Source organism: Balaenoptera musculus, chromosome 5 (genome assembly GCF_009873245.2).
Source record: "Balaenoptera musculus isolate JJ_BM4_2016_0621 chromosome 5, mBalMus1.pri.v3, whole genome shotgun sequence".
Classification (NCBI taxonomy): domain Eukaryota; kingdom Metazoa; phylum Chordata; class Mammalia; order Artiodactyla; family Balaenopteridae; genus Balaenoptera; species Balaenoptera musculus.
Window position 1 is genome coordinate 10,042,240 of NC_045789.1, and position 144,179 is coordinate 10,186,418.

Consider the following 144,179-nt stretch of genomic DNA (forward strand, 5'->3'; position numbering starts at 1 on the left):
TTGGTCTGCGGCATCAAGGGTAATAATCCAGAAAGACATAATTAGAAAAGCACTGAAGATACATAGATATGACAGTTGAAGCGATCCCATTTTTCGTATAGTCAGAAAGATAGAAAAATCAATATTTAAATTAAAAATCCTAATATTCGCTGGGTAAGCATCTTCACATTTTAAACATTTAGATGTTTGAACTCATCTCCCTTTTGCTACTGGTTTAAAAAATATCTTATACTTATTTACTTAATAAAATATCTCCTCCATTTATTTCAACAACTAAAATGCATTAAAAAGGACCAAAACATAACTAAAAGAAATTAAGGAGAAAAACAGCTTTCAACCCGATGTGTATCATGCAGGTAAGGAAAAGAAGAACAAGTTCAAAAAGTCTGCCATGAAAATTATTTTGAAACTTCATTTGTTGAATGAACCTAAGGAACCACAAATGATGTCCTGAATGTGTATGCTGTGTCACAGATCGAAGTGAAAGAACATTTTCAAATCAAGGTTTTGTCCTGAGGGTCCTTGGGGGATCATAATGCAGAAACACTGCTGTCTTAAATAGGCTCCTGTTCACTGAATGAGCTACTTCTGTGACTTGTTTTTCAAAGCTGTTCCTTCTATAAGATTCAGCAAGCGAGAAGAAAGCTTTCACAACATTTTGTGACAGTCTTTAGAGTGTGGTAAAGATCGAAAGTAAAAAATGAAAGATTAAGAAGTAAAGGTTAGTTTCAGTCCCAAAGAAAGTCAGCTAAAGTGACTCCATCACACATTAAGCTTTACTTTGAGGGGCATATCTACAACACCAAATTCAGTTTTAATTTATTATATTTTATTAATTTATTTTTAATGTGTGACAAATGCCTACAACTCTCTTCGGTCTCTGTTTCCTTTTACTATTTATAAATCATGTGGTTACTCCAAACTCATGAAAACAAATATTATTACCAGATGCTGAATTCTTCCTTTCCTCCTCCTATTTTAATGCAGGGAACAGCCTGTTCCAGCCAGTTCAGAGCAGAGGGTGACGTGGGGCCCGCCCGTCTGGAATGGGTACTGCTGACAGCTGCCACTGTGTACAGAAGGTGTTCTCCGTGTGTACACAGCACGTGTGAGGGAGACAGTCAGTGAGCGAGAGAGGAGGGAGGTTACGTACTGGCAAAGGCATCTTCTACAGAAGTGACATAAACACTACGACACATGGGTATTTAAGGTCAAAAGAGAGTTTTAGGCTCAATTCACTAATAATAATTTGACGGCTAATTTGATGGTAATTTCTACTTTAGATAGCTTTCTTACTAGAGGCCAATTGGTAAGAAACTGAAACACGTGCTCTATTAAAAAATTCATTGTAAGTTTCAAGTCTAACAACTCTAATTGCCATTCTCGGGCTCTGAGAATGCTGTGACTGGTCTACTGATACAGGCTTCATTGACAGTCCAATGGCTTTGAAAGGAATCAATGGCTATTTACTAATTCAGGTTATGTCCAGTGTAGCTTGTGGTGTTAAAGTTTACCTATGAGATCCCCGCACCCCCATAGATTCAGAATCTTCAAAAGAGAATTTAAAAAAAAAAAAAAAAAAGCCAAAACAGAAACTGTGCATTTACCGCACAAATGGCATTTATGAATCTCTGGAGACAGAATACAAGGCCAGACAATCTTTTCTGGCTCATCAAGGGCAGTGCGTTTAGAGAAGGCAGCCAATGTCCCTCCAACCTCTAACAGAGATTTTCTAAAAGCAAGGTGGAAACCAGCAACCTCCCTGCAGGTCCAGGAGGCGAAGCCTTTCAAGGACCCTCGCTCACTCCCCTCTTCCTCACTACCCTGACTCAAGCCACTGTTGGTCACCCCAGCCCAGTGCCCTGCACAGCACTCAGGGACCCCAGGGACACGCTCCCCTATGGAGACAGCTGAGGGCTCAGCTCAAACAGGTGCCTGTGTTCTCAAGGACCAAGCCCACCCAAAGCTCAAACCATGTTTTTGTACAGGCGGCTTCTTTTTTTGGGTTTGAAGGATGAGATATGATGGTATTTCTCTTAAAATCAAGAGGCTTGCAGAGGTTACCTTTTTACCACAGATTAGACTTAAGTAATTAGACGATATTAGTCTAAATACAAAAACAGTAAGTGAGTTCATTTCTATTTGACTACATTTTCTATGAGAAGCTACTGAACCAAATCAAAACAAAACAAAAAAATGAATCCTGTTTATAGGAGTCTCAGTTAAACCTCTTGTTTCTGTTACTCAGGAGGCTTTCTTTTTTTCAACACAGAAAAAAGTGTTTGGTAATTGGCTATTTATAATTCCTTACCAGAACCATAACTTTCTCAGTAGAATGTCGTCGGAGAACACCTGAACAACATAAAATTTAGTATTATCAATAATTTGAGGACTCTCTTCAAGAATTCAGTCACACGTACTTCCTCTAGGGTAAGGAAATATGAATTTAATCTAGTTACAATCACAGAGATGACCCTTTCCTTCAGTGCAGGAAAATGTGTATACATAAATTCATGTTTTATGTGGGCGGTATTCATAGTCAAATGCTGTGCTAATTTTTTTCCTAATATGACTTTCTTACGTTTATTAACGGGTATAACAAGGTTCATAAAAAGGGTTATCTGCAGATGTTTACAAATATTACTTCATATTTGGCATTTTATGCATTTAAATGCTTTTATTTATTATCTTCTGGCCGAGGAATGAGTCAAATTTGTTTCCATTTTTTACATGATACTTCTCATCACCTGCTTGAATTTTGTGTGGTATCAGCATTCTTATTGCAATGGACTAGAAAGTATAACCGTGTTTTTGCTAAGAGTGTTTTTGCTATTTTTAATATAAAGCAGGGATTTTAATGCAAATACCACAGTGTGATAAATTGAGTGAGTAATACAAAATGACACGTGTAATGATCATGTTATTCTATAAGCAACATCATATTAAAAAACCCACTGAATGTTATTTCCTCTTAATTAAGGTCGTAAACCGTCAGTGAAGCTTGCTTCTTTTCTTTCTTTCAAACTGAAATGATGTATTATTTATGGACCCCCAATCAAAGGACGCCACGATCCTTAATAGCAGTTTTCCTCAAGTTAATGCTTTCTCTTCCTGGTCTCTCAGAAAACACTAAGTAAGCTTTGACACAGACAGAGGGATATCTATGAAGACCGTAAAAGTATACAAGGGCTCCCGTACATGTTCCTTTTCAATCTAACACAGAAGAAGGAGCGGGACGAACGCAGCAGTTGGGCCGTCGAAAGTTCTGCAACATGGTCTGCAGAACACTGGGCTGCCTGCCTTTGAGCTTTTTATTTGAAGAAGTATCCGAGGAGATGGATCTCCGGCTCTGGCTGTTTTGACCTTTGATTAATTTCTCGTGTTCCCTGATTTGTCGCTGTAAATGGTTCTGGATGGCGACGCCCAGGGACTCTGGGTCCAGGGAAGCGCCGTACACCTCCCAGGTCATGCCCTGCTCGTCCCACACCACGTCCCGGACACGCCTGGACTGTTTCAACTGCAGCCTGGAGTCAGCACCCAGGTGCTTCTTCTTCTCTCCCGGAGTGAGTCCCACCTGGGCGGCAGCTGCCGTCACGTTTAACTTCTGCTCCTTGAGGAACTCGCTGACCCGGCTGGCCCGGCGGGGACTGGCTTTGACGGAGCGAGAAGGGGTTCTCTTGCCAGAACCGGGACTGGAGTCCCCCATCGAGTCAGACGGCAGGCTTAGGCTGGTGGCTGTCTTGGGCTGTCTGTTTTCTTCCACGCTGCCCTCCTGGCTCCTTCTAACTGGCGAGGGTGTAGGACTCGCCGCTGGGGCGGTGCCTCTACTTTCTGGAGGTTTAGGATTGAGCAGTACGCTTTTGGCCTCTGCCCTTGCCCTCGGGTCCAGGATATCGATGCCAGGAGATCCTTGTTCTCTTACTATCTGAGGAGATGCAAGCTTCTTCTCTCTTGCGTCCCCTTGATTCGTGAGATCCAAGTTCCCGGACTGGTCAGCTCTGCTGGCAGGGCCACAAGGGTTGGAGAGTCTCCGGTCTGGGTCTGGTGTGTGGCCATTGGTGGTTTCCGCTGCAAACTCAGATGGCTTCGTTTCAAATCCCCCTAATCCGTGACTTGTTTCAGCTTGACATCCTGCACTGACAGAAACCTGGTCACCGAGGCTAGCTTTCAGGGAGGTAGAATTAGTGCCCCAAAGCTGTCTAGAGGCGGGCTCTTGCCCCACCTGGGTCAGTCCTGCTGACCTCCCATCTTCTTTACACGTAGCCTGAGCATTACTGGATGCCACATTGGTTGACGCGCTTTTAAGGACCTCAGCCGGTAGGCTCACGGATGTTCCTTCCCCCCGGAAAGCTGCAGAGACAGCTGCGGCTGGCTGGATGTGCACCTCTGGCGTGGTGCCAAGGCACCGACCCGCCTCCCGGGGGGCTGGGGTGCTTGCAGACAGCTCCAATGTGCGGCTCAGGCGGCCACCGCCGCGGCAGACGACACGCAGCTGCTCTCGTCGGAACTGCTCCGGAGCGGGGGTTTCCTTTAAGAACGCGGCGAGAATGCTGGGGCTGGTGGACACGGATCTGCTCTCGACACTCGCCACCGCCTGCACCTCAGCGTCTTGCTGAGCCCTGGGCGGAGCCTGCTTGATCTCATTTTCAGCTTGGTGGGTCATCGTGCTCACTTCTCTGAACCTTGACCCCTGAGGCTGGGCTGGCGGCAGCATCTTCTCCGGATCCGGAGGAAACGTGGACCCTCCGCTAGGGAGGCGGGATGGCTGAGGTGCCACCGACGTCACGGCCTGGGGGTCTGAGGTCGTGGGAGAGGGTGGTTTGTCCTCCGAACATCTACCTTCTCCGGCTGGAGGGTCACAGGACCTCGTCTGGGAACCGCAAACGGCTTGCCGCCTTTCCCCTTCAGGTCCACCTGCGGGAGCGGGGGCAGGACCGAACGTCTTGGCTGCTGTATCTGCAGGTCGCACGCTTCCCTGGATTGTTTCCTGAGAGGGAAAACCAGGGGGCACCTGATCTTTGCCGCGGACCCCTGCCGCCGGACAACTTGACTTCTCAGCTTGCTCTCCATCCGCAGTTCTCTGTGGTTCCACCAGGGTGTCTTCAGGTCCTGATGGGAGGCTGCAGTTGGGCTGGTCCCCTGGGATGGCCGGGTGGGCGTGCGGATCGGCCGGCGCGGTAGATGTTACGTGTATCGGATCCTTTCCTGCTGCAGGACGTGGGGCCGGTGCTGGGGGCTCCCCGCTCCCTGGCAGCTGGGTATTGCCGGGAGAGTCGAGCGTGGGGGATGCTTCCCCCACCTCACTGACAATGCCAGCGGACGACACGGCTGGCTGTGTGGTCTCATGCTCAGTGGTCTGCGTCAGGGCCTCAGCAGCTGTCCTGGGACTGAGGGCTGGCTCTGCAGGAGTGCCGGAAAGGCCATTGGTGTTCCTACCCAGGAGGGCTGGTTGAGGCCGCGGTGAAGCAGCCTGAACCTCTCCTAGGTCCTCTTCTTTTCCAGAAGCTGCAATCAGGGAAGTTGTAGCCGATCTCAGAGGGTCAGGTACAGTCCCCATGGAATTTCTCTTCGGGAAAATCTCAGAGCTCTCCCCGCAGCAGCGCTCCCACTGGGAAGCAGTCGTAGCTCAGAGTGAAGATGCAATCAGAGATGGTTCCTCTGAAGGACCAATCTGTGAATCAAGGAAACAGTACCATTAATACAGTACAGTATTTGCGGATTGAAACTACACCAAATTGTCACTTGTATAAGGTCTCATAAGCCCATGAAAACTTTTCTTCCCATATCTGTTGATATAAAAATAGATCTTGGGAAGAAAGATTCTGGAAAAATTATTTTAATTATACAGGTATTATTTTGATATATTAGTTTCTGCTTGCGTCCCATTGCTGTCTAGCAAATAGGTTTTTAACGTATTTACCTACGCACTTGATAATTACCTCATTTGAGTAATCCGATTTACCAGATATCAGAAAATCCTATAAAGCTACTGTAATCAAATGAATAAGTATTGAAATAGGCCTAAACAGATATGTGGAATAGAATATCTAGAAATAGATCCAGATATAAATGAGGATTTAATATATGACAAAAAAGGCATTTCAATTTGGTGACAAAAGGATGGGTTATTTAATATAAGGGGCTGGCAAACTATTCAACCAGAAGAAAAGAAAACTAGATCTTTATCTTACACCAATTCCAAAAATAAATCTTAGATGGACTTAGAGAGATTAAAGGTTAAAATAGAAAATAATTAATTAAATAAATAATCCTGTTAAGAAAATGTAGGATCATAAATATAATCTAGGGGCAGGGTAGGTAGGCTTCTTTTGGCAAGGCAGAAAATACAAAAACTATGAGAGAAAACATCAGCATAGGTGACTTAAAAAATGACAAAACTTTTACATGGCAAAAGATGACGAACAGATACGATAGGTTTAAAAATGTCTGCAACCCTAGAGGACAGGCAAAAATATCTGTAATATAGCAGAAGCTCTTAAAAACGTACAAGGAGACAAAATAATCCACTGGAAAAATGGATAAAGAATATGAAGGAACAGTTTGCAAGATAGGAAATCCAATAGCCAACAATCTTATGAAAAGATGATCAAATTCATTTGTACTCAAAGAAATGCAAATAAAGTAACAATGAGATTTTACTCTACACCAATTGCACTTGCAAAAACTTAAAAAAAAATGTTATAACACCATGGCCTGGGGAGATCGAGTGAAGGGAAGTATTTTCATTAATTGTATGTGCAAATGTGTATTGTTGCAGCTTTCTTAGGGAAGCAGTTTAGCTTTTAAAACTAAAAATACACAAGTCCTTGACCCAGTGATCCTATCCATAGAAATAAAATACCAGCATATGTAGCTATACATACAAGTATGTTTATTGAAGTACTATTTGTAGAGACAAAAAATTCAGAATAAACTGATCTCCTTGATTAGGTGGAAAGGCAGACTAAATCATGACAAAGCTCTATGGTAGAGCATTATACAACCATTAAAATAAACAGTTAATTAGACTATAACTTTTCACTTGGGAGAGATTTCCCCAAGGTATGGTTGAATGAGAAAAGCAAGGTACAGAAAAGAACATATATGTTTTCATTTCTGTAAAATAATGACCTAAAACACTACATATGTTTGTGTTATGTGGGTGTGTACAGATATGTTTGCGTATGATTATATAAATTCTAAAAATATACAGAATGAGACATATTAGGTGGTAAATGGAGGGAGTGTGATGACTTTGGAAACAGGGAAAAAGAGATGGAGGTATCCAAAAGTATTTTGGATTTTAAAAGTATATTTTAAAAAGTATATCTGAATTTTTTAAAGTATTTTTGAAAATTTATTCATGTGTGTTTATGCATAAACATTTTTTAGAAAGGAAAATCAGACTCCAGCAATGGTTCAGAAATTAGTAGATGACTGTTTTAATATTACCTCTATCACTCATAGGTTCTGTGACCTCATGGGAATCACTTAATCTTTCTGCACCCCAAATTAACTCATTGATGAAATGAATTATGTGATTTCTAAGGACTCCTCCAGATCCAAAAATCAAAGATCTTACTGTTTTGCATGTGTTGGATAATAAATCAAACAGCACAATCTTAACTTCAGCTTTAGGGTCAAAGTAAGGCAAAGGCAAATCTGGTTGGGCCCAGATTTTGAAAATAAATAATTTTATATTTTGGTTCAATGTTATTTGGCTGATCTATCATATGACACCTAACAATAAATCCAACTTATCTTCTTCCCCAAACCAGCTCTTCCTTCTAACTTCATTATTCATATTAATGGGTTAAATATTCTTGGTCTTGACAGCTTTCTGCTCATTCAAACCATGTCCCCAGGTTTATATTCCATTTCTTCCTTTCTGGAGTTTTCTATTGCAATCACTTGTTGTGGCGCAAGCCCATCTTTCCTCTCCCTCCTTTGCACCTGTCTTTATTGTACCTTTAGTCCTCTCTCTGAGCCCCTTATCCTCAGAAAGCCTACCCATTCTTCAAAGCCCCACTTAAAGCCCATAGTCTCTCTCTCTTTTCAAAATCCTACAGCTATGGTCATCTGCGTCCTTTGTATTGTGCTTTTTATGTACTGTTTTTGTACTGCTGTTACTTGTATAAATGCCTCATTTCTCCCAAAGTCCTTCAAGTCTCAGGAGGTAAGGGAACTAGCTTATTGATTCTTTTCTGTTCACTCCACAGGACACCGTGCAGGGTCTTGCGCACAAAAAGGTGTTAATTGATTCCATTTCCCTCCAAAATGGTCATTATTAAGCCCTGCCAAACCTCGAAATAATAAAAAAATTTAACCCATGGCATGAAATATTCATGAAAACACAATTTAAAAGAGTGCTATTTTTAGAAATAAGAACATGGTTGTATCTTATTTTTGAGATTTTATGTATCTGTAATCCAGGTCTAGACAATTAAAAACAAGTACATTGGCCACCTGCTACAAAAAGCTGGAAGGTCTAATAAACCTGGGAGGACAGAACATCTCCTGTGTTATTCGGCTGGAGCCAAGAAGCCTGGCTTGCCAAAGAGGACTGTAAAATACGAGCACCTCAGAGTTCAGCAACTGAAAGTTGAAAGACTTAGAAAAGATGAGGGACTTCATTAAACTCTCAGAAGTCACTGAGTTTACCCCCATTTCCCACAGAGAGCTGATTGTACTGGTTTATTTTTGAAAGGATGTTTTCTTTTATTTGCTTTGTTAATAGTGGCTAAATTATCCATCAATTCAAGAATCAAGAAGAGGGACTTCCCTGATGGTGCAGTGGTTAAGAATCCGCCTGCCAATGCAGGGGACACGGGTTCGAGCCCTGGTCCGGGAAGATCCCACATGCTGCGGAACAACTAAGCCCGTGCGCCACAACTACTGAGCCTGTGCTCTAGAGCCCGCGAGCCACAACTACCGAAGCCCGCGCACCTAGAGCCCGTGCTCTGCAACGAGAAGCCACCGCAATGAGAAGCCCACGCACCACAACGAAGAGTGGCCCCCGCTCGCTGCAACTAGAGAAAGCCCGTGCGCAGCAACAAAGACCCAACGCAGTCAAAAATAAATAATAAATAAATTTATTAAAAAAAAAAAAAGAATCAAGAAGAAAAGCCCAGATTGCTTGGCTATCACCTGTAATTCGAAATCTCTTGATTCAAGGGTAGATAGGAAATCAACACTACTCAAAACATATCTGCTATTGTAATTGTCACAGCACCTCCAGGAGCCCCGGAAAGACTGCTTAAGCTCAAGAAGCAGCCCTCCCTCACCTGCCCCTCTCCTCTCCAGCCAAACAGCAGAAATCTATAGTCTCTAATAGGTTGGACAAATAGGTCATTTAAACAATGTAATTACTTGGTGGTTTAGAGCGAGGAGTAAAAGTCTTTAAAAGCAATGGGAGTCCACTGTGATAAGATTTAATAACACCTAAAAATGACGTTGCAAACAGGTGCTCCACAGACTGAATAAATTCCTTCTGCAGGTCTGTGTGTGTGTCCTGTGTGATTTTCCCTTCCCTTCCCTCCTCTTCCTCTTCCCCTCTCTCCTTGCCCTGTTCCTCTTTCCTCCCCTTTCTTTTCTTTCTTTGTCCATTGAATTGATCTTTCATAAAAATCCAGATTTCTCTCTTCTTGCTTCTCTTAAAAAAAAAACACTCAGAAGGTATGCATTTCCAGGTAGCAACACTAGGTGGCGCAGATAAGGGCGGTCCCTCTAGAGGGCAGGGACGCACCCGACTCCAGACTGCCCATTCCTAACCTAGCCTGCTCCACTCCTTTACATAACTTACCCCGGCTCCAGTGGGCAGCTCAGTTTGAGAGCTTTGTTGTAAGCGCACTGACACAGCAGGCTTCCCAACCTAATTTTCAGTCCTCTGTGGACAGTTTGGCACTGTGTTAGCCTCTTTAAAAAACCTCATATTTAAGCTTTGATCTCTGTTAAAAGAAAAAATTATTCTTCTACTTGTTAAAATGATAAGGAAGGTTCAGAAAGATTGAGCTCAACTCCAAATACGTACACAAGAATGTGTGGCGATTTATAACCAAGGGGTAGGTTTGTGTTGGGGAGGTTTGTCAGTGGATGGAAAATGATTAAGAAGAGGCATCAAGGATAGGGGGATTATTGCAGAAGGCAGGTCAGGTGATCGGATATCACCTGGGGGATGGTGAAGGAGGAGGAATTTGATTGGATATTGAGAATGATCAGATACCATGGGTGGGAGTATTCTCTCTACACCGGCTTAGCAGGATTCTTGCTAACACTGGACTCTGGAAGGGCAGACAGGGAAGCCCAAGGCTGAGGCTTAATTAAGAAGCGGGCTCAGAGGAGAGTGACTCAAGTTTGCTAAAGGAAGGAGTCCTTGTCTTCTCATCAGCATCAGCAAATAGGGAATTTCTTATAAGACTCTCTGGAGCATCATGACTTCTTTCTGAACTGGGCATGGATCCCACAGAAGCTACTGGTATCTCGAAGTGAGTTTGTCTTTAAGTCTGACGGGAACTGGATTCTTGACAGCAGGTCCCTTTGGCACTTTTGCCTTTAAAATTGTGAGCCAAGATTTAAAGCCTTGTTCCAGCAATGCAGCCAGCCTGCAGGGTACACATGAACGACTTTTTACAGGGAAGGAAACTGAGGTTCAGAGATTAAGTCACCTACTCAAGGCTGAATACATCTAATTCCAGTTCAACTGAATTCTAATGAATGGTCATGCCTGGGCCCCTTCTATGTGCTGCCTTATTATCTGTAACTCTGGAAAGAAAATGGAAAGAAAAAAATGTGTATCTATCTATCTGTCATCTATCTATATCTATCTATCTACCTATCTATCTATCTATCTATCTATCTATCTGTCTGTCTGTCTGTCTATCTATCATCTATCATCCATCTACCTTCAAAGGAGAGGGAAACTTCTTTTTGTAAGTCGTTTGCAACTTAGCAGCAGCCTGGATGGTACTAACAGCGACGACAATGGCATTCATAACTGGTCACTTTATGCAAAGCCCGGCTTGTTGAAAGCTGACACCACCTCTGCTCATTCTGAAAATACTAGGTTCCACTACGCTGCCACGCTGCCTATTTTCATAACAGACACCCTTGCTTAATAAGACAGGTAGCGGGGAATCTCAGCCCTTTGTGACTTGCTCCAAAGCTGCTCCGGTGGGAAGAGCATTAGACAGAAAGAATGGAGAGAGGCTCGGCAGTTCCGGACCAGCAAGATGCTGATACCCTGCAGGTCATGGTGATAATCCAGTGGGCAGCAATTACCTCCGCCCACTTCACAATGGCTGCACTGCTAGAACGAGGGCTCCAGGATGTCATCAAATCTCTTTAGTGACATTAGGAAAGTGTTACAGGGACCTTGGTATCCCCGTCTCCACCCATCGGACAGCAGTCTTCAGATGGATGGTACAAAGACCCCTAGAGAAGAGTGAGGTGAAACCTAAGAGACTATTAATCCTCAAGAAAAGGATAAAGAAAAAACTGTCATCTGGTATCCTATTTAAGCCAATTTTATTTGCCTCCTTTAATTGGGAACGTTTGCCTGGATCATTTGCATTCTGAACCCAGCAGATCCTGCCAGTTTAGTTTTAAGGGGGGGTGATTCAATCCCAGGAAACACCCACAGGCTGGGAAAAGCAGTTGCTTCTTCTTTCTTTAAAAAAAATCATACCCTCACGCTAATAGCTGCCTCAAATGCACTCTTCAAAGATACCAGCTGAAAAAATTGGTTCTTCCCTTCGAACTGCATCTAAAGCAGATCAGAAGGGCTGAAGAGACAGGCGGCTGCTTTGCTTAGTGCCAACAACAGTACTGTGGACTTTGTTATAAGGGCTACTTTAATAAAGGCTTGTGAGAAACACACTGCGTCCCTTCCCTATTCAGTTCTTCTTTTGTTCCACAGTGTTTTAGAAAAACAAATACCTGGCTTGTTATCTCACTGAATTCCACGGTAAGCAGGGCTGGGCAAAAACCGAGAAGTAAGAAGGGCCTTAAGAAGCATGAAGACCCCAAATATATCCTCCCTTTTCGTCAAATGTGATTTGAACAGACGGCTTCTAAATTCACAACAGATTAGAAGCACACAGTACAGCAAGCACTTATTGCTTTCTATATTCCAAACACGGTTCTTTACATGAACTTATTTAACCCTCAGAACAACTTTAGGGGCATGGTCCTACTCTGAGTTCCACCTTGCAGAGCTGGAAACTGAGGCAAAGTCATGCAAGCAGTAAGTGGGAGAGACCAGATTTAAATCCAGACCATCTGGCTCCAGAGTCCAGGTTGTTAACCAATTTGACACAGGGGAGAGACGGGCATGTTTTGTGGAGGCAAACTCAGGGACCTGGGCAAGAAGCGTCATCAATGAGGGAAACAAGAGAAAACTCAGAAAACATAGCCTTGAAACCATTTACTTGTTCAAGCTAATAGAGGTAGACTAGGAAACCCAGAAGTTCCCGATCTTCATAATGATTAATCCAATTTGGATGTTTTAAGGGCCACAGAGTTTTCTGAGAAGCTGACGAAAACCATGGACTCTCGAGAGAAACGCACATGTGCACACACACATACATGTTTGCAGATAATTTTAGGAGGTTCACATCTGGAAACCTTTCCAAGGCTGCACATTAGTATCCTTTTGTCTAAGGCATTGGAAAATGTCACAAAATGGAATTTACCTGCGTCAAAGAGTTGTTATAGAGCTTAAATAAGTTAAATACTCTGCATGGTTCTTGGAAAATAACAGATACACAATCGGGAGTTATTATTACTTAAAAATTATTATTTTGGCATCATTTACCTAAGAAGGTAGAAACTATGCAATCTCTTTCTAGAGAGTCCAAATTATACGTTCTAACACTTAAATAAGTTTACTATATGTTCTCCCAAACCCCTGCCCAAAGACTATCATTTGAAGAGGAAAGTTTTAGCTACCTTGAAAATAAACACAATAATGAGCTCTATTCTTTTTAGATCATGTGGGAAATGTGACCTTTTGGGTTCTTTCTCAGCAAAGTCGACTCAGGTTTTAGTAACCTTCAAAAATTAACCCCTCAATAGCTCCACTTTCCTCACCTGTGGAGATAATTCATAGCTAGATATCAAAGTTGCTGTTTTAAAAAGGCCTTGAAATCGATATTTTTTAAACTTGAACGCTTCTAGGGAAGAGATGATTCAAATATTTAAGTTTTGCTATTTCTTTACCTTCCCTCATCAAGCTGTCTCTTATCGTTTACTCGGTTTGCCTGACAGATATTCAAATCTGAATGTTTTCCTTTTCTCTCACTACTCAGCTTTGAAGGTCTTCAACTGCAAGCTTATTTTAATTGGAAAGAGAAAGCAACAGGATCTCAGGGCTAAATGGTAGTTAAACAACAAGCTATTGGAAATAAACCCAGCAGTTTGGCTTTTGCATTTTTTTTGTATTTGCATTTTAAACTCAGATAGGATCAAAGCTGCCCCGCATCCCAGTTTTCTGCAGGATCTATTTAGCGCCACTGAGCCTTACAAGCAAGGATTCTTGCCCTTGCTTAGTTCTCTCCGACCTTGCTGGTCCGCTGATGCCCTTTCCCCACCCACACCAGGGGCTTCTCATTAAAACAAGGCCTTGGCTCTACCCACTGTCCTTCAGGCCCCGTGCCTGCCCAGGTGTGGTGGGCCTGGAGGGGGCCGCTAAGCGGAGACCCCTGCTAGCGGGCAGTGGGGGGGAAGCTTACGAGTGATTTCTGTGTTTAGCTCAAGTCACACTGGGGCCTTTAGCCCTGCTGAGTTGGGAAAGTGTCTGGTGGCAGCATGTGCAGCGATGGACACAGACGTGAAAAAGAGAGCTGTGCACGGTCAGTCGGGGCTCTTGTCTCCTGGGGAACGAGGTGGGGAGGTGGGAGAAGGCTAAGTCAGGAAGCAGACGGGTCCCTCAGGGCCCTGCGCCTGGCTCTCCTGCTGTTGGTAAGGAAGGAGGACCCGAGTGTCTGGGAGAATCTGGGGTGCTCTTGAGAAGGAAGAGTTTCTTTGCTGAGGTCAGGATCTTCTTTGGGTTTGGTCTGAGTTGTGATTAACAAAAAAGAGAGAGAATTAAACAACCTGTCACTCTCCTGCTTTATAGACTGTAAAGTACTAAGTTAGGCCTCACTGAGGTCCTTACAATTTTTGATGTTTGCCCTTCAGGAGATTTCAATCCATTTGAGGAGACGAGACAAATTCAATCAGAAGCTATAAATGAGCAAGCTAGTATATAATTAAGTGACTAATGCTGTGGTAATAAACCACAGTTTACAGAAGTTTAAGTCAGTGGAGAGGCCCATGTTTCTTATTCAGCTGACACTTCCTGGTACAATTCCTCTGTCGGCTAGAAAAAATTACTTGCGTCAGTCTAAAGAAAACTGGACATTTGAAATTAGGAGAAAGTGAGCAAATAAGAGTAAAAAAATGGCCTTTGATTAAAAATAAAATAGGGCTTCCCTGGTGGGAAGGAGGTTAAGAATCCTCCTGCCAATGCAGGGGACACGGTTCGAGCCCTGGTCCAGGAAGATCCCACATGCCACGGAGCAACTAAGCCCGTGTGCCGCAACTACTGAGCCTGCGCTCTAGAGCCCGCAAGCCACAACTACTGAGCCTGCGCTCTAGAGCCCGCGAGCCACAACTACTGAGCCCATGTGTCACAAAAGCCCGTGCGCCTAGAGCCCATGCTCTGCAACAAGAGAAGCCACAGCAATGAGAGGCCCGCGTACTGCAACGAAGAGTAGCCCCCGCTCTCCACAACTAAAGCCAGTGTGCAGCAACGAAGACCCAACGCAGGCAAAAATAAATAAATAAAAAATAAATTAATTAAAAAAAAAAAGAAACGAGAGAAAAATAAAATAATCCCTTAAGTCACACTGAGACAACTAGAAAGTACTGTTACATCCATTCATTCATTTAATAAGCTGAGTGCTTTCTTTGTGCCGGCTATTCAGGATACAGATATAAATAAGATACATTCATGTTTTTGAGGAGCTCACAGTTCCTATAAATCATTAATTTCAATACAATATAAATGTTGGAGAAGAAACAAAAACCAAATGTACTATAGAAGCACAGAGGACTCGTTATTTTATTTGGCACAGACCTTAGGTCTCAGAGTCAGGGATCCTCAGCTTTGTAAAAGATGTATTTAATACCATCAGCAGGATATAGACATTGATCTAGGGCAGATGTCCTTACTCCACACTACTGCCATTTTGGACCAGATAACTCTTTGTGGGGCAGGGAAGACAGGTGACTGTCCTGTGCCTGTAGGATGTTTCCCAGCATCCCTGGCCTCTACCCACTAGATCCTAGCAGCACCTCCACCTCCTAGTGGTGACAATCAAAAATGTCTCCAGACATTGCCAAATGTCTCCTGGGAGGCCAAACTGTCCCCAGTTGAGAACCACTGATCTAGGAGACAAACTTATCACCTTGGATAGAAAGCAACATCTTCAGAATGAATACCTGTGAGCTGATATGAGACCCTTTGAATTTACTCCAGGTACACATGAATTAACGATACAGTTTTCTGCTCTCAAGTTAAAGATAGTGTTCTTCATACTCTACCTGTGAGAATGCAAATGTTTTTTTGAGAATGTAAATTAATACAACTTTTATAGAGAACAATTTGGCACTATTGGCCAAAAATACAAGGTCAAATACACTTTGACTCAACAATTCCACCTTAGGTACTACTTAGGTAACCTTATGAGTAAAATAAATAAATAAATGTACTAATTGATATATGTACAAGGTTATTCACTGCATGAAATAACAAAAGATTAGAAGTAATCTAAATGTCCATTAATAGGGAGTGGTTAGTTACAAAAATTATGGTGCTTCCATATAATGATATATAAGCAGCCGGATTTAATAACAACGAAATTCTTTATGTATTGATATGGAATAGCCTCCAAAATATATTGTTAAGTAAAACAACAAATAAAACAAAACAAAAACACAATGATAGTTAGAAAAAACCCTAAGATACAGAGCAGTATGTTTACTGCGCTACCAACTGTATTAAAAAGGGAAAAATGAATACCTTTTGCTTGTATATACATAAAATATCTCTGCAAGGGTAAGTAAGAAATTGCTATCAGAGGAAGGTAACTGTGTGCCTGGGGGGTAGGATGGGTGGAAGACTTTTCCTTCTATATCCTTTGGTACTTTTTGAATTTTAAACTATATGAATGTATTACTTATTCAAAAATAATTAAAAATTTAAAAGCTGGTGCCCCCCCCGCCAGGCAAAACTGAACATGCCTGCACCCTGGAGCTTTTCTATCACTGGTGATGGATTTGTGCCGATCTATCCTTCCACACTCTTTCCATCTGCTCTTTGCTCTGCAAGGAGATCAGCCCAGAATGCAACCAGTTAAAAAGAAACCATAATTTCTTTATCCATTTTGGTTATCTACAAGCTTCAAGCTAGATGATGTAATTATTTTTCAAAGTCAACAGCTGACAAGTGCTTTTTAAAGCGATGTCTGTTGGGCCACAAAATAAAGTTTACTTAAGTTTCTTTTCCCAGACTCTCTGACTCCTTTTTATCAGTTGATTTTTTTTTCCCCCTCCTTTCCTATTCTTGGTAGCTTGAGCAGTTGGTCCTCAAATCATATATACCTCAAACAATAAATCCAAGGATGACCTAAAGCCAAACTCTGGGAAACTGGGTCAAACCATCAATGAAAATGATTAAGAAAAATTTATTTATTTTGCCGATATTTTGAGAATCAACTACATGTTAAGACATCAAGTTTAGAAAACATATTTTAATTGCCAGTTATCAAATCCACCTCTTCTATCTCTACCAGGCTTAACCGAATTTATCACATCTCACAACAGTGCCATATCATACTGCTTGGTCTCATTTAGCCAGTTCTGAAAAACGTACCCTCCACTTGCTGCTCACGTTGTCTTTCTAAAACAAACGTATACTATGTCACTTCTCTGTGCAAAACAATTTTAACGGTTCCCCATAACCTGTAAAATAAGATACATGCTCCTTAGCACAGTTTAAAAAATGGCCTTCACTATCTGATCCATTTCTCTTGTAACAGTGATATCCTCTCTCATCATCTGTCAGACCTCGTATGTTACTGACTTTTCTTCCAGCAAGCTTCAAAGAGGGTTATTATCTTTATTTTACAGATGAGAAAACTGGGGCTCAGAGAAATCCAGCTCACCAAAGTTGCACATTCAGTAAGTAGCACAGTTGGAATTCAAATCCAGGTGAGTCTGAACCCACACTCTACTGCGTCCAAGAGCACAAAATGGGAGGTAAAAATGAATTCATGATGTATGCACATTAAAGACAGCAAGAGGGGAAAATCTGCACAGCATTTTGGAAAGATAATATCTCCTTAAGACCTCTTCTGATCACATCAACCCAAAGTGATTGTCCCATCTCTCGTCTCTGGTAGTAGATAGTTCATTGTTGTACCAACGGCACCTTGTACATTGTGCCCTATCCTTTGTTCTCCAGGTGCAGAGGGCACAACTAGTGCAGAGGCAGGAGCTTGTGGGGAAGAGCGAAGAGCTTAGCGTGGCAGCGGGAGCTGAGTAGGAGGGCAGGGGAGTGAAATCAGGTGGAGGGATTGCACAGGGCTTCTGTAGGTCTTTGCTCGTGTGTCGCCGTCCCAATGAGGTCCCTCCAGACCAGCCTATTGTTAAATCGCCAGTCCTCTGACTTCCACTCTCTGTCACTCCTGAAGTCCTACTAAGCTTACTTATAATTCTCCTTCTGGGACCTGAGCCTAAGGAAGTAAACAAAATGACTGGTAAGTGTTTGTGAACCACGAAGCTCACTGGAGGGTTATACAGCAGAAGCTCTCTACCTAACCCCACCCAGCTAAAGAGCTTTCCACTCTCAAGGTAGGCTTTCCTGGTGAGGCTCACGACTCATGGAACCTTGTAGCTGGTAGCCCTCTCTCTGGCGGTCCTGCCTGACTCTGCTTCTATCACTCACATTGTATTAAGACCGAGAGTCAGCGGCTCTTCCTGAACTTGCCTGTGCCAGTTGCCCTTGTTCTTGTCACCCCATCATCTGACTACAACTGTATTGCGTTAAAAGGATAACTTGAGGGAAAAAGTGTTTTTGTTTCCTGGAAACTAAGTTGAATGCTTTGGGAAGACTTGACAAAGGTGGGTGACTACAAAAAAGGAGCGATTGAATTAGGAATGGGTGACACAGCTATAAAAGGGGAAAATAATTGTAAACACTTAACATTCTTAATTAGAAATGCTTTGCTTCGCTTTAACAAAACTGAAGTAGAAAAATATTGAGAGTCCATTATGAGTTTACATAAGAAAGAGGTTACAAAATTCCAACTAGTGGTTCTATTCTCAAAGAAAACATCTGCCCTGTATCAAAAGGCTAGTGAATGATGCAAATTCAAATGTTTTAGTTGGAAGGAAAAAAATCTTAGGAATATACGTATCATTTTCATAATTCCTCATTTTCTCTAATTTTGATCAATTGTATCAGTAAGTTGTGATGCTACAGGCTGCGAGAAATTTGTATTGAATATAATATGTAGAGAAAATACATATGTAGAAAAAAATATTAGAAGGAAATGTGTAAAATGGTGAGTCAGTATATAGTAGTTTTATGGGTGATTTTTAAAACTTTATTCTTTTGTACTTTTAAAACCCTGTAAACATAGTCTTGGTTCAGCTGTGTAAAACTTAGCAAAACATGTAAAGAAGAGTAAGAATGGAGAAACACGATTACTGCCAAATCAAACTCCATAGCCCTGAGGTTTCCTATTTTATAACGCATGTTAAAATCTTGGGTTTCCCATTGCTAAGAGTATTCATGGTGTAAAAACAGGAAGGATGTTTTTCTCGAACATTGCACTTTCAGACCTTGTTTTATCTTGATGCACTCTCTGGGTTTTCAGATATTACACCAGCTCTTTACTTTGTCTAAACCAGTTCTGCACGCGAGTCCCCAGTATACAATTAGACTCCACTGGATACCTGGGAAGAAATCTGGGGTTAAACCTGCCCCATTGAGATAGTCTTCTATGTTGCTGCCTTAGAAGGATTACAATCGCCCTGACATCTCTGGTTCAATAGCATTTACATGGCTTTCCTAGGAATTGCTTATCACTGCTCCTCCTCAGTCCTTGACATCCTCTCCTACCTGGGCTCCAGGCAGTTTCTGGCTTCTGGTTTAAGCCATTTACACGCCACCATCATTTCTCTCTTCTTGTTTTAAGACGTATTACCTCCTCTTTCTGTTTGTTAATGTCTGAAAGTGCTACATGAATTTGAGTCAGACCTTGAATGACAGGGAAGATTTCAACTGTACAAAGGGGAAAGACACAGACACAAAAAGAAAGACGCAGACATGGGGAAAATATACCAGTTATTCAAGGAAGAGTGGGTTGCCCTGAAAATCTAAACACAGTGTACTCATATGCAGGAGTGTCACTAAAAATGTTTATCAGCTAGTACGCACCTGCATGCGCCTGCCTTATCAGATGGGGTGCTATCTGTAAAACAACCAATACTCGTATGCAGTTCCATAAAAGTGGCTATTGGGAGCTAAAAGCTGATATGGTAGATCAGGTGAGACTGGAAAACCTTTAATGGCTTTGTTGACATATTTGGGTTTCTTGGTGGGCAGTAGGAAGCTACCAGAGCTTTTCCAACAGGCCAGTGAGACAATTAGAAAGTTTACAAAGGAAGCACGTTTCAAGTCGCACTGACTAGTCGAAAAGAATCCACAGTTAGGGAGATCAGTTGCAAGGCTACAGCCACGTAGAAGGTAGGGAGATGTCCATCAACGTTGTTAGTAGTTAGAGAAAAGAGACGTGAAAACTATGGCAGAGGTGGCACGTGGGAAGCAAGGGGAGGGAAGGAATGAAGGATGATTCCAAGATTTCCAATCAGAGTGATGGGGAGGATGGTGGGAAGGTTGACAAGACGATGAAGGAACAGGGACCAAGGCTGGACCGGAAGACGTTTAATGGGTGACTGTTGCCAAAGGTGGGTGAACGGCATGAACTGGGGTTGGGGGCTTTAGCTACTCCCCACTGCTCTCTCTATGCCCCTGAATTCACTCCAAACCCATATAATCCAATAAAAATAGTGCACTTAATATGCAGCCTCCCTTTGCAATTACAGTGGCCCTGCAATTCCCTTTTATAGAGAAATTCTGGAGCCACTACTAAGGTACCTAAGGGGCGAAAGATGGCAGTAGCAGGCGTACAAGCAGTAGTGTGCTGGATCTCTGTAATCAGTGAGTCTGTAATCAGTGACATCACCGGCAAACTCCAAACCTCAGGGGTATTTTTCTCCCAGAGAGCCAGTTGTTAAATATTTATACCTTTCTTGAGAAGCTGGCTATGGAAGTAAGAAAAACAGTGACGCTCTTGAATGATTGTAAGGCAAATCAGTTGGAAGGCAAAAGGGAGAAGCGTATAATTTTGAGGTATGCTGGATATACACGTTATCAAGGTTGAAGGAAGGTGGGATGGCAGAATTTATTCCCACCTGGAAGAAATCCTCTAAACATTTCTAAGTTAGTTATTAGTTCCTCGAGAGAAAAATTTCTTCTGACTTTTAAGACAATATTTAATACTCCAGTACAAATTATGTTTTTCAAAGAGGGCCACTGTAGGTGGCACCTGCTTCTCATCCTTCCTGTGGCAATGGTGCTTCTGGATTTCCTCTGCAAATTCGGTTAATTATTCAACTGAGCAATAATGACTTTTTTTCAGTGGCCTAGCATGCTTAATGTGTAGTAGTTTTTAAAGAGATAACAATTCACCTCAATAGCATATCACTAAACTTCCCTTTGAGGGCACCTTTCTGCAAGTAGGTCTGTGTTAAAATGTCCACCCCATCCCCTCTACAACCACATCTGCCTGGCCTTTCTCCTCCCTCCTCCAAAAGGCTAGTGTCGTTGGTATTCACTCTTTTCATAATGAATCATTTCTAAGGCTTAATCCCTCAACTGTGAAATTTATTACAGAAATTGTTAACCAGAGCAGGCAGGATACAAGAGGTGATTGTGCCTAAACGGCATTTTGGTTGGATTAAGGTTAAGATACCCATTATTTAGAACCATATTCTCCCATACAGGCCAAAACACAGTTCTTCAAGCCTACTCAGGTGTTGAAAAAACTATAGATTGAGCAACAGGGATTCCCGTTTTCAAGGCAGTGATTAGGCACTATCAAAGAATCCAACCTTTTGCTATGTGGTTTGATACATAATTGGTAATCAAAAATATTTGTGGAGAGACAGGAATATTTTTCTGTAGCAATAGGATTCTCATTGCACTAAGCTTTAAATCAAATATTTGACGAACTAAGGTAATCCATGTCCCTTTCACTTAAAACACTTTTAGAACTGTCAGTTTAATTTAGCCAACCAACAGCATGTAAATCTTGAGCATTTATTTATTCTCTTAGTCAACCTGAGTATCTTTAATTCTCATTCAGGGAGAAAATATTACATGAGACCTGTTGATTAATTACCATTTTAAAGTTACCAAAGCAGAGTACATAGTGACATGAAAAAACATAAAGGAGGTGAGGAGAGGGATGTGATAAATTGATTTACCATAAAAAGGACAAAAGGAGTGGGAGAAAAAATGATAAAGGGCTTCCCTTTATCTGGTGGTCTTAGCACAGCTTCTCAGGGATGAAGAAGGCAGCTTAACATTGATAACCTCTGGGGTCTATATCAAATCTCTGTGACTAAGTCAGTCTCCTCGCAATTTGCTTTGATGCTAAGAAAACAAAGGTCAGTTAACCAGAATCAAATTAACTTATCAAAGTTGCCAGACAAATGTAGGCCTCACTGAGTCTACACTGAAATACAAATGGTTCATCTATTTCTTACTCTTTCAAACACATTTTGTTCTTATACGTATTATAACCTATTTGGCATTTTTACTTTTTCGTTTGCTATGGCATCTTTCCTATAAATCTCATGCATGGAGATACACATAGGAGAAACAATAACTCATGACATATATTGCTAAGGGCCAAGTGAATGACAGAACACAAGATGCAGCGTGATGCAGACGCTGGAATGTGGCACAGCAGAGAAGGATAAGAGCGCACTGGGGAAGTGGCAATTGAGGGAGAAGGCAAACATCCCAGAGGCTACAATGCTCAAGGACAGCTACAGTGGTGAGTCTGTGAATCAGAAGGATTTGACACTTTGAATATAATATGTCAGACTAAAGAAAGTTGAGTATTGTTTTGAAGAGTGTACACCCCATCATATAGGTTAGCAATATGTTATGACGTGGAAACGTATTTTGTTGAGCACATACTATGCTCTAGGTGTTCTTATGTCCTAAAAGACTTCATAAGCATGATCTCATTTAAAACCCTCAATAACCCTATGAGGTAGTACTCATTTGACTCACACTTTATAGCTGATGAAACTGAAGCTCGTAAAATTTAATTAACTTACCCAAAGTCAATAGCTAACAAGTGATACCTCTGGCTTCAGAGTTCAGATTCTTTCAGTTCACTGAAGTGCTGGGACTAGGAGTGAAGCACACAGGACAGGGATGGCAGCATCAAAGGGCAGTGGGCAGTACACGGGTATATGGGAACGCTGAGGGGAGTGGAGTAAAGGCAATGAACAGGTGGTTAAAACAATAGTCTGGACAAACAGTGAGAAGGAAAGTGGAAAGGGAAAGACATGGATGCAATACATCTTTTGACGGAAGAATTACCAGGACTTGAAACTCTAACTGGTTAGAGGGGATGATGGAGAAAACAAGAACCTGGAGGCTGGGCCTACGTGTTGGTGGGAAGGCTGTAAAAATTAGGTCTTTAATATAAGCCTGCAGGGAGTGGATGGAAAGGGGAAGGCAGTACAGTCACAGAATGGCAATTGCTGGTGTTGGGTATTGGATGAGTTACACTTTACCACAGCACACAGAACTCTGCTAATCCCATAAGGAGTTTCCTTTCAGAGTTTTATGGTCAGTCATACCATTATGGCAGTCATGATTATGTTAGCACTTACTATTTTAAGATTTATAAAAATAACATTTTCTTTTCGCATGCTCAATCACTCTCTGGGCATTAAACTCAAACTTCCATTTCCCCTGATTTTGTTTGGTACTCTTCTGATGGCATGTTTCTAATTGTTTGAAAAGAACTGTGGTTAATGGGATTTTTGCTTCAGTTTGCTATGACAAATTTTCTCTGTCAATATATTAGCTATACCAGTGGATTTCAAGCTTTTTTGACACAATCCAGCTTTAAAAAAATACCTCACAATCCAGTACACACATTTGTATCCAACTGTTTAGTCCACTAAAATAAAATGGTACTAAAAACAACAGTTTTGATATTTCTATTCAATTCCATCCCGTTTAAAAATGCTGACTAGATGCAAACTATTATATATGGAATGGATAAACAACAAGGTCATACTGTATAGCACAGGAACTATATTCAATATCTTGTAATAAACCATAATGGAAAAGAATATGAAAAAGAATATACATACACATATAACTGAATCACGTTGCTGTACACCAGAAACTAACACAATGTTGTAAATCAGCTATACTTCAATAAAGTAAATAAAAAACAAAATGCTGACTAAAACCCACCAAATTGATATCTGTAGTGACCCAAAGATTGAAAAACAGAGAGTTTAACTGAGAGCGCCAAATAAGAGGTAACCATGTGTTCAGCTTGGGCCTCTGGTGCCCAGCACAGAATCTAACACGTAGAGCTTTAGAAATGTTGCAAACAAGAAAGAGGGAAGGAATCACATCTTTTTGGTAGATCATTCGTTTTCCTTAAGAAATATCTGGTAAATTCATTGCATGACCATCTCAGTTTATGCCATCTGCAAATTTAGTAAATGTGTTCCCAAGTCCCAGATAATCCCAACTGTAGCATTAATCCAACAGCTACAACAAATTGGAGTTTAAATCTTCTGAAGGTCATGGACAGGCATAGGAGCTATAGAAGTGGCAAGAGGAGCTTCAGCCTCTTTGGCAAGCACTGTGTCCTGGTGACTTCTGCATTTTCCAGGAAGGGGCCAGGCAAACTGTGTGTGTCTGTGTGTGTGCGTGCAGTGGGTACACTCACACGTGGGTGTAGGGGGAAGAAAGCAACTAACCTAAGAGTAAAGCAGTGCCTTTGTCTGAGAAGAGAACTCAAATAGAAGACAGGTTTGGCCCTGTGATTTGAGTAATAGAACAAAAGCTAGATATCTAATTTTAAAGTTTTACCAATGATGTTTACATTGTATTATTAAAGATATTCTTCTCTTTTTTTTGAAGTTTTTTTGATATGGACCATTTTTAAAGTCTTTATTGAATTTGTTATAATATTGCTTCTGTTCTATGTTTTGGGTTTTTGGCCCCAAGGCATGTGGGATCTTAGCTCCCCGACCAGGGATGGAACACACATCCCCTGCATTGGAAGGCGAAGTCTTAGCCACTGGACCGCCAGGGAAGTCCCATTTCAAGATACTCTAATCACTAATAAAATAATAGCATCCTGCCTGGAGTCAGCAGTCGCTCCATGCTAGACGGAGTTAGCACATTCTTTGACCTCAGGTTGTATTTGAGTATTTTGGAATCAGTAGGGAAAAAAAGGAATCAAAACAGAGACAAAAGACAACAGGATAGCTTTCCTCTTCCTTCTTAAGAACAGATTCGGATTCCCCGACAGCTGGACTAGATTTGCTCTGGCAGCTCTGTGCCCCCTGCTGACATGCTGAGAATGGCGTCCATCCTTGGAGGAGGGGCGGAATGCAACCCTTCTTCCTGCTCGCTCATTTCCTGCCAGCCCTGCAAAGAGCTCTAGGAAAAATGATTGCGCAACCCCTTCCTGGGCGGTTATTTATTTCTTCCTTAATGAAACAGACCTTTGTTTGCCTCCCTGTCAACGTCACCAGTAATGACGAACTGTAATGTCGTCACCATAATGCAATCTGGGATCCTAATCAGACTGCTTAATATTTGCCAACACATTTCGTAAAGAAAAAAAGGAAAACAAAATCCTAATCTGCCTAAGCGATCTTAACAGTGGGTCAGTTTCACGTGGTTCTCTCAGTTCCATAATAAATAATGTCTACAGTTTACCTAGGCCAGGCAGACTTAATTTCAAGGGAAGTTCCTCTGAGCCTTACCTGTCTCAAGAGACTTGAATTCCAGGAAATTATTGCTTGAAAACAGAATTACCTGTCTTGGAGCTCAGAGCTATCTTGTCCCTCTGCCATATAGCAAATAATATGGAGTATTTTTTGTTACTAACAATGAATTACCAACCATTCTTTCATAAATATTTATGGATCACCTACTGTGCACCAGGTATAAACGTGTATAATTGTATTTTATACAGTTTTTACTCCTCTTATTTATTCTATCAACTGTCTATACACTGATCCTTTAAAAATTAATTTAAAAAATTTTATCCAAGTATAGTTGACTTACAATATTACATTAGTTTCAGGTATACAACATAGTGATTCAATTATTTTTATAGCTTACACACCATACAAAGTTATTGCAGTATTACTGACTATATTCCCTGTGCTGTACATTACATGCCCATGACTTTTTTATTTTAGAACTGGTAGTTTGTACCTCTTAATTCCCTTCATTATTCCGCCCATCCCCTGACCCCCCTCCCCTCAGAGGCCAACCACCACTTCGTTCTATTCTTGTTTCTGTTTTGTTACATTAATTTGTCTTTTAGATTCCACATATAAGTTAAAATGTACACTGATCTTTAGGTCCCTTTCAGAATATTTATTTTAATTATTATAGTTTTGCTAATGATATTCTAATTCACATTTTAATGTAATCTTTCTTAATTATAGATCCCTTTCATTACTTACTATTGCACTAGACACGTCTGTTATTGCCTAGAATTTAGATTTTCCTTTTCCTTATTTATACATGTAGAAAGGCTAGCTGAAAAAGATACTCTCAGTAGTTACTTTTTAAAAAAATTTATACAATAGAAATAGACATATTGATATAATATCGTTTTTATAAGAACATATAAAAATGGCATGACAGGCCATGGTGACCCATGGGGAAAAGGATAAAGAGAAATTAATTAATTATTTAAATAATTAAACAAGATAGCGTCCTTTACAGACCAGTGCTCATAAACTGAGTTGAGAAATATGATTAATGCAACCACCAACAGTAACTATAAGTAAATTTTAGAATATAAAAAATGTAAAGAAGAAACTTAAAAATCCCTAATGTCACTCTGGAAATACCATTAAACTTTTTTTTAAAATTAAGACTTTATTTTTAAAAAGCAGTTTAAGGTTTATAGCAAAACTGATAGGAAGATAGAGACATTTTTCACATACTCCTAACACCACACATGCATAACCCCCGCTATTAACGTCCCCCAGCAGAGTGGTACATCTGTTACAACTGATGAACCGACGTGGACACAGCATTATCACCCAACGTCCATAGTTTACATTAGGGCTCATTCTTGGTGTTGTACATTCTGTGGGTTTGGACAAATGCATAATGACGTGTTCCCATCATTGTGGTACCATACAGAGTAGTTTCAGTGTTCTATGTCACTCTGTGCCCCACCTATGCATCTCTCCCCTCCCTGCCCTTCTTTTTCAGTACATGTGCTGCCTGAGTGAGCAACCCCCCTGCCCTTTTAATCCCTGGAAAACACTGATCTTTTTCTTTTTTTAATTTTTTTTGATATCTGTGTTTTCTTTTTTTTTTGAATTTTTGAATTTTATTATATTTATTTTTTATACAGCAGGTTCTTATTAGTTATCTATTTTATACATATTACTGTATACATGTCAATTTCAATCTCCCAGTTCATCCCACCACCACCCCCCACCCCCCCGCCACTTTTCCCCCTTGGTGTCCATACGTTTGTTCTCTACATCTGTGTCTCTATTTCTGCCCTGCAAATCAGTTCATCTGTACCATTTTTCTGGGTTCCACATATATGCGTTAATATATGATATTTGTTTTTCTCTTTCTGACTTGCTTCACTCTGTATGACAATCTCTAGATCCATCCACATCTCTACAAATGACCCAATTTCGTTCCTTTTTATGGCTGAGTAATATTCCATTGTATATATGTACCACATCTTCTTTATCCATTCATTTGTCTGTCAGTGGGCATTTAGGTTGCTTCCATGACCTGGCTATTGTAAATAGTGCTGCAATGAACATTGGGGTGCATGTGTGTTTTGAGTTATGGTTTTCTCTGGGTATATGCCCAGTAGTGAGATTTCTGGGTCATATGGTAGTTCTATTTTTAGTTTTTTAAGGAACCTCTATATTGTTCTCCATAATGGCTGTATCAATTTACATTCCCACCAACAGTGCAGGAGGGTTCCCTTTTCTCCACACCCTTTCCAGCATTTGTTGTTTGGAGATTTTCTGAAGATGCCCATTCTAACTGGTGTGAGGTGATACCTCATTGTAGTTTTGATTTGCATTTCTCTAATGATTAGTGATGTTGAGCATCCTTTCATATGCCTCTTGGCCATCTGTATGTCTTCTTTGGAGAAAAGTCTATTTAGGTCTTCTGCCCATTTTTGGATAGGGTTGTTTAGTTTTTTAATATTGAGCTGCTTGAGCTGTTTATATATTTTGGAGATTAATCCTTTGTCTGTTGATTCGTTTGCAAATATTTTCTCCCATTCTGAGGGTTGTCTTTTCATCTTGTTTGTAGTTTCCTTTGCTTTGCAAAAGCTTTTAAGTTTCATTAGGTCCCATTTGTTTATTTTTGTTTTTATTTCCATTACTCTAGGAGGTGGATCAAAAAAGATCTTGCTGTGATTTATATCATAGAGTGTTCTGCCTATGTTTTCCTCTAAGAGTTTGATAGTGTCTGGTCGTACATTTAGGTCTCTAATCCATTTTGAGTTTATTTTTGTGTATGGTGTTAGGGAGTGTTCTAATTTCATTCTTTTACATGTAGCTGTCCAGTTTTCCCAGCACCACTTATTGAAGAGACTGTCTTTTCTCCATTGTACATCCTTGCCTCCTTTGTCATAGATTAGTTGACCATAGGTGCGTGGGTTATCTCTGGGCTTTCTATTGTGTTCCATTGATCTATATTTCTGTTTTTGTGCCAGTACCATATTATCTTGATTACTGTAGCTTTGTAACAGAGTCTGAAGTCAGGGAGTCTGATTCCTCCAGCTCTGTTTTTTTTCCCTCAAGACTGGTTTGGCTATTCAGGGTCTTTTGTGTCTCCATACAAATTTTTAAATTTTTTTGTTCTAGTTCTGTAAAAAATGTCACTGGTAATTTGATAGGGATTGCACTGAATCTGTAGATTGCTTTGGGTAGTATAGTCATTTTCACAATATTGATTCTTCCAATCCAAGAATACGGTATATCTCTCCATCTGTTTGTGTCATCCTTGATTTCTTTCATCCGTGTCTTATAGTTTGGAAAATAGTGATCTTTTTACTGTCTCCATAGTTTTGCCTTTTCCAGAATGTCATATAGTTGGAATTATACAGTATGTGGCCTTTTCAGATTGGCTTCTTTCATTTAGTAATATGCATTTAAGGTTCTTCCAAGTTTTTTCTTTTCTTCTTAGCATTGAATAATATTCCATTGTCCAGATAAACCATTGCTTACTTATTCATTCATCTACTGAAAGACATCTTGGTTGTTTCCAAGTTTTGGTAATTACGAATAAAGCTGCTATAAGCATCCATGTACAGGATTTTATGTGACTGTCAGTTTTCAGCTTGTTTGGGTAAATACCAAAGAGTGCAACTGCTGGATTGTATGTTAAGAGTATGTTTAGCTTTGTAAGAAACTGCCAAACTGTCTTCCAAAGTGGCTGTACCATTTTGCATTCCCACCAGCAATGAATGAGAGTTCCTGTTGGTCCACATCCTCATCAGCATTTGGTATTATTATTTTTTTGGATTTTAGTCATTCTAACTGGTGTGTAGCGATATCTTGTTGTTGCTTTAATTTGCATTTCTCTGATGACATATGATGTGGAACATCTTCTCACATGCTTATCTGCTATCTGTATATCTTCTTTGGTGAAGTATCTGTTAAAGATTTTTGGCCCATTTTAAAATCAGGTTGTTTGTTTTCTGGTTGAGTTTTAAGAGTTCTTTGCATATTTGAATTAACAGTCCTTTTTCAGGTTTGTCTTACGAAAATATTTTCTTCTAATCTGTAGTTTGCCTTCTCATTCTCTTGACATCATCTTTCATAGAGCATAAGTTTTTAATTTTAATGAAGTTCAGTTTATCAATTTTTCCTTTCATGGATTGTGCCTTTAGTGTTGTATCTAAAAGGTCACCACCATATCCAAGGTCATCTTGGTTTTCTCCTATGTGATCTTCTAGGAGTTTTATAGTTTTGCATTTTACATTTAGGTCTATGATCTATTTTGAATTAAGTTTTGTGAGGAGTGTAAGATCTGTACCTAGACTAACTTTTTTGCATGTGGATGTCCAGTTGTTCCAGTACCATTTGCTGAAAAGACTATCTTTGCTTCATTGTAGTGCCTTTGCTCTTTTCTTCATGATCAGTTGACTATATTTATGTGGGCCTATATCTGTACTCTAATGACATTTCAACGTTCCATTGATTTATTTGTTCTTTCACCAATACCAGACTGCCTTGATTACTGTAGCTTTATAGTAAGCCTTGAAGTTTGGTAGCATCAGTCCTTCAACTCTGTTCTTCTTCAATATTGTGTTGGCTATTCTAGGTCTTTTGCCTCTCCACATAAACTTTAGAATCAGTTTGTCAAGATCACAAAATAACTTGCTGAGATTTCAATTGGTTTTTCATTAAACTTATAGATCAAGTTGGGAAGAACTGACATTTTGCCATTACTGACTCTTCCTATCCATGAACATGGAATATCTCTTCATTTATTTAGTTCTTTGATTTCATTCACCAGAGTCTTGTAGGTTTCCTCATAGATTTTGTACATATTTTGTTAGATTTATACCTAAATATTTCATTTGGGGGGTGCTAACATAAATGGTGGTTAGTTTCTTTTGAAAAACTAGACATCACTCTTATGTTTCTCTACAGAAATAACAGGTAATCTGTTACACATGAGAAGTGTATCCTCCCCTCACTCATCCCAAAGCCTCTAAAACTAAAAGAGAAGAAACACAAATGTATTAGAAAATAATGTGAGTGCATTGCAATCTGTAAAGAAACAGGGAAAGAACAGTTATAGATTATTATTATTGTCAGGCATATTGGCAGTGTTTCCCAGCCTCTTCTCTATTACCCACATGACGGGAATTCAAAGGTGGTGGTATCATCATTTCTCCTACTCTCATTTGTAGAGTGGGTATGTTGGCTGGGTATGTTGGTTGCCTGCCAAGAATCCAGCAGGAGGAGTTTGGCTCCTGCAGCTTTAGTCTGAACATATACTTAACATTCCCATAATGGGGACAGGAGGGATACATTCATAAAATGATAGGTTATAATACTACATGTCATATGTAAGACTGGATACTATAATGTAAGACCGGACACTACAAAGCTCCTAGAGAAAAACATAGGCAGAACATTCTTTGACATAAATCGCAGCAATATTTTTTTGGATCGTCTCCTAAAGTAATGGAAATAAAAGCAAAAGTAAACAAATGGGACCTAATCAAACTTAAAAGGTTTTGCACAGCAAAGGAAACCATAAACAAAACAAAAAGACAACCTATGGAATGGAAGAAAGTATTTGCAATTGATGCAACTGACAAGGGATTAATTTCCAAAACACACAAACAGCTCCTGCAGCTCAATAACAGAAAAACCCAAACAACCCAATCAAAAAATAGGCAGAAGACCCCCAATAGACATTTCTCCAAAGAAGACATACAGATGGCCAACAGACACACGAAAAGGTGCTTAACATTGCTAATTATTAGAGAAATGCATGTCAAAAATACATGGTTTTGTGAGTACTGGTGAGGTATCACCTCATACCAGTCAGAATGGCCATCATCAAAAAGTCTACAAATAATAAATGTTGGTGAGGGTGTGGAGAAAATGGAACCTTCCTATACTGTTGCTGGGAATGTAAATTGGTGCAGCCACTATGGAGAACAGTCTGGAGCTTCCTTAAAAAACTAAAAATAGAGTTATCATATGATCCAGCAATCCCACTCCTGGGCATATACCTGGAAAAGATGAAACTCTAATATTAGAAAAGATACGTGCACCCCAGTGTTCATGGTGCACACAGCCAAGACATGGAAGCAACCTAAGTGTTCACCAAGAGATGAAAGGATAAAGATGTGGCATACACACACACACACACACACACACACACACACACACACACACACAATGGAATATTACTCAGCCATAAAAAAGAATGAAATAATACCATTTGCAACAATATGGATGGACCTAGAGATTATCATACTAAGTGAAATAAATCAAAGACAAATATCCTATGATATCACTTATATGTGGAATCTAAAAAGATGATACAAATGAACTTATTTACAGAACAGAAATAGACTCACAGACATAGAAAACAAACTTATGGTTACCAAAGGGGGATGGGGAGGGAGGGATGAATTAGGAGTTTGGGATTAACAGATATACACTACTGTATATAAGACAGATAAACAACAAGGTCCTACTGTATCACACAGGGAACTATATTCAATATCATGTAATAGCCTAAATGGAAAGGAATCTGAAAAAGAATATATATGTATGTATAGATGTATAACTGAATCACTTAAAAAAAAAGAAAAGAAAAAGGATATGGGTCAAATATGCTTGTTTGGGCAGACCTAAATATAACACTTTTTTAATGTCTTTTTTTCCTCTTCAACAGTTCATTCTGATTCATTAGCTTCTCACACAGTTTGGGAAGGGCCTTCAGCCCAAACAAAGAATTTTTCTCCTAGAACCATTAAAGTTGGGGAGTGTTATGACCTCAGAAGTGTCCATTCTCCATCACAGTGGCTTTTGAGGTTACAGCTGAATTCTTAAAATGGCTTCGGAATTGTAGATTCCAGCCCAAACAGTGAAAAGAGTAGCCAGTGTTCCCTCTATTTGTGGGCTAACCTCTCAGGAGAAGTGGCAGATCCCGCCCTTGTGGGGCCTATGTCTAGGTGGGAGGCAAGATGATCACAGGGGAAGACACAAGAGACCTGCAAGAGCAGAACATCTGTCAGCAAGGGGCAGTCTGTAGTCCACACACTGTGCATGCCAGGGAGGGACCAGGAACCCCAGGGAACACAGGCTGAACTATATTCTACTTCCAAACCACTGTGCTTTCTTGTGCTGACCCAGATGTTGCCCTACGTGGCTGCCTGCCCATTATCACTCCACCTATCAGATCTACAACTTGGCTTTTCCCCTTGTGTCATGGGACCTTGGAGAGTCAGTCCACAATGGTGACCTTAGATTACTTGTCTGCAGAGAGGAAATTGTCATGTTTCATTGCTGGGCCACTTGCTGGGCCTTAGTCATTCCAAACTTCTTTTTTCTGTCCTCTGTCCTTGGGTGTCTGAGGCTCCTGGGTATAATTTCTTGTCACTAGTTGCTCATTATTTGACTCATAAAGCCCAACCTTCATCACTGCATTCCACCCAGGCTCACGCTGACATCACTGGTGACCTCGATGTGGATGAATCCCAAAGACTTTCTGCCTTCATCTTAGTTGACCTCTTAGCCACATTCAACATGTGACTATTTCTTCTTTGAAATGTGTGCCTCTCTTGGCCTCCATGACCCGCCATTTATTTGTTTTCTTCTGTATTTCTCTGCAGTCCTCCTTGGGTAGCTTTTCCTCCTTAACTCTAACTGCCAGAGTTTGTTAGATTTATTCCTCGGCCTTTTCCCCCTTTTCCTTAAAGGGAATCTTACCTAATCCCACTGCTTTATAACCCACCTTATCAGTTACTTTTAGCTGCAATATTGCTGTGTAACAAACTACCCCAGAGCTCAATGTCGTACAGCAGTGAGCATTTTCTTCATGAGGAAATTGAGACTCATTGAGAAATGTCACCTTTAGGGGACATAAGTGACATAAGCCTTCAAATCTGATTCTTGGATCACTGCATTTTCTACTGTATTATGAATTTAGAAAGAAAGGAACAATCATATCCATCTCATTTCTATCAGTAGACAGTGTGGAGTTATCACATTTCAAAATAATTTTTTAAAACTCCCCCATATTTTTTCTCCAAAACTCTGTACAAACATGCCATTAATGTCTCTTGTTAACCTTCTTTATTTGAAACTTAAATGAGAGCTTTCATCCATTTGCCACAACTATACTATCATATTCAAATTCTCTTTCTCTCTAAACCATTGTGAATGGTCAATCCCTACGAAAGTATCAATTACATGCGATTTTCAAGTTCAGTATAATATAATGTTACACCTTTGGAATGAAAGAGGTATCCATTAAGATTCTTTCATGCCACATAGCAACAGATGATCCTGGTTAGCTTACAGAGAAGGGGGATTTATTGGAATAATAATAACAAACACCTATAGCGCTTACTTTGAGTAGGCACCATTCTAAGCATTAAACTCATTAATTCCTAGAGAACCCTGTATATAGGCACCATTGCTAGTCCCACAGATAGGGAAACCAAGGCACAGAGAAGCTAAGTGATAACTTGCTCCAGGTCACGCAGGTAGGATGTGGCCAAACTGGATTTGAACCCAAGCCATGTGGCTCCAGAGTCTTTGGCACTATAGCCTATCAAAGGATATGGGGTAGTCATAGAATTGAAGGAGAGGCTACAGAAGCAAGGTAGAAGAGGGCAGAAGCCAGGGTATGGTAAAGAACTGTCACTGGGATAAGTTAACTCTAATCACCCCCTCCTCCCATCCCCCAAACCTCTGTACCAGTTAAGGCCCCAGATTCAAAGCCCTAGGAGAGAGGCACAATTGACCCTTGCCTGGGGAGGACAGGGCATCTTGTCTAAGAGTTCTAAGGCTGCAAACATAGCAGAACAATCAATTCCCCAAGAGGAAATGGGAACGTTGTTCCAAAAGGACAGGGAATGGATTTGGGAAAGGTAGCCAGCAAAAAATGCCCATTTCATGGAGAATGAAGGAAAGATTTTTATTCATATTAACAAGATGTCCACATAGCAACTGTATGAGAAACCCCTCAACTGCCTTAAGAACATGTCCTCATAGACTCCTTTATTTGTAAGAGATATCCCTACACTTTTCCACCTTCCACCTCTGCCCCAAGGCCACCCTGTAGAACCCATATTTTCCCACTTGAGTTGGATCACAGCATGCTTAAATCCCCATCATTAGGGGAAACCTCTTCCCTAACCCCACGGAGCTACTGACTCCAAGAGATCTTCGATTCCCTCACAATCCAACTTCTTGAAAAGACAGTCCACAATCCCTACATGCCTCCCTTGTCCCAAACCTACTATGGTCTTGTTTCTTCCTCTGTCATTCCTGCCACTCCACTGAAACTGGCCTTGCTAAAGCCATCAATGACTGGATTTTGCCAAAACAAACACTCTTCTCTCCTTACCTCTGCTGACTTCTCAGTAGCATTTGACAGTCTGAGCACTGTGTCCTTCTGGAAGCTCTCTTATCTGTGGTATGCTCTCCCTGGGTTTTCCTCTTTTTTCTACAGAAATCTCCTCTTTAATGCATTCTTTGGTTCTTTTTTCCTCAATTAATTTCCTAAATGTTGGCATTTCCCAGATCGTCTGCTCCTCTCACTTTTTACACTCAACTTGAGGGACACAATTACTTATATGTTCATGAATCTCAAATCTCAAGGCAGAACTGCCTATTGATCTCCAAAATAGCAGCTCTCCACTTAGAAGTGTTATTGGTACCTCAAATAGGTCCAAAAGCTCATCCACCTTTACCTCTAAGCATGTTCCTCCTCCTTAATTATCTCAGCGAATGTCACCTCCATCTCCTCACGCAAGCCAGAAACTGGAAAGCCATTCTTGTCTTTCTCTTCTCCTCCTTCACATCTAACTAGCCACCATGTCTCAGAGATCCTTCTTTCTACATATCTCCTCTATGAACCACCTCTTCTCTAGTCTCCCTGCTGCTGATGTAATGTAGGTGCTTATCATTTCTCGCCAGAATTATTTCAAGGACTTCCTACATAATCTCTGCCTGCAATCTGTACCTTCTTCTCTTCTCCACACTGCTGCCAGAGAGATTTTCTAAAATGTAAATATGATCATGTACCTTCCAGAATTAAAATCCTGTGACACCCACACATTTCATGAGGAAATTCAAATTCCTGAGCTTGGCACACAAAACTCTTTGTGACGAAGCTCCTGTTACCTCTTAAGCCTCATAACTTGTTAGGATTCCCAGAGCCTTTCAATCCAACCGTTGACAAGCATCCATGGTTGCTCAAACATGTCAAGGTCCCCACGTGGCCTTATCCATGCTGCTTCCTATTTCTTGAATGACCTCTGTACTAGCTGAATACTGTCCCCTAAAATTCAGGTCCACCCAGAAACTGTGACTGTGACCTTAATCCACAACTAGGGTCTCAGTAGATAGAATCAAGTTAGGATGTGTCATAAGAAGAGGGAAATATGGACAAAGACACAAATACAGGGGAGAATGTCCCGTGAAGAGATAGGAGCAGAGATTGGAGTGATGTATTTACAAACCAAGGACTGCTGGCAACCACCAGAAGCTAGCAGAGGGACATGGAACAGATTCTCCCTCAGAGCCACTGGAAGGAACCAACCCTGCTGACACCTTGATCTTGGATTCTAGCCTACAGAACAGTGAGAGAACAGATTCCTGTCGTTTCAAGCCACCCAGTTTGTGGTATTTTGTTACGACAGCTCTAGGAAACTAACACGCTGTTCCTAACTCTTTACTCCTTTGTGAACCTCAGTTCAGTTCAGCATCTCCTCCTCTGGGAAGCCTTCTTGGAACTTTCCCACCCTAAGCCTTTCCCAGTCCCTGCTTCAGATACCTCCCCTCTGTTCTCTCATTGCCTCTGTGCATATCTCCATTATAATGCATTGCTATGCTGTCCATCGTTGTTAATTTTTTTCCTTTGTTTTTCCTTGTTAGTCAGTAAGCTCTGAGAGAGTATAGAGAGGGTGCCTACATGGCAAACCCAGTATCCTGCATGGCACTAACAAGAGAAAAACCACATGCAGTTAACATTGGTAAAAGTTAACATGCCTCAAAAGAAGTGTGATTTTATTTTCTTCAAATAGAAAGTTACAAATCATCAAGTAGAGTGGATATAAATTAATGGGAAAAATAAGATCTCACATAAGACCAACAAGGTGCAATGTACTGCCAACAAAATTACTTTAACATAAAGGAAGAGCTTTTTCTATTATTGAAGTTAATTTTATTCACTAGCAATGATGAGAATTATGTCCATGCTATCTCAAATCATGAATTGTTTGCTTTGCATTTTTATTTTACTGCTTTGACCAGCAGCTTATAACAAAAATAAATATTATATGATTATCTAGGTAATAGAAATATCCTTTTCAAACAATAAAATGAATGGAAGCCGGGAAAGTTTACATCATGCCTTGTCAGCCTGACCATGAGCAGTTGCAGTCTCTCTGTTGCTTCAGCAGTGTGCAGCCTTCATTGGGATAAACCCACAGGTTTATAAGAGTTCATTAGGAAAGGATCAATGCAAAGTGTGTAGGATGCTAGCCTGAGAACTTACTTGTCAGATGTGTTGGCACTTTTAATTAAAAATGACCTCTTCATGGCCTGAAGTGGCTTAGTGGGTTATTCCCACCTGGTTATCATGGGAACCACGAATTTACGTCAAAGATCTCACAAATCTGTGGAAATTCGCTTAATAAAGATATAACAAGCTGGACTTGTTTACCTTTAAGAATTCATTAATCTGATTATTGGTCATATATGCAATTATATTACTCTCAGATGGTAATGGAGGCCATTTTTTTCCTAAAAGTGATAAGAACATCATCTACATCTGTTCAGGCCTAATAAGACCACCTGTTATTAAGATTAACAAAGCTTGCCAAGGGCCTTAGTGTGTTGCTTGTAAAACCTCTTGCTTGATTGAAAGCTATGAGATGAGATTAAAGCAGGGCCTTCACAGTAATTATTTTTTGTATTCACTCAACTCAGCACAGCTAAATAAAGGGCCTGAAGTACTAAACATGAAACATATTACTTTTTTAAAGTTATTCCAAACTGTTTAACATATATTAGTGCTGAGCCTCTGGTAAGTACTAGAGAGACACAAAAATGAGCAAAACTCCATCCCTGCCTATAGGGGTTGGCATCCGCTGGGGAGAGAGGCAATTTCAGTGCCAGAGATTTCAACCGGAGCCCAAGAGGAGCATCAGGAACACTGTAAATAACCACACAGGTCATGGTACACACAAGGACAGCTCCAAGTTTAATGAGCAGTGAGGGGGAAGGAGAAATAGTAAGGCACGAGGCATAAAAGGTGGAAATAATGTTATTTATATATGTGACATTTAAACATGTATATTAACTCCTTAATTAATTCATCAGACATTTATCAAGCTTTTGCTATGTCCCAGGCACTGACAATATCATGATAAGTATATACCAGTCCTCACTTTCAAGAATTTCCTCTCTAGTGGGGGAGGCAGAAGCACAAAGGGATGATTGGAATATAAAGTAATGAGCTCCATGAAAGAATAAGGTACAGGGCATGAGGAGATCACACTGCTGGTGCAACTGGGTGAGGGCCTACCTATGGATTCTGAGTGTAAGTGACAGCAAAGTTGCCTTGAAAGTCAAGCAGGAATCCTCAAAAAAATATTAGCAAACCAAATCCAACAATATATAAAAGAGGTCATACACCATGATCAAGTTGGACTTATTCCAGGGACACACGGATGGTTCAATATTTGCAAATCAATCAGTGTGATACACCACGTTAACAAATGGAGGGATAAAAATCACATGTGCATCTCAATAGACACAGAAAAGGCATCTGACAAAATTCAACATCCATTCGTGATAAAGACTCTCATCATGGTAGATATAGAGGGAACATATCTCAACATAATTAAGGCCATTTATGACAAACCATAGCTAACATCATACTCAGTGGTGAAAAACTGAAAGCCTTTCCTCTAAATTGAGGAATAAGACCAGGATGTCCACTTTCTCCACTTCTATTTAACGTAGTATTGGAAGTCCTAGCCATGGCAATTAGACAAGAAAAAGAAATAAAAGTAATAATAGTAATATAATAATAATAATAAAATTTGGATACATTGGAAGGGAAGAAGTAAAACTGTCACTATTTGCAGATGACATGATACTTTATATAGAAAACCCTAACGTCTCCACCCCAAAACTATTAGAACTTATAAATGAATTTAGAAAAGTTGCAGGATACAAGATTAACATACAGAAATCTGTGGCTTTTCTATAAACCATCAATGAATTATCAGAAGGAAAAATTAAAAAAAAAAATCCTGTTTAAAATTGCATCAAAAAGAATAAAACACCTAGGAATAAACTTAACCAAGGAGGTGAAAGACCTATATTCTGAAAACTGTACACTGATGAAGGAAATCGAAGATGGTACGAAGAAATGGAAAGATATCGTATGCTCTTGAACTAGAAGAATTAATATTGTTAAAATTACTCAAAACAATATACAGATTTAATGCAATCTCTATCAAAATACCCATGACATTTCTCATAGAACTAGAACAAATAATCCTAAAATTCATATAGAATCACAAAAGACCCTGAATTGCCAAAACACTCTTGGAAAAGAAGAACAAAGCTGAAGGTATCACCCTCCCAGGCTTCAGACTATACTACAAAGCTACAGTAATCAAAACAGTGTGGTACAGTAATCAAAACAGTGTTTTTGTACTGGTACAAAAACAGACAAATAGATCAATGGAACAGAATAGAGAGCCCAGAAATAAACCCATGCACCTATGGTCAATTAATCTAGGGCAAAAGAGGCAAGAATATACAATGGAGAAAAGGCATTCTCTTCAGCAAGTGCTGCTGGGAAAACTAGACAGTTACAAGTAAAACAATGAGATTAGAACATTTCCTCACACCATATACAAAAATAAACTCAAAATGGATTAAAGACCTAAATGTAAGACCATAAGCCATCAAACTCATGGAAGTGACATTAGGCAGAACACTCTTTGATATTAATAGTAGCAATAATTTTTTTGATCTGTCTCCTAAGGCAAAAGAAATAAAAGCAAAAATAAACAAATGGAACCTAATTAAACTTAAAAACTTTTGCAAAGCAAAGGAAACCATCAACAAAACAAAAAGACAACCTACGAACTGGGAGAAAATTTGCAAATGATACGACTGACAAGGTGTTAATATCCAAAATATATAAATAGCTCATACAATTCAATATCAAAAAAACCCAAACAACCCAATCAAAAAATGGGCAGAAGACCTCAACAGACATTTTTCCAAATAAGACAAGCAGATGGCTAACAGGCACATGAAAAGATGATCAACATAGATAATTATTAGAGAAATGCAAATCAAAACTACAATGAGATATCACCTCACACCTGTCAGAATGGCTATCATCAAAATGTCTACAAATAACAAATATTGGTGAGGATATGGAGAAAAGGGAACCCGTGTACATTGTTGGTGGGGATATAAATTGGTGCAGCCACTAAGGAAAACTGTATGGAGGTTCCTCAAAAAACTAAAAATAGAGATATCATATGATCCTGCAATTCCACTCTGGGTATATATCCAAAAAAACCAAAAACACTAATTCGTAAAGATATATGCACCACAATGTTCATAGCAGCACTGTTTACAATAATCAAGATATGGAGGGCTTCCCTGGTGGCGCAGTGGTTGTGAGTCTGCCTGCTAATGCAGGGGACACGGGTTCGCGCCCTGGTCTGGGAGGATCCCACATGCCGCGGAGCGGCTGGGCCCGTGAGCCACAGCTGCTGAGCCTGCGCGTCTGGAGCCTGTGCTCCGCAACAAGAGAGGCCGCGATAGTGAGAGGCCTGCGCACCGCGATGAAGAGTGGCCCCCGCTTGCCACAACTACAGGAAGCCCTGGCACAGAAACGAAGACCCAACATAGCAATCAATCAATCAATCAATAAATCTTTAAAAAAAAAAAAAAAAAAAGATATGGAAGCAACCCAAGGGTCCATCAACAGATGAATAGATAAAGAAGATGTGGTATATATATATATATGAAATATATAATGGAATATTGCTCAGCCATAGAAAAGAATGAAATTCTGCCATTTGCAGCAACATGGATGGACCTAGAGAATATTATGCTTAGTGAAATAAGTCAGACAGAGAAAGACAAATACAGTATGCTATTATATCACTTATATGTGGAATCCAAAAAATAAAACAAATGAATGTAAGTAGCAAAACAGAAACAGACTCACAGATATAGAAAAGAAATTAGTGGTTACTATTGGGGAGAGGGAAGGGGGTGGAAATTAGGGGTATGGGATTAACAGATACAAACTACTATGTATAAAATAGATAGGCAGCAAAGATAGATTGTATAGCACAGGGAATTACAGCCATTGCCTTGTAGTAACTTTTAATGGAGTATAATCTGTAAAAAGTCCTGAATCATTATGCTGTACACCTGAAATTAATATAATATTGTAAATCAACTGTATTTCAATTAAAAAAAAAAAGAAAGTTGAACAGGAGTTGTCAGCGAAGGGGAGAGGGCATTTCATGTGCACATGAACAACAACATGTAGACAGATGTACAGAAGCGAGAGACAGTCTGTTGGGAGGAGTGACTGAGGGTGGGACGGGGTTGGAACAACTTGTAGTTGAGCATTGCTGGAGCTCCAGATCCAAGGCCGATAGCACAAAGCAGCCATCTGTCAAGGGAGGAGGCTAAAGGGAGTAACGAAACAAGACTGCTCTGGGCCTTGTGTGGCATTTCCCCAGGTCACAGAGGGCTGGACGGGGCAGGTGTGTGGAGATTGGAGGCAGAAGGACCTCTCAGAAGGCGACTGCAGGAGGTACTGAGAGAACCAGGGTAGTGGTCACAGGAGTAGAGGGGAAGGGATTGGTCTAGAAATACTAGAAGAGGTGAAATCTCCTGTGCACCATGGTTGACTAGATGTGAAGGACAAGTTAGCAGGAGGATCCAAGGTGTCAAGATGAGGCAGAACGGTGGTATCAGGATGCTATGGTAAATGCTATTATGGATGTACTCATAGGGTACCACATATGTCTGTGAGGGAAGGGACCCCACCCACCTTGAGGAGGGTTCTGGAAAGCTGTGCTGAGCAGGATGGCCCCTGAGCTGAGACCTGAAGGGTGAAGAGTTAGCCGTGTGTTTGGGGCTTCCCTGGTGGCACAGTGGTTGAGAATCTGCCTGCCAATGCAGGGGACACAGGTTCGAGCCCTGGTCTGGGAAGATCCCACATGCCGCGGAGCAACTAGGCCCGTGAGCCATAACTACTGAGCCTGCGCGTCTGGAGCCTGTGCTCCGCAACAAGAGAGGCCGCTATAGTGAGAGGCCCACGCACCGTGATGAAGAGTGGCCCCCGCTTGCCACAGTTAGAGAAAGCCCTCGCACAGAAACGAAGACCCAACACAGCCAAAAATAAATTAAATTAAAAAAAAAAAAAAAAAAAGAGTTAGCCGTGTGAAGGAAAGGATGGTTGGAAGGAGGTCACTCAAGGCAAGGAAACAGCATAAGCAGAGGCAGGAGACTGAACGCAACACATTAGAGAACTACTAGGAGTTCGGAGTTACTGTGTCCCTTACCTTCAGGAAACATTTCTCTGTGTGAGAGCCTACATTAGCACAGTTGTTTAGAGTGTGCTTCTAGAATCAGATGATTTGGATTCACACCCAGCTTGCCACTTATGAGCTGCATGGCCTTGGGTAAATGACTTAACTCCTCCGTGCCCGAGGCTTATCACACAGGGATGGAAAGAGAGGTTGTTGTGAGCTCTTAGAAGAGAGCTTGGCACACAGTGTTGGCTAGCAGTAGCAGCAGCGTAAGTAGTATTAGTGATGGTCATAGTACAATTGCTTGTACTTTCTTACTAATGGAAACTCACTGCCAGGTGACCTTCCATGTCCACTGCCCGTTCCCCACCTCCCGTCTCTCACTCCACCCACTCCATAGTCACAGAATAACAAAAAGATCATGGTCCATAACTGGACATTTTAATTATGAAAATGCGTTGGCAACCTCAGGCTGCATTGCAAAGATCTCAGTTCTCTACTCTGTCATCCAATGCACTTCTTTTTACTTTTCTTAAATCTAACTATGTCCTTTCTCCATAATTATTCCTAAAAGAAATTACTCAAGATTCCCTGTACATAAACTGAAAGTAACTCAGCATCCAAGAATTGGCAGAGGAACAGGTGTTTGAGAGGGAAACACTATGAACAAGTAGCTTGTTAGAACATCCACTCTTTGCCTAAATCTCTAACTCCGCTGCTCCAACTGCTTAATTTATCCTCAGTGGAAAAGGAAGTCATACACTAGTTCTTCATTTAGATTCATCATTTTCTAGCTTGACTTCATCAGTTGCTTATCTTTTCAGCTCTCTCCCTTTTCCTTTTGCAAAATATATCTTTTTCCTTAACTTTTAGACATTTTACTTTTGGTTGAGGTTGCTCAATTACACTCATTTTTTTGAATAGAAGGAATATGTTTTCCTGATGTAAATATACATAAAAATTAAGAGGACATGATGCTTGAGTAGTTGTCGTATTCTCTGAATGTTTTAACAAGAGCAATGAAAAGAAGTAGAAGTCAGGAAGGACACCAGTTTACAAAATACGAAGATGTTCATTTCAAAAGCTGAACTTGCTTCAACAAAAGTATGGTTTTTGCTGATCATCTTGTTAAAGTTATACAGATGATAGTATCGGGTGGGTGATGTTCATTATAACCACTGTATAATGATGATCCCAAAAATCTTGTCCTCAACTTTTTGATTCTTCGTGCTCTGGCTGGGGCTGGTTTCAGAACAGCTTTGATATTTCTCTTTCAGCCAAATTCACCTTTCATTGGTGCTTTCCTATATTCTGTCTTGATCACATGGGATATACTTTCTTTTCATCTGAGAATCTACCTCATATTTGGAAAGCTTACTTCAAAAAATACTAATGTTCTTTTGTCTTTTTTTTTTCATGTTTTAAAAGTGTGACTCCGATTTAAATGTATTTCCATTTCCTATGTACATCTCCTCTTATACATTAATTTCCTATTTTTATTTTATCCCTTATCATTGGTTCCAGGAGGTTTTTTACTTTCATAATGAGTAGAAAACAAAAATCTCAAGGAAGAAAAATCACCAAGTACTGACAGGGAAATATATGCTTTATCTCATTACATTAAAGATACCTTAAATATGGTAAAAATCTTAGATACAATAAAGCCACTTAAAAAAAAAACTCAACTGTTAATTTTAAAAGGATTTGAACGGTAGTACCACAAAAATACTGATAAAGCAAATTATTATTTTTTTAATCTACTACTCTCGTCTCAAATTCCTGAAGAATTCAGTACTGAACTCAATGGAAAACTGAACTGAATTCAATAAACATTTACTGGGAATTCCTATGTATAGGGCATTACGTTAAGTTGGGGGGGGGGCTATGCAAAGATATAGAAAGATATAGAAAAGCTGGCTGATATGCTCCACAATTGACCATTTTAGGGAAGATATACCCCTAAGGACAACTATAATACTAGGCATGTAAAGGAAAGTGCTGTGGGAGTACAGGAGGGCAAATGTTCAATTGACACTAGAGTGAACTTCAAAGGCCTTTTGGAAGTGCTGGGTAAGATTTTTTAAAATACATACATATAATGTTATTTCCTTAAGCCTTGACATTTTGGGGTTATGTGTTATTAGAAGTTAGTCTACTCTGGCTTATATATTTAAATTGACTAAATTGGACTGTGTGCTATTTCCTAGCACATGGTAAAGATCTGAGTTGGGCTTTTAAAGTTGAGCTTTGGGGCCGAAAGGGGAAAGCCTAAGCAAAGATTCAAAGATGGGAAATTATAGACTTACTGTGGTCCATTATGCCTGGAACTTGAGTATATGAAGGAGGAGAGCTGGGAGTAGTGTATAAACAGGGTATGTGTTGGGATACTCATTGGGAAACATGGCTCTAGGCCCAAGTCTATTATGAATAGACTTCAATGCCAGTTAAGAAACTGAATTTTATTCTAGAAATTATTTCAAAGTTCCATACTTTGAAATAAGTGAAAAATAAATGACTCCATTAACTAAAATGTGGAACGAAAGTAGAAAAAGAAATGTATATGTTTAGAAATGTTTGAAAATTTAGAAAATCATAATAAATCCTGAAGTTAAGCAAGATTGATGGGCCAATTCCATGATAATACTGATTTTTACTGATTACTGTAAAGATAGAAGAAAATTTGCCTTGGTTTCAGTGTTGGGACAGAAACTTATATCAAATGATGACAAAAAGGTGTTATCAATTTCCTTCGGAGGTCCCACAATTTTTTTAATTGACATATAGTTGACCTGCAATATTATGTTAGTTTCAGGTATACTACACAGTGATTCGACATTTGCATACATTATAAAATGATCACCACCAGTCTAGTAACCATCTGTCACCAAAGTTATTACAATATTATCGACCATATTCTTATGCTGTATATTACATCCCAGTGGCTTATTTATTTTATAACTGGAGGTTTGTACCTCTTAATCTCCTTAACCTATTTCACCCCCCAATCCTTCCCCTCTAGCAACCACCCATTTGTTCTGTGTCTATGAGTGTTTTCATTTCGTTTTGTTTTGCTTTTTAGGTTCCCACATATAAGTGAGATCATATGGTATTTGTCTTTCCCTGACTTTTTTCACTTAGCAAAGTACCCTCTAGATCTATCGATGTTGTCGAAAATGCCAAGATTTCATTTATTATGGCTGATTAATATTCCATTATATATTCAGTTGACTCTTGAACAACATTGGTTTGAACTGCTCAGGTCCACTTACATGCAGATTTTTTTCATTAAATAAAGTGCTACACAATCTGTTTGGTTGAATTCACAGATGTAGAACTTGAAGAAAAGGAGGGCTGACCATAAAGTTATATGCAGATTTTTAATAGCATGGGGGTGGGGAGGTCAGCCTTCTATCTCTCGTTTTGTTCAAGGGTCAACTGTATATATAACATCTTCTTTATCCATTCATCTACTGATGAACACTTAGGTTACTACCTTAGATATTGTACGTTATGCTGCAAAAAACATTGAGGTTCATTTATCTTTTGAAATCAGTGTTTCATTTTCTTTGCGTAAATACCCAGAAGTGAAATTGCTGGATCATACGGAAATTCTATTTTTAAATTTTTGAGGAACCTCTGTACTGTTCTCCATAGTGGCTGCACCAATTTACATTCCCACCAACAGTGCACAAGAGCTCCCTCTTCTCCACATCCTCCTCAACACTTGTTATTTCTTGTCTTTTTGATGATAGCCATTCTTACAGGTGTGATCACATTGTGGTTTTGATTTGCATTTCCCTAATGATTTGTGTCTGTTGGCCAACTGTATGTTGTCTTTGGGAAAATGTCTATTCAAGTCATCTGCCCATTTTTCATTTGCGTTTGTTTGTTTGTTTGTTGATGATGAGTTGTATGAGTTCTTTGTATATTTTGGATAATAACCTCTTATCAGACATATCGTTTGCAAATAATTTCTCTCAGTTGGTAGACTGCCTTTTTGTGTTGTTGATAGTTTCCTTCACTGTGCAAAAGCTTTTAAGTTTGATGTAGTCTCATTTGTTTATTTTTGCTTTTGTTTCCCCTGAGAACAGATCCAAAAAAATATTGCTATGATTTATGTCAGAGTGTTCAGTCTATGTTTTCTTCTAGGAATTTTATGGTTTCAGGTTTTACATTTAAGTCTTTAATCCAATTTGAATTTTCATGCATGGTGTGAGAGAGTAGTCCGGTTTGATTCTTTTGCATGTAGCTATTCAGTTTTCCCAACACAATTTATTGAAGAGGCTGTCTTTTCCCCATTGTATATTCTTGCCTCCTTTGTTGTGGATTTATTGCCCATATAAATGTGGGTTCATTTCTGGGCTCTCTATTCTGTTCTACTGATCTATGTGTCTGTTTTAATGCCAGTAACATACTGTTTTAATGACTGTCTTGTTGTGGTCCTCTTTGGGTTGACCCTGTTTAGGACTCTGTACTTCCTGGACCTGGATGTCTGTTTCCTTTTTCAGGTTGGGGAAGTTTTCAGCTATTATATCTTCAAATATGTTCTCCACCCATTTCTCTCTCTCTTCTCCTACCGGCACCTATAATGCGAACATTAGTACACTTGATGTTGTCCCAGAGGTCTCTTGAACTGTCCTAGTTTCTTGTTTTTGTTTTTTTCTGTTTGGTTTCTGTGTTTTCCACTACAGTTCTCTTGAACTGTCCTAGTTTCTTGTTTTTTTCTGTTTGATTTCTGTGATTTCCACTACTCTGTCTTCTGGTTCGCTAATACGTTCCTCTGTATCATCTAATTTACTGTTGATTCCTTCTAGTGTATTTTTTATTTCAGTTGTTGTATTCTTCAGCTCTGTTTGGTTCTTTACATCTTGTAACTCTTTCTTGAAATTCTCATTGTGTTCATCCATTCTTCTCCCATGATTGGTTAGCATCTTTATGATCATTACGTTGAATTACTTATCAGGTAGATTGCTTACCTCTACTTGTTTAGTTCTTTTTCTGAAGTTATGTCTTGTTCCTTCATTTGGAACATATTCCTCTGTCTCCTCATTTCGCCCAGTTCTCTGTGATTATTTCTGTGTGTTAGGTAGGTGGGCTATATTTACTGATCTTGGAGAAGCGGCCTCGTGTAGGAGATGTCCTATGGGATCCAGCGGCCTGCTCCACTCTGGCCACCAGAGCCATATGCTCTAGGGGTGCTCCCTATGTGTACTGTGTGCACCTTTCTGTTATGGCAGAACTGACTACTGTGGGCACACTGGTAGGTGGGGTGGGCTAGCAGTGTAGCAGTTGGCTACACGGCACAGGGGGCCATGGGGTTGGTGCTGGCCTGCTGGAGGGTGGAGTTGGGTCCCTATGCAGCTGTCTGCATGACCCCACGGTGCTCAGGGCTGACACTGGCCTGCTGATGGGCAGGGCTGTGTCCCTAGTATTAATAGGTTATAGGGAGAATTCCAAAATAGTGCTTGCCAGCACTGGTGTTATCACGGTAGAATGAGTTCCCAAAAATGGCTGCTGCCAGCATCTTCATACCCAGGGGGAGTCCCAGTTGCCTCCCGTTTCTCCAGGAGGCTCTCCAAGGTCAGCAAGTGGGTCTGACCCTGGCTCCTTTCAAACTACTGCTTCTGTGTCGGGACTCAGAGTATGAGATTTTGGGCACACCCTTTAAGAGCAAAGTCTCTCGTTTCCTATGGCCCTTGGGCTCTCCTGAACATAAGCCCCCTGGTTTTCAAAGCCAGATGTTCTGGGGGCTTGTCTTCCTGGTGCAGGACCCTCAAGCTTAGCCCATTGTAGGGCTTGGACCATTTGCTCCTTGGGGAGGACCTCTATGATTGTTATATTCCTTCCATTTGTGGGTCATTAGTCCAGGGATGTGAGTTCTGACTACACTGTGTGTCTGCCTGTCCTACCCATTTTGCTGTGGTTCCTTCTTTGTGTCTTTAGTTGTGAAAATTTTTTTCTGTTAGTCTTCAGGTAGTTCTCATAGATAGTTGCTCTGTAAGTAGCTGTAAGTTTGGTGTGTCTGTGGGAGGAGGGAAGTTCAGGGTCTTCTGCTCTGCCATCTTGGCCACCTTCCCTCTACAGTTTTTTTTTAAAATTTTTATTTATTTATTTATTTATTTATTTATGGCTGTGTTGGGTCTACGTTTCTGTGCGAGGGCTTTTTCTAGTTGCGGCAAGTGGGGGCCACTCTTCATCGCGGTGCGCAGGCCTCTCACTATCGCTGCCTCTCTTGTTGCGGAGCACAGGCTCCAGACGCGCAGGCTCAGTAGTTGTGGCTCACGGGCCTAGTTGCTCCGCGGCATGTGGGATCTTCCCAGACCAGGGCTCGAACCCGTGTCCCCTGCATTGGCTGGCAGATTCTCAACCACTGCGCCACCAGGGAAGCCCCCCTCTACAGGTTTTGATTAATCATTTGAACACATGGAATAATGTGCCACTGAATTTCAGAGCCACAAGGATCTTGAAAGACCACAGCATCCTGCGCCTTGCCTTGGATAGTTTTCCCCAGAGTTACTGCAGATGTCCCTGAGCCTTTTCTGCTTTCTCACTACGTTTCCTTAACTGTGTACATTTGTACGTTTTCAAGGTGGCTGGTTTGAGATGAGATGCAAGATGTGATCCTGGAAGAGAGGGGTTTCTTTGTTTTGTTTTTTGTTTTTGTTTTCCTGTTTTAAAAGCAAACTGGTTTTTACCTGAAACAAAGCAGAGATGCTCAGCCTCTTAGATAAAAATTTAAAAAATAATTGGCATGGCACAGATAGATTTTATGATTGTTCTATGCTGTCCTGATCACTTATTCATTAAGACAAAGTAAAAGTGTATACATCAAACCAATATTCTTTTAATATTTTTACCTTCACTAGTGGTTTTCTGCGTAAACTAAGTTTACATTGCCACCTTCAGGATTGAAATGTTGCATTAATTCCATATAAATGATACATTCCACATTAGGGCAGCGGGAAGCAGATGGGAAAGCTCTTCTTACCCCGGGTTCCTTTGCTATGATTTAACTTTGGCAGGGATGGGAGAAATGTTTTTCATGCAGGGCACCTTCATGAGTTACTGAAAAACAATATGCTCTTGTCAGGACAGTACAGAGCTCTTCTGAAACCGGGGTGGAACTAGGTTTTACGCTTTAAAGGTTGGGAGATGTTATTGTGCAGCAAATTTAGCCTATGATTTACTTTTAAGAAAGGAACATCACACATACGCAAAATTCACAAGGCTTGGGTTACATTTTTTTAAATTCCTAAAGGATATTGAAAACGGGAATTAATTTCCAGGAGCAATGCTAATAATAGCTCCTATTTTAAGCCTATTAAGTATATTGCACTACATACTGTTTCTTATTTATTCTCCACAAGCCAGCAAAGAAAGTGGTATTTTCTTAAGTTCAAAATGAGGAAACTCAATTTTATTCCCCATCTGTCTAGAAGATGGTTTTCCCTGCTGACGCCCACCTCTTCCTGACACTCTTCCTTGCTGACTTTCATGTCCACTTTTGGATGGTCCCTTTGTAGCCTTAGATCAAACTTTTTCCTTTTCTGACCCTTATATCTGGGTTTTACTAGGAATTCTTCTCTTCAGTTCTCTTCTTTCCTGTCCTTGGAAATCTCTTTCACACTTAGGGTATCTAACGGTGCTGACCTAATGGCTGTAATTTCAGGCACCACTTTTTCCCCCAACATTGCCGTCCTTCTCCATTTTATAGCTGTGGACCTGCATGTCATGCCAGTATCCCAAACTTAACATCCAGCCTAGGATTGGACATCAGTCAATGCCAAAATGAACTTTCCCTCTTGACAGCTCTGTTTCTGTTAATGGCACCAGTGGTCTCCCAGCCAGGTCTGGCTTAAAATCCTGTAGTGATTTTGACAGTTTCAGCTCCCTTATCCCCTATAATCATGCAGTCACCAATTCGTGTCACATCTCTGCCAGAAATATTTGCAACTTTCTTTCCGATAGCCGAGACTCACATTTATATAGCTCTTTAAAATATACAAAGCTCCCACAAATATTCTTTCTTATAATTTCCACATTAACCTCATAGATACAAAGATTGAGGCTTCAGAAACTTATGTGATTTGTCCCATAGCTTAGTGGCAGAGTTAGGACTTGATCCCAGGGCTTCTGACTTCTGCAACCCCTGCCTTCTCTACGTCATGCTTGAGCTGGTGTAGGTGCCTCAGGTGTGGTCTTTCTGCTTTGCTCCAGTACAGCTTATATAATCACTATAGTCACTGTCTCATAATCACTGTCAAATGACATTGTTTTAAAACAGACTGATCATATCATTCTCAGCTCAAAATCCTTCAGTGGCTTCCAATACTGAAAAATGTTCAGAAGAACACTTCCAGTTTGATTTCAACACCGTTTTGGAACATTGCTTCCCCCAAGCACGCTATACTCCAGCCAAACTGAACAAGTCTCAGTTTCTCAAACATACATTTCTCAAGTATTTGCCTGCATTCCTGTGCTCAGGCCATGTACCCCTAGAGTGTGTTCCCTGTCTCTGTTTTTTCTTTCTCTTATTAATTAATTCAGAAATATTGATGTATCAATAGTGTATCAGGGACTGGACTAGATATGGGGGAAAACTAGTAAACAAGACAGAAAAGACCTATTTCTCAAAGAGCTTAGGAACTAAGAATCTTAAAGTTCAGGACAAACGCCACCCTCTCCACAAAATAACCTTTCCTGATGCTTCCTGGCAGGAAGTGATGACTTCCTCCTCTCAACAGCCATAGTACAGTGAGAAAACCTCTATTATAGGATTTATCATAATCTGATTGAATTATAGTTACTGAGTCACATGTCTTATCTCTCACCCTAGGTTGTAAACTCCATCTCTGACAGAGATTCTAAGTAGCTTGGTATTAGCGCTCACAGCATGTATAGCAGTACTTCCCATATTATAAGACCTTAATAAATCAGATTGTGAATAATTACTTTCAGGGTCTGTGAATATGAGATTGGGGAAAGAGGGGGGCGCAGCCCATTTACACACAGACAGCAGATGACACGGAAAGCTCACACTACTCTCACACACATCCACCGGCTGGTTAACATAACATCATTTTAAGCAACAGAATTGTCAGCTGATATCCAGGGCCTCCATCCATTTAAAGAGAGTTTTGAGATCTAAACTAACCCGAGATTTCTGGACATCAGAGCACAAATCTGTTCAATCTGCACATTTTTCTGTGTCAATAAACAGAGAATAGGATTAGCATCTTCTCCATATGGCCTGCTTTTCTGATTTCAGAACCAGGAGGATGTTAAAATTTGGACCATGATTTGAGGCTAAATTTATTTTTTAAGAATTAAAAAAAAATTATGTACAGTAAGATTTTCTTTTTTTGGTATACAGTTCTGTGAGTTTTGACAAATACATCGTTGTATAACCACCACCACAATCAAGATATAAAACTATCCTATCATCCCCCAAAGAAATTCCTTTGGGAACTGACTATTCCACTGTAGTCAAACTGTCCCCCACTCATCTGTGCTCTACTCCTGGTTTTGCTTTTTCCCGATTGTTGTGTGATGATAAAAGTACAGAACTGTTTCGGGCTGCCTTCTTTATTTGGCATAATATATGTGAGGTTCATCTGTGTTGTGTATATCAATAGTTTGTTCCTTAACACTGTTGGATAGTATTCCATTGCACAGGTGTGCCACTGTCTGTTTATTCATTCTCTAGTTGAGGGATATTTTCAGTATTTCCTGTTTTTGGTGATTATGACCGAGAAATAGGTCTTTGTGTTACCATAGGTTTTTATTTCACTTAAGTAAATAGGAGTGGAATTGCCAGGTCAAATGGTAAGTGAATGTTTAACTTTATAAGTAATTGCCAGATTTTCCATAGTAGCTGTACCATTTTGTATTCCTACTAGCAGCATATGAGAACCCCAGTTGCTTCACATTCTTGACAACCCTTAGTATTGTCAAGTTTTTTTGTTTGTTTTGTCTTTGTCATTCTAGATGTATACTGTGGAACAGAATTTTAAAACTTCATCTTTTTAGAACCATAATATTTCCATTTCCATATTAAGCACACACTTAACACTTCCTCCTCTCCCTTTGCTTGAATCTCTGTGTTCTCTCTCCTACTAGATTGCAGATTCATTAGTGGATAAGGAGTAAATCCTAGCCACCTGTGTACATATGATGCACTGTTACCCCAGCCCAAGTGCAGAGATTTGCAAAAATAGGCCAATACCACATGCTTCTTCAATAAATGCATCTCTATGATCAGATTAGATCAACACACACAACAATACAACTAATGCAGCCGAAACATAAGATAGTATTGCCTAATTTCATCAGTTGTTGTATACCACAGGAATTTTTATAAAACTATGCATTTTCCTTCCTTGTTATGGATATTTCCATTTTTATTTGTGTAAACTATAGATTTTTGTTTTCTTGCTTTACTAAGCAGTAAATTAGAAAATATGGTTAGCGTGGCAAAATATGGTTGTGATCTGTTTTTTGACAGATTTCTTGTGCGTATATGAAAGACAAGATTTTTCTTCCTAGTACTTAAGTAAGGGATAATGGATTATTTATTTATAATTTATTTTTTGAGTTAGATCACTTACTTGTATGTTAATGTGTTTTTTAAGTGAGAGAGAAAAAGTTGGAATTACAAGGGGTACCCAACTGTAGACATCATTTATCAAGTGAGTTGGGGGCCAAAAAAAAAAAGGGGTTGAGAGTCACTGATAATGACTCAAAGAATCTCAAAAGTGGAATAAGTCTCAGAAGCTCTGAAGGCCAACCTCCCAGTCATTGCAGGAATTCTGGCTATAGCAGCTGGTTGAATACTTCTACCATTAATAAGCTCACCACTTCATATAGCACCACTGTATACATCCTTACAAGCAAAAGAGTCTCAAAGATAGCAAGGGTGGGAGGGAGGGAGACACAAGAGGGAAGAGATATGGGGACATATGTATATGTATAACTGATTCACTTTGTTATAAAGCAGAAACTAACACACCAGTGTAAAGCAATTATACTCCAATAAGATGTTAAAAAAAAAAAAAGAGTCTCAAAGAAAAACAAAAAATAAATAAAAGAAACATCGGGAAGGCAGCTTCTCTCTCTAAACGAGCTTTTGCTTTTCTGTAACATGATATTATACGAACCTTCTGTAGCACCTACAGAAATCTAAAAAGGGAGTTTGGAGTCTACTGTGGCAGAAAATATGTTTATCGTTATATCACCCAGACATGTGCTGAGTTAATCTCATTAACTTTTATATTGCAAGATGATATACATTTTGAAGAGATGAGCTCAGTGGCTTAAATGACATAAATCTTGGAACTTTTTAAATAAATACCCCTTCTGAAGCTTTAGTTTTTGAGTGTAAGTAAACCAACAACTTATAGTTGTGTATAGAAGAAAATTTGTATAAAATAGAATAAAACGTCTGCAACGTAATCCACGAGCAGATTGGATTCTGAGTCCTTTAGCAGGAAGGATTCTTGCAGAATTCAAAAACAAGGGACTGTCTGACCTTAGACATTTCTCTTCCTATTGGCTAGTTTCTGTGATGGTTTTGTACCAGCTGTCAATTTAGCTCAGATGGAAATCCATTCCCAGAATTCCCTTCTCTAAATGATTCTTCGTTACAGTTGGTTACAAGGGAAACCTAGGTGAGGTTTGGAAGGCAGAAGTGAAGCGGCAGTGTTTCTACTTTCAGAAGGGCAGTGTGGTGCAACAGGTGCTGGGCGCTGATCTTCCCGTTCACCTCGGTGGAGTTGGGCAGAGGCCAGGCTTTGGTCCTTTGCCTCCCGCCAGATCCCCACCTTCACCTTCTGGCCCAGGTGCACGAACAGCTTTGCAGTGCAGAGTGCCAGCTCCTTCCACAGTTCTCCCAGGTCACTGAGGCTGGAGGAGACAGGAGTCCAACACAGGTTCTAGTCTGTCCTTGCTTGTCTCCACTTCACATCCAGCTTTTCTTTCCACTGCCAGCTCTGCTAACCTATGATGACTTCAGACCCAATACCAGATGCAAAAGCAACCACTGCTCATAAACTTTTCTATAAGCTCCCACAACTGTGCAAGGTCTAAAACTTATAATAAATCCATTATTCCAAATCACCATAGTGGTTCTGCTTTCCTAACTGATATGGCTTCCATTAAATCATTTCTATTCAGAATACATACTTGGTTACAAATATTCTCTTTGTGCATGGCTTTCTTTCTTTCTTTGAAATTTATGATAGTGTCAAATGCAATCGTACTGATTTATTAAGCCTAAGTATATCATTTTATTTTACCTTCTCTTTGAGAAAGGGACTTGAAATATGCTCTTTTGCCCAATTCCCCTCAGAACTACTGGGCTGGGGAATTAGAAATTTGATGCATCACCAGAGAATACAGAAAAACTAACAAACTAATTTGAACTTTGGTGCAATTACTAGCATTAAAAACTACCCGCACTAACTAGCTGTTTCTTCAAAATATGTTTTAATGTGACACTTGGAATGTTATACCTGCTATGACAAAACATAAACATTAAAATTTTGAAAACAATTTCAATTAACTTTTATCACAATGTATGTGCACTGAAAGTAGATAAATACTGCCATGAATGTTTCAACCTCTTACTCTTAATATTAAGATTTTATGGTCTTTTAAGGCAGGGATGCATTTTTCATTTTTACATCCTCCCATAGTGGTACACGGGTAAGTCCTTATTAAACATCAGTTGAACTGAGTAAAAAACAAACTTCAGCTTCCTGTTTTTTACAAGAAAGAAAAGAACAGCAGTACATGAACGAACAACCACAAGCAACTGCATCCTCTGATGCTTTTCTCACTATTATATAGAAACTCCAGCAGGAAACCACAGCTATATCCTTTTTGCCAGTATAGGAGAATCTTATGAATTGCTGGCAAGCATAAAAGAGCTCTATTGACATTACACAGATGTTTGTGACAATTTCTACTTACGACACTCAGGTGCCTTACAACATTTTTGCAATGTTTCTCAAGGACAAATTCCCAAAGAAATATAGTCATAATAATAGTTATACCTTAACCATGTGTTTGGGGGTAAATTATATAGAAAAACAATAAACACCACTGAAACTCAATTCCTCCCTCAATGTAACTGAATTCAAAAAAAACACCTGATGTATTCCTCATTTCACTCAGACCTGTAAAAATTTCTAGCTGACTAACTGCATTGCCCTCTACTCAAAAATCAAGAAAGTACTATTTTTTTTTCCCTTTGTGTTCAAAAGATCCCAAGCATTAGACCACTCTAGCTATGAAATATAGAAAGCCCTTTTTGTCCATTCTCATGTGTAATCCCATTCAGGATTTGCACAACACATGTTTTAAATTTGTAATGTGAGCCTTGATAATGTGTTTTTATCAATGAAGGGACTTTCCACTGAAGATCTTTTAGTTGTTCAGGAAGTACAAAGAAAAGATTATGGCAGAAGTCCAGGGCTTTCGAGGGCTTTAACTTCAATGGGAATAACAGACATGTATACTCATTTAAAACTGATGTCAGGGGTACAGAATTCTGTAGCTTTCTTGTTTGCCCACATTACCTAGTATGTAAGGTCTCCACAGAATGTTTGTTTCAGGAGTATGTGGCGTAAATGAATGAATGCATGAATGCTTGCTGCTGACGGAGGGGGAAGATAAGAAGGGTATCTTTAAGGTCCAGAAAAGGCTGAAGAGAACTAAAATTTAGAAAACAGGCCCAAGAATAAAGACTGTTAAAAATAATTGGACAGGGCTTCCCTGGTGGCGCAGTGGTTGAGAATCTGCCTGCTAATGCAGGGGACGCGGGTTCGAGCCCTGGTCTGCGAAGATCCCACATGCCACGGAGCAGCTGGGCCCGTGAGCCACAACTACTGAGCCTGCGCGTCTGGAGCCTGTGCTCCGCAGCAAGAGAGGCCGCGATAGTGAGAGGCCCGCGCACCGCGATGAAGAGTGGCCCCCGCTTGCCGCAACTAGAGAAAGCCCTCGCACAGAAACGTAGACCCAACACAGCCATAAATAAAATAAATAAATAAAATTTAAAAATAATTGGACATTAGAGCTAGAATTGATCTTAGGGATTCCTGGACTAACCTTCTCATTTCTAGAGAGAACCTGAGGTGCCTTGGGCAATGACATGATTTCATGTACCACTTTCACAGATTGTGACACCTGTGTACCTCTCTCATGATTTCTCTTATGTACTTCTTATCTAAATGATTTTTGACTTAATATTTTTCATTCAATTGACTGTAACTGCTGCACTAGTTAAAAATATTAGCCTAGCCTTAAGAAATGATACCTGTAAGATCACAGGTTTGTTGTGCCAGTGATATGTTTTTCATATAGCATATTTGAAAATATATACTTTAAAATTTATTCTAAGTATTTTTATATTAAAAGAAATTCATAACTATTCAATACAAAGTAAATCCGTATACTACCTAAGATCATCTCACAGGTCACTGATGGAAATCTCCCACGCTTTGAAAAGCAGTGCATTCTACTGTGTTACCCTCTGGAACAGAGTTTGTATTTTGAAACAACACCAAGTGGTAAAGACATTCCATATTGATGACAAGAGTCCAGTGACAAGCCTAGTGCCTGCAGGGGACTTCTGTTTTCTTTCTTTTTAACTAGAAAAAAAATCAATCACTTATTACTTAAAAAAAACTAAGGCAGAAGTCACAACTTGAAAACAATTAGTGGATTTTCATGTTTGAAATGGACAAATATAATGTATATCCATCCTCCTGACAAGCACCATTAGTTTGTCAGAAATAGAGTTTTAAGAAGGAATTTGTCTCAAATGGGCCTCCTGTACATAGATTACCTTTTGTTCAGCCTTCAATTTGCAACCAGAACACTTAGCTGCAAGCTATAATAAGGAATCGCTCACTTTCATAAGTAAATGAATGTCTGTGATTAAAACATCAATCACGGAAACACTAGTTCTATAAATAGTTTCTAGGTCCAAAGTCCATTGGGAAAGCTAAACACAGACTCATGCCTGGTTTTCTTTCTTGTTATATGTGTGTATGTGCACATGTGTGTGCACGTGACTGTGTGAAATCGGTTTTTCTTTCAAGAAACAGACATGTTGTTTGTAGGACATATGTGTCACCTGGATATTCTGATAAAACATTTTGTTTTGCTAGTTTACCACCTGTACAAAGATTTTTAAAGTTTCAACCTAAAATGTTTTGTCCTTGAGCTCCCCCTGTTTGCTGAAAGAATGACTTATCACTGATCTAGAAGCTTTCACATTTGCTCTTTAAACAACATGAAATGAAATCTGAGATAGGAAAGAACAGTCTGTAAAATCCTGCCCATTCCTCGTATTTTGACTCATAGTATTAATGTTAATAACGTTCATATATTGCAGTGTATGTAGCCCAGTGCCTTTGAAGTTGTAGACAACTCTGGATTCTCACACAGCTCTACCAATTAGTATCTGAGGGACTCTGGGCAACTTACTGAATCTGTTTCCTCCTCTCTAAAATGGGGAAAATAATAGTACAAACCTCACAGATGTGTTTAAATGAGAAATGACTTTAGCAGATGCTACTGGCAGAGGAGCCTAAAGAATGAAGTTTTGAAAGAGTCAGAGGTCATTAATTATACACATTTATAACTTACCCATGTCCGGTTTCCTCACGGTGGAAAGCAGATGGATAAAGAGAAATGTATTCCGTTCTCTCGTGCCCCAGAACCAAGACGGCAAAGTGGCCTGAGTGGGTCCTTTGGTCTCTTGCTCCCATTTACCCCGCTTTACTTCCTCTTCCCTCATGTGTCTGGCTGGTCTTTTGTTCCTTCCCACTCATCATCATTAGTTCTGTAATCCAGGTACCCTCCCCCCTTTTCCCTCTGCCACTACCTTCTGGGCAGCAAGGCTAGGAAGTTCTCCTCTAAGTAGAGGTAAACACACAGAGATGCAGTCATTCACCAGGGCTTTGCAGAGACGTGAATTACCATTTGAACTTTCAGGGTCCTAACCCTGGAGAGGAAAACCAGGGTAAAGTGATGAGTGCCACCTTAGAAAAAAGAAGATAGTACGAGGGCATGGGGCATCTCACTGAGCAGCTATGAAAACAGACAGGTATTTTCAGTACCCGTTGATCTGACTCAAGATCATTCCCCCCAGGGTGGAGGTAATCCCTGAGAGTCTAAGTAATGGTGTAAAACCATGACCTTTAAACCATCTAATAACACACTAGTGTATCACAAACTGTTTATGAGCAATGATAAAGTACCAATGACAACAAATGATTTATTAAAAGAATAATTTAGAGCAGTTTTCTCTCATGTCAGCTATGCCAATCTCGATAATAGTCATTTCTAGAATAATGTTACCTCATTCATCTCAGTTGCATTTGTAGATGTTTTCTTGAATAGAAAAGAAAGAGAGGGGATGAAGTTACACAGAGTTTCTGGTATACTCATGGGGAGGAAATGTCCTATAGTATTCAGACTAGCCACCAGCAGAAACTTAGAAGATTTCTTAATCTTATATCTGCCCCATCTTAGTCACTCTTGGGACCCTCTGTTTCTTAGTTGTTTTTAGCAGGATGAAGTTGAAAAGACATGTGTCTATGTTTTCATTTTTGATGGCATGAAGGAAGTACAGCGTGGGAAAGACTTCTTCTAGTTTTCATGTTGGCCTGGCTAGGAAAAAAGGAACACAGGTGTGGCGAGAAGGTGGTGAAGCTGTGAAGACGGACGGAAACTGAACTGAATTGCTGGGGCCTGAGGAAGGAAGAGGGAGGTACAGGGGTTGCTTGGTTGGGACTGAGAAAGGAGTCTCGTTGTTAGGCTGCTGGGGAAATCCCAGAGATCCTGACCAGGAAAAGAGTCCAGTGTAACCTTGCTGAGCCACATTTATCAATAAGGTTATCTAATCCAGTAGTCTGGGAATTATTTTGAAAGTTCAGATTATGTTTTATTCAACTTTGAATCCCTAGCACATAGCACACGGTCTAAGATATAAAGTACTCAACACCAATTTATTAAATGAGGAATGCTTTTATTTGACTTACCAAGCAGAAGTACTGATGTACCCTCAATCCAGTCCAGTTCAGATTATTAACTTTGATCATCCCTTCCTGAGACTTGGACTCACCACTCAAAAGCCACAAACCCCAGAGGGATGATCTTTAAAAACCCATCACTGCAATTTGAAACATCAAAATAACCACCAGGGGAATAGGAGAATAGTTTCATAAGAGAGCATAAAAGTTTCAGTGTAACTAAATTTAAGGTACTTAAAATCACTAAGAAAAAAATAACTTTATCCCTAAAGAATTTGAACACCTCTGGTTTTGTATATATTATCAGTACACTTCAGGTGATGCCTACTACTTAAAGATTTGGACATTATTCTAGAAGGAAATACACTCTGTCCCAAGAAAGCACGGCGTCGATGTAGCACCGTGTCCTCCGCTGGCTTCCATTGATACTATTCTCAGCACTGTCTTCTTGGAGTGAAGCTGCTGAAGCACTGATACTTTGGGCTTAATAATTAGGTGCGACGACGTTTTTAGAAGTAAAGTGGGAGGCACGATGTGGAGGTGGCGGGCATGAAGTGTGCACGAGGAAGGAGAGTGGCAGCAGGAGTTGAGAAAGTAGGAGAGATGTCAGAGCTGGGAAGAGCTTTCTCTACTTTAGGGATCTGCCTGCGTTTTCCATCTTGTTGTCTCCAAAGGGCCTTTGTTTTTATTTACAACACGAGTAAATCAACCCTGACAGAGTCACCTCATTTTCAGCCACATGAACAGAGCAGTTCCGCACAATCAAGTCGCCAGACTGCACAGGGATCTGGGCAGCTGCAGTCACAGGTTGGAAGCACAGCCAACTACCATCGTTAGGTGACCCTTCCTCAGGTGTGCAGGCCACAGCTACAAACTGGGATACGAGTCGATACCACCCCTGACGGTTTATTCTCAACTGCCCTGCCTACCAAACAGAATGTACCATCTACTGAAAGCTCGAGATATGCTTTGGGCTTTCAGGAGGCTATGCATGTGTCGTGTCTATGGAAAGAGTTGTACGTAAAACAAAGATATGGTGCATTTAAAAATATATAAAGCTAAACAACAAGGACCTACTGTAGAGCACAGGGAACTATACTGAATATTTTGCAATAACCTATAAGCGAAAAGAATCTGAAAAGGAATATATATATATACATATATATACACATATATACACACACACACACACATATATATATAACTGAATCACTTTACTGTACACCTGAAAGTAACACTATATTGTAAATCAACTATACCTCAATTTAAAAAAAAGCAAAAAAAAAAAATAAGCAATCCAATGTAAAACTGTAATCATTGGTCATGTTAAAGAATAAATAATTGATCAAACTTTTTGTTTGTTTTGCTTTTTGCAACACGTGGTAGAGTAAAAAGCAAGCAAACAAAAATTTCCACTATTCTCTTCTTAACAGACCAGGTCAACTCAGTTTGTATTCATCACCCTTTCACAGAATCTACATATTCTGATGATGAAAACTGTTTAGACTCTCACTACAGTTTACGGGGGTTAACTACATTCAGCACAATGACCTCTCTACTGTGTAGAGTCCCATCAATTTCATGAGCACACTCACAGCACTGGAGAGCTCAGTGGCACTTAGAAAACATCCAGTCCAGGCTTTGTGAACTCAGTATCTACAGCTTCTAGGTAGCTCACACAATTAAGGGAAGCTGTTGAGTACAAGGGACTTATATGAAGTCTCAATGTCAGGGAGACAATAGGGAGTAGTGGGGTCTGAAGTGTAATAAAGAGGTAGCACATCCTGTTATTCAACTCCAGCTTAGAGAATGTGGGTTGGTGTTTCGTTTTTATAATAGATCTTCTGATTTTTAAATATTGGCTTAATCAAAAAGAAATACCTGCAGGCCAAGTAGAACATGATCGTCCTGCTGGGCCCACAGACTGCTAGTTTTCAATTTCTGATCTGTAACTAACATACATCCTCACACCTGTCTGGGCAGTTTAAGTGAAGTGCAGCAGATCCCTCAGATGCTCATGGCAAAGGATTCTTTCGTTCTGAGAATCTACATATGTAGACAAGAAATCATCCCCCACGTGAGAGGAGAAGGCATAGCCATTTTCACTCAGTCAGAGCTTAGCCCTGACCTTGACATTGACAGATTTCTGCTCTCTGACTGCTTTCAGAACTTGTTCAACGTGAAAAACAAAACCAATCCTCCACACCCATTTGTCATAAGCAATTTTTACATATTCAAGGATGCAGGGGGAAATGTACATCTATTTATTAACCTTAGCTCTGGTTAAAATTCTCATTAGCATTAAAATTCTAGTCACTTCAGTTTTGCCTGCATATTTCAAGGAGAAATAATTTGTAGGATTCAAGGAAAGGCATGCTTAGAGAACAACACAAGTAAGGATAAATTAAACATTCATGCCATGGGGACTTCCCTGGTGGCGCAGTGGATAAGACTCTGTGCTCCCAATGAAGGCAGCCTGGGTTCGATCCCTGGTCAGGGAACTAAATCCCACACGCATGCCACAGCTAGGAGTTCACATGCCGCAACTGGGGAGCCTGGGAGCCTCGGCTGAGGAGCCCGCCTGCCTCAACTAGGAGTCTGCGTGCTGCAACTAAGGAGCGGGTGAGCCACAACCTGCCTCAACTTAGACCTGGTGCAACCAAATAAATAAATAAATATTAAAAAAAAAAATTCATGCTATGTATAAAATAGTAGTTAGAAACAGGTCTAAAGAAGCATGGAGAGTTTGCTGAAATAATTGAGCTTTAAGCCATGTTTTGAGGGGATTGAGAAACTAATTTCAGATGAAGAAATAAGCATTCCAAAATGATGTAATGGCAAAGGCAAAGACCAAAGTCCAACAAAGTGGAACCCACAATGAATCAAATATCTTTTGCATTTTTGGACAATAACAAAATTTTTTAAAAGTGTATCATGAGAAGGCACATTCACATCAGAGTGAAAAAAAAAAAGAAAAGCAGTTTAAAAATTCTATATTATATTCGGCAACCCTGTCCTACACAGGTGTAATTCAGAACAGACACCCAGACGCGATGCAAAATTCTGAATCCTGATATTTGCCATATTGTCCTTAGTAGGGCAGACATACAGGCACAGGGTATTAGATTTTAGAAAAATTGTCAACAAGAATTGAAACAAAAAGTTCTCTGATTCCTCAGAAAATATACTGAACACAAACATTTAACTCCCTCAAGCATTTCATTTACCCAAAGTTTTACGTTATAAAGAAAGTCTCCCATAGACACAATATGGTTAGTTTAATTTGAGTCTATTTAGAAGTCAATATCCTGAAAAAACAGTCAAGAATCTGTCCACATAAAACATCTTGAGTATTCCCCCTAAACTAGATCTCTCACTTTGTTGGACCATTTGCAATTCAGGCTTTAAAAAAAAGGATTCTCTGCAACTTCCTTTGCCTCCAGAAAATTAGTAGATCCAATTAGATTTTTTAAGGAGCTCTGGAGCTCTCTGCCCAGCTGTCTGTTACTGAATTAGCAACAGTCCTGAGGTCCCTAGAGGCGCTTGTGACTTTGTGGATTTTTACTCTCTGGCCTTGAGTTTTTTTCAGGGATTGCTTGCTTCTGCCTGTATCACAGGCTGTGACTACTGACTAAAGCAGTCTTCCTAGGGATGGCTTGGGTACCCACTGGGTTTAGGACCCAAGAATTAACATTTTAAAATTGAATCTGGTGTGTAAGGCCAAGAAAGCACCTGGCCTCAGATCACACAGCTGATCCCCACAGTTTTTCTGCCCCATCAGACCCTTGAGACAGAGATCACTGCATTGACTCGCAATTTGGGAGGAAGGGCTGCAGGAGTAATTTGATTTCCCTCCCCCTACCACTGAGGAGCCCTCAGACCCTCACTTCAGGTCCTGTTCCTCCTCCCCTTAGTGGAGAATCAGTGGAGAATTAGAAGGCGGAGGTCTAGATTGTTTTGCCCCGGTTCTAAGAGTGATTTAGGACAATTTATTAACTTGTCTGGGACTCACCTGTAATCTGTCTACTTCCTTGTATATAAAGGCAGGACTAAACAGGGGTGTCCAAGTCTGGCTACGGACATCCTTTGGGGACCATTACAGAATACAGATTTCTAAGCCCTACCTACAGACTTGGATTCGGATTCCATAGGTCATAGCATTTAACCCTCCAGCTAAGGGTCAGTTACTACTGACTGAAAATAATAATTCGGGCCCTCAGTTACGCTGCTAGCTTCAAAGTAAAGCTGACAGTCTAATTACAGACATGAAAAATTAGAAAGTTGCTACTGTACTGCCAACTCTAACATGCCCAGATAAAAAGCTGTGAAAATTTTTCTCACCGGCATTCAAGACAGTAATCTGAATTGCAAGAGTATGTACATATATGTATATACATCTTCCCCCATGAAATTCAACAAATGCCTTTTCAATTCAAATGCAGCCTCTAAATGTTTTTATTATTCCAGACTTGACTCATGCAAAAAAGTTAGATTATCACTAGTCTAAACATTCTGATGTGGAGAAAGATGAAAGAGGAGTCCAGGACATCTTTATAAAAAAGTGAATTTCCATATTTGACTGCCTTTCAAATCAATCAATTGAAGCGCATGAGTCTCTATTTTAACTGGCAGTGGTTCTCCTGGTTAAAGGTACAGCTTTATTCAAGAGGATATCAATATCATAAGGTTTTGTTACTGCTTAGGAAAGACAGCAAGAGCTGAGAGTAGCCCACCAAAAGTTTTCAGAAACACAAGGAATGACTGTTTTCTCTGATTTTACCTCCTCAAAATAACTATTTAGCTATAGCAAAACATTCTGAGGTTAATTTCTCAAAATGCCTGTAAACATATTTACATATTTAGCTAAAATGATGGACAAGTCAGAGAGCAACTGAAAGAGAAAATCTGGCAGTTTCTGCCTTTCCTTTTGGGATTCTGAGTACCAAGTGGTCTGATTCATCTTCACAGAGCTGCCAGTGCCTAGCGCGGGGCGTTACACCTACAAGGCACTCAAGAAAGAAGACTTGCTGAAAACGATAGAAGGGTCTGCTCTATTTATGACAATCACTTGATCACCCTTGACCCTCTGTGCCAATGACTATACTTGTGTTCTGAGAAATGAAATAATCATGCTACAATGTGGTGTATCACATAACTTCAATAATTCAACCATTAAATTCATCTGAAACAAACCTTAGCCATTAAATTATTGCAAAAGAAAGAAAAAGATGGCAGGAAATAAGAGATTAATGACTGACATGATGGCCCTTCTGTCTAGATTTTCCTAAAGTACCAGGATTAGGAAAAGAAATCTTAGATAGAAAATAAATAAATAAATTATAGAAGTAAGTGATTTTTGAGTCATATTTTAGTCTAACCAGAAATTCTGCTGTAATTCTCTCCCTCCCAACTCAATATTCATTTTTTTCTTTTCTAAGTGACTCTTAAATAAACCTCACATTACCCCACCTCCTTCTTTACTTCCTCCTCCCTTGCTCACTGCCCACCCAGATCCATCCATCTTTCATAAACTACCTCAAGTTCCACCTCCATTCTGAACTTTTTCTAGACTAATTCAGTCCCCAAGGATCTCTCTCTCTTCTGACTTTACTGCCATGAATTTACTGGTAAATTATGATGCCTTGCCTTTCTCAAGACCAGTTTGTTATTCAGAATATGGCATAAATGCTTGTGTAGTAGATCTCTAGTTGACTCTCGGGTTCTTGCAAACTGGAAGCATCTCTTCTTTGTATCACTTAAAACAGTAGCTTTTGGACCTTCTGAAACGATGCATAATAAGATATACGTTTTATCATAGTCTGATGTGTATATACATATAGATATCTATTTAAAAGTTCCAAGAACAATACTTATTTACCCGTCCATTCTGTTTTACTCTATTTTGTTTTTCAAAAATAAACGTGCTATCAGACCCAGTAAACTGACTTCACAACCGGTCGTGACCAGTTCTAGTAGGGCACTTATTGATTACTCTGGGATTGCTGTATGTAATTTCCTTCACTTTAAATAATTGTATAATTATCTGTGGCCTTTGGGCTTTTCCTGAGTTCCTTTTTTTTTTTTTTTTTTTTGCCTTTTGGAGTCATCTGGGACAATTAAATGCTTGGAATATACAAGTATTTTCCATTCTTTTGCCCTGAGCAATGCTGTCATAAAGATTCCCTGCATTTCTATAAAACTCAAATCTCCATTCCCTCATTCTCTTTTATTTTCGCAATATGCACAGTAGGTGGTAGACATTTCCTGGATGAAGAAATTGAGGCACAGAGAATTCTGACTTCCTCAAGGACATATCTCCCTTTTAATCAGGCTATCGTAAATTAAGGTAAATATGGTTTCTAGATAGTTGAAAGAGATAAACTTGGGTAATATGAACAACACAGAGCCTCAACATGAATGTATTTACCTAACGTGTCTGGATCAAATGGTCTCCTGGCCAGACGAGTTAGCAGCTCTTCTGGATTTCAGTTTGAGGATGCATCCACTTCCTTCTCCATCCCCATCTTTCCATCTTTCTATCTTTCTATCCTCACTGTTTTTCAACCACCTAGAGCTACTTGTTCTTCCTGGGCCTCTGTATATTTTGGTCCCTATACCAGGAGTGCCCTTCTCTCTCGTCTTCGCCAGGCTAGCCCCTCATCCTTCAGGTCCCTGGGGCTGTTCCTCTCCCCCTCCACACCCTGGCTGCCATAGCACCCTGTACTCTCCCCGTCCGAGCACTCAAGTAGCTGTTCCTCCCTCCCTCCCAAGTCTTGCAGGCTGAGACTCTTCTATTCCACAATCTAGGGCCACGTCGAGTTCAGGATAAAAATATGTAGAAGGCATAAAGGAATCAATAAGAGAATGCATAAAGAGATGCCACTGAAAAAGTTCGAGTGTGATCTGGGACTGGAATTGTGTGTCCTGACCCTCCGAGGGCAACCTTTCATGATTTTGTGATTCTATGATCAATATTTTAGTGCTTCCTTGAAAGCTGCGGATTTTGTGACTGGAAATTCATACAGTGAAGGATAGCTGTGTCTAATACATTCTTTCAAGTTCATTTAGGGCACAACCAAGGATAGGTTGAAAGGACAAATAATTAAGTGTATTGGGCAAGTGTATTTGTTTTAAGGCAATTTTTAAAAAACACCCAGATTTTAAAACTGCTTGTTGGAACCCACCCTGCCCTCCAACTGACGCGCTTCTGATTCACATCATGCCTCAGTCCTCTGTTTCCAATATGAAGCTATACACTGGCAATTTTGCCCTCATCATTTTCATAAAAGTCTAATGAGAGATTGCGCGAAGCCTCACCGCACCAAAACACACTTTACAAGGATCTCCATGAGTTCCTCTGCACTGTTTTCAAAATAAATTCCGATGATATAACATCTAGGCTTGCCATGGCAATTACTACTTTTTTTTTTCTGTTTATGAAACAACAACCTCTCCCCTCCACTAAACGCACCAAAAAGCTTGAAAAATGTTCTTCGTGATCCTATTTCAAAAGAATATTCTCTAATATAAATTCCTGCCATTCCCAGATAACAACAGAGAAGATTTTCTTCTTTAAGCTGTGACTCATGTATCTTTGTTCCCACAGTTGCTACTCAGGGCAGGCCAATGGTGAACACAATGGAAGAGAAAGAATAGTTTATAACTGGAAAATAAGCAGATTCGGGAGACGTACACTCAAAGCATTATCAAAGTAAAATATGCAGCTGTACCAGCAAGAGCAAACAAAAGCCCACGCAGGAGATGTGTAAATATTTCATGAAGCTAAAGCCTTAATCAACTCTCTCTCCAAATCTTGCTGGTGCTGTAAACACTTCAGTTCCTCCCAGTCCCACCATGACCCAGATTCTTTGCAAAAAACAAAATGAAAACATGGTCCAATGGATCTTTAACAAATGTGTCAGGAAAAATATTGACATGGAGCATATCCAAGGTATTTGCCTTAACAGGAAGAAGAGGATACCTTAATAAAAGGCGGTTGCTTCTTGGTGACTTTCAGAGCTTCGTTTCTCCCCTCCTCCTCCAAACCATTGCCTTTTTCCCACCACCTGTGCTGCTTTCTGGACCTTCACATCCTCTTAACCTTGAACTACCTACACCCCAAGCCGAGATTTCTCCCAATGCCCCTCCGAAAAGCCCTTGCACCCTTTTGGGGCTTTGCTGCCTTCCCACCACCCAAAATGCACTTTCCAGTGTTTAAATTCCTCTCCGCCCCCCTCTTCACTGTCCATTGTTGCGTCTGAAATTTTGCCTGTATCTTGTAGATCTGCCTGGTTGGCATAAGGATCTGTCTGTGTATTGGCTGACAGTGTTCTTCAGTGATTTCTTTTCTAAAATCCATCTCCGAAGAACTGTTTATAGCCTCTAGTCTCTACCCTTATTCAGTGTGGTTCCAAAGTTCACCTCTAGATACTAAACAGGTCTCTGCAATGATTTCCCTTTATCAACCTCTGCCCGCCCTTCTCTCTCCGCCTATCTCAAGAAAAACTGTATATGTGTAAATGTGTGGATACACATGCACACAAACGCATGTATATTATATATAACGATAGTATGTTTCCCTTAAAGGAAATAAGCGTAGGAAAATGAGAAAAATGCCTGTGTAGTATTGCCAAACACGCGCGCACACGCGCACACACACACACACACACACACTCCTATCTGGATATTCACAGCGTGCAGACCTGATTGATTATAAATACTTCTCCCAAGCACAAGAACAGCAGGCGTCTTCTCTCTTTTACCTTCAAAGCCAGAGCCTAAGGGAGCAATGACCTTGCCGAGAAATTCATCACCCGCGAGAAAGACGGCCCCTCCTGGAGCTCAGGCTGGGACGGGGACGAGAGCAACAGGCAAAAAGGACCACCTGGCAAAATGTGGGACCGAATCCACTCCCCACCAGTACTGAGCACCCCGCAAAGCTCCGGTCCCCTAGGGCTGGACGCCGGGCAGAGGTGGCTCGGGGGGCCGGCTCCTCCCGCGGCCGCCGGTCGCCTACCTGCTGTCGCCCGGCTCTCCCGGCGCGGCGGGGCCGCTGCCTGCGCTGTGCCGGCGGCCTCCCGTCGCATATCCCGAGCAGCGGCTCCTGGCGCCACGCCGATGGCTCGGGCGGGCTCGGCAGCGGCGGTCCTCCTCACACGCGTTCCGGGAGCGAGCGGGGCGCTAGCAGGAACTGCAATCACTACGCAGAGCGCAGAGGCGGCGCGCAGGGGCCGGGCGGAGACGCCGGGGGGCACCGCGGGGCCGCCGCCGCCGCCGGGCACTGAGCCAAGCTGGAGGTGGGCGTTCACGTGCCCGACTGCTCACCCGTCAGGCCCGGGCTGCGGCCCTCTGTCCTCGCCGGCGGTGCTGCTCCGCCCGAGCCTCCGGGGAAAGGGGGGGGGGGGGGAGCGGCGGCGGCACCACCGGCGGCAGCTCGGGCAGCGGCTCCGGCACCGGCAGGCCGCCGAGCTCCGCCCCCGCCGCGGCCCCGCCCAGCCCGCTCGTCCCTGGGGAGGGGCGTGCGGCGGCTGCTACGGCGGGCCGGGGGGCAGCCGGGCACGGGCTGGCGGGCTGCGGAGCCCCTGCAGGCGGACCGGCAGCAGATGGAAAGTTAAGAAAAGGATTACGGTAGAGGGCCTGGGGCCGAGAGCGACTCAGCAGGGATTCTGGCTCTTGCTCCCTCCCGCAGGTCCCCAGACTCCATGCTGTGTCTAGACGCCAGCAGACGGTTTCTCATAGAGCCACGCGCCGGGGAGCTCTGAAAGCAGGGAGACCACCCGGCGTTTCCTGGGTGTTGCAACATGTACGGTACCTGCGTGTTTGGAGACGGCATTGTTGCTAGGGTTCCTGTCTCCCCGCCCCACTGCGCTCTCCTGGGCGTGGATGGCTTTGGAAAGTGTCCACTCAAAGCGGCTCCAGCAACACTGAATGGATGTGTAATAGGGCTAGCGGCTGTAGATGGTGCAAATGATTCAATGAAAAGGAATCCTTTTCACTCAGGATTTGCTCGCAGGCACTGTGCGAAATGCCTTATATGCAGCCTCTGTAATTCTCATAACGACCCAGTGAGGTGGGTGTTATTCTCCACCTTACTGATGAGAAAACGGAGGCTTTGATGATTCAGACACTTCGCTTGAGGTCACACAGTAGTGACCTGCACAGCTGGGATTCAAAACGCTGCAAAATATATCCTCTCTCCCATGGGAATCTCCTGGGGATCTTGTTAAAATGTAGATTCCGATTCCGTATGCCCAGAGTGGGCCTGAGGGTCTGCATTACTAACAAGCGCACAGGGGGTGCCCGTGATGCTGGCCAAGGGACAAAACTTTCTAAACCACTAGGTCAGGGATTTTAATAAGTTTCTTCCTTCACGGCAACTCTAGGTGATTGACAGCAACTTCCTAAAGGTGGGTTAAGAAGGATTCTAAGGCCGTGTCTTGGCTTTTGGGCAAAGAATGTTGCAGTCCATTAGCCATGTTCAACTGGGTTAACGGAGGGAAGTTTGTGACCAGGGTGCCAGGTGGCCATTTCTACCACTGCTAAAATAACACGTCGGTTACTGAGGGTGGTTATGATGTAACATTCAAGGATGGACGTCTTCATTCCAGTCCTCGCCCTTGTTTAGAAAACATGAAGTCAAAGTTTTACACCTAACATTTGTATAACACAAAACACGTTGCACAGTGCTCACATGAATAATTTTATCTGTCTTCATAACGACGCTGTAAGGCAGGTATAATTTCACTTTACAGGAAAGGAAGCTGCGGTAGAGTGATTTTCCTGATATTACACAATTAATAAACATGTGGTGGGGACTAGATTGTGACAGATCCCTAGCTCAGGACTTTTTTTTTTTATTATACCATTGTATTAGTTTCCTACTGCTGCTGTAACAAATTACCACAAATTTAGTGGCTTCATACAACACAAATTTACTATTTTATAGTTTTTGAGGTCCAAAACCTGAAAATAGGTTTTCCAGGGCTAAAATCAAAGGGTCATTAGGGCTATGCATTCCTTCTGAAGGCTCTGAGGGGAGAATCTGTTCCTTCCTCTTCTTTCCCAGCCTCTAGAGGCAGCCTGTATTCCTTGGCTTGTGAGCACATCACTCAGACTTCTGTTTCTATCCTCTACTCTGACTCTGACCCTCCTGCATCCCTCTTATAAAGACTCTTGTGATTATGTTGGTTCAACCCAGATAACCCAGAATAACATCCCCAGCTCAAAAGCCTTAATTTATTCACATCTGCAAAGGCTCTTTTGCGATGCAAGGTAACATATTCATAGGTCCCAGGGATTAGGATGTAGGTACTTTGTGAGGGTCATTATATCTACCAAAACTTCACTTAGTGCTTATCCTATAGTTTCTACTGTATTTTACTCATCCTTCTGTTCTGCTTGATTTCTCAGACTGCTGGGAAGTTCTTTCAATGGAAATATTCACTTGAAAGTCATTCAAGAGACAATGACAAATGTATAGTGGCAAGAAATACCCGGAGGCCGTGAAAAAGCCAAGAGGATGCCTAGGATTGTGGTCATGAAGTGGACACATAAAATTAGGAGATACTTATTGGTCTGAATGGCACTGAGGTAATCCTTAGGGGACGTCCTAACCACCGGTATAGGCTCACTTTAGCAATACAGAATTTTTTAAAAAAATTCTGCTTCTCAAAGGTACATTGTTCTATGATGAATAAGGCAATTCAAAACTCATACAAAATTGAGTATAACACCAAATTCCGAAGAGTAATAATTATCGGAGTGATGATAAACATTAAACCAGTATGTGAAACAAAGCCAAATCATATTATTGAACGCCTCAAGGAATTTATAGAAAGACTCTGACATGCACAAGGTTAACATTTTCATTAGGAACACAGAATTTATGGAAAAGGAAAATAATAAAGGATTTAAACAGAGGAAAGAGGAGAAGCAACGTGAGATGGTACTTGGTTAATTGCCAAGTGAATCAGGTAAAGTGAAAATCTTATTTGGAAGTTAGCTTTATATAGGGGAGTGGAAATAAAACTGGAAAGGTAGGTTAGAGAGTTGTGTTGTGAAGGCTCTTAAATGTCAAGTTACAGAGTTTAGACTTAACCTGAAATAATAACAACAATAATAATACCTTATGTTCACATAGTGCCAAGTAATTTACCAAGTACTTTTTACATATTTTCAGTTATTTGAGTTCCTTCCCTCTGCCCCCAGAGAAGCAGGCCAATATGCTCACAAACACACGAACACATACGCCCCTCACATCACATGGGGAAGGAAATGCAAGCTTCTTATCAAAGAGGTGTTCTCAACCACTCTATATAAAATAGCAGCTCCCTCCCCACTTACCTGTCATTCTTCCTATTCTCCTTACCCTGCTTTATGTTTTTCCATCAGACTTCCTACTGCATTCTGTATTTATTTGTTTATTGTATGTCTACTGTCTATGAGGGCAGGGACTTTGTGTCTTTTGTTCTCTGCTAAATCCCTGTCACCTAAAACAGTACACACCATTTAGTAAGGGCTCAGTAAGTTGAATGAATCATTATCCCCAATGTATAAACCAGGAATCAAATCCCAGATGTTTAAATAAACTTTGTTAGGTTCCACAGCTGTTCAGTTCCTTTACCAAGACTGAAGCCCCGTGTCCAGCCAAATGCTTTTTTGATAGTCTATTTCCTTTCTGAGTGAAAGCTCTTAGGGCTGTTTAGACAGGGGCAGCACTGTATTTTAAAAAGATGAGAATCTTCTCTAAATGTCACATCTTTCCTAAAAGCTTCATCAGTTTACCTGGATTGGCAAGAGGCATTGCGGGATGAGTTAGCAATGGTAGATTCTGAAGGGCTGCCGTCACTCCTGCATTAGTTGGCACTGAGTAATACTGTAAGTTGTTTCGTAATTGTTCTCTGGTTCATTCATACGTGTGTCTTGACACTTTGTATTACACTTTTTGGGCTCAGTGACTATAACTTCTATTTTTTTGTTTGTTTAATATCCATGCATTCTGCCCAGTGCTGGACTCTAAATCGATTTTATCGCTGCATGGTTACAAAATGGCTGCCATTGCTTTAAAAATCATATCCTTACAAACCACATTCAAGACAGTGTAGGGGATTCAAATATGCCACCGCAAAATATGCCACTTTGGCATAAGGATTGTTTTGAGCTGGAGGAAAATGAGAATCAACAGATGCAGGTAGAAGCCTTCTTGGAGTTTCCCTTATCTGACTAAAACCAGAAACTTCTGAGAAGTGAGGATTACCCTAAATCCCCTCTCCCGGGGCAGTTTTAAGGCCATGAAGAAAACAGAAAGCTGGCCCCAAGATAAGTCTGCAAACAAATCTGATTAAAATAACTCATCTTTAATTAGGTTTCCCCCTATATATTTGCCTTCCCACAGTTTGCTGCCCCTAAAAGCCTAAACCCCTTTTTCCTTTGTCTTGTTATCTCTATACAAATTTACTGTTTTTGTGAAGATGCTATATAAGCCCAAGTTCTAACCACCCCTTTGAGTTACTCATCACTCAGTTTCTTCTGCATCTACGCCTGATGTACATACGTATTAATAAACTCTGTTTCTTTTTCTCCTGTTAATCTGTATTTTGACTGTCTAATTTTCAGGGCCCCAATTAGAGACCCTAGGAGGATAGAGGAAAAAGGTTTTTTCCCCTCCTATATAATAGGAAGAAAAGAATTCCAGTGGAAAAGGGAACCTCTTCTTTTTATGGAAGAAAAAAATATTTTCCAGAACCCATTCTCTTATTCCCAAGTCATTGGCCAGAATTCAGTCACCAAATCACCCAAGGAGGCGGTGAAAGTGAGCACCTAGCCAGGAGGAACAGGCTTGCTTTGATTTTTCTAGGCTGGTTGTCCTGGTGCCCCAATCATAACCAAGGTTCTGTTATTAAGAGAGAAGGAACGTAGGCTCTAGGATCAGCCCTTAGTAGTGTCTTTCACAGAGAATCAGTATAGAAATACTGAAGACTCACAGTAAGGTCCGTTTTGATGTTACCTGACTGCCTTTGGATTTCTGGAAAACTAGGGCCAGTCATTTAAGTCAGGCTCTTACCTATTTTCCTCCCTTCGCTCTCTCTCTCTTGCCCCTATTCCCTCCCCCCACCTTTCTTGTTATTCTTTTCCTTTCTTTCTTCCTTCCTTCCTTTCTTTCTTCCTTTCTTTATCTTTCTTTCCTCTTTCTTTCTTCCTTTCTTTCTTTCCCCTTTCTTTCTTTCTTCCTTTCCTCTTTCTTTCTTCCTTTCTTTCTTCCTTCCTTTCTTTTGCTTTCTTTCCTCTTTCTTTCTTTCTTTCTATTTCTTTCTTTCCTTCCTTCCTTCCTTCTCCCCTCCCCCTCCTTCCCTCCCCTCCTCTAATAGTAAATAGCCTCTGCAGCATCATTTATAGTCATATTTAGTATTCTACTGTATATTTAATCAGTGCCCTACTGTCAAAAGTTTAGATTCTCACCATCTGCAATAGTCTTAAGATAGGCTTGTTCAGTTGATTGGATAAAAGACACTCAGATCACTGCTTGTCACACCAGCGTCTCTCTTGCTGCTCCCCGAGCTCACATTTTCCATTCCTGCCCCAGTGGTTTGTAAAGCACACGAGTATATTTTCCCACAGCACCATGACTTTGTTTTGATTTGTACCCGCCCCTCACCCACCTCCCGAAACGCCCTTTCCTCAGAGCCACTTGTCAAATTCCTGTTCCTCTGGCAAAATCTAGTTTAGCTGTCCCCTCCTCCGGGAACCCTTGCCCAGACCACCCAGCCCCATATTTAATTACTTCTTCCTCTGTGATACGTCTGCACCGGGTATCAATCTTTGCTCTGGTTAAAGCACTGTACCAGAATTTGTGTTTTTATTTGTTTTTCTCCTTTAAGAAACTCTGAGTCCCATGAGGACAAGTCTTTGTATTATATTATTTTCTGTTGTCAAACTTGGCACATTGCCTATTGATTGTCAACATTCGTAGAATTTCAGGCTGGCTCAATTTTTAAAAGGACTGACTCTGCTTCAGTTGTTGTGCTAGGCGTTTTAAAGTTTATTACTCTATTCAATTAAAGTCAGAGGAGATGGAATTATCCTTTTACAACAAAAGACATCCAGCTAACTTTAAGACAAAGGAAGAGTCCTAAATTACTTTAGGCTCTGAAAACCGTGGTTGTGCTGACGCCATCTTCATGGCTCCGCAGTGGGGCAGTGTTTGGTTTGTACTTGGCCATTTTTGCCATATGCTCTTAAGGATAACCATCACCTTCCATTTAAAAATTACATATCACACACGTAAAAAATCTATTTCACACAGGACCATTTTTTCAAGTGATTATTTTTCCCAGGAACTTTTAGGCTATGAGGAGAAGAAAACAAACACACACACACACACACACACACACACACACACACACAAATATGCTGAGTTGACATCAGCTACTGTGAACTTGTTTGAAAGATGCAGGGAGGGAAGGACACACAGGGACCCATTTATGGAAGAGAGCTGCTGTTTCTGTCTTCTAAACTTCCACTGAGGAATATCCACTGAGGAACCACACCTCAGTCCATGTGCTTGGGTGGAGCTGACCTTGACCCAGGGTGCATATATGACCTAGGACAGAGAAATAGAAGGACCACCTGTCCCTGGCCATAGTGATCGGTTCACGGATATGTGCAATACCCAAACTATGGCTGGAACTCTTGGGAAAGATGGGGTCTCCTGCCTAGTAAAATGTAAAACTGAGGCTGCTAGTGGGGACCACTTGGAAGAAGCTTGCATGAGGGAGACATGAAGACAGAAGAAAGGAAAGCAGGGCTGGGAGATGGAGAGAAAGAGACAGAGTTCTATTTCTGGTGATATCATTTAAACCTCTACATTCAGCCATCCTTGAATTCAAGTTCTACCGTTGAATTTTACACTGCTCAGTCATTTTCAAGGTGGGTTTGTCTCCTGCAAGGGAAGAGTTCTTATAGGCTCTTATAACAGCTGCACAGAAAGACTTCGTATGTCCCTCAGAATAGAGCAGCAGACGCAGTGATTGGCAATGGCGCTTATGGTCCAACAAGAAGCTCTGGTGACTTAGTCATGCTATTCCTTAAGAAGCAGCCATTTGCTGTTGCTTCTTTTTCTGAAGCCTGCAAAGGACCTTGTAACTGTCTTTCTTTCTGTTCCTCTGTTTACACCACTATTCCCTGAATTCTTCTTTTTCTCTGCACAACTTGCGTTCAAGCTTCCCAAGAAAGAGAATCTGATTGACTACTTGATACATTCCCTTAAATGTATGAAGTGCTTTCTTGTAGGTCGTTCCCTCTGGCATAATTTCCTGCCCCAGATCTGCCCCTCCCCCCAACCCCCGTTTTTTTGGCCAATGTCTATATATCTTTCAAGTCTTAGGTAAAGCCATTTCCTCTAAAAAGGCTATCTGAGACTCTGGGATTGGGTTAAGTACTTCTCCTCTGTGTTCTTAAAGCACCTACCTGTTCATCACTTGGTATTACATTGCCTATTTATTTGTCTGCCTCTTTACCACAACTCCTAGGCTGTAATTTCTTCGAGAACAGGACTTTTTTCTTGGTTTACGAGTGGCACCTCGTGTAGTAGGTAGCACATAGTCGATACAAAAAACCAATATTGGTTAACTATTGAATAAAATAATTGACAGTTAGATTAGGGTGTATCCCCAGTCTCTATCAGAAATACCATTGACCAAAATAGCAAGGGATCTCCAGAATTAGTTCACTCAACATGTTCAAGGTGTAACATCGGGAAAAGGACTGGAATACAACTACTGTAAAGAAAACTGTAGCGTGAGTTGAAAGTTCATATGACCATTTAACTTATGTAAATATAAATACATAGTATTGGGGAGGGATGGTGAGAGAAATACAGCAATAAAATTCATAGGATACAGGCATTAGGGCATGACATTCCACCATTTAGCATTTGACCCGGGGTTAGCATGAGATAAGAGACAAAAACCTGCTGTTCCCTCAGTAAGGCTCTCATAGCAGAGTTCTCTTGGCAGACTGGGGAGTATTCTGGTGTTTAAAGGTCCATTTTCCCCATAAAATATGGCACCTGAACACAATCAATGACTTGCTTTGGTATTAGACCAAAGGTTCAGAAATCTGTTCCAATGCTGGAAGAAAGGGTTCAAAAGAGGAGATACTACTTTCTTCCGAGACAAATTGATAGATGATTGATAGATAGACAGACTGACAGGCAGATAGATGAGCTAGTGTTGAATATATCTTTTGATTGCAGAGGCTTGGAAGTCCCTGCCTTTCTCTTGCACAATGTTGCTAAGACCTCAGGCTTTTCGCCATATATACTCAAGTTTTCAGATCCAAAGCCAAGTCTAACAAATACGGGCAGTAGACTCTCATCCTCCAGCTGGTGGAATATGGAAATAAGCTCACTAAATTTCCACACTGAACGTGAAATGACTGAGGTGGGCCCTGAGCCACCATGTCTACAATGATGATCAACCTTCATCTCTGTTCTCCACCAGGTTCTCCTGGTTCATATGGGCCCACTTCTGCCTGACTTCTCAGTAATGCTTCATCTGCTGGCATTTCAGCCTGCTTGTTTAAGACCCTGACCCTTCTTTTCCCTTGCCCGTCCTTCTTCTCCAAGGGCAATGGGCTAATGGTACTTGGTGCAAATTTCTCCAGTAACTGGGAAAAGTTCAGCTCTAAATTGGATGGACCTCCTGGAAAGAGAATGCAACTAGCACGTGGCTTCAGGTATAACCACTCTCTAGAAACTGGCTGCCTTGCCTAAGACTATTCCACCTTCTTAGGGGAGCAGAGACTTCTAAGACTACTCTACCTTCCCCCCACCTTAAAGATGTTGGCTGTATGTTATAAATTTGCTGTGTTCTTTCCAGGCACTATTACTTTTTTCTGAGTTAGGCCTATAAACCAAATTCATTTCCATAGTACACATTTCCCTGGTTCTCTATCCTGCTGACATCACCAACATTCTCCATAAAAATGCAAACATTATTCCACAATGTCCATCAACTGATAAATGGATACATAAAATGTGGTATATCCATACAATATAATATTACTCGTCAATAAAATGAATGAAATATTCATACATGCTCCAATTAAAAAGTGGGCAAAGGATCTGAACAGATATTTCTCCAAAGGAGATATAAAATGGTCAATAAGCACATGAAAAGATGTTCACTATCGTTAGTCATTAGGGAAATGCAAATCAAAACCTCAATGAGATACTAACTACCTCACACTCATTAGGATGTCTACTAACAAACAATAGAAAATAACAAGTGCTGGTGAGGATGTGGAGAAATTGGAATGCTTATAATTGCTGATGGGAATTAAATGTGGTGCAGCTCCTTTGGAAGAGAATTCGTCAGGTCCCCCAAAAGTTAAACATAGAGTTATCCTATGACCCAGCAATTCCATCCTAAGTATATACCCAAGAGAAATTAAAACATCTATTCCCACAAAAACTTATATGTAAGTGTTCATAGCAGCATTATTCATAGTAGCCAAAAAATAGTATTAACCCGAATATCCATCAACTGATGAATGGATAAATAAAATGTATATTTACATATACTCTATATTTACAGTATATCCATAAAATATAATTTTATTCAGAAATAAAACGTAACAAAGTATTGATACATGTTACAGCATGGATAAACCTAGAAAACATGCTAAGTGAAGAAGCCAGCCACAAAACACCACATATTGTAGGATGCCACTGATATAAAATGTCCAGGATATGCAAATCAATAGAGACAGAAAGTAGATTAGTTGTTGCCTTGGGATGTAAGGCTGAGGGGAGGAGAGAATGGGGAATGACTGGCAATGGGTATGGGATTTCTTTTTGAGGTGATGGAAATGTTCTAAAGTCAGATAGGGGTGAATACACTAAAAACATTCAATTGTACACTTTAAAAGGGTGAATTGCATGGCATGTAAATTATATGTCAAAAAAGCTGTTTAAAAATATTACTTTAACAACTAGTTTAGACTGATGGAATACTTTTTGTGAATTCTTAACTCCCATTATTCTAAGGCTGAGCACACAAACAACCATTTTACCTCTAATGCAGTTTCCTTAGTGCTTTATCCTAATCAATGATACTTACCCTGCCAAATATGTCAACCATGCACATAAACTGATACTCTGGTTTGCATGCCCATCGCTTGTGAGTTTTTCCAGTCCAAATAATTTCCCCAGGGTTTGATCACACTTGGGATGAACTGATAGAATTAATTTTAGCAAACCGCAAAGCTAAACCCCTGGCCTGTGTTAGCCTCACACAGGTACTGATTCCCCAAGACACCCTCCCTAAAATCATTAGCCAGCCAGCCAGATGGCCTCTTGCTCTTTCTTTTTGACAGGTCTCAGCTACAATAAATTAGATGGAATATTATTTTTCAGTGCAGAACTATAAAGGTTCCTGCTGGGAATTTGCAGTATCATATCACAAAAGAAAAATAAACCAAAAATAAATGAAAAATAAGATATAGTTCTTGATTTTGTCTTCTGTAATGGATGTGAAACCATGGCAAGAATAAACAGTGATTTGGCATTCAACATCACCACTACATCAGTGATCAGAACTGAATTAATGAATGAATAAACTCATGTCATAAGAATATTGTTTGTAGATTGATGAATGTATCCTGTTTGCCCCAGATTGGTTAAGTTTATCTAGTTATCATGAAATTGCACAACTCAAGGAATACAACTTAACTTGTATTCTATGTAAATGGTGTTTTTCAAATTTGAACAAAATGGAAAATCTGATTTATTTGTTAGAATGGTAGGAAAACCTGGAACCTCAAAGAAAAAGTGGTTCTTTATATCCTATCTTTCCTCTTCCTTCACCCAAGGGTAGAATTGTACCAGGTATCTCACTTTACTTTCTGAAACTTGAAATCACTACAGCACACATTATTGATGAGTCAATGGGGTTGATGCCTACTCAAGATCCCAGAGAAATTTAAGCTATATTTGGTTTTTATGGTCTTATAGACTCATATGCACTGATAACTGTATTAATATTATGACATCCAGTTGGCTCAGTTTTCTTTGGCTGGTCTTCACCACGAGGTGGTAGTCGGGACATGATTGATTTTTAGGTGAGTATCAAAACAGAAATGGGACAAATGCATTTTGTAAACTCACATCCAGTTTGGCTGCTGTGTCTTAACCCTGCTCTTTTGGCATGGGTGAAGGCAGAACCAAACATCTAATCAGTCCATGAAGTGCAAATAACATGGTGGAACAGGATTTCTAAAAGTCATGATTCCCTACCCCGAGAGGCATGGTTATTAAACATGCTAAATATTAAGAGAGATATATATATATAGATATATATATATATAGATATATGAAGAGAGAGAAAGAAAATGCTTTATGTACAAATACAGATGTATATGAATATATGTGTATATCACAGAAAATATATACATGTACATAGGGGATCCACAAAGTCTAGATACATAGATAATGTTTTATTTTTTATAGATTGAAGGTGTCTCTGACAAGATTTACATTTTTCCGAATGTTACCATATTTTCTGGAAACCTTTTATGCACATGAAAGATGAATGGAAAAAAAGACTTCTCCAGTTAAGAAAAATACTTGATTTTCCTAATCATCTAATGGGTTATTATTTCTGTTTGTTATTTCCAGGATTAATTTGTCTCTCTAATTATCCATTTACTGTAAGCAATCTCCACATTTCTCTATAAGACTTTCCTGGAAGTTATATCATAAAGTATGTCAGTGTGAAATGGATCTTTTTTTCCTATAACAATAATGTTACCATTAGGCCTGGCTTCTCTGATCATGAATTCAACAACAAAATGACTCAAAGTTAAAAACTAACAAATACTTAAATCTCTACAGTCATTTAAAATAAGATTATGTTCTAAATTTTATAAAATGACGTAAATAGGTTGTGTACATCAACTATTCACGGGATCTCAATGTACTACAGTACATATATAATAATAAAACTATTATAACTGTACTGTATCATAATGACTTACTTAAAATGAATAATCCAGCTCTAATAACCATTGTATTAATTATATATGATTCAAGGAACAATTTTGTTTGCATTCTTACAACTTGGAAGGAGTTGAGAAGAATAATGTTTTGCCAAATCCTTATTAAAACTGCTTAGGGAAGTTTGAGTGGTTGATATTTTTTTCTCTTGTTAAGTTTTCCTGCATCAAGAAGTCTTCAAAATTATTGAACAGTTCTGATGAACACATATTTGTTAAGATTTTACCAAATGCCAGATACTACCCTAAGCAACGAGGATACAAAGTTGAATAATACACAGCCCTGCCCAGGAGGAATTCATTGTTCTGTAGGGGAGACAGACACATAATCAGTTGATTTCCATATAGCAACGAGTTATGCATGAAGCACTATGGAGTACAGGGCAGCTGGAGTTTTGTGAAAAGAGAGGATCCTTGAAACGAGTTAAATCCAAGATGGGTAGGAGTTGATGAGATGAAGAAGTGGAATGAACAGGAGATATTTGTGAGAGAGGATATCCTGGGCTGTGCTCAAAATGGGTCATTAGAAAATAGAGCCATTGCACTATTACATATTTGAAGTCTTTATTAAGAAGCACAGTTCATTCAATAAAATGCTTCCTGAGTGTTTTATCATGTATTGGGCAATGTTCTAGGTCCTGCAAATACAGCAGCTAACAAAACAGACAAAAGTCTCTGACTTTCAGGAGCCTACATTCTAGTGAGAAAAACAGGAAAAATGGAATGAACAAATAAATATATGTTATAATGTCAGATAGTGATGAATGACATAAAGGGAAAAAAGCAGGGTGAGGGACTAGAGAGTGACATCTATTTTTAGATGGGGGTGGGTGTCAGGGAAGTCCTCTCTGAAGGAGTGGCTTTGAGTGGAATGGAGTTAGAGGGCCAGCTGTGTGGATATCTAGTGCAACAGCACTTCAGTTACTGGGAATAGCCTGTACAAAGCTTCTGAGACACGGACCTTGGCTTAGTATGTGTAAAGATCAACAAGGAGGCCAGAATGTTTGGGGTACAGTAAATGAGTTGGGAGAAGTGGCCAGAGGCCAGTTATATAGAAAACTTGTCTCTACCGAAGTTGTTTTCTCTCATTCAGAGCCATACTATATTTCCCAGAATTCCTTGCAGGTAGGGGTGTGTGTCCGTATGAAAGAGTTCTAACCCCTGGGAGGTGGTAAAAATGCTGTATACGACTCCCAGACTTACTCACATAAATGTTCTGCATGCTTCCCGCTTCTCTGATTTCCAGTCTCACGGAGGACTCCAAGGCCTTGAGCAGTCCTGCGTCCCTAACGAAGCACGTGGAAGACTGCTCATCGACTAGGAACCTTTGCTCTGTACTTTGTATAAACAAAAAATACAGTCAACTGTGCTAAGCCACAAGATCTGGAATTATTCTCTTCCATCCTCTTCTCTCCTGCCCTTGGAAATCTTTCTCACCTACACTATCTGTCTAATGACGCTGCCTCTAATGGCTACGATTCCAGAGACTCTAATGAAGTTTTTAGTAGGCGGGGCTTGAAAAGAGGCATCTATTGAATTTGATATTTGAGTTCATTTTCTTTTCTTCATTCTTTATCTTATATCTCCCCCCCCAATCAGCCTCCCTTTGGAGGGAAAACCTTAAAGAAGCAAAATGGCCACAGAAGATCAATCTGAAGGCTTTTGTTTTAAAGAGAAGGGGGACAATCACCTTTTGTCTTAGTGATGTTGAGAGGTAAGGACATGAAGTTCAAGGCTTGTAGGAATCATCAACTTCAGCCTCCTCCCTACAGCAACTCCTAACTGATTCATTATTCCCTAATTCTTTCCCTGCCCACTTCCAAGAATAGCCAGAGTGAGCAGGAGTGCAGAAAAAGAAAAATATAATTATTTACTAAGCAGAACTGAAGTTTGGACCACCTCATTCATAAATAACAAAAGATTATGTGAGAAAAGGACTTGTGTATTAGGGAATCTGGCTGAATAATTAATCAATTCACCTTAAAATTTATATAATAATTCTCTTGCACCTGCACCTTTTGGGTGTAAACACATGGCAAAGATATAGTTATTTTTATACTATAGTTTCCAACAGTATTTTTAAACATTTTTTCCTCCTTGTGGGAATGTTCCTCTAGGTTCACTTTTAATTCTCCTATCTTTGTAAAGTATACATGATACCACTATGAACATTCATTGCTTCATTGTGTTCTTATTGAGCATATACTCTGTCTCTGACACTGTTCTAGGTGCTAAGATAGAAAACTCCCTGCCCTTATGGAGCTCAGGAAAAAAAATGAAATGATAATATAACTTAGCTTGGTTTTACTTTTGGTACTGGTTTCCAATAGCCATGGTAAGAAAGGAACACAAATTTAGTGGCTTAAAACCACACAAATGTATCCTCTTCTAGTTCTGCAGGTCAGAGTTCTGAAATGAGACTTATGGGGCTAAAATCAAGGTATTGGCAGGGCTAGTTCTTTCTGGAGGCTCTAGGGGAGAATCTGTTTCTTGTCTCTTCCAGCTTCCAGAGGTTGCTGGCATTCCTTGGCTTGTGGCCAAATCACTCCACCCTCTGCTTCAATCATCACAGTTTCTTCTCCTCTGTCTGATCTGCCTGAGTCCCTTATTAGGACTCTTGCGATTTTATTGGGCCTACAAGCATAATCCAGGATAATCTCACCATCACAAAATCATTTATTTAATCACATCTGCAAAATCCCTTTTGCCATGTAAGGTACCATATTCACAGGTTCTGGGGATTAGGCTGTGAATATCTTTGGGGGAGGTAGGGAGCAAGTTTTCACCCTATCACACTTTTTCAGTATTTAAGAGCAAAGAACTTATTTCCCTCTGGGGAAAGCTTCAGCTGGAGTGTGGTAGAAGTTGTTTTATAAAAGAAAAATTTCATTTACTTTCTCCCAATTTGCAGATAGGCTGCTACAACAAGAAGGCACACGTGAGCTCCGTCTTACTAGGTAGCAGGTGTTCACAGACTCAGCCTTGACACTTTCTAGCCTGGGATCTCGGGCAAATTGCTCAGCCTCTGTGATCCTTAGTTCTTTCATCTCTGTAAAATGGTGATAATAGGACCTTTGTCAAGTGTTGTTATCTGTTGTCTGAGGATCATCTGAGATAAATATGAAAAGCATTAGACTTACTGTAGGCAGGGTTTCTCAACTTCTGGTACCCAGACTTGCAGGGGATCCACAGATAGGATTCAGTGAATCTCTGATCCTCTGGATTTACATGCAAGATTTTGTTTGTATGTATAAACACACTTTTTTTTTTTTTTAGGGGGAATCTTATCTCTATTTCTTATTACATTTTCTAAGGGTCTGTAAACTTGTCAAATACTACAAATCATTGTACTAGATAATCATAATGGTACTTCCCTTTTTCTTTCAATTTCTCCAGGAGTGGGATTGGTTCCTCCATCAAAACCACAAGCTTGACATGTAGGCAAACTCTTCTGAGTGAAACTCAGAACCTGTGGTGACATCAGTCGTGCATCCTTTTCTCTTTTTACAATGGTGGTTTCTGGTACACAGAACACATCCAGTTTAAAGTAGATGATATGCTTACCTATCACACATCAATATCCTTATGATATTATTACACTTAAAGTGTCATGTTCCATTTCAGCTTCCTCTTAAAGGAATAAGCATGACTTCAGCTGTCAGCAACAATTTAGGCTTGGTCTGTCTGAATTTTTAAATCGCATTTCCATCCACACGATTCAAAAGTCATCAAACACTCCTATCTTCATTCAGCCAACACTCACTGGCAAATTTTTCAACTTGCCCTTTTCAGCCCAGCTCACTGAGACACGAGCACGTTTTGAGGATTAATGTGATTTGAATGGAGGCCCTTTATTGAGGCCGTGTACATGGCTTGCTTATTTCAAGACACAGAACTTCCCTTGCGTTGTGGCTCCGTGATATGATCTTAGCACATTGTATGATTGACTGTGAGTTTCTTGAGAGCAGAGTTCATATTTTGTCCATTTTTTTTAAACCCCTTGCACCTAATACCACACCTAGAATATAGTAAGTACTCAGGAAATATCTGTCATATTCAATCAAATGTTTATTAATACCAAACTCATATTTTTTTCTCATGAAATCTATCTTCCCTTCTATTTTCTTCTCTATTAATGATATCAGTTTGAAACTGTGATTATTTATATCAGGGGTCAACAAACTATGGCCCTCAGGCCAAGTCTGGCTGCCACCTATTTTTGTAAATTGAAAGTTTAATTGGAACGTGGCAGAGTTAAGTAGCTGTGAAAGACTGTGTGGATCGCACAGCCTGAACTATTTGCCATCGTGGCCTTTACAGACAATGTTTGCCAACTGCTGACTTAGGTGAAGATGCCCAGCAAAGTTCTCTCTTGGGATGGAAAAGATTTCTGTCCACATTGCTTTTTTAAATATGGACTTTTCTCACTGATTCTCCCGCAACTTATCCTTGATCTTCCCTTACGCTAAGGGCCACCTTGTTGTTGAACTCTTCGTAAATCAAGAATAACAGAGGTGACCTCTGGAGGGCAGGAATTGCATCACATTTCTCTTGCCTCCTTGACTGAACTCAGTAACTGTTGCTTGTGTGAGTGTGATCTTCTCCAAATATCTCAGCAAATATCTTACTGTTTGTGATCATCTCTAGACTTTGTTGTAGGTATTTTATGTAGAGCGTAAAGGTCTTTCGAAGATATTTACCTGCTTCTTAACTGCAACTTCTGTACAAGTAAATGCTTCAGGGCTCATTAAAGGAGAGTCTTCAGAGTGGGCAAAAAGCCCAGAAATGGCATCATGGGAAACAGAAAAGTATGCGAAGGGATAAGAATAAAATACCCACTGATTTTCTACAGCACTTTTAATGATTTTAGAGTGTACTGTCTAGCAACAAAATCATTAATAAGGAAAGGAAGATCTATGGAACATGGAGTTGCACTTTATGTTCCATCTCTTATCTAAAAAAATAAAAATATATAAACGACTAATATAAAAATGGGTATAAAACAACCTTACTTAGTAATGGTAAGAAAGACACGTCTTACTCTGGACTGGTTGAGTGACATTACTAACCCACAGAGGTTGAAATGGATGAGATCAAACATTTTAAAATGTTTCCTTTTTAGGAGGCTCCCCAGATCGGCCTCCTTAACCCCTAGGGTGTCATTGGAGGAAGACTTAAAATTGATGAACCTATTTCCTCAGATACTCTAGTGACCTGATGACAGAGAAATCTGAGCTTTCATAGCACTTCCTGAAGTGTAAAGAGAATTCTTCGATGTTAAATTTTGGAACTTTATGCACACCCATAAACCTGGGGATATGTGGCACACATTTCTGTCATGCAATGGCTACAAAATAGCATTAAAAACTCTCAGGTACATTGAGATAAATGGACTCATCCCAAACCTGAGCTCACCACCACACAAAGAGGTGAAAAGACAATGAAGGTTACCCCAGGGTACGGATGGTCTGGGAATGGGAATGGAGGGCTATGGGGCAAGGGTATTTGTTTTCTTTTCTTTTTTGTAGTTTTCTCTGATTGTGGCAACATAGGTTAATTTTGTAATTTATAACATATTCTAATACCAAACCCCCCAAAGACTACAAATAGTCATATATAAGCTGAGTAATGGGTATTTAAAAATTTTGAAGTCTAGAAATATTTCAATTAACCAAATTTGATCAAAATAATTAAGTACACACACATCACACAGAGACACAGACATATGCATATCTTTCTCTGTCTGTCTATCTATCTACCTACCTACCTATTAGATTATAGATAGATTAGATGCTCTATAACAATATCTATTGCTCAGGGAAGTTTTTGGCAATATGATTACCATAGACATAAGACCTGTACACATTAGGGTGAATAGTAATAAGATTTCCTCTTTCATATGTTGCTTCATCTCTGAGTCCTAGGAAACAAGAGACAATACACTCTTTATTTAAGGGTTACAATCATGTACTCTTTACCTTTAGTCAGTTATGGTCCGCTATTGCCTTTGAGAATAAATATTCCACTGCTACTTGGGTCCAGATGAGAGATTCATTCATCACTAGAACAGAAGAAAGACACTGGATTCAGGAAAGTTATTTCTGCACAAATTTAATATATAAAACAACTCAATCATTAGTCTTACTGAAAACATAAAGCCTAAGTCCTCTTGGGCCATATCTCAATGTTACAAGATTGTTGAATAACTCTGGACAAGATTTAACTTCTGTGTTAATGTGAAGGGTAGGTCAATTTTTATTGCTGGGGGAGTCAACATAATTATGTAATATTTTACAAAAGTTAAGAGACAGTAATAAATCTCTGATCCTTCATGTCTTTGTATATACCTTGTTCTAACCTAGAAACTACTCCTCTGACAGCTCACGTTTAAATCTTATTAGGTATACACTGAAAATTATGCCAAAACTCCACCCCTGCCAACCACACTATCACCCTCATCACCTCCTACATTCCTTCTATCTTACTGAGTATTTCTAAAACCTTTTTAATCTTATTGTTTCCTTCTCCCACTCTATCCCACAGTTAGTACTTATTTTTGCTCCACTTTTTGGATTTGAATATTATTCTGATTAAGAAGTGTCAAGCTTCAATCTCCAAATTTTCCTTTGCTCAAGCATCTCCTTAAACCCACTCAAATCTTATCTCACCAGGGTCCCCAAATGCCCTGCTGAGTTGGAGAGTCTAATAATGTGGATTTCACTGTTCTTCCTGTTGAAAATGTAGACTACAGGTTAAGTAAAAAGCACAACTAAATCAACAGTCTCATTTTGGGCTTCCCCAGTTCCTCTTTGTTACTAAGACCCTAACAATGGAAAGCAAGCAAGCCAGAGCACGGGCAGTCTCTCCAAGGCTGGGCATCATTTCCAAACCTTCAGTTTAGGTGTAATACATCTAGAAGATTATAAACTAGAATTAAGTTAGAGGAAAAGAGGAATCTGTAAAGAACACCTGAATCAGGTGAGACACAAGTGGAAGTAATCTATATCCTTAACTTACCTGTTGAAAACATTTTGGGGGCTTCCCTGGTGGCGCAGTGGTTAAGAATCCGCCTGCCAATGCAGGGGACACGGGTTTGAGCCCTGCGCCAGGAAGATCCCACATGCCGCGGAGCAACCAAGCCCTTGCGCCACAACTACTGAGCCTGCGCTCTAGAGCCTGTGAGCCACAACTACTGAGCCCACGTGCCACAACTACTGCAGCCCGCATGCCTAGAGTCTGTGCTCTGCAACAAGAGAAGCCACCGCAATGAGAAGCCCGCACACCGCAACGAAGAGGAGCCCCTGCTCACCGCAACTACAGAAAACCCACGTGCAGCAATGAAGACCCGACGCAGCCAAAAATAAATAAATAAATTTAAAAACAGAAAGAAAAAATTCTGGGCTTCTCAGACTTACCATCTGTAAAGGGAGCGTCATAAGATCTATCTTGTAATTTATCATAAGAACGGGCATAATGTATTTAAAGCACATAGCACAGTACTGATACAAAAGTAGAGCTCATTTAATGGCAGTTTTTGTTATTATTTTTTGCTTCAGAGAGAGCAGGGCTTACAAATGAATTAAGAAACAGTTAAAATTTTCAGAGCCATGGTGGCAAACACATACTTCTGGAGTATCAAGTAAATAAGAGAGGGAGTCTAGAGAACTTGGCTGTGACAACATTTGTCTTCACCCAATGAGAAAGTCATCCCTAATAAACTCACTCAATGCTTTCCTCACCAAGGTCCCCAAATGACCTGCCAAGTCTGAGAGTCTAGTAATGTGGATTTCACTGTTCTTCCTATTGAAAACATAAATAGGTATCTTAGTTATAGGTTGCTATAACAAAAATACAGACTGTCCCTAACTTACAATGGTTCAACTTACAATTTTTTGACTTTATGGTGGTATGAAAGCAATATGCATTCAGTAGAAACTTTACTCTGAATGTTGAATTTTGACCTTTCCCTGGGCTAGCATCATGCAGCACGATACTCCCATGATGTTGGGCAGTGGCAGCGAACCACAGCTCTCAGCCAGCCATGAGATCATGAGGGTGAACAACCAATACACTTACAACCATTCTGTTTTTCACTTTCACTACAGTATTCAATAAATTGCATGAGATATTCAACACTTTATTATAAAATACGCTTTGTGTTAGATGATTTTGCCCCAAAGTAGGCTAATGTAAGTGTTCTGAGAACATTTAAGGTAGACTAGGCTAAGCTATGGTGTTCTGTACACTAGGTGTGTTAAATACATTTTCAACTTGTGATATTTTCAACTTACAATGGGTTTATCAGATGTAACCCCATCGTAAGTGGAAGAAGATCTGTACCAGATCTAAGCCTGGCATAGATGACAAATATTTATTTCTCACTGTTCTGAGGCTGGGAAGTCCAAGATTAAGGTGCCAGGAGATTTGATGTCTAGTGAGAGCCTGCTTCCTGGTTTGTAGCCAGTTGTCTCCTTGCTGTATCCTCACATGATGGAAAGGGGGCAAGGGAGCTCTCTGAGGTCCCTTGTATAAGGGCACTAATCCCATTCATGAGGGATCTATCCCATGACCCAAATAGTTTCCAAAGGCACCATCTCTTAGTACCATCACATTGGGGGTTAGGGTTGCAGCATATGAATCATGGGGGGAAACAAATATTCAATGCATTATAATAGGTTAAGTAAAAAGTACAATTCAATGCATTATAATAGGTTAAGTAAAAAGTACAATTAAAAGCAACAGTCTCCTTCTTTTGATCCATTAAACACTACCCCTCCCCTAAGACATGTTTTCTCTTTTAGCAAAAAAGTGACATGTTGGATCTATGCTCCAATGGCACCTGAAAACCTCTATTTACTATTAGAGTATCCAGAATGTAATTATGATGTTCAGCCCCAAATTAGGGCAGAAGATGGCTCTGTTCTTGATGTACAACAAGAAGGGTGGAGTGAAAGGCAGGTTAACGTGTTTCCTTTCAAAGGCCAGTTGTATGGCATCATTAACCCAAGGTATTTAGGAATGTCTTGAGGCTCTTCATTATTTTGGCCTTTTAAGTAGTTTTACTAACTCCATTTGGAGAAAGTCACCTACACAGGACTCACCTATGAGAGACAAAAAGATGAAAGAGCTATTGAGGTCCCAGGAATTGGCCTCACTGTTCCAGGTCCCACTACAAAGAACATGTTGACTTCTGATGGTGATGGGGGCCAGAAGGCAACACCATTGGGTTCTGCTTTTCCTCTGACAAAGCATATGACCTCAGACAAGTTGCAATCTATCTGGGTCTCGTATTTTTCATCTAGAAAATATGGGAGTTGGACTAGGTGACAACATTCCTTTAGCTCTAATATCATATCAGCATCATTATTTTGATTACCGTTCTGAACTTTCACATCCTCCAGGGACCCTGGATGCAGGAAATAAGAATTGGACAGGAAGTTAGTAGCCCTGCTCCCTTAATGGCTGGTGGAGTGATAATGGTCACTGGGCCTCAACTTCCTCTTCCGTAATGCAGTTCAGTGAAGAAAAAGCCAGGCATGTTCCTTGCCCAGAGTTCCTAAAAATAATTTTAAAATCCAATCTCCTGATACATAGAAGGACTTCTCATAAACCTAGGAACAAAATTCACAGAAAAACAGGGTTTCACAAAATAGTTTTTTGTTTGAATGTGTCCAGCGCATGAGTTTAATGAGCAATAATTGCTTAATATTAAACTCTTGCCCTTATTTGTTAAGAATAACAAACAGCAGAAAAATCCACATTGTGCTACTGTATATTACTAACCTTACAGATAGCCATTTCTGAGAATTACAAAGAATAATGGGGAGACGCAAGAGGGAGGAGATATGGGGATATATGTATATGTATAGCTGATTCACTTTGTTATACAGCAGAAACTAACACACCATTGTAAAGCAATTATACTCCAATAAAGATGTTTAAAAAAAAAAAGAATAATGAATCTTAATTATCAAAGAAAGGCAGTGCATTGCTCTTTACCATTGGGTAACTTGTATGAGGACAATTAATTACCCTTCCCAACTCTGAGAATCCTGGAGGTTAGAAAGGACATGCTGTTGTTTACTGTTTAGTAGATGTAGATTGGTTAACCAGAAATCAGATTATTTTATGTTCACATTTCAATTAAGCAGCAAGGAAGATAAACAAATAAAACTAAATATAGTATTACAGAAAAAACTCTTTCCAGTTGTCTTCTTTAAAATTTCCCAAGCTCGGACGACTATAAGAAATATGAACCAGAATCCTTTCTTCCAAGTTGTGTATTTTGAGAGGCCAATGGGCCCCATGTAATAGATTATCTAGGATCAGCCAACTGAGTCATTAATGAATAAAGGCTTTGTAGCTATATATGAGCAAAGAAGTAAAAGAATACATGGATAAAACTTCTAGCCATAACTTTAAAAAATATAGTGTTTATTCCTTGATTCCTCAGTACAAAGTAAGCATAGACCTAATGAATTCTTGCTGCTATTACTATTGTTATTTTCTAGGTTGTTTTTTTTTCTTGACCCACGTAATATCAAAGTCCAAGTAGCTAGAAGTGTCTTTAAATAGTGTTTGGATATTATTGAAAAACTAAATGAATAATTCAAATATTTAGGATTTTTTGAATATAGGCTAATCTTTCATATGACACAACATTGCATTTTAAGAGTATAATCCTAGCACATTACAAAACAGAAAGAAAAGAAAGAAAAGAAAATGGTGATTTATGTAAGAGAGAAAGTTGGTTTCAATGCTTTAGTTATAAATGCTACTTTCGTTGACTGGAGAAAATATGTTTCTTAAGAGTTTCACTTTCTAAAGTTTGTTTCTTTCTCTTGAGTACTATCGTCAGAGATTTATGACTAAGGAACTCCCTGATTAATTCCCTTCAAGAGACATCAGGAGGCAGGTAAACTGAGAAATGGAAGGAACATCTTTCCTTAAGTACCTAAGCCTTCTCTTCATTGTGTCATATCAGCACAAGGGAGTTGTGAGTTTGGAACCTTGGAACCTTTGCCATGGCAGCGTAAAACCATCATGAACAGACTAGTGAACCTTGAATGGTGGACCTTGAGAGAACCTCCAAAGCAACATCCCAAAGGCAGCAACATCCTTGAAAAAGCCGGCATAAGCTCATTTAGTATATTCTGAGAAGGTTCTGAAAATATAAACTTGTGTGCACGGTAACCCATATGTTGCCAGACTGTGGGGTCTTGGGGCCACTGAGGTCTTGGACAATAATTGCAATAGTGTGTCCTTAATTTCTCTGCTCCCTCTCCAGAATTCTCATGGGAACCCCCGCCCTTTCCTTTCCTCTCTCACTTCAAGTGGTCTGGGGACTTCATATTCTTTCTCAGTGGCTGCTACAACTTTGCAAGCCTGTAAGTGTTGCTGCTATTGCTACTCCCATTCAATACTCTTGTTGCTTTCTCTTCCCATTGTTACTTTCCCTTGTTGTCAAAACTTCTGACATTGGTACTAACAATGACGGAGAGAAGTTTCTCTATCGCTGGTTAATGCTTTCTAGGCCTCCAAGGCTCCACTTGGCTGCTTTTTCCTTACTAATTCTGTATTAGGAATTTTGGATATGATTACCAAAGCCCAAGGTTAGCACAGCAGATATATTTCTCTTCAATGATTGCTGAGTTACACAAAATGAGGCATGTGTTTTATCAGCCTAAGATCTCTGCCTTCTCTATGTTCTGATTCTGAGGCCTCTCCTCCTACTCCCCTTCTTTGTGTGGGTGCTAAGATTAGGCCCAAAGTTTCCTCCCCCAAAACCCAGGAGATCCTGTTAATAGAAGCTTTGGTGTTATGGTCTGATTCCCCAGACTCTCCAAGGCAAAAACAGTGATCAGAATCCATACTAGTTTTCTATTCCTGCTGGAACAAATGACCACAAATGTGGTGACTTAAAACAACACAAATTTATTATCTTATAGTTTGTAGGTCAGAAGCCTGGTGTGTGTCTCATCAGACTAAAATCAAGGTGCCAGCAGGCTATGGGGAGATTATGTTCCCTACTTACTCACGTTGTTGGCAGAATTCAGTTCCTTGTGGTTGTAGGACTGAGGTTCTTGTTTTCTTGCTGCCTTCTGGTGGTCATTTCCAGCTTCTAGAGCACACCACGTTCTTTGGCTCATGGCCTGCTTCCTCCGTCTTTCAAGCTAATGATGGCAGGTGGAGTCCCTCTCATGCTTAGATTCTTTCCTTATTCTTCTTACATCTCATTTCTTGACCTTTCTTCTGCTTCCAACATCTGTATTTAAGAACTTACATGATTAGATTGGGCCATCTAATCTCAAGGTTCTTATCCTTAATCACATCTGCAAAGATAGTTTTCCTTGTAAGATAACATTCTACAGATTAGGACGTGCATATCTTTGGGGGGGGGGTGTCATTATTTTGCTTGCCACAGAATCTGCTCATTGATTCTTGTTGTATTAGTGTTACCAAAAAACATGTCTAGTGTCTAATAGAAAGTTACAGACTGCAATTTGCTCTGTATTAGATGACTTTGATTGAATTAAGAAATTGAGATAAAGCAGAAAAAAGATATTCATTAAATTATTAAGTGGAGTTCAGATGGCTTCAGGCACAGATGGATCCAGGAATTTGCCTTTCTTTATCACATGACACTTCACTCCTCTGTGCTAATTTCAAATTCAGGCAGGTTGTTTCTTTGTCTCTAGGTTTTTGCCTTATCATTCTAGCAATGCCAGTAGAAAGAAAGGTTTTCTTTCTCAAGAGTTCCAACAAACATTTGGAGGACAATTCTCATTTGCCCTGCTTTGTCATATGACCATCTTAAAAGCAGACACCCTGTAGTCAGAGTAATTCAGTGCTTTGATTGTCTAGACATGACTCACGTGCCTAAATCTGGAGCCAGGTGATGGGGTCAGGCCCACCTAATCACATGGAATGAAAGTGGATAGAGGTACTATTATCTGAAGGATGTGTGAATGCTGAGTAGGCAAAAACAACAGACGTCTATCATTTCTCAGAATTTTTGGAAAATACTACATAGAGATTTAATATCTAAAAGTAAAAATATAAGTTGCAAGAGTAAGAGAAAACAGAAATAGGTGGCCTTTCTATAATGCACAATATAAAATATGTGACTAAATCAAAATGACTTTTATCTTTCATGTAAATATTGCACATTTATGTGCATTCTTCCATATATTATCTACGTGACTTTAAGCAAATTACTTGATCTCAGATTTCTCATATATAAAATGAAGTAATAGACCTTACCTTTCCGAGTTGTTGCAGGGACTAGAGATAATGCATGTGGAGAACCTACCATGGTGTCTGGTGTCTGGGTGATGCTCAATGTTTGACAGATCTTCCCATCATCAACAGATGATGTCATCACTATCATTATGTCAATAAACAAGCTTTCTCACTGTTGGAAGAACAGTTTAAATTACAGCACTTCTATATCTAAGTTTTCCTTGAGGGCAAGTAAACTACTTGTAATGTTCTGCTTTAATGTCAGGCTTGAAATAAAATGTTGATCAATTTGTTCTAAAGCCATTAGGCCTTTTTACTGATTCAGCTCAAAGGAAAACTCCAATAGTTTTAAATATATCGATGCTGGTTGAAGTTAATTTTAATTTAACATAAACCAAAGGCAAAGTGAGGTCAGACTAGCAATGTTGCCAACATGAAATCTGCATCATTTCAAGATGCTCTTTCCTTTCTGCTCATCATTAAATCAAGTTTCATTTAATTAGCCAAAATGGATATGCTTCTGAACCTATTATCTCTTCTCAATCCCCTTCTTATAGAGGGATATCTGCTACTGATAAGTAGGATTCTCCGCAAGCTCCTTAATGGCAAGGAATGTTTCTCCTTCACTATTTTATCTGTCCAGTAGCCCTGTACCGAGCCTACAATTAGATGCTCAGGAATTTCTTGGATTGATACTTGTTTAGACATCAAGACGCAGAATATGTACAGATATGTCTGTATGTGGTCTACTTGCTACAAAATTGGCAGGAAGTATAAGTGATTGAGATGGGAGAAAAATGAAAGAAAAATTAGAGAATAATAAAAGAGAAAATGATTTTTAACAGACGACTAGGAGTTAACCTGGGGTCCTTGGGCAGTTTCAGGGGTGATGTGAACCTTCTGAGATTCTATGCAGAATTTCAAGCACACGTTTGTAGGTGTGTTTTCTGGAAGAGGATTTTCATGAGCTTCTAAGGAGGCTCCTATCCAGGAAGTTTCCTTTTTCCAGTGTCACTGGGCAGAGTGCAAGGATTTTATGTCAGAGAATCATCTTGGCAAGTGCACTTCAGATAATTTGTATTGCTATGCAGAATTAAAAAAAAAAAATGGCTAAAAAACGGAGGAAATTCTCCTGGACATTAACAACCCTCCTCCCCCAGCGATCCTAAAAGTGATAGATGATCCAGTGTTCCCTAAGTCTTGTAGGGATGCCCTAGCACATGCTATAATCCTGAACTGGGGAGCTGGCAAGAGTTTGCCCTTTGACAATCAAACCCTGGGCTCAAGTTTCCAAACCTGAGAATTCAGATCAGTTCCCTTGTCCAGGCTCAGCCTCGCTCATGCGGAGCCTGGGGGAGCACGTTACCTAACTAAGATGTGTGAGCTGCTGGCCTGCAGTGAACACAGGTGTTTGGGATGGATGGAAACTGGGCGTGGCCTAGCTGAGCCACACCCCGATGGGGACATGGGGCGGTGAGGGAATCAACCTGAGCTTACTGTGCTGCACCTGGGAGGAAGGGGTTGTTGGTTAGGAAATTCCACATGTAAACGAGGGGGGATGGGCAGGGAAGAAGAAACTTCCAAGAGGCAGATGATAATAATAGCTAATATTTAGTGCAAGCTTATTAAGAGTTATACATGGTTGTAAGTCTTTTACCTGTACTTTCTATTTAATCCTTCCAAAGCTTTATCAGGTAGGTTTTTATTATTATTATCCCTATTTTGCAGTCAGGAAACTGAGGGCTGAGAGAGTCAGTAACTTGCTGGAGGTCCCACAGCTCAAGCAGCAGGGTGGGATTTGAGCCCAGGAAGAGGGGTCCCATTGCCTACCCTCATCACCATGATACACCTTTCCCTACTCCAGCCCTTTCCTGTAGCTAGCCAAAAGGGCCAAAAGTTTCAGCCCCTTTTGGGCCCCAAGTCAAGGAAAACCAGCACTGAAGACACAATGAGATCATCCTTCTCTCTTGTCAGTGAAGTCTGAAAAAGTGCCTGCTTCTCCAACCCCTCCCCACCCCAAGTCACATTGGGAGAATTTAGTTTTTAGGGCTGCAGCTTCACTCTTCTCCAGGTCCTATTGGGGATGGTCTTTCTGCTGTTTCCCCTTCTGCCTTTGTTCTTTGTATCTCTAGAACTGGAGCCCTGTACAGGACCCCCCCCCCCCCTTTACCTGGGTCCCTAAAACTCTCGTCCCCTCCTCACTTAGTTTCTTAAAGCATCCTAGGAAGTGATGACTGCTGACAATCTTACTTGTGTAGCTTTAAAATATAATACATTGCCCAAAACCTCACTGCATTGCTGGCTAGAAGTCTTTGTAGATGTTCTGAGTCACGCTGCCTGGGCTCAAGCCCAGCTGCGTAACATTAGTCAAAGTAATGATGTTTGTGAATCCTTGGTTTTCTCATTTGTAAAATGAGGGTAATAAGATACCTCCTCATAGGCATTGCTGTAAGGATTAAATAAGATAATTCCTGTAAAGTCCCCTGCACAAGTTGAGCACTCAAGGAAATATTAGCTATTATTATATCCTTCTGCTAGACTAAATCTTAAGAAGTTGCTCTCAGTCTTGTGGCTTAGGATGTTGATTCTTTCCTAAAAGGGTTTTGCTTCTCTGTTCTGCTTTGCTAAGACCCTGCTCTGTGTCAGTATGGGCCCTTCTTCCCCGTGGGGCTGGGTTTACCCAAGTTATGGGTAGTGATGGTTCTGAAAGCCTGGAGCCTTGGTCAAGATAGGACCAGTGTGGGTCCAGATAGGAGCTCAGTGTCCAGAAGAGGCCCACACAGATTGCCGAAGAAGGAGCGGACAGGAAAAGATGTGGGTTCAAGGGCTACAAAATTGCCATGTTGCTCCCCAGTGAGCTATTTACTGGGTCAGATTGAGGGCATCACTTAATTCATGTTCCAATGGAGAGTGGAACTTAAGAGTTTTGATACATTTCCTGGCCTTCTCATGATGTTTTCAGGACCAGGAAAGGGCTTGGGCTTGTGGGGTGCCCTGCAGTATACACTTAGTATTAGCTTCCTATTACTGCTGTAACAGATCACCACAAATTTAGTGGCTTCAGACAACACAGATGTGCCATCTGAAAGTTCAGGAGGTCAGAAGCCTAAAATGGTGGGCAGAGCAATATTCCTCCTGGAGACCCCAGGGAAAATCCACTTCCATGCCTTTTCTAGCTGCGTTCTTTGGCTACTGGCCCCTTCCTCCATCTTCACAGTCAACAGTCTAGCCTTTCCACATCTCTCTCTGTGTTTAAATGATGACTCTCTACTGGAAAAGGAGATTTCATGTTACACAAAAGCTTGCAAAATACAAAAAAATGAGTTAACTCTTTTCCTAGTATTTGATTTATAAAACATGTGTCTGGCCTCAAATGCTGACAACTCTTTCTTTTTGGCACTAAAATGAAGTGTTGATATTTTATATAACAAACATACACACACACACACACAGATATATATTTTTTTACAAAATAATAGAGGAAAAACCCATCTCAAATATAGGCTCAGCAATTTAGTTCAAAGGTAAAAATATTAAATTCCCAGAGAAATATTAAATTGCCAGAGAAAGGGAGAGAAATCACAGGGAAAGAATAATTTTTACATAGAAATTTTCATGAGTCCCCAGGGTCCACGGTGTGTGCTTAAGACACCCAGTGGAGGTCTTAAGGGGTGTAGGCCCTGTTGCAACATTAGTTTTTGGTATATTTCCCCTTTAAAAAGGCTCTTCAGTGCCCAGAGGGGATTGGTAGATATGGGAAAAAAATAGTAGATATGGTAGATATAGGTGTGAAGCTATTAGAAAAACTTTCATGAATATCATGGTTATTTATGAGCATAAAGGCAAACTCCCACCCCACCCAGACCCCAGTTTGGGGTTGTTTTACTTTGCTAAGGCGTCTATCACAAAGTAACCACAGACGGAGTGACTTAATCAACAGAACTTCATTTCTTCACAATTCTGGAGGCTGGAAGTCCTAAATCAAGGTAGTTGCAGTGTTGGTCTCTTCTAAGGCCTCTTTCCCTGGTTCACAGACAGAAGACTTCTCACTGTGTCCTCACATGGTCTTCCTTCTGTCTAAGTTGTCTGTGTCTCCATCTCCTCTCTTTATACGCACACCAGTCATATTGGACCAGAGCTCACCCATATGCCTTCATTTTAACCTCTTTAAGGGCCCTGTCTCCAAATGCAGTCACATTGTAAGGTTCTGGCTGTAGGGCTTCAACATATGAGCTTGGGGGGAATACAATTCAGTCCATAACAAGGACCAACCGAATTCATTCTTTACATTATCTTTGATGGAGTAGTTTATTCCCGCTGTATCCATCACTCTTTCTGGTGAGATCAGGGTTAAAATAGGGGTAAGCGTCACTGCCAGTCACCAGGTGGTGTTTCCAAACCTGGACGAATTACCAGTGTCACATTCAAACCAAAACAAGATAAACCCATTCTGGGTCCAGGTCTCTGTCAAAATCATCCAGAACCGTGGAGATTCAGAGGTTAGCACAGAAAGTTATTTAAAGCTATCTAAGCTGTTATCTCTTCCTTTTTTTAGCATTTCATATTAACTCACAATCTTTTGAGGACAGAGAGTTAAACTCCTTGACTTTTCTCTGTTTCAGTCATTTTCTTTTCATATGTAGGGGGTTTATATTTCATGTCACCACTTAGACATGCTGAAATGTAATTTTATTTCCTGTAACTGAACTCAACTGGTCCATGAGCCCCCCCAGCTCTGGTCAGGAATGGGGAAGAACTTTAAATTGCTCGTTCAAGTTTTCTTACTCATTTTTAGTTTAAATCTTCCTCTTTTCCAGAGTAAGTCAGTGTTTCTGCCCCCTTTCCTGCCCCCAGGATAAGCTCTAGATCCCTGGGAAAGGCCACTGGTCCTTGCTCTGTCCTCCTGCCCTCCTTGGTCTTGGCTGAAGTATCTCATACCTGGAGTTGAATTTACCGTACTGTTAACGAAGCTTCAACTTCAGGGCTTCTTCTGAGCCCTTGGAAGGGGAAGCAGTGATGGGTTCACATCGTCATAGGTTTTATAACATTTATGGAAGTAAAATATTTTAACAGCAATTGATTAAGACCACTGTTGTTTGCCACTTGATTTCCACTCTACCAAAACTTTCCCTCATATAAAATAGCTTTGGAGTGGCTGTAGGAATTGTGGGGATCTGATTAAGGGGAAGCTGAGATGGGGATATGTTCAGTTTGTATTTAGTGTGATAGATTCATGTGGTTTACAGTCACTTCTATGAATAGTTAAGTTATAGGCTGGTCAACCTTGGCTAGAAATGGCTTCTAGAAATATTCCTGTCACCTGCTGTGCCAATTCAAAGCTGTGGAAGGCTGAGGTCATATCAGGATATAGCACCTATGATGCCTGACACTAGAAGTACGTGGGGAGTGGAGGGGAAAAGGCTTGGGAAAAGCCTATGGAAGATTCTTCCAGTTACCAGAGGGGTAACATTGTAAGCAGAAGATTTTGTTCTCGTTGACAGCTTGACATAGAGATATTTTTAGGCCAGGAATATTTCAATAATGTAGCATATGCAATTATAAATGCTACATATATTTTTCTCTGGCAGAAATTATGCAAAATGGAACTTAAAATTCCTGTGATTGTAAGGCACAGGCATGGAGAGCAGGTGTATCCATGTGTGAGGCCGCATGATTCCCGCTTTCCAACTATCAGTTATAAAAAAATAAATGTCAATCAACGATCCTCGAGGAAAACCTGGATTATCTACCTTTTTATTCTCTCTACAGAAACTGTTACAAAATAGTTATCATATGAATAAGTGATCAAAAAGTGTGCAGCCCCAAATGTATGAAAAATGTCTTATAGAGATATAAACAAATAATTTATAAAACCATTGTTATTATCTAGATTTTATGATATTTGTACGTTAGCTTTTATATATCTGTTGTTTTCTTTTCTCACATATTTAAAGAAACATTTACTTTCATTCTTAGTATTGTATTTATCATGTTATATTCTTTTTTCTCACAGGGCTCCCCAAAGCTTGGAGGCAAGCTTCATGCCCTGTGAACCCTATTCTGCTCTCCTTATGCCCCTTGAGGTGTGAACATTGCTGTGTGATGGGGGCTTGGACTCCAGCCCCTATGCAGTGACTCTGTGTTCTCCTTGTCCAGACCCCAGCTGTCTTCCAGAAACTGTGTTCCCTGAGCATGCACGTTTCAGCACACCTGACTCCATTTCTGAGTTCCAGGAGCATTTAATGCCCTAGTAACACTGAGGGTGCCACAATGATATGCAGGGTCATGTAGGACTTGCAGAGCAGAGGGCATCCTACTGCAGGGTCACGTAGGACTTGCACAGCAGAGGGCATGCTACTGCAGGGTCAGGTAGGACTTGCAGAGCAGAGGGCATCCTACTGCAGGGTCATGTAGGACTTGCACAGCAGGGGGCATGCTACTGCAGGGTCACGTAGGACTTGCACAGCAGGGGGCATGCTACTGCAGGGTCACGTAGGACTTGCACAGCAGAGGGCATGCTACTGCAGGGTCACGTAGGACTTGCACAGCAGAGGGCATGCTACTGCAGGGTCAGGTAGGACTTGCAGAGCAGAGGGCATGCTACTGCAGGGTCATGTAGGACTTGCACAGCAGGGGGCATGCTACTGCAGGGTCACGTAGGACTTGCACAACAGAGGGCATGCTACTGCAGGGTCACGTAGGACTTGCACAGCAGGGGGCATGCTACTGCAGGGTCACGTAGGACTTGCACAGCAGGGGGCATGCTACTGCAGGGTCACGTAGGACTTGCACAGCAGGGGGCATGCTACTGCAGGGTCACGTAGGACTTGCACAGCAGAGGGCATGCTACTGCAGGGTCACGTAGGACTTGCACAGCAGAGGGCATGCTACTGCAGGGTCATGTAGGACTTGCACAGCAGGGGGCATGCTACTGCAGGGTCATGTAGGACTTGCACAGCAGATGCTACTGCAAGCCCTGCTTCTGAACAGATGCTCCATGCCTGTGTATCCACTGCTGCAGGACTGGTGTGTGTGCGGCAGCGTTGGGGATCAGGAGTGGGACCCTCTGTGAGGCTGTCTTTACACAGCCTCCTCTGCTTTCGAATTTTGAAACATAACTGGAGAAATTTTTAATCTGCCCCTTCCAAGTGTTAGGATTTCAGATCTTTCTTACCAATTCTCTCCAAGCACCTTCTCCCAAGCCCAGGATCTGCTTTTATAGCACCATGGTGCAGTAGTTAAGAGCACAGGCCGGAGCCAAATCACAGAGGATCAAATACTAGAGCCATCGATTACAAGCTGTGTAAGCTTAGATAAGTTACTTAACCTCTCTGAGCATCAATTTCCCTATCTGTACAAAAGGTTGTTATGAGAATGAGCGAGTTAACGTATCTAAAGTACTTGGAATACAAAATGCAGATGGTTTAGCTATTATAATCTCCTCGCTACAGAGTAAGCACTTGTGCCATATTCTACATCTTTCTTGGTCTGTGGCTTATACTAAAAACACTATGCTATGAGGGTCAGGCTTTGTTCCTTGATATTTAATGATAAGATTTTGGAATTTAGAATACTTTTTTTTTAAATTGCAAAGGCCCAGAAGTTATAATCAAAAGCCTGGATTTCAGGACTGTTGTTTCATAGATGGATTTCTAGTGCCTATTGTGGAAGTCTAGAAATGAACAAATAATTTTTATTTGTGCTTTCATCCCAGCTGTAAAGATACTAAATTTCTCTGAGGCAATGAACACTTCTGGCTCAAAAGGAGAAGCTTATGAAAAAAAGATTTTAAAAAGTACAAATATTAAAATAATAACATATTTCAAAATGCTACATAAATAACAATAAAGGAGAACCAACACTTTTAATTTCCTTTAAGGGTGCCAGGTCGAAGGCCATGAAATTTATATTGCTTAATCTTTACAGTAGCCTCTTACATAGGTAGTTTCATTTCCATTTTACTGGTGAATAAACTGAGGTTCACAGAATTTCAAGTTACTTGCCCACACTATTAAGTGCGATAAGGGGTAGGTCATGATTCAAACCGACATTTTGCTTCCAAAAGACATTCTCTTCCCACTCATTTCTCATGTTGGTCCACCCCTTACTCCCTAAAATTTAATTCTCTGAAAGAAAAGCATCTGACTGGGAAAGAGCATTTTTCTGTAAAGAAGAGTTTTCCATCATCAGCTGAAGTCTTGTCAACTGTGGGAGGCATCTTCCTGAATCTCGAGAGCCTTCCCTATGTCAGAAGAATAACCTCAACTTAATAAAATAATCTAGGATACAGATTCCATCTGCAAGTGTGACATCAATTATGAAAGTATATCTCAGTGTGACTGTAGTCAATCCTAATGAACTCTCCTCTACCAGTGAACTCTGCCAATACATGGATTCTATTTTAAAAAGTCAGGCTGTCCTTGTGGAAGAACCTCATTCCGTCTCTCTCAGGTATTTGTTGCTTTGACCCTAAGCCTCATCTTTCTTCTCATCACAAATTCCTTAGAAAAACTCTTCCTCCCATTCCCATAATGAATTAAAGGAATCATGCTTAAGACAGTGACAAAGAAATTTTGCTCTGAATTTGAAACAGGAATACAGAAAAAATATGTGAACTCATTACTCTGGCTAACAGTGAAAATTAGTACCATACAACATGTTGCATGTATTGTCAAGCTTGGTCCTAAGTGAAATCATGAGACCAATAAAATTTGCTTTATATGATCCACTCACTCCTTTCTTAGCAGTTGCCACCTTGCGTTTATATCTGCCACACAACACTGTGTCTAAGAATCTCATTTCTTCTTTTTTTTAAGATCAGAAGATTATCTTCTGAATTTTATTTTATTTTTTACTTTCACATTTTTCATTGAAGTATAGTTGACTTACAATATTATATTAGTTTCAGGTGTGCAACAACTGAATTATGATTATGATTATGATTATGATTATGATTATATTATGATCGGATATTTTTATAGGTTACACACCATATAAAGTTATTGTAATATTAGTGACCACATTCTCTGTTTTGTATATTACATCCCTGTGACATTTATCTGATAGCTGGTAATTTGTACCTCTTAATCTGCTTCATTAATTTCACCCATCCCCATAACCTCCTCTCCTCTGGCAACCACTAGTTGTGTCTGTGAGTCTGTTTCTGTTTTGTTCGTTCATTTGTTTTGCTTTTTGATTCCACGTATAACTAAAAACATATGGTATTTGTCTTTCTCTGTCTGATATTTCACTTAGAATAATACCCTCTAGGCCCATCCATGTTGTCAAAAATGGCAAGATTTCTTTCTTTTTATGGCTGAGTAGTATTCCTTGTATATATATACATCTTCTTTATCATTCATCCATTGATGGACACTTAGGTTGGTTCTATATCTTGGCTATGGTAAATAATGCTTCAGTGAACATAGGGGTGCCTATATCTTTTCAAATTAGTGTTTTCATTTTCTTTGGATACATACCCAGTAGTGCAATTGCTGGATCACATTATAGCTCCATTTTTAATTTTTTGAAGAACTTCCATACTGGTTTTCATAGTCGCTGTACCAATTTACATTTTCCTTAACCGTACATGGCAGTTACTTTTTCTCTGTATCTCATCAACACTTGTTATTTGTTGTCTTTTTGATAATAGCCATTCTGACAGGTGATATCTCAATGAGGCAATATCTTGTGGTTTTGATTTGCATTTCCCTAAATCATAGTGATATTGAACATCTTTTCATGTGCCTGTTGGCCACCTGTATGTCCTCTTTGGAAAGATGCCTATTCAGGTCCTCTGCCCACTTTTTAGTCAGATTGTTTTTTGATATTAAGTTATATGAATTCTTTACATATTTTGGATATTAGCCCTTATCAGACATATAATTTACAAGTATCTTCGCTCATTCAGTAATTTCCCTTTTTGTTGATGATTTCCTTCACCGTGCAAAAGCTTTTGAGTTTGATGTAGTCCCATTTGTTTATTTTTGCTTTTTCTGCCCTTGCCTGAGGAGACAGATCCAAAAAATATTGTTAAGATTGATGTCATGGGCAGTTTTAGCAAGATATCGCTAAAACTGCCCATGTTTTCTTCTAGGAGTTTTATGGTTTCAGGTCTTACATTTAAGTCTTTAATCTATTTTGAGTTTATTTTTGTACATGGTATGAGAAAATGGCCTAGTTTAATTCTTTTACATGTAGCTGTCCAGTTTTCCCAATACCACTTATTGAAGAGACTGTATTTTCCCCATTGTATATTCCTGCCTCCTTTGTCTTAGATTAAGTGACAATATTTGCATGAGTTTATTTCCAGGCTCTCTATTTTTCCATTGATCTACATGTCTGTTTTTATGGTAGTACCATACTCTTGATTACTATAGCTTTGTAATGTAGTTTGAAGAAAGGGAGCATGATACATTCTGCTTTGTTCTTCTTTCTCAAGATTGCTTTGACTGTTTGAGGTCTTTGTGGTTCTGCACAAATTTTAGAATTATTTGTTCTAATTCTGTGAAAAATACCACAGGTGTTTTGATAGGGATTATACTGAATCCGTAGATGGCTTTGGGTAGTATGTAAATTTTAACAATATTAATTCTTCCAGTTCATCAGCATGGTATTGGGTTGGCCAAAAAGTTCGTTTGGGTTTTTCTGCTGTATATATTTGCATTGTCTTCAATTTCTTCCATCAATGTCTTACTTAGTTTTCAAAGTACAGTTCTTTCACTTTTTGGTTAATTTTATGTCCAGGTACTTTATTCTTTTTGGTGTGTCTGTAAATGGGATTTAAAATTTTTTTCCTTCTGATAGTGCATTATTAGTGTATAGAAATGCAAAAAATTTCTGTATATCAATTTTGTATTCTGCAAATTTAATGAATTCATTTATTAGTTCTAATAATTTTTTAGGTGGAGTCTTTTTTTGGTGGATACTTTCTATATAAAGTATCATGTCATCTGTAAATAGTGACAGTTTTACCTCTTCCTTTCCAATTTGGATGCTTTTATTTATTTATTTTTGTCTGATTGCTGTGTTTAGGACTACCAGTACTATGATGAATAAAAGTGACAAGAGTGGTCATCCTTGTTTTGTTCCTGATCTTAGAGAAAAAGCTTTCAGCTTTTCACACTGAGTATGATGTTAGTTGTGAGTTTGTCATAAATGGCCTTTATTATGTTGAGGTATGTTCCTTTCATACCCACTTTGTTTAAAGTTTTTTTTATCCTGAATGGATGTTGAATTTTTCAAATACTTTTTCTACATCTATTAAGATGATCATGTGATTTTTATCCTTTGTTTTATTAATTTGGTGTATCACATTGATTGATTGGCAGATACTGAATCAATTTTGCATTTTTTGAATAAATCCCACTGATCATGATGTATGGTCCTTTCAGTGTATTGTCGAATTAGGTTTGCTAATATTTTGTTGAGAATATTTGTGTCTATGTTCATCATGGATGTTGGCCTGTAATTTCCTTTTTTGTGGTGTCTTTATCTGATTTTTGTATCAGGGTGATGTTGACCTTGTAGGATGAATTAGATACGTTCCTTTCTCTTCAACTTTTTGGAATAGTTTGAGTAGAATAGGTATTAAATCTTCCTTAAATGTTTCATAGGATTTCACTTCTGAGGCCATCTGATCCTGGATTTTGGTATAACGGAATTTTTCATATTAATGATTCATTTTCCTTACTAGTAATTTGTCTGTTCCTATTTTTTATTTTTTTCTGATTCAGCCTTAGGAGATTTGATATTTCTAGAATGTATCCATTTCTTCTAGATTATCCAGTTTATTGGCATATAATTGTTTGTAGTGTCCTCTTATGACTGTATTTCTGTTCATATAGGTTGTAACTTCTCTTTTATTTCTAATTTTATTTGGGCTCTTTCCCTTTTTTTCTTGATGAGTTGGGTAAAAGTTTATCAATTTTGTTTGTCTTTTCAAAGACCAGCTCTTAGTTTCATTGATCTTTTCTATTTTTTAAATCTATTTCATTTATTTCCACTCTGATCTTTATTATGTCATTCATTCTACTAACTTTGTTCTTCTTTTTCTAATTTCTTTAGGTATAAAATTAGATTGTTTTCTTGTTTCTTTTATTTTATAAATTTATTTATTTTATTTTGTATTTTATTTTGTTATTTTTGGCTGCGTTGGATCTCCGTCGCTGTGCGTGGGCTTTCTCTAGTTCTCCTCTGATTGCTGTGGCTAAAACTCCCAAAACTATGTTGAATACTAGTGGTGAGAGTGGGCAACCTTGTCTTGTTCCTGATCTTAGTGGAAAAGGTTTCAGTTTTTCACCATTGAGAACGATGTTGTCTGTGGGTTTGTCATACATGGCCTTTATTATGTTGAGGTAAGTTCCCTCTATGCCTATTTTCTGGAGGGTTTTTATCATAAATCGGTGATGAATTTTGTTGAAAGCTTTTTCTGGAGAGGGCAGACAGCAGAAGCAAGAAGAACTACAATCCTGCAGCCTGTGGAACAAAAACCACATTCACAGAAAGACAGACAAGATGAAAAGGCAGAGCGCTATATACCAGAAGAAGGAACAAGATAAAACCCCAGAAAAACAACTAAATGAAATGGAGATAGGCAGTGTTCCAGAAAAAGAATTCAGAATAACGATAGTGAAGATGATCCAGGACCTCGGAAAAAGAATGGAGGCAAAGATCGAGAGGATGGAAGAAATGTTTAACAAAGATCTAGAAGAATTAAAAAACAAACAGAGATGAACAATACAATAACTGAAATGAAAAATACACTAGAAGGAATCAATAGCAGAATAACTGAGGCAGAAGAACGGATAAGTGAGCTGGAAGACAGAATGGTGGAATTCACTGCTGTGGAACAGAATAAAGAAAAAAGAATGAAAAGAAATGAAGACAGCCTAAGAGACCTCTGGGACAATATTAAATGCAATAACATTCATATTATAGAGGTCCCAGAAGGAGAAGAGAGAGACAAAGGACCCGAGAAAATATTTGAAGAAATTATAGTTGAAAACTTCCCTAACATGGGAAAGGAAATAGCCACCCAAGTCCAGGAAGTGCAGAGAGTCCCATACAGGATAAACCCAATGAGAAACACGCCGAGACACATAGTAATCAAATTGGCAAAAATTAAAGACAAAGAAAAATTATTGAAAGCAGCAAGGGAAAAACGACAAATAACATGATAGGGAACTCCCATAAGGTTAACAGCTGATTTCTCAGCAGAAACTCTACAAGACAGAAGGGAGCGGCATGATATACTTAGAATGATGAAAGCGAAGAACCTACAACCAAGATTACTCTACTCAGCAAGGATCTCATTCAGATTTGATGGAGAAAACAAAAGCTTTACAGACAAGCAAAAGCTAAGAGAATTCAGCACCACCAAACCACCTCTACAACAAATGCTAAAGGAACTTCTCTAAGTGGGAAACACAAGGGAAGAAAAGGACCTACAAAAACAAAACCAAGACAATTAAGAAAATGGTAATAGAAACATACATATCAATAATTACCTTAAACATGAATGGATTAAATGCTCCAACCAAAAGACACAGGCTTGCTGAATGGATACAAAAACAAGACCCATATATATGCTGTCTACAAGAGACCCACTTTAGATCTAGGGACACATACAGACTGAAAGTGAGGGGGTGGAAAAAGATATTCCATGAAAATGGAAATCAAAAGAAAGCTGGAGTAGCAATACCCATATCAGATAAAATAAACTTTAAAATAAACAATGTTACAAGAGACAAGGAAGGGCACTATGTAATGATCAAGTGATCAATCCAAGAAGAAGATATAACAATTATAAATATATATGCACCCAATATAGGAGCACCTCAATACATAAGGCAACTGCTAACAGCTATAAAAGATGAAATCGACAGTAACACAATAATAGTGGGGGACTTTAACACCTCACTTACACCAATGGACAGATCATCCAAACAGAAAATTAATAAGGAAACACAAGCTTTAAATGACACAATAGACCAGATAGATTTAATTGATATTTATAAGACATTGCATCCAAAAACAGCAGGTTACACTTTCTTCTCAAGTGAGCATAGAACATTCTCCAGGATAGATCACATCTTGGGTCACACATCAAGCCTCAGTAAATTTAAGAAAATTGAAATCATATCAAGCATCTTTTCTGACCACAACACTGTGAGATTAGAAATCAATTACAGGGAAGAAAACGTAAAAAACACAAACACATGGAGGCTAAACAATACGTTACTAAAAAACCAAGAGATCACTGAAGAAATCAAAGAGGAAATCAAAAAATACCTAGAGACAAATGACAATGAAAACATGACTATCCAAAACCTATGGGAGGCAGCAAAAGCAGTTCTAAGAGGGAAGTTTATAGCTATACAAGCCTACCTCAAGGAACAAGAAAAATCTCAGATAAGCAATCTAACCTAACACCTAAAGGAACTAGAGAAAGAAGAACAAACAAAACCCAAAATTAGCAGAAGGAAAGAAATCATAAAGATCAGATCAGAAATAAATGAAAAAGAAATGAAGGAAACAATAGCAAAGATCAATAACACTAAAAGCTGGTTCTTTGAGAAGATAAACAAAATTGATAAGCCATTAGCCAGACTCATCAAGAAGAAGAGGGAGAGGACTCAAATCAATAAAATTAGAAATGAAAAAGGAGAAGGTACAACAGACATGGCAGAAATACAAAGCATCCTAAGAGACTACTACAAGTAACTCTATGCCAATTAAATGGACAACCTGGAAGAAATGGACAAATTCTTAGAAAGGTATAACCTTCCAAGACTGAACAAGGAAGAAATAGAAAATATGAACAGACCAATCACAAGTAATGAAATTGAAACTGTGATTAAAAATTTTCCAACCAACAGAAGTCCAGGACCAGATGGCTTCACAGGTGAATTCTATCAAACATTTAGAGAAGAGCTAACTCCCATCCTTCTCAAACTCTTCAAAAAATTGCAGAGGAAGGAACACTCCCAAACTCATTCTATGAGACCACCATCACCCTGATACCAAAACCAGACAAAGATACTACAAAAAAAGAAAATTACAGACCAATATCACTGATGAATATAGATGCAAAAATCCTCAACAAAATACTAGCAAACAGAATCCAACAACACATTCAAACTATCATACACCATGATGAAGTGGGATTTATCCCAAGGATGCAAGGATTCTTTAATATATGCAAATCAATCACTGTGATACACCATATTAACAAATTGAAGAAGAAAAACCATATGATCATCTCAATAGATGCAGAAAAAGCTTTTGACAAAATTCAACACCCATTTATGATAAAAAGTCTCCAGAAAGTGGACATAGAGGGAACCTACCTCAACATAATAAAGGCAATATGCGACAAACCCACAGCAAACATCATTCTCAAAGGTGAAAAACTGAAAGAATTTCCTCTAAGATCAGGAACAAGACAAGGATGTCCACTCTCACCACTATTTTTCAACATAGTTTTGGAAGTCCTAGCCATGGCAAACAGGGAAGAAAAAGAAATAAAAGGAATACAAATTTGAAAAGAAGTAGAACTGTGACTGTTTTCAGATGACATGATACTATAGAGAATCCTAAAGATGCCACCAGAAAACTACTAGAGCTAATCAATGAATTTGGTAAAGTTGCAGGATACAAAATTAATGCACAGAAATCTCTTGCATTCCTATACACTAATGATAAAAAATCTGAAAGAGATATTAAGGAAACAGTCCCATTAACCATTGCAACAAAAAGAATAAAATACCTAGGAATAAACCTACCTAGGGAGACAAAAGACCTGTATGCAGAAAACTATAAGACACTGATGAAAGAAATTAAAGATGTTGCCAACAGATGGAGAGATATACCATGTTCTTGGATTGGAAGAATCAATATTATGAAAATGACTATATTACCCAAAGCAATCTACAGATTCAATGCAATCCCTATGAAATTACCAATGGCATTTTTTTCAGAACTAGAACAAAAAATCTTAAAATTTGTATGGAAACACAAAAGACCCCAAATAGCCAAAGCAGTCTTGAGGGAAAAAAAGGGAGCTGGAGGAATCAGACTCCCTGAATTCAGACTATACTACGAAGATATAGTAATCAAGACAATATGGTATTGGCACAAAAACAGAAATATAGATCAATGGAACAAGATAGAAAGCCCAGAGATAAACCCACGCACCTATGGTCAACTAATCTATGACAAAGGAGGCAAAGATATACAATGGAGAAAAGACAGTCTCTTCAGTAAATGGTGCTGGGAAAACTGGACAGCTACATGTAAAAGAATGAAATTAGAACACTCCCTAACACCATACACAAAAATAAACTCAAAATGGATTAGAGACCTAAATGTAAGACCGGACACTATAAAACTCTTAGAAGAAAACATTGGAACATGTTGTCATGTCAGGAACAAAGAATGTCAAACATTCTTTGACATAAATCACAGCAAGATCTTTTTTGATCCACTTCCTAGAGTATCGGAAACAAAAATAAATGGGACCTAATGAAACTTAAAAGCTTTTGCACAGCAAAGGAAACCATAAACACGATGAAAGACAACCCTCAGAATGGGAGAAAATATTTGCAAATGAATCATCAGACAAAGGATTAATCTCCAAAATATATAAACATCTCATGCAGTTCAATATTAAAAAAACAAACTACCCAATCCAAAAATGGCAGAAGACCTAAATAGACATTTCTCCAAAGAAGACATACAGTTTGCCAAGAAGCACATGAAAAGGTGCTCAACATCACTAATTATTAGGGAGATGCAAATCAAAACTACAATGAGGTATCACCTCACACCAGTTTGAATGGGTATCATCACAAAATCTACAAACGACAAATGCTGGAGAGGGTGTGGAGAAAAGGGAACCCTCTTGCACTGTTGGTGGGAATGTTAATTGATACAGCCACTATGGAAAACAGTATGGAGGTCCCTTAAAGAACTAAAAATAGAATTACTATATGAGCCAGCAATCCCACTACTGGGCATATACCCAGAGAAAACCACAATTCAAAAAGGCACATGCACCCCAATGTTCATTGCAGCACTATTTACAATAACCAGGTCATGGAATCAACCAAATGCCCATCAACAGACGAATGGATAAAGAAGATGTGATACATATATATACAATGGAATATTACTCAGCCATAAATAGGAACGAAATTGGGTCATTTGTAGAGACATGGATGCATCTAGAGACTATCATACAGAGTGAAGTAAGTCAGAAAGAGAAAAACAAATATCGTATTTTAACACATACACGTGGAACCGAGAAAATGGTACAGATGAACTGGTTTGCAGAGCAGAAATTGAGACACAGATGTGGAAAACAAATGTATGGACACAAAGGGGGAAAGTGGTGGGGGGGGGGTGTGGTGGTGTGATGAATTGGGCGATTGGGATTGACATGTATACACGGATGTGTATAAAATGGATGACTAATAAGTAAATAAATATTTTTAAAAAAGAAAACTTTTCCTGCATCTATTGAGGTGATCATATGATTTTTCTCCTTCAATTTGTTAATATGGTTTATCACATTGATCAATTTGCATATATTGAAGAATCCTTGCATTCCTGGGATAAACCCCACTTGATCATCCTGTATGATCCTTTTAATGTGCTGTTGGATTCTGTTTGCTAGTATTTTGTTGAGGATTTTTGCATCTAGTTCATCAGTGATATTGGCCTGTAGTTTTCTTTCTTTGTGACATCTTTGTCTGGTTTTGGTATCAGGGTGATGGTGGCCTCGTAGAATGAGTTTGGGAGTGTTCCTTCCTTTGCTATATTTTGGAAGAGTTTGAGAAGGATGGGTGTTAGCTCTTCTCTAAATGTCTGATAGAATTCTGCTGTGAAGCCATCTGGTCCTGGGCTTTTGTTTGTTGGAAGATTTTTAATCACAGTCTCATTTTCAGTGCTTGTGATTGGTCTGTTTATATTTTCTATTTCTTCCTGGTTCAGTCTTGGAAGGTTGTGCTTTTCTAAGAATTTGTTCATTTCTTCCAGGTTTTCCATTTTATTGGCCTATAGTTACTTGTAGTAATCGCTCATGATCATTTGTATTTCTGCAGTGTCAGTTGTTACTTCTTTTTCATTTCTAATTCTATTTATTTGAGTCTTTTCCCTTTTTTTCTTGATAAGTCTGGCTAATGGTTTATCAATTTTGTTTATCTTCTCAAAGAACCAGGTTTTAGTCTTATTGATCTTTGACCTTGTTTCCTTCATTTCTTTTTCATTTATTTCTGATCTGATCTTTATGATTTCTTTCCTTCTGCTAACTTTGGGGGCTTTTTGTTTTCTTTCTCTAATTGCTTTAGGTGTAAGGTTAGGTTGTTTATTTCAGATGTTTCTTGTTTCTTGAAATAGGATTGTATTGCTATAAACTTCCCTTTTAGAACTGCTTTTGCTGCATCCCATAGGTTTTGGATTGTCGTGTTTTCATTGTCATTTGTTTCTAGGTATTTTTTGATTTCCTCTTTGATTTCTTCAATGATCTCTTCATTATTTAGCAGTGTATTGTTTAGCCTCCATGTGTTTGTATTTTTTACCGAATTTTTCCTGTAATTGATATCTAGTCTCATAGCGTTGTGGTAGGAAAAGATACCTGATACGATGTCAATTTTCTTAAATTTACCCAGGCTTGATTTGTGACCCAAGATATGATGTAGCCTGGAGAATATTCCATGAGCACTTGAGAAGAAAGTGTAATCTGCTGTTTTTGGATGGAATGTCCTATAAATATCAGTTAAGTCCATCTTGTTTAATGTATCATTTAAAGCTTGTGTTTCCTTATTTACTTTCAATTTGGATGATCTGTCCATTGGTGAAAGTGGGGTGTTAAAGTCCCCTACTATGATTGTATTACTGTCGATTTCCCCTTTTATGGCTGTTAGCATTTGCCTTATGTATTGAGGTGCTCCTGTGTTGGGTACATAAATATTTACAATTGTTATATCTTCTTCTTGGATTGATCCCTTGATCATTATGTAGTGTCCTTCTTTGTCTCTTGTAACAGTCTTTATTTTAATGTCTACTTTGTCTGATATGAGAATTGCTACTCCAGCTTTCTTTTGATTTCCATTTTCATGCAATATCTTTTTCCATCCCCTCACTTTCAGTCTGTATGTGTCCCTAGGTCTGAAGTGGGTCTCTTGTAGACAGCATATAAATGGGTCTTCTTTTTGTATACATTCAGCCAGTCTATGTCTTTTGGTGGCAGCATTTAATCCATTTACATTTAAGGTAGTTTTTGATATGTATGTTCCTATTACCATTTTCTTAATTATTCTGGGTTTGTTATTTTAGGGTTTTTCCTTCTCTTGTGTTTCCTGCCTAGACAAGTTCCTTTAGCATTTGTTGTAAAGCTGGTTTGGTGGTGCTGAATTGTCCTAAGTTTTGCTTATCTGTAAACGTTTTTATTTCTCCATTGAATCTGAATGAGGTCCTTGCTGGGTAGAGTAATCTTGGTTGTAGTTTTTTCCCTTTCATCACTTTAAGTATGTCTTCCCACTCCCTTCTGGCTTGCAGAGTTTCTGCTGAAAAATCAGCTGTTAACCTTATGGGGATTCTCTTGTATGTTATTTGTTGTTTTTCCCTTGCTGCTCTTAATATTTTTTCTTTGTATTTAATTTTTGATAGTTTGATTAATAAGTGTCTTGGTGTGTTTCTCCTTGGATTTATCCCATATGGGACTCTCTGCGATTCCTGGACTTGATTGACTATGTCCTTTCCCATATTAGGGAAGTTTTCACCTATAATCTCTTCAAATATTTTCTCAGTCCCTTTCTTTTTCCCTACTTCTTCTGGGACCCCTATAATTCGAATGTTGGTGCATTTAATGTTGTCCCAGAGGTCTCTGGGACTGTCCTCAGTTCTTTTCATTCTTTTTTCTTTATTCTGCTCTGTGGTAGTTATTTCCACCATTTTATCTTCCAGGTCACTTATCCGTTCTTCTGCCGCAGTTTTTCTGCTATGGATTCCTTCTAGAGAATTTTTAATTTCATTTATTGTGTTGTTTATCATTGCTTGTTTGCTCTTTAGTTCTTCTAGGTCCTTGTTAAACATTTCTTGTATTTTCTCCATTTTATTTCCAAGATTTTGGATCATCTTTACTATCATTACTCTGAATTCTTTTTCAGGCAGACTGCCTGTTTCCTCTCCATTTGTTTGGTCTGCTGGGTTTTTACCTTGCTCCTTCATCTGCTGTGTGTTTCTCTGTCTTCTCATTTTGCTTAACTTACTGTGTTTGAGGTCTCCTTTCGCAGGCTACAGGTTTGTAGTTCACATTGTTTTTGTTATCTGCCCCCAGTGGCTAAGTTTTGTTCAGTGGGTTGTGTAGGCTTTCTAGTGGATGGGACTGGTGCCTGTGTTTTGGTGGATGAAGCTGGATCTTGTCTTTCTGGTAGGCAAGACTGCCTCTGGTGGTGTATTTTGGGGTGTCTGTGACCTTATTAAGATTGTAGGCAGCCTGTCTGTTAATGGGTGGGGTTGTGTTCCTGTCTTCCTAGTTGTTTGGCAGAGGGTGGCCAGAACTGTAGCATGCTTATCGTTGAGTGGAGCTGGGTCTTAGCATTGAGATGGAGATCTCTGGGAGAACTTTTGCTCTTTGATATTGTGTGGAGCCAGGAGGTCTCTGGTGGACCAATGTCCTGAACTCGGCTCTCCCTCCTCAGAGGCACAGGCCTGACACCCGGCCAGAGCACCAAGACCCTGTCAGCCACATGGCTCAGAAGAAAAGGGAGAAGAAAAGAAAGGAAGAAAAAATAAAATAAAATAAGGTTATTAAAATAAAAAATAAAAAATAATTAAAAATAAAAAAAGTTAAGGAGTAATTAAAAAGAAGAAAAAAATAAAAGAAAGAAGGAAGAGAGGAACCAAACTAAGAAACAAATCCACCAATGATAACAAGCACTAAAAAACTATACAACAACAACAACAACAACAAAAACGGACAGACAGAACCCTAGGACAAATGGTAAAAGCAAAACAAGACCAAAAGACAACCATCAGAATGGGAGAAAATATTTACAAATGAAGAAACTGACAAAGGATTAATCTCCAAGATTTACAAGCAGCTCATGCAGCTCAATAACAAAAAAACTAACAACCCAATCCAAAAACGGGCAGAAGACCTAAATAGACATTTCTCCAAAGAAGATATACAGAGTGCCAACAGACACATGAAAGAATGCTCAACATCATTAATCATTAGAGAAATGCAAATCAAAACTACAATGAGATATCATCTCACACCAGTCAGAATGGCCATCATCAAAAAATCTAGAAACAATAAATGCTGGAGAGGGTGTGGAGGAAAGGGAACCCTCTTGCACTGTTGGTGGGAATGTAAATTGATACAGCCACTATGGAGAACAGTATGGTGGTTCCTTAAAAAACTACAAATAGAACTACCATACGACCCAGCAATCCCACTACTGGGCATATACCTTGAGAAAACCATAGTTCAAAAAGAGTCATGTACCAAAATGTTCATTGCAGCTCTATTTACAATAGCCAGGACATGGAAGCAACCTAAATGCCCATCGACAGATGAATGGATAAAGAAGATGTGGCACATATATACAATGGAATATTACTCAGCCATAAAAAGAAATGAAATGGAGGTATTTGTAATGAGGTGGATGGAGTTAGAGTCTGTCATACAGAGTGAAGTAAGTCAGAAAGAGAAAAACAAATACAGTATGCTAACACATATATATGGAATCTAAGGAAAAAAAAAAAAAAGGCCATGAAGAACCTAGTGGCAAGACGGGAATAAAGACACAGACCTACTAGAGAATGGACCTGAGGATATGGGGAGGGGGAGGGGTGAGATGTGACAGGGTGAGATAGTGTCATGGACATATATACACTACCAAATGTAAAATAGATAGCTAGTGGGAAGCAGCCACATAGCACAGGGAGATCAGCTCGGTGCTTTGTGACCACCTAGAGGGGTGTGATAGGGAGGTTAGGAGGGAGACGCAAGAGGGAGGAGATATGGGGATATATGTATACGTATAGCTGGTTCACTTTGTTATAAAGCAGAAATTAACACACCATTGTAAAGCAATTATACTTCAATAAAGATGTGTTTAAAAAAAATGGTAAAAGCAAAGCTATACAGACAAAATCACACAGAGTTCACCTCCTCAATTTGGGATGATTCATTGTCTATTCAGGTATTCCACAGATGCAGGTACATCAGGTTGATTGTGGAGATTTAATCCGCTGCTCCTGAGGCTGCTGGGAGAGATTTCCCTTTCTCTTCTCTGTTCGCGCAGCTCCCGGGGTTCAGCTTTGGATTTGGACCCGCCTCTGCATGTACGTCGCCTGAGGGCGTCCGTTCCCCGCCCAGACAGAACGGGGTTAAAGGAGCAGCTGCTTCGGGGGCTCTGGCTCACTCAGGCGGGGGGAGGGAGCGGTACGGAGGAGGCGGGGCGAGCCTGCGGCGTCAGAGGCGTCGTGACGTTGCAGCAGCCCGAGGCGCGCCGTGCGTTCTCCCGTGGACGTTGTCCCCGGATCTCGGGAGCCTGGCCGTGGCGGGCTGCACCGGCTCCCGGGAGGGCGGTGTGGAGAGTGACCTGGGCTCGCACACAGGCTTCTTGGTGGCGGCAGCAGCAGCCTTAGCGTCTCATGCCCGTCTCTGGGGTCCGCGCTGGTAGCCGCGGCTCGCGGCCATCTCTGGAGCTCCTTTAAGCGGCGCTCTGAATCCCTTCTCCTCGCGCACCAGGAAACAAAGAGGTAAGAAAAAGTCTCTTGCCTCTTCGGCAGCTGCAGACTTTTTCCCGGACTCCCTCCCAGCCAGCTGTGGTGCACTAACCCCTTCAGGCTGTGTTCACGCCGCCAACCCCAGTCCTCTCCCTGCGATCCGACCGCAGCCCAAGCCTCAGCTCCCAGCCCCGCCCGCCCTGGCGGCTGAGCAGACAAGCCTCTCGGGCTGGTGAGTGCTGTTCGGCGCCGAGCCTCTGTGCGGGAATCTCTCCGCTGTGCCCTCCGCACCCTGTGGCTGCGCTCTCCTCCGTGGCTCCGAAGCTCCCCCCTCCGCCACCTGCAGTCTTTGCCCGCGAAGGGGCTTCCTAGTGCGTGGAAACCTTTCCTCCTTCACGGCTCCCTCCCACTGGCGCAGGTCCCGTCCCTATTCTTTTGTCTCTGTTATTTCTTTTTTCTTTTGCCCTCCCCAGGCACGAGGGTAGTTTCTTGCCTGTTGGGAAGTCTGAGGTCTTCTGCCAGCGTTCAGTAGGTGTTCTGTAGGAGCTGTTCCACATGTAGGTGTATTTCTGATGTATTTGTGGAGAGGAAGGTGATCTCCACGTCTTACTCCTCCATCATCTTGAAGGTCTTCCTCCCACTGTATGTCTTTTGATTGAGGCATTTAGTCCATTTACATTTAAAGTGATTATTGATAGGTATGAATTTATTGCCATTTTGTTGCTTGTTTTCTGGCTGTTTGTATAGTTCTTCTCTGTTTTTACTTCTTTTATTCTCTTCCCTTGTGGTTTGATGACTTTCTTTAATGTTATGTTTGGGTTCCTTTCTCTTTGTTAGGTGTGTATTATTGTAGGTTTTTGCTTTGTGGTTAACATGAGGTTCGTATATATTGACCCATGTATTTATCTGTTTGTTTTAAACTGTTAGTCATTTGAGTTCAAACACATTTTGAAAGCTCTAAATTTTCACTCCCCCACAACGTTTGATATTTTGACATCATATTTCATAGCTTTTTGTGTATGCCTTAACTACTTTATGTAGTTATAGTTGATTTTATGACTTTTGTCTTGTGACATTTATACTAGCTTTTTAAGTGGTTAATCCACTGCCCTTATTATATACAGTTGATCCTTGAATAATGGAGGTGTTATGAGTTCTGACTCTCCATGCAGTCAAAAATCTGCATGCACGGTTCCTCCATATTTGCTGTTCCACATCTACAGATTCAAATAACCGCAGGTCGTGGATTGTGTAGTACTGCAGTATTTACTATTGAAAAAATCCGCATATAGGTGGATACATGCAGTTCAGGCTCATGATGTTCAAAGGTCAACTGTATATGTCTTTACCAATGAGTTTTTACCTTCATATAGTATTTATTTCTTGTTGTAGCCTTTATTTTTTTGCTTAAAGATGGCCCTTTAACATTTCTTGTAAGGCCGGTTTAGTGGTGATGAACTCCTAGTTTTTGCTTGTTTAGGAAGCTCTTTATCTCTCCTTCAATTGTGAATGATATCCTTTCTGGGTAGAGTACCCTTGTTTGTAGATTTTTACCTTTCAGCACTTTAAATATACAATGCCACTCCCTTCTGGCCTGCAGTTTCTGCTGAAAAATCAGCTGATAGCCTTATGAGGGTTCCCTTGTAAGTGACTCTTTACTTTTCTCTTGCTGCCTTTAAAAAGTCTCTCCTTATCTTTAACTTCTGCCATTTTAATTATGGTATGTCTAGATGTGAGTCTTTTGAGTTCATGTTATTTGGGATTCTCTCTGATTTCTGGACCTGGATATCCGTTTGCTTCCCTAGGTTGGGGAAGTTTTCAGCCATTATTTTACCAAGTAAGCTTTCTGCCATTTTCTTTCTCTCCTTCTGGGATCCCTATAATGCAAATGTGACAGGGCGTAGGGTGTGTTGGAGCCAGTGCCTGGTGTGGGTTGGGGCTTTTCCTGGGGCTCGCCAAGGGCCACTGCTTTGTCGGGGGAGGGATGCTGGAGCCAGAGCCTGGTGTGAGTTGGGGGGGGCATGCTGGCGTGGTCTTGGCAGACCAGCTAGAGGGCCTGATACTTTTCAATCAGCTTCCTCTGCACTGAGACTCGGAGGGAGTAAGTCTGTGGGTGTACACTTTAGGAACGGAGTCTCAGTATCCTATAGCCCTCTGACTCTCCCAGTTGTAAGCCCTGCTGGTTTAAGATCCATTAAGGTGGCTTGCCTTCCTGATGCCAGTCCCCAGGGCTTGGGTGCCCAATGTGGGGCTCAAGGCGCTTGCTCTTCAGGGAGGACCTCTGACTTTGTAATGTCTCTTTCCTATTTTGGGTCGCCTGCTGGGGGTGTTGGTCCTGGCTGATTGCATCTCTGCCCACCTACCTGTCTCAATGTTTTTTCCTTTATATCCTTTACTGTAGAAAAGCTGCCCTGCTAGCCTTTAGGTCATTCTCAGAGAGAGTTGTTCTATATTTGCCTCTAATTTTGGTGTGTCTGTGGGAGGAGGTGAACTCAGGGTCTTCCCGCAGGGAAGGGTCTGGTATACTCATTCATGCCAATGTCATCAGACATTATCTTTTTCCCTTCATATCTTCATTTTCAGTTTCTCCTATGTAGATTTGTGAATATGCTTGCCTTCCTCCCACCTTCCATCCTTCCCTTAGGATTATTTCTGCTCTGGTCTTCAATTTAATTGTGAGTCAGGAAGTGTTTAAATTATTTCCATTTTGCCACATGGGAGGGTTTAAAAATAGATAATTCTGCTCATAATCACATTATCATTTAACAATGTTCTGTAAGTTCTGGTTAATGTAATAAGATTGAAATAGAAGTAAGTCGTACATACATTTTGGAAAAGTGAGGGCAACATTATTATTTGCGGATGTGAAGATACACCTAGAAAATGTATGCGATTAAACTAAAAAAGTACCATAATAAAAAAGTTTAGCAAAATGGCATATATGAAAAACATTTAACCGTAACTGTGTGTTATTCCAGCAATTCTAATTTAGAAAATACAACGAAAGAAGAGCTCATTCATACTAGTAACAAAATACACCAATTAAGTTAGAAATAACCTCATCAAGAACTATAGCTATTATTTGAAGTAAACTATTGTTTTTCATAAACAGATAGACAACATGCCTTTGGAATATTTAGAGAAAAATGCCATACTCTAATTATGAGAAGACTGAATATTGCAATGATATTTTCTTTCAAACAAATATATATTCAAACTAACTAATTAAAATTCAAATGGGATTAAAAATCAAAAACTTTACAAATGTTTCCAAGGTTTATCTGAAAAAATAGACAGAACAAGAAGAACCGAATTTATTGCTAATGAAAGTTACTTAGTAGGAGTATAAAAAAGTTTAAATAAAATATTTTATACAAAGATTTTGAGATTGATTAGAATTTCAATACGTTGCAGTTTTATACATGGTTATTTACTACTTATGTGTTCTAGAATTCTCCTGGGTCTCACCAGCCTGTTGAAATGAAGTCACATTAACATTAATTTCCAAATTATAGTAACTTAGCATCTGATTTTGATACTGAAGGACTTCTCCAGTCTCCTGTCAAAGTTACCCCTAGTTATTTCTGGGATGTCAAGTTGTGTCACTTGTATCCAGGAACAAATTAGCTCATAATCTTCGTTATGAGTCACATCGCCACAACTTCTGCTGCCAGTGCCCTCTGTGAGAATCCCCTAAAGTGGTTCCTCTGAGCCCATGGGTTGGCTGCCAAAGCCTCTCAGTGATACATGGCAAAGTTGGGGAGGAATGTTCACTGAGACCAGCAGTAACATTTGTGCCCAGAGCCTCCAGTGTCCTTTATGTATACATCTCCTAAACTTTCTGCCCTTAATCCCTCTCATCATCAGGACTGAAATATAGTATCTGAAGCCCGAGAGAGATAGGTCCAAGCAATCCCTGTCTTACTCAGCTCTGTTCCCTTCATTTTTCTTCTTAGGCTTTAAAACTTCTCCATTCTATGTCAGCCTCAGAAAAAAAAAGACCTGTGCATCATCAAAGCACACAGATAGACTACCAGGTCATCAAATAGCCAGATTCTGAGCACAAATTCATGCTCAGCAGAGACACTCTACTGTATAAGAACTCACCTAACTCTATTATAAATCATTCATTCACAGTGATCTATTACAGTGTATGAGGTGTCAGGCATAGTTTAAAAAATTAAGAAGTCATAGTTTCTGTGATCCATAGCTAGGAATCATAGCTCTTATTTGCTAGGGAATCATGAGAGCTTACCCAATGCATTTCTAAACTACATAAACTACATTTTCCTACTGTACCAAGATAAATATGCTGCAAAAGAGCAATTAAATTTATCTGGTATGACTTGTTCACAGTTAACTGATGTTGGCTCCTAGAATCCTTTATTCCATTTTTTAAAATGTTCTTAAAATCCATCTGATAGCATTTTTGAGAATCCACATCAAACTCACCAGAATGTAGTGAAAAGTAAAAACATTAGCCCATAGTCGGTCTTTTAGCAATACCCTGGTTCTCTGCAGAACTGCAATGGTGACTCACTGCCTCCACATTCTGTCAATAACTTTCCATATAATATACTAAGGCAGGATGTCAGAACTCTGAAAATAATCATGTGCTTTCCTACAGTATCTCTACCCATATTGTAAATTGACATGCATAATTATTAAATAAATGTTAGTTGAACAAACTCTTAACTGGCAGCTGTGTTAGATATAGAGGAAAAATGGTGAATAAAACACAATTTTGTCCAAAGATGCTAATGGTTTAGTGGAGAAGATAGGTTTATAAACGAATGATGACAATAGTGATGATGATGATAAAAATAGTGACTATGGGGGGCTTCCCTGGTGGCGCAGTGGTTGACAATCTGCCTGCTAATGCAGGGGACACGGGTTCGAGCCCTGGTCTGGGAAGATCCCACATGCCGCGGAGCAACTGGGCCCGTGAGCCACAATTACTGAGCCTGCACGTCTGGAGCCTGTGCTCCGCAACAAGAGAGGCCACGATAGTGAGAGGCCCGCGCACCACGATGAAGAGTGGCCCCCACTTGCCGCAACTAGAGAAAGCCCTCGCACAGAAACGAAGACCCAACACAGCCAAAAATAAATAAATAAATAAATAAATAATTAAAAAAAAAAAAGATGGTGACTATGATAAAATAATGATAATAGTATAATCGGGAGAAGTATTTTTTAAATTAAAAAAATCGTGCTGGGTTAATTGGCTGTCTAATTGACCTCCACCTCACAGCATATGCAAAAATTAATTCTAGATGTATTATAGAGTTAAATGCAAAAATTAAAGCAATAACTTCTAGAAAATAACATGGGAAAATATCTTCATCTCCTTGGGGAGAAAAAATTTTCATAAACCAGGCATCAAAAGCATTAACCTAAAGGAAAAATTGATAAGTTGAACTTCACTAAAATTAAGAACTTTTATTCAGTAAAAGATACTAGCAAGAGAGAAAACCAACGAGTAGGAGAAATATTTGTAATACATATATCTGGCAGAGAACTGTATCCAGACTATTTGTACATCAATAAAAATATTCCAGAAAAAAATGGGCAACACACTGGAATAAGCACTTCACAAAAGCTATAGGGTTGACCAATACACAATTGCAAAGGTGATCAACATGGTTAGTCATCATGGAAATGTAAATTAAAATACCAGTGAAATACCTTTACAAGAAAACTAAAGTTAAATAAAAAACTGATAATATTGGTGAATATATGATACCACAGTTTGCAAAACTTGCAGTTACTAAAGGATCACACACTACCCAAAGTCTCTGCAATTCTACTCTCAGACAAGAGAAATGTGTACTTGTTTACCAAAAGAACAAAAATGTTAATAGAACCACTTCTTGTAATAGTCAACAAAACAAACACAATAACTAGAAATGAGTCATTTGTCCATCAACAGCAGAATGAAAACTACACAATGGGATAGCCTCTTCAACATATGGTGCTGGGAAAACTGGATATACACAAGCAAAAGAATGAAATTGGATTCCTATCCCCACACCATTCCTGAAAATAAACTCAAAATGGATTAAAGACTTAAATGTAAGACCTGAAACTATAAAACAACTAGAAGGATGCAGATCAAAACTACAATGAGGTATCACCTCACACCAGTGAGAATGGCCATCATCAAAAAATCCACAAACAATAAATGCTGGAGAGGGTGTGGAGAGAAGGGAACCCTCTTGCACTGTTGCTGGGAATGTAAATTGATACAGCCACTGTGAAGAACAGTATGGAGGTTCCTCAGAAAACTAAAAATAGAGTTACCATATGATCATGCAACCCCACTCCTGGGCATATATCCAGAGAAAAACATGGTCCAAAGGATACATGCACCCCAATGTTCATTGCAGCACTGTTTACAATAGCCAAGACATGGAATCAACCTAAATGTCCATCGACAGAGGAATGGATAAAGAAGATGTGGTACATATACAAAGGAATATTACTCAGTCATTAAAAAGAATGAAATAATGCCATTTGCAGTAACATGAATGGACCTAGAGACTGTCATACTGAGTAAAATATGTCAGAGGAAGAGAATTATTATATGATATCACTTATATGTAGAATCTAAAAAGAAATGATACAAACGAACTTATTTACAAAACAGAAACAGACTCACAGACTTAGAGAACAAACTTATGGTTACCAGGGGTGAAGCATGGGGGGAAAGGATAGTTAGGAAGTTTGGGATTGACATGTACACACTGCTATATTTAAAATTGGTAACCAACAAGACCTACTGTACAGCACAGGGAACTCTGCTCAATATTATGTAACAATCTAAATGGAAAAAGAATTTGAAAAAGAATAGATACATGTATATGTATAAATAAATCACTTTACTGTACACCTGAAACTGTCACAACATTGTTAATCAACTATACTTCGATATAAAATAAAAAGTTAAAAAAAAAACAACTAGAAGGAAACATAGGGAAAATCTTCATGATGTTGGTATTGGCAATGATTTCTTGGATATGACTCCAAAAGCACAGGCCACAAAAGCAAAAATAGACAAGTGGGACAACATCAAACCAAGAAGCTTCTGCAGAGCATAGAAAACAACCAACAAAATGAAAAGGCACCCTACAGAATAGTAGAAGATATTTGCAAACCACGTATCTGATAAGGGGTCAATATCCATAATATATAAGGAACCCCTACAACTCAATAGTAAAAAACAAATAACCCAATTTAAAAATGGGCAAAGGATCCTAATAGATATGTTTCCACAGAAAACATACAAATGGCCAATAGGTAAATGAAAAAGGTGCTCAGTATCACTAATCAACAGGAAATGTAAATCAAAACCACAATGAGCTATCTAACCTCACACCTGTTAGGATGGTCATCATCAAACACAAACAACAAATTACAAGTGTTTGTGATGATGTGGAGAAACTGGAACCCTCGAGCAGTATTTGTGAGACTGTGAGATGGTGCAGCTACTGCTGAAAACAGTAAGGAGGTTCTTCAAAAAAGTTAAAAATAGAACTATTATACAGTCCAGCAATTCCACTTCTAGGTATTTATCCAAAAGAATTGAAATCAGGATCTTGAAGAGATATTTGCACTCCCATGTTTCTTGTAGTATTATTCACAGTAGCCGAGATAGGGAAGCAAACTAAATGTCAATCAATTCATGAATGGATAAAGAAAATGTGGTAAATACACACAGTGGAATATTATTCAGCCTTCAAAAAGGAGATCCTGTCACGTGACAAAATGGATGAAACTTGAAGATGCAACATATGCAAAGTGAAGTAAGTCTGTCACAAAGGGACATATACTGTGTGATTCCACTTATATGAGTTATCTAAAGTAATCAGACTTCTAGAAACAGAAAGCAAATGGTGGTTCTGGGGACTGGGGTTTGGAGGAAGTGGGGAGCTGTTGTTCAGTGTGTATGAAATTTCAGTTATGCGTAATGAAAAAGCCCTAGAGATCTGCTGTACAATGCTGTGCGTTGGTTAACAATAATGAACTGTTTATTTAAAATTTTGTTAAGACGGTAGATTTCATGTTATATGTGTTTTTTTTTTTACCATGGTAAAAAACCCAGTAGAATGAATAATTAGATTGAAGATGCATTTAGACAACAGAATATTACGCATTTCAGTAATGAAAATGAATGAATTATTGCTACATGGTAAGCATCAAGATGGATGGATCACACAAGCACAATGTTGAGTGAATGAAACCAGACACAAAATTACACATCGTATCATACTATTTATATAGAATTACAATCAAGCAAAACCAACCTATGCTGATAGAAGTCAGAATTGCGGTTACCTTGCAGGAGTTGGGGGGATAGGTAATGGGAGGGGCCACGAAGGAGGTTTCTAGAGTGCTGGTGAGGTTTTGTTTCTTACTTTTGATCTGGGCGGGTATGCAGGTGTGTTTCACTATGAGAAAACACATCAAGCTGTATATTTTAGAACTGTACACTTTATGTAGGTTATGCCTCAATATAAAGTTTACTTAGTAATAATAATAGCTGTCATTTATTGAACATATTAGTTATCAGACACTTTACATATTGTGTTAGCTCATTTAACCCTCCCAACTATCTTCTGCAGTAGGTATTGTATTATCTTTATTTTGTAAGTGAGGAAAGTGGAACACTGTGCAGTCAGCTAACTTGCCCAATGTCACACAGCTGACAAATTCACTGGTAACTAGCAATTCCAATGCAGGCAGTTTGGCTTCCCAACTCTCTTCCTAACAGCTGTGCATAGACACTCTAATACATCAGAGGAGGAACCAAGGGCTGTGCTTTCAGTGATTAAATTTTTCTGGGTGGACAAATTAATAGACAGCTTCTGGGGACATCTGGTGCTTGAGCAGCCTGGAAGGAGAGTAGGTATTGTCCAGACATAAAAGGAGAGGAGGTATCCCAGGTCAAACAAATAACACATGCAAAAGTGAGAGGTGTTGAACTTGAAAATGCCAGTAGTTTGGTGTGGCTCAAAAATAGTGTGAATGCAGACATAGAAAACAAACTTATTGTTACCAAAAGGGATAGCCGGGGGTGGAAGGGATAAATTAGGAGTTTGGGATTAAGAGATACACACCACTATATATAAAATAGATAAACAACAAGGACCTACTGTATAGCACAGGGAACTATATTCACTATCTTATAATAATCTGTAATGGAAACTGAAAAAGAATATATATATATATCTGAATCACTTATCTATCCACCTGAAACTAACATAACATTGTACATCAACTATATTTCAATTAAAAAAGTAGTGTAAGGGGAGGATCCTTGAGAACATGTGCATAGACAAAGAGATTTTGATTTAATTCTTGATGAGGAGAAAACTATTTTGAGCAGGATAATTATAGGATTAAGTTTACATTTCAGAAATAACGTCCTATTGGCAGTCTGGAGGATGGACGGGAGGGGAGAAATCCGAGTCAGTATGACCAGTTAGGAGGTGAGGTACTAGTAATGGTGAGGGGAGGAGGCTGAGACAATGGACATTTCAAATTGTACATTCTCAGTATTGTCACTAAACACCTATTTGGAAGGAAAAATGTTTCTCTCTCCTCAGAATTATGAAGAAAAATTTCTTCCTATAAATTTACATACTATTTATTTGAGTACCTTCTCTGTGTGAGGCATTGTCCAGAACACTTTTAGAGGTGGGCCAACCTCAGGCCTGCCTGCAGGTGTTGCAGGCCAACATTTCCACAAATTTGGTCAATAAAATGCTGCAACAGGCATATTTTTGAGAAGAGAAACCAGCTTTCAGATGGTGACACACAAATAAATATGCAGATAACCCTATTAAAATCTGTAATAAAAACATGTATGACCTTTGTAATAATAATACAAACTTGAGTCATTTTAATAATTATGTATAATCTAGTTCTATCCATTTGTCCTTTGTCCTCTTAGTCAAGACAAAGAGCTTGGATGGTCCTTGCCCATGAAGGAAATTCCTGTATTTATACCTAGAAGGGTGAAACATCCAGGTTGGAAAGAATGTGTAGAAATAGATCTAAGAACCTGTCTCAGTATCACCATTGGATCAGTAGCCTGAATTTATTCCTCAAGTATAGAAAGTCCAGACTCCTAGTAATGAGTATTCTAGTTCCCTCTCTCTGATGGAGCAACAAAGTTCAGGGGTGATGGAAGGAAATGAGGGGTGCAGACAGTTCCTTCTTTCCAGGTGGGCAAGGCTGTCTCCTGGCCTCTGTCCAGGTCCCCAGTCGACACAATGGGGTGGTAGGTTCTCTGGGCCCTATCCCACCCCACTTCTCAGGCCCATGCTTTCTTGGCTGTGGGCAACATATTTTCTCTGTTTGCACTGGCTCCATTTAAAATTTGATGGTGAACAGCTTGGACCCTTGACCTGACTGGCTATTAAGATATGCTGTTGCCCAGCCTGGCCTACAGGTGTAAACAATACGCCACAGTGTGGCCTGGCTATCTGCCTGTGGTACCCAGAGCTTGTTGTCACACAGGAAACTTGCCAACCCCTCTCGAAGCCATATGCGCAGGGCAACATCCTTTCAGACCACATCTAGTGAAAGTGTGGAATTCTGCAGCGAACCTCGTGCTCAGCCCTCTCTGTTTTCTTGGGGACGGAAAGCTAGGTTTGAATTTCTGCCATCACAGTTGCATAAGGAAATGGATACAGTTTTAAAGGAAAGTGATCCTTGATTGCATGTGCAAAATGGCGCTTTTGTGTGTCTCCCTGACACACAAAACTTTTTATAACTTTTTCTGAGTTATAAAAAGATCAGAAAAGTCAGCTTGAGTATTACCAAGAAGGGAGAAGTGGGGAGAATCCAGATGCCCATTATGCACAGTAGCTCATTCTGTGTGTTGCTGACAGAGAGATGCAAAAACCAGACTCAAAGACCTGTAACCATGACAGTCCAGACTCGCGGTGTTTCAAGGAGAAATAGGCGCTTAGGAGCATTGACAACTGTAATCACAGTTGTGTAGAGAAGTGGGACAAGGGTTGAAATAGGGAATGGAACGGATGGGCAGGTTAGGAAACCGAGGCACGGGGTAAGCGTGCTGGTTGCTGCTTGAGTGTGGTGTCTGCGTAAAGCTTCAGGTCAAGCTGAACCCATCCACCATCAAACGTGTATCCGTCCTGCTCACACACTGTCTGTCTCTATTTCTGTCTCTCTTTTAAAGGAAGATCTGAAAATTTCCGTCAGAGATCCAATTCTAGGCAAGGGTCCAGCTTTCTGGGTCGAGTACCTTCATCAAATTCCTGCTATTTTCCTCTAATGGTGATCTGGGTTGGTAAACCTAAAAAATTCTTAACTCTTTTCTCTTCAACTCGGAATGATCACTGAACCGAAGTGATCTGTAGGCCATCACTTACATATGAATCATCTGGGGTCATTGTTAAAATGCAAATTTCTTGTTCCACTCAAGAGCCCCTGAATCAGTATCTCTCAGGAGTAGGTTCTAGGAATCTGTATTTTAAACAAGCACTTTTGGTGATCCTTAGGAATTCTAAATTACTGAAAAACCCAAACAAAATTTTTTGGCCAACCCAATAGTAAGGCACGCTCCTAAGTGTCCTTTCTCAGCTCTTTTCTCCTGGGCCTTGGTCTCGTCTCTTTGTGTCTCTAGAGCGAAACGTATTTTCTGGGGAAAGATACAGCACCAACAGGAAGAGCCAAACAGCGAATATGATCTTCCCCAAGATGTCAGCATGCATTACTTTCCTGCTTTAAAATGCTCATTGCCTTTCCAATGAGCTGGGAATATAATATTTCCAGGGCTGCGTGCCCTTCCTTTCTGATCTCTTTCCCTCCTACCTCATTCCTCCTGGCTTGCTAGCCTGTGGTTATACTGGTATAAGATCTGATCCTTGAACCTGCCAAGATTATTTCTGTCTGGGAGCCTTTGTGGAGACTCACTTCCAGCAAGGAAAACATTTTCCATGTCTTCCCACCCCTGACTCTGTCTCATCATTCGGACCTCAACTCCTGCTTTATCTCCTCGGGAAGTTCTCCCTGGTTTCCCTTTCTAATATGTGCATATGCTCCCCACCTGTTATCTCTAGCACATCAACCTATTCCACTTAGAACTCACTTTCTGGCATTTATCACCATCTGAAATCAGTCACTCAATCAATTAATCTTTCTATTCTCCTTTGTTTTTACTTATCAATCTACCTTCCCTCTACCCCAACTGAATGGAAGAAGAATCTTCATCTGTGTTATTCATTGCTGTATTTTCAGTGCCTAGAACTGTGGTCGGCACAAGGTGAATATTCAATAATTAGTGAATGTCGAATTAAAAACTTCAAAAGTGCAACATATAAGGGATTTTAAAGCTCTTCAAATCCACAATGGTCTCAATTCCTCTAACTGCTTTTTTTTTCTACCCGAGGAACTTCCCCCAGTATTATGAGACCTGTCCCTAATTGTGTATGAGGACAGAGGGAGCACAGAGACCTGGATAGCACAATTTGTGATTCTTCTGCAAATGTCACCTTACTCTTTGGTATGAAAGCTAAATGGCAAATCATTTCAGTCTCATTCTCTACATATAAAGTAAAAATGTAGACCTTTAACTAGTTAATTAAATCATCCAACAAGCATTTATTACTCACCAATCAGGCCTATCCTATGTAAATGGAGTATATCAGTAAGCAAAATAATGATTCCTGCTCTTATGGGGCTTACTCATATTCCTACCTGCTAACCAGGCCATTTGGTTCAGTCAGGAGAATCTTCAAGTTGTGGAGAGACGGTCCCCCATGCTGAATCATCTTCTTTATTTGTGAAATAATATTGATATGTTTAGAAACTTCAACTTTTCTTAAATATGAAAATAAGTTGTTCTGAAACATATTTTTAAACATCTCCAAAATATCATACATTATAAACTGAATATATATCAATGCTATTTCCAAGAGGAAATCCTTTGTATAATAATAAAGCTAAGAAAGTAGATGTATTCAGAGGGAAGAGTAGATGACAGAGATTATTCAATTAGAAAACTGCAAACATCTCTTTCTCTAGAAAGAGATGCCATTCAGTTACTAGATCATTATTCCATTTTCTTTGAAAATATCAACCTGCTCCACATTAATGTGAGAAAAAAATTACTTGAGCAAAACCCATAATTTAACTTGCATTTCATAGAGAGGTATTTGTGTAATGAAATAATCCTTTGACAATTTATCTTAACTCTATATTGTTTGTCAATCTGAGGAATTAGTAAAAAATAAAAAAAACCTTGAGATCATTCAAGATTAAAACTTTATATGCAAGAAGGAAGAGATATGGGGACATATGTATATGTATAACTGATTCACTGTTATAAAGCAGAAACTGACACACCATTGTAAAGCAAGTATACTCTAATAAAGATGTTAAAAACAAGACTTTATTAAAGAATTTTATCAATATATCCAAGTACATCTAGATAAAACCAGCTCATTTAAAATAAACCAAAGCACACGTCTTTTATACTTAAAGACTTTATAAAGCCATTTTTATTTCTCTGTTTAGAAGAGAGGGCCACCTTCCTTCTTGCCGTGCTGGGTGTTCTCAGAAGAGTCGTTAAGTATTCAATCTTTATTCCATTACAAAGAGTAGCATGCAAATGTGAACAGGCCTAAGGTGTAGACAAGTAGGAAATAGCAACGCTTCTTTTTCTAGGCACTGATGACTGGATGATTTGCAGTTGTGCTCTTTCATAAAGAACCCAAAAGCTGGGGAGAGAGGCGGACAGGGCTGACACGGTTCTTTTGAACAGTGTAAAGCCTGATTTCTACTGTGTGAGGGTCTGTGTAGATCGTGGCACATTTAGGAAACTGCTTTTCTTCCTAAGTATAGTTGGAGACTCTACTGTCTCTAAGAATGAGAGCTTCTCTCTGGAAGAGCTGTTTATGCCTGATTAAACTGGTGCTCCCAGAAGACCAGGAGAACCTGGGTTCCTCACTTTTCACTCTACTGCACTAAAGGCCTTGGACCGTCTAGAGCCTCCTCTTCCCAGCCCAGAGGTTACTTAGTCTGCACTAAATAATCATGGTGCTGGGACATGTGTCATTGGGGGATATCTATTTTCCAAGAGTTGTCTGATGATATGGGCATTTTGTAATTTTATTGGAAATACATTTATTTATTTATTTTTTAAATTAATTTATTTTTGGCTGCGTTGGGTCTTCGTTGCTGTGCGTGGGCTTTCTTTTTTTTTTAGTTGCGGTGAGCAGGGGCTACTCTTCATTGCCGTGAGCGGGCCTCTCATTGTGGTGGCCTCTCTCGTCTTGGAGCACCGGCTCTAGGTGCGCGGGCTCTAGAGCGCAGGCTCAGTAGTTGTGGCGCACGGGCCTAGCTGCTCTGCAGTGTGGGATCTTCCTGAACCAGGGCTCGAACCCGTGTCCCCTGCATTAGCAGGCGGATTCCTAACCACTGCGCCACCAGGGAAGCCCCGATATGGGCATTTTTAAAGCACAACCAACTTCGGGGTAGGGAGTGAGTTTCCTCCCAGTGGTTTGGAGGATTGTGTGTTATCTGACATTCTCTCCAATGCTCTGCACCTGATGAAACGGAGCGTGACTAGGGACCCCAAAGACCAAAGGTAAAAGGCCAACTTTTTGGGATGCCTATTTTTTTGACTACTAAAATAATTAAACTCATACATATAGTTAAAATTGTTTTCCTTTTCTGTATTCAGAATCAATGTATTTATCTTAATCCTTCAGTAAATTCTGATACACCATTAAATTCTGATGGTGATGTGGAGGATAGAGGGATGAGTCAGTAACTAACAATGAGGTGCATCTCATATTTCCCACTCTACTGATGTCCAGGTGGAAGATTATAGCCCAGGATTCAAGGTAGGCCCATCAGAGAATGATCTGTGGTCCCAAATTGTTAAAAGTGGTGCTTGTGACCAGAGCTTGTTAGGTGATGATCAGCTAGATGGCAGAAACGTGGTTCAGGAACAAGTATTAGACAAATCTCTTCTTTTCCCTAATTAAAGTAGGAGAGAGTAACAATGGAAGAGAGAGGAGACTGATGCTCAGATCACAGTTCAATGAAGGGAAAGAAAACACCCTCAAAATAACACCTTTAAAATCTAAATAACAAATATGTGACTTTCCAAAATATGTGACTTTTCCAAAATATGTGACTTTCTAGAATGTGATATCTTATCATCATTTATCATACTTTCAGTCAAGACTAGCATTCAATCACATTAAGAGTGTTGGGCTAGGAAAAGGATCAATATTGATGCTCTGTAACAAAAGAGACAAGTAAGGTAGTACTTACTGTCACTCTGAATGAAGTATGGCTGTCAGAGTAGTCAATAAAAGAAAAGAACACCAAAATAACAATTGATGGGGTGTCTTAACTCAATAACATGTAGTCTTTTCAAAGGAATAATTATTACTGGTACAGTGAGTAAATTAGGAATATCGTGCATGGCCAGTTCATTCTGAATTGTGTTAGAATGTATTAAACTTGAGGATTTAAGTGTTTTGATAACACACTGATTTAATTTTGAATATATCCCACTGCTCCAAAGGCAGCAGACACAATACAGAAGAGATGAAAAGAAATAATGTGATTTGGAGTCTGGGAGCTAGAGAGGGCGGTGTTTACAAAAGCAAGTCCTAGAGCCAGACTGCCTGGGTTGGAATACCAACTTCACCTAATCTCTCCAAGTTCAGTGTTCTTGTCCATAAAATGGTGATAAAATATGTAACTACAAGAGGTTATTTTGAGGAATACAAGAGATAATGTATGAAACGCACTTAAATGGTATATTGCAAGTCTTTAATGATATTTAGAGATTATCGATATTGCCATGGAAGACATTTATTTGCCCAGATAACCGTATCCAAGGATAGAAAAGTAAGGAGTGAATTTTGTATTAGGTCACAGGGCCAAACCAAACTAAACCTCACTGTTTAATTAAAATTTTCCCACATACTATTCTCCCACTAATCTTCCGCTAAGCTCATGTCTGCACAGCCAAAGCCAAATGAAATCCTAAGCATATTTATTAGTTTGCTAAGGCTGCCATAACAAAATACCACAGACTGGGTGACTTAAACTACAGAAATTAATTTTCTCACCGTTCTGGAGACTCGAAGTCCAAGATCAAGGTGTTGGCTGTGTTGATTTCTTCTAAGGAAGGCCTCTCTCCTTGGCTTGTAGATGGCCACCTTCTCACTGTGACCTCACATAGTCTTTCCTCTGTGCACAGCATCCCTGGGGTCTCTTCCTCTTCTCATAAGTACACCAGTCATATTGGCTTAAGGCCCCACCCTAGTAGCCTCACTTTAACTTAATCACCTCTTTAAAGATCTTATCTCCAAATATAGTTACATCCTGAGGTGCTAAGGGTTGGGACTTCAGAATATGAATTTCGAGGGGCACAATTCAGTCCACAACAGCAAGCATTTGTTTATTACAAATAATCAAAGCATGAAATTTATATTTTGAATATTTTATAATTTTTAATGGCAAAGTAATTCAAAGTCATACATTCACATTGCAAAAAATAGAACACACGTGGAGTAAAATGTTAAGTTCTTTTTACTATTTGACCTTTCACCCCTCTCAATCTGGCCATCTCTGGTGGCAATAGTTTGGTATGTTTCCCTAGAGAAGTTTTATGGATATACACATGTGTGTGTAATATATTGTAAAATATATACATATACATGTCATTGTCATGATTATATTAGATAATTATATTGCATATATAATATAATTAAATTCTGTTATTCTTTTTTTGCTATATAATTAGCCTAAATAAATTGTTCTTTGATGTGCTTTTTTCATTTCACTTGCTTTTTTCTTGATGACATTTGCATTTCAGTACACATATATATAGCTCATTATTTTTATATATAACATATAGTTTACATATATAATTATATATATTTTTATATTTGTACTGTATAACTTAGTGTGGAAAATCTGTTTCACCATATCCCTATTGGAGTGTATTCTGGGTACTTGGAATTTTTCTTTATTTTAAACAATAATGCATACATATCTTTGCATTTATATGGGAAAACTGGTCTTGAACTATACAAGTTCAAACTATGTGCAGTTTTAGTTTTAAAAAAACTTGGCAAATTATCAGCCAGTTTTTTAGTTCCAACAATGATATAGGAAAGTATTTTTCCACACTATGACCAGAAGTGCATGTGATGAGCAGTTTAAATTCTTTTCATCTAATGTTGTTTTATTTTGGAGCATTTTTTCACACATATTTTTGACCCTCTATTTTTCTTTTTTCATGAATTCCTTCTTCATATGCTTTATTTTTTTTATTGTGTCATCTTTTTCTTTCAGAGTTGAAGCTCTTTTTATTCTGAAAGTTAATCCTTTTTGAAAGGTATGCATTACAAATCTTTTCTCCCCGCACATATTTGTAATTTAATTGTGCTTGTGGTGTTGTTTGCCTTTGTGACTTTTGGGTATTATATCATATTTAAGGAGGCCTACCCACCCCAATATTTTAAATTAGCTCCTATATTTTATTCTAGTATTTTAAACAGAGGAATGAGGTGCTCAGTGAAAAGTTTAGTTTAAATTTTGGCTCTGCCATTTATTAGCTGTATGACAATGGAAAAGGCACTAAAGCTCTTCATATTATAATAATTTCATGATAGCTTGCATTAACCCTTATTTAGGCTTAATTACAAGTTTTACTGATTTATTTGTTCACTGTTTTAAAAATAAACAGTATTTGTTGAATTAATTGTAAAATGTTTATTATGAAATTTTTAAACATTCAGAAAAATATGGAGAAAAACAGAAAACAAACTTGGGTAATCATATACCAGTTTTATCAAATCTTAACATTTTGCCATATTTTCTAGACATGTAAAAAAAATATTGCAGACATAGTTGAAGCTGTCTGTGTATCCTGCCCTGATCCCAATACCTTACCTCCCTCACTACTACCATTCCCATGAATTTTAAACATTTTGAATACACACACACACACACACACACACACACACACACACACAGGTAAAAATGTTTTGTGTCTTTTTATTCTTTAAGCAGATAGTATTATACTATATATACAATTTTGCAGCTTGCTTTTCTTTGAGATTTATTTATGTTTATAGAAGTAGCTCTGGTTTGTTTTTATACTTACTGTTTGGTATTTCATTGATTATACCATCATTTATGAATATACCACAATTTCCTTATTCTCCTATTAACTGATGTTTACATTTTCAAATTTCATTTCATTCTATTCACTTTTATTTTCTACTTTTTTGCTATTTAAATAACACCGTGATGTGTTTTTGAGAATATGTGTTGGTTTTTCTAAGATAAATATTTAGACATAGAATTGCTGGGTCTTACGATACGCACACCTTCAACCTAAATTGTTATTAATAGATATGACCAGATTGCTCTCCAGAGTGGTGGAGCCAATTCCACTCAAACCATGAGTGTTGGATCGTCCATTTTTTTGTATCTTCATTAACAAATACTTTCCAAATTCAATCTCACAAGTTTAAAGTTTTGATTTTCACACTTAAGTCTTTAATCCTCATGGGAATGATTTTATCTTTGTAGAAGTGAGTTAGGGATCCTATTCCCATATGGCTAATTAACAGTCCCAGCACCATTTGCTGAGTTGTCTATTCCTCTTTCGCTGATTGTTAGCACTTTAGTTATATATAGAGTTTTCTTAAAGGCATGACTCTGTTTCTGGGCTCTCTACTAGCTTCCGTAGCACCATTTGTCTTTCCCTGTCCTAGACCACACTGTCTTAATTACTCTGACTTACTATGTCTTGCTGTCTGAGAAGGCAAACCCTCCTGTTTTGCGTGTCTACCAAACTTTGTCCTTTACTCTTTCCAGCAAATTTTGGCATCAACTTGACTAACTTTATTGACCAGAGTTGTTGTGGTCATTCAAACTATAAATTAGAGTATTTTTTTTTGAAGAATAAGGCATTTTAGTGTATATTTGTATTCCTCCCTGTTTTCCTTCCCTCCCCCATTCTGTGCTTTCTGTGCTTCTGCACAGAAACACCTGGTCGATGGATATTCGAATTCATAGATCTATACTCCACATCTCATCTCCTAACTCTTCCCGCATACTTTTGATCATTTAGCTTTTATTTCTTATTTGCATGGCATTCTGGGGCAGTCTCTAGGATTGATTTTTCAGCTGCATTTCATTTTCCGTTCATCTCACTTATTGATTGTTTTAGTAATTTCTTTCTCTTAGCAGCCTCATTCTTAATGGATGAGTTATCCTTTGAACCTTTCAGAGGTTCCTAGTTGTGCTTATTTTCAAATGCTCCTTTGTTGCTCGGGGCATTGATTCTTTTGTTTATAGATTTTATTAGCTTTCCTTCATGTTGATGTTCCTCAAATGGTTACTGAATATTCGTTGTCTCTGATGTCGCTGGTTGATATTTGAGATTGCTCTTGACAGCAGGAGAATATTTCAGTGTTCAAATAAAAGTTTATGGAATCTTGGCAGTGAATATAGATTCAGACCTCAGGGTCTGAATTCTAATGAATATAGATGAGACCTCACTCCTTGTGTGTGTACATGTGTGTGAGTGTGTGCACGTAGCAAGAACACAGCCAGGCTGGCTTTCTTTTAGGAAATGCTTATTATGGACCTTCTCTGTCAGGGAGGGGCTTTGTGTCCTTCATGGCTGCACTGGGTCACCTGGGACACCTGCTTCTCCATCCCCAGGCTCCAGTTTTCAAAGGGCTCTACTTGTAGAAGGCAGTTGCTCAGAGTCAGCTTCTGGAAGCAGGGGACTGGTACAGCCAACTAGGCTCCATTACCTCTGTACTTAGCATTACTTCATGATTCAGCTCTGTTGCATTTTTCCATCAGTTCATTCTCATCCGAAATGCCTTTCTGTTCTGCCGTGCTGATGATATATTTTCTGGCTTGACAGGATTGCTGAGGATTTGTTTTTATGTCATTTCAATGTGATTTTTTTTTGAAGGAAGAAAGATAAAGCCAGACATCTTGAACCAGAAGTGTTGAGTCAACAATTTAAACTGAGTGATGCATCATTTATATTGTGTTGTGTGCTCTGATTAGAAGCAAATGAGAGAATAAGTTCTCTGCGCAGAAAAACCATATCATATATTTAACTGTATTTTCCATAGGACTTAGAACAATAAGTATTTTTATCGTTGAATGATTAAAACCACTTTTTCTCAAAATCATTCAGTCTCAAAATCTCAGAAAGATTTATTCCTCTAAAGTGTCCAAGTAAATGTTCCAAAATTTTCCACTTATTCTTTTAAATTTACTCCTACACTGCTTCAGTTTTTTTTTTGACTGAAATGCTCCAGATATCATCTCTTCATTTCCCAAACTAAACTAGAAAATATTTTCAGCTTTTGGATTTTAATGCAATATTTTTGCCATCCTCTTCTTTCTAGCCTCTAATGCGCATGTGTCAGACCAATTGTTATGGACTGAATGTTTGTGTCCCACCCAAATAAATTCATGTGATGCAGCCCCAATGTGATGATAGTGAGAGGCAGAGTCTTTGAGGGGGTAATTCGGTTTAGACAAGGTCAGGGGTATAGAGGGCCCATACTGGGATTAGTGTCTTTACAAGAAGAGGAGAGACTCCAGAACTTCCTCTCTCCACTGTGGGAGGATACAGCAAGAAGACAGCTGCCTGCAAGCCAAGATAAAAGGCCTCAGAATGAAACCAATCTTGCCAGCACCTTAATCTTGGACTTCCCGGCCTTCAGAACTCTAAGAAATACATTTCTAATGTTTAAGCCAACCAATGGATGATATTTTGTATGGCAGCCCCTTGCAGACTAAGACATCAATAAAGACGGAATGTTCCTGTAATAGGATGTCCATGGTGGCACCTCAGTAGTAAGGCTTCAAATGGAGGCTTGGAGGTGATTAGCTGCATCAGCCTATATTCAGCCTTTATCTCCTATTTCATTTGTAGTTCTGTGCTCCCATAGGACAACATGCATGCCTCTATTCTAGAATCTCTCATTCCTCTTGTATCTAGACGTGTGAGTACCTCAAGGTTGCTTCTGTTTTCATCCTTAATACTATAAATAGAAGAATTTCTGAGAAATGGCATTTGCTCCTAAATGAATGAATCATGTTTTTAAAAACATATTTCTCTGCTATATCAAATACAAATGGCTCAAAGGGGAAAGCTTTTTGAAAATATCGTTTTGAATCCAAAGAAAAATTTAAACTGATCTAATAGATTAGCATTCACATAGGAAGAATCTCTATTACTGACAACTAAAGGTCTTGCTTCTGAGCTGGCGGTTAGCTAAGTAACTTGACCTAATCACATTACTGAATTGTGTTTTCAGACCAAAGATCTGCCTCGGAGAACATGTTAACATCTTATTTTAGATTTTGATATGTATACCGAGCTTTGAGAAAATATGTAGGTTCTTTCACTGCATTTTGAATCAAAATAATAACAAGCAATTAAAACTTATGATTGTGAGGGACTGAGAACTGGGAGAGCCTCCCTTTATTATATTTTCTTCCTAAGTATAAATCATGATCATTACTTTTGAAATAAACACAAATATGACTCAGCAGTCTTATCAGTTATCGTTTCAATCCCAAAGATTTACTGTGCGGCCCAACGAGGATCACAAATAGCTAAGGAACTCACTCAGGAAATGACGACAACAAAATAACCTTCTGCGTCCCAGTGACATGGGCCTGGCTGTGGTTATTACTGGAAAGCTATAGTAACTGTTGCAGGCCCCCAACTGCTGTTGAGTAATGAGAGTAATTCAATTATGCTCAACATTGTTTGCATATGATAAATCATTTTGACTGAATTACTAAGGTTTAATTTTGTTTGAAAGGGACTCATCAAATAAGGAATGCTGTGGCTAGACTGAGGTGGGTAAGCGTGACATCACAGTTGTTTCATGGTGACTGTTAAAAACAGCATGGAGAGGTGTCTCTATTAGGGAAATGATTCTCTGTTGACAGCACTTTAAAAAATCAGAATTAGTAAATAGCCAGGGGGATGTCTGTTGGAAGTGAAAAGATCTCCAGGATATCATGATTCATGAATCAACATTTTTGAGAAGTGTGAACTTTATTGGATGGATTTTTACATGTTTTATTTCTATCACCCTCCATTGCCTACCACCTACATTCCCCTTTCCACTGGCACCGCACACCTTTGTGCACCACACAGTTATTTATATTCAATTGCAAGCACGTCTTGGTGAAGAAGATTTGAGTCCCTTCCCAATTAAATGGGAATGGAAACACATGGAGGAAGTCCAATGATGATTTGTGTTTACATCCAGTCTTAAATGTCTAAACTTCCTAGTAACATGACACCTATTTCTATAATTTTCTCTCCAGCAAGCAATGTATGGTTCTATAAGATGCAATTCATCTAAGTAATAAAATGTGGATATAGATTATGAATGCATCTTAAATCTATTATATTCCTACAGTGCACTACTTCCTCCATTTTAAGATACTTAGGACATTCATCATTTTTATTCTGTTATTCTGGATTGTGTTAGATGAAATTTCATAATTTCTCAGAACATCTTGATTTTATTTTATTTTTTTGCCAAGTGACAGGTTTACTTTCAATATCCTCCAGATGTGCTTTCTTAAAACTGGTAAATTAAAATGTATTGCCATTCTTTCCTGTGACTGTATCATTTTCATGAGCCCTTGGAATTGGCATGTCAGTAAACCGAACTCCTTCCTCTCCAAACAAAGAATGCTTGTGCTGTATAGAAGATCTGCAGAGGCAGATTCTAATCCCAGCCCCACTTAATGCTTGCTCAGCCATGTTTGTAAGTCATTAAACTACAGTGTAACTTCATTTATTAAATGGATTACTTCCTGACCTCAATGTGTTCTCTCTGAAATAAACCTGAGGTCCTTTGTGCTTTGCAAGTAACATAACATGTTTGGCAATAAAACAGCACAGTGCAAAAGAACTCCATTAAAATTGTGTTACTAAAGGCAAATAATCAAAATTTTATAAGTGTAAGAGTAGAAAAGTACTAAAAGATGGTATTGACTGATACTAAACTCTAAAGATTTGGAAACAAATGTGATAAAAGTTCAAAAACAAAAACAAATCCAGTGTTCCATTTGTACTTTTTTAGTTAAATAATCTGGGTACACTTAGAGACTTTATATTCATTTTTATAGGTGCATACATTCATAAGATTGGAAGGGACTTCTGAAACTATTTCATCCAGCTACTTTCTCCAGCTCATTCCCATTGGATACGTGAATCCTTTCCATGTTACCTTGGCAAGAGATTATTTAATATCAACTGAAATAACTCTAATGACGTACGCTTCACTAACTACATTTAGCTGCTTGACAATTCTCCCGAAGTCTGCTTCCTTACAAATTCTACTCAGTGATATCTGTTCTGCTTTCTGAGGAAACAGGAAAGAACGCAATCAAATCAAACCAAAACAAAACAACTGTACCTTCTACATTTAATGGCCTTCAAATATTTGAAGACAATGATTGTAGTCCCAAATGTTGTATTTCTCAGAAGGTTTTCCTTTTCTTTACGGCATCCCATGGCATCGTTCTTTCTTCCCTTAGCCCTCACTGCTACCCATGATCTATTTGGCACACAGCATCCTGAAAGTCTGCTATCAGATTAACTCGGACTCCAGGAACGGTCAGAGCAGTTTGATGTGAGCCGAATCAGCCAATATCCTCCAGGCTTCATTATATTGCGAACTAATAGGATTCCTTCTGCCAAGACAAAGGATGAAGTTATCATCCTTTCTTTTTTCTCCTTCATTCATTCAAGAAATGCCTTTTGAGCCTATACTAAATTTCTGACATTTTCCTATGTGGTGGAGATCAATAATGGACAAGACAGTGTTGACATTTGCCCTTATGGAATTTATAGTCTAAAAGGAGAGAGAGGAAGAAAAAGGTTACAATTTGGGACTTGCTAAGTAAAAAGTCAGGTGCCAAAACAGATAGTAATGTGGTAAAGGGAGGAATGTAAATTAAATTAGGTGGTCCACTAGGTCCTGTTTGGGGGGTGCTATTTCACCTCAATGCTAAAGGGTGAGAAGTAGCAAGTCTTTAACCATGGATTTAGAGCTGCCCCCCGGTCACTTTGCAACGACGCTGCCCATGTTGGTTGTAGTTTTGCCCCTCTAGAGCGGCCGTCCACGCTGGCTGCCCCTCCCCTCTAGGTCAACCGAAAGGGCTGCTGCCTTGCTTGGGCAATCTTCTGCAGTGTGAGGCCTGTCTGTGCTGCCCAAGCTCCAGCTGGGGGTCCTACTCGGGAGTAAAGAGCTTTCTTTACACACCGTATTAGTTGCCTAGGGTCGGCATCACAAATTACCATAAACTTGGATGGCTTAAAACAACAGCATTTATTGTCTCACAGCTCTAGAGACCAGAAGCTCAAAATCAAGGTGTCAGCAGGGCTGTGCTCTCTCTGAAGGCTCTAGGGATAAGTCGTCCTTGACTCCCAGCTTCTGGAGGTTGCTGGCAATCCTTGGCCTTCCTTGACTTCTAGATGCATCGCTTCTATCTCTGGCTCGGTGGTCACATGGCATTCTCTCTGTGTCTGTGTCCAACCTGTCCCCTCCTTGGAAGGACATCAGTCATTGGATTAGGACCCATGCTAGTCCAGTATGATCCCAACTTGATTACATCTGCAAAGACAACTTCCAAATAAGGTGACAATCATAGATATGGAGGGTCAGGACTTGAAGATATCTTGTGGGGGTGGGAGACACAATTTAACCCATAATGCACACTGATGTTTCCAGGCACACTGAGTCTGCTATTGTAGAGCTTCTTGATGACCACCTGTGGGTGTCCTTTGTCCAGCCAACCGTACTTTCCCAAGTAGGGAAAACGTCCCCTTACATTGTCTAGCTCTTTTAGAGGAAGCTCCTCCCAAAATAAACACGAGCAAACAAATAGAATCCAAGCTTGGACCACTAGGGAGAGAATTATTTCTTTAATTTTTTTTCAAGCCATAATTCTTTTCTTCCCAAAGAGCAAACTGCCCCAGGAGCCAGAGGTAGGGAGTGATGAGGGTAAGTGTCATGAGCACCCCAGATCATCATTTCCTCCTGATTTCCTCCCCACAATGTTAAAGTATCATTGCATTTCTGGTGATTTCTCTTTTAGGAACTCCTGTGTTTCTCCTGCATTGCTTTCTCCCTGAGTTCATAGAACAGATACACTGTTTTATGTGTGCTCTCCAGGGGGTTGCATTTTTACTGGACGGGTCTCCTGAACCCCAAGCCAATGTTGAAACCCTTAGCAATTAACGAGGCTTCTTTTCCAAGAGAAGGAAGCGGACATCTGGGGGCCGTGGTGTCAATTCTGGTCCATTTAAGATACTTTGTTATACCTATAACACCAAGAATCTCTTGAGAGGGATCTGAAAGGTGAAAACCGTCAAGACTATGCACAGGGCCATCTGTCCCTGCTGAACTTGGTGACAGAGTGGGGAACTTGGCTGACAGCCTGAACAGCTTTAGGAAAGACAGATGCAAAGACAAACGGTGGAGCGGAACATTGAATTAGGGCTTCAACGAGCTATTGAACCAAGTGAGGAAGAAGGAAAATTGAGTTTTTTAATCTATCCTCACATTTTTAGAATGCTTTATATTGTGATATGAATATAGATGTACATGGGCATATATATAAGTCTGTGTTTGTGTGTGTGTGTGTGTGTGTGTGTGTGAGAGAGAGAGAGAGAGAAATTTATAGTAGATGAAAGCTTTCTGGTTATTGGAAAGATAAATTGCAGAGTGGAGCAGCAATTAATCAAGAGACTCAACTCTAGCCCTATTTATTTTTGCTTACTAAGAAGTTTTCCTATTACTCCTTTACGTCATCAGTTATAAGCGGTACACTTTAGTTATATTTTAACATCTCTAAAATCAAGGTGTGTCTTACAAATAATAGTGTCTTCCAGCTGTTGTTGGTGGGCCTGTGAGGACCTGGTCACCATTGTCTTTAAATGCACGTATGTGGAGATAGCTTTCCATATCATCACAGCTACTGTGGTTGAGTTATGTGCATTATTGGTATCACACATGTTGATTTTAATTGCTGTTTAAATCTCTTCAAAAAGAAGACAATATGCTTTAGCTTTACACTGAAAGTTTATTGCATATAAAGAAAAATAAAATTAAAAAGTCATGCCTAAATAATGCTGAAAGGACTCTTTGAATAAGTGAAACAAAATTTCTATGTAAGAAAGTCTTGTGTCATAGTTTAATTGGGAACATTTTTTTTTCTTAGTAGTACTGTACATAAACTCATGGTGCATCTTTAATAAATGACATATTAGAGTCAAAGAAATGCAGTAATTTATTCCCTCAGGTACAGTGAAACATGAGCTATTCAAAACCCAGTCTTCCAAAACTTTTTGACTTCACTACTAATTTATACACTTATGTCAGTATAACTAGGGGAAAAAAAATCTCTTTGGTAGCAAATAAACAACATCAGAGGGCCTGAGGATAAATTCGGAGTTTGGGATTATCATATACACGCTACTATATAAAAAACAGATAATCAACAAGGACCTACCATATAGCACAGGAAACTCTACTCAATACTCTGTAATAACCTATATGGGAAAAGAATCTAAAAAAGAATAGACATATGTATATGTGTAACTAAGTCACTTTGCTGTATACCTGAAACTAACACAGCATTGTAAATCAACTCTACTCCAATATAAAATAAACATTTTTTAAAAATAATAAAAAATAAGAAAAATGACCATAGTTGAGAAAATCTGAAGAGCACTTAATGAATCCCATTACTACTGCCTTGATCCAAACTACCATCTCCCGCTGGAACTCTTGCAAGAGCCTCCTAAACAGCTTCCCTGCACACTCTTCAGTGGCTTCCGATTGCATTTAGAAGAAAACCTAAATTCTTCAGGGGCACCTGCAAGTTCCACCTTCTTGAACTTGGCTGGCCTTGCCCACCTCGCCTTTCTGCTACTCTGCCATGCCAGACGTCTTCCCACTTTATCACCGTTAACTGGCTCTTGTCTCACCCTGCAATGCCCTCCTTCCAGCTCTGATTTACTGTCTCTTGTCATTCAGCTCAGAAGTCACTGTCTCAGAGACACCTTCCTTATCCAGTCAATCTAAAATAGCTCTTTAGTGGTTATCATATCACATTGTTTTATTTTGTTTTTATAGCCTGTGTCACTCTGACATGATCTTATTTGTTCACTTCTTAGTTGACGGTGCCTCTCTTACTAAAATATAACTGCACCAGAGACGGGGACAGGAGGGGTTTTTCTGTCTGTTCACTGCTATTTCCTACCACTGTAACATTGCTAACCATTTGCTGAATGGATGAATAAATAAATTGTAATTGGACAGCCTGGTATGAAGGAAAAAGTGCTTTAATGAGCTGGGGAGATCTACAAAAGCATATTTACATATAAATATATAAATAAATATAAAAATATAACTATATAAAAGTCTACCCCAAAATTGAAAAGTATTTCAGGAAGAATTGGAAGCTTAAGAAACAGAAAATGGAACATGTAAAGAATTGGAAGAAACAAAGAATGACGGACTCCAGCCATGATGGTGGTGACTCAGGCACAGATTAGAACCAGCTATGTTGATGACGTGTAACAAACACTGATGATGGAGAGGAAAGACAGACGGCTGAGCAGCTTGGATGTCTTGAGGTGGGGAGAGCGCACCTGTGTCACCGCAAAGCCCTCACGGGAATAGATGTGTTCCACTGCAGGCTGCCAAACCGCTGAGCTCAGTGGTCTTGGGCCGGGACGTGCCATTGACTCTGTAGACTGCTGTGGTTGTAATAAAACTTTACGTTACCAAAGTATTCATAGCAAATGCTTGTGAGGATCAGGGCAAGTCATGGGAGAAGCAGGCTGTGGGGAAACTCGCGCCCCAGGAAAAGGACCAGCTGCTGCCCTGTGGGAAAGTGGGCCCAGCATCATGAGATCTTTGGACTTTTCTAGTAGGCCAGATATCTGGATTTTTATATGAAATTTCCCCATATGTCAATGCTGGCAACAAATCAGTTTACAAAAACACGTCATCGGCCAAACAGAAACAGATCTGCAGTCTCAATCTAACCCATAGGTAATCAGTCTGCAACCTCTAGTTTATATGGACTTTCTCAGTATTATCCTTTTGGAAATATCCAAGAACCTCATGAAATACATCGGTGGAAATTTTAAATTCTTCATTATAAAATGAGCACATTCTTCTCTTAAAATAATTTGAAAGTACAGGAAAGCATAAAAGTTTGGAAACAAGAAAGTCTGTTGTGTTCCTACATTAGATAACATTCTGCTGTATTTTTTCTCTAGTTAAGACCAATGATCACCAATAAAATGCACACATAT

The 144,179-nt window shown here is 39.6% G+C and overlaps 1 protein-coding gene across 4 annotated transcripts; it reads right to left on the bottom strand.

The window, feature by feature from the left end:
• Nucleotides 1–258: 258 nt before the first annotated feature.
• On the bottom strand, nucleotides 259–68,141 carry GPRIN3 (GPRIN family member 3). 4 transcript variants are annotated; one of them, XM_036853397.1, is made up of 2 exons: nucleotides 68,060–68,141; nucleotides 259–5,671 (listed from the first exon to the last, which is right to left on the bottom strand). In XM_036853397.1, the coding sequence occupies exon 2, from the start codon at nucleotides 5,555–5,557 to the stop codon at nucleotides 3,209–3,211; it is 2,349 nt and encodes a 782-aa protein (XP_036709292.1). In that variant the 5' UTR covers nucleotides 5,558–5,671; nucleotides 68,060–68,141; the 3' UTR covers nucleotides 259–3,208. The 4 variants fall into 4 exon arrangements, with proteins under 4 accessions (XP_036709292.1, XP_036709290.1, XP_036709291.1 ...); XM_036853395.1 differs by having other exon boundaries at nucleotides 67,752–68,135; XM_036853396.1 differs by lacking the exon at nucleotides 68,060–68,141 and adding an exon at nucleotides 13,728–13,844.
• Nucleotides 68,142–144,179: the final 76,038 nt, after the last annotated feature.

Excerpts from the sequence above, each read along its gene's own strand:
- GPRIN3 (XM_036853397.1), bottom strand. The coding sequence starts at position 5,557 with ATGGGGACTGTACCTGACCCTCTGAGATCGGCTACAACTTCCCTGATT.